The 119,944-nt window shown below is 39.0% G+C and overlaps 2 protein-coding genes across 3 annotated transcripts; one reads left to right on the top strand and one right to left on the bottom strand.

Annotated features, from left to right (window-relative positions):
• Window positions 1–8,301: 8,301 nt before the first annotated feature.
• atm (ATM serine/threonine kinase) lies at window positions 8,302–94,894 on the bottom strand. The gene is made up of 62 exons (XM_079823511.1): window positions 94,590–94,894; window positions 92,933–93,054; window positions 92,700–92,845; window positions 91,967–92,131; window positions 89,520–89,685; window positions 87,756–87,994; window positions 85,498–85,667; window positions 84,304–84,476; window positions 82,668–83,042; window positions 81,173–81,376; window positions 80,882–80,983; window positions 78,562–78,796; window positions 78,144–78,275; window positions 75,318–75,443; window positions 73,052–73,144; window positions 69,985–70,177; window positions 69,681–69,874; window positions 67,765–67,847; window positions 66,271–66,435; window positions 64,416–64,491; window positions 64,076–64,206; window positions 63,867–63,981; window positions 60,068–60,238; window positions 59,810–59,985; window positions 56,457–56,700; window positions 56,183–56,301; window positions 55,707–55,833; window positions 55,394–55,593; window positions 55,056–55,233; window positions 51,457–51,621; window positions 47,069–47,201; window positions 43,311–43,406; window positions 42,496–42,667; window positions 42,212–42,353; window positions 39,437–39,613; window positions 39,145–39,322; window positions 38,918–39,029; window positions 36,245–36,403; window positions 36,022–36,130; window positions 35,738–35,826; window positions 34,157–34,259; window positions 33,903–34,051; window positions 33,702–33,806; window positions 28,300–28,419; window positions 27,619–27,853; window positions 23,973–24,146; window positions 23,735–23,854; window positions 22,314–22,531; window positions 22,018–22,225; window positions 21,815–21,943; window positions 21,579–21,719; window positions 20,516–20,654; window positions 19,023–19,105; window positions 18,769–18,909; window positions 18,429–18,545; window positions 17,866–18,015; window positions 17,572–17,737; window positions 14,510–14,596; window positions 14,312–14,426; window positions 13,348–13,411; window positions 13,122–13,267; window positions 8,302–9,094 (listed from the first exon to the last, which is right to left on the bottom strand). Exons 1-62 carry the CDS (start codon window positions 94,659–94,661, stop codon window positions 8,914–8,916), a joined length of 9,315 nt encoding a protein of 3,104 aa, XP_079679637.1. The 5' UTR covers window positions 94,662–94,894; the 3' UTR covers window positions 8,302–8,913.
• Window positions 94,895–106,174: 11,280 nt separating this feature from the next.
• nop53 (NOP53 ribosome biogenesis factor) lies at window positions 106,175–116,706 on the top strand. 2 transcript variants are annotated; one of them, XM_079823540.1, is made up of 13 exons: window positions 106,175–106,395; window positions 107,467–107,543; window positions 107,627–107,714; window positions 109,324–109,532; window positions 109,613–109,668; window positions 111,985–112,080; window positions 112,190–112,288; window positions 113,875–114,036; window positions 114,112–114,287; window positions 115,483–115,549; window positions 115,636–115,712; window positions 115,897–115,995; window positions 116,123–116,706. In XM_079823540.1, exons 1-12 carry the CDS (start codon window positions 106,190–106,192, stop codon window positions 115,955–115,957), a joined length of 1,374 nt encoding a protein of 457 aa, XP_079679666.1. In that variant the 5' UTR covers window positions 106,175–106,189; the 3' UTR covers window positions 115,958–115,995; window positions 116,123–116,706. The 2 variants fall into 2 exon arrangements, with proteins under 2 accessions (XP_079679666.1, XP_079679665.1); XM_079823539.1 differs by lacking the exon at window positions 116,123–116,706 and having other exon boundaries at window positions 115,897–116,039.
• Window positions 116,707–119,944: the final 3,238 nt, after the last annotated feature.

The raw sequence follows: 119,944 nt of genomic DNA, 5'->3' as shown, positions 1-119,944 counted from the left end.
TTGATTAAAATAATTGTATTATACATGTTTATTGCCAATTAATGATTATTTATTATTAAAATTTATTTTTAATGTAGTCATTTCTGCTCACTACCGCAGAAAGGTCCAGACAGATTTAAATCGGATTGCTTTAGTCTGGAGATTTCGAAAGGTAATTGGAATAAATGCAAATGTACAAAAGATTCTACTATGCCTCGATTCTTTCATTAGTGTTGTGAGTTCAGTCCAGGAAATGCTGCACGCTGCCAAAAAAATCCAGGTCAGACTCCATTGAAAAGATTTTCCATCATTTATGACACAACGCTTCCCTGCCATTGACAAGTTGTTCCTGCAATCCATGTTTTCACTGTTATAAGATAGGGGGCGCTGTTACGGATCTTCTGAAATAGTACAGCATCTCCAGATCCAGAAACAAGTGAAGATGATCTGCGTAAACGAGCTTACGCACAAGAAGTTGAATAGAAGTTGCATACGCACAAGTAAGCTAACCTGATCATCAAACATTCAACAGCATATGAATCAAAGCTGCCTGACGTAACGCAGCGTAATGTTAATGCTGCCGATGGCTGGCAACTTTTTTTGAAAATGCTGGCAGAGAGTTAAGTAATATGTAATAATTTGGCAGGTGATGGTAACATAGTAGTAGCAGAACCGAACTGGTACCCCAAAGTTTGTTTGTTTTTAGGACTTTCCAGTATTGCACTTTATTCCTCACAACCAGGGTTTGAGGTGGGACTACTTGTTTGTCTTGCCAAAAAGAAGTGAAACCTGATTTATTTTAAAGGGTTAGCTCTCCCAAAAATGAAAATGCTGTCATTAATTCCTTCCCCTCATGTCGTTCCAAACCCGTAAGACCTTCGTTCATCTTCAGAACACAAATGAAGATTTTTCTGATCAAATCTGAGAGCTCTCTGACCCCTCCATAGACAGCAATTTAATCAACACTTTCAAGGTGCAGAAAGGTAGTACAGACATTGATAAAATAGTCCATGTGACTCCAGTGGTTCAACCTTAATGTTATGGGAATATTTTTGTTTGTTTTCTGTGCAAAAAAGTAGTGATTTTATTCAACAATTTCTTCTCGGCTGTGTCTGTCTCCTATGCTGGTCACGTAGTAAACACAGTGCAGCGCTTCCGAGTTCTACATCAGAATGGCGGCTCATTATTGGCCGACGCTGTCCCTGTGAGCATCGAGACACATGCGTGTGATGCTGACGCAGGAGCTGACCAATACTGAGCCAATACTGAGCTGCACAAAAAGTATTCTCGTCTTCATAACATTAAGGTTGAACCACTGGAGTCACATGGACTATTTTAACGATGTCTTTACTATCTTTCTGGGCCTTGAGAGTGTTAATTAAATTGCTGTTTACGGAGGGGTCAGAGAGCTCTCAGATTTCATCAGAAAAATCTTCATTTGTGTTCTGAAGATGAACGAAGGTCTTACGGGTTTGGAGCGACATGAGCGGGAGGAATTAATGACAGAATTTTTATTTTTGGGTGAACTAACCCTTTAAAGGGGTCATGAATTGAGAAATCAACTTTTCATTCAGCCTTTGATATATAAAAATGAATCGTGATATAAGAATATCCTGCAAGTTTAGAAGCTGAAAACTTCATTGTTAGTCAAAGATAAGCTTTTATTGACACCAGGCCCAGCAAACGAGAGATCTCAGAGAATATGTCGACCCTTGATGCCATCGTGTGGTGAAACGCCTTTGAAAGCTCGCCCACCGACTCGCGGAGCTAAACTGATCGCGCTACCGAGCAATATGCCGAAGATGGCAAGATATTGCGCTGTGCCTGGTTGTGGAAGAACACAGTCGCTGCATTAGCTTCCTTCGGATTCTAATATTAGGAATTTGTGGTCGAACTTTATTTTGAATGAAGTTCCAGCTTATGTGCGCAAGACATTGCGCGTTTGTTCGCTTCATTACACCGCGGAATCGTTTGTAAACAAGACACAGGTCAAGACTGGATTTGTAGACAGATTGAGATTAATACACAATGCTGTGCCTTCTACAGTATAATGGATCCGACAGGAATGGTGCAACACACACTAATGTGAGTAAAACATGTTTTTTATATGTGATAGTATTGCATTGTTACAGATAGTTTGATATCTACTGATTATGTTGAAGTTTTGAACATGCTGATTTGTCTGCAGTGGAGTTTTGCTGATGCACGTATTTGGTTCGTTTGTGTGTGTGTGTAAGTGATGCGCAGTTTGTGGTTATACCCACCGACCGGGCGGGCCAAGTAATAAAAAATACCATTCCAATCAATCGTGGGTGGATGAGAGATAAATCATTGTGTTTGTTTGATAAAGACATTTTGCGAGCAATGTGGGCAGATTCCGGTTGCCGTTTCTCCACATTGGAAGTTTCAAAAAAATTCCCCACATGTACTGACGGGTGAGCCGAAACTCATTACTGTAAACTGTTATCCAATCATAACAGTGGGCGTCTACTTCCAAGTCTTCAGTGCAGCATAAAAACTGAGCGTTCCAGGAGAGAGCCTCAAAACCAGGGCAGAAAATAGCCTATTACTTATTCATTATGATGATTCTGAATGTAAAAAAACCATGAGAACGTAATAAGTTGACCTCAGACAACAGTTTATATTTTTTTTAAAAAGCCAGTTCATGACACCTTTACATTATTTTTGCAGTACTGTTTAATGCATCTAGAGGTCGATTTGTAGTATTGTATTCATCTGGCACGCTATCTTTCTGGGGACACTCCATAGACGTAATGGTTTTTATACTGTACAAACTGTATATTCTATCCCCTTACACTAGACCTACCCCTATACCTTCGCATCACACTAAACTACAGGCATTTTTTTGTATGATTTATAAGCTTTTGTATCCATGGGGACATAAATTTAGGTCCCCACAGTGAAACGAGTCCCCATGAGTCTGTGCATTCAGGTTGAAGTCTAGCCTAGAAATCTAGACGCACCCTAGCAGCAGCAAATACAATTTGCAGCCAGGGTCGTCTAGTAACTCTCCGTTGGCTTGCGAGCTGGAAAAACCAAACTCTGGTCAGGCCAATCACATCGTGTATAGAGTTGGTGGGCGGGCTTAACATAATGACGGCAGAGTTGCCACAGTTCCGCGTGCTACTTGTAAACAAAGAAGGCGGCGAACAGCGGTCTTTCAAATCGGCTTTGGCCGCGACTCTGGAAGACGAAGCTTTTCTTTGAGAAAAGAACAAAGAACGGCACTGAAGTCATTCTTAAGAAAGGAAGATGTGTTCAGAGTTTTGCCGACCGGATACAGCGAAAGTTTAATCTATCAGCTCGCTCCGCTTCACCTTCTTCGTTGCTCTGGTTGGTTGTAGCGCTATCCTATTGCGTGCGGAGGGAATTTGAAAGACAACCGTTTATCCCGCCTCTCGGATTGAGCCCTGCCAATGGTGTGTTCCCAGACCCAACATCTTTGACATCTTGATGTGGGTCTGGCTGGTCAGGCTAGTTGAAGTCCCCACTGGGATAAAAAAACATGTCCACATATAAACACACACGCACACACACACACACACAGTCTTTTTGTGAGTGAAGTAACAGCCTCTCCGCTAGTGTTTTAAGTAGGTTTGCCTCATGAAGCCACTAATGAACCTAAAGCTGCAGCCCTTCCACTGACTCGTATGCTCTTTATAACTTCATTAACTGCACCGACACACTGATTAATGAAGCAGAGATTGTACAGTATGTGGTTAACAGTCCCATGGGATACTGTAGTAGGCAGAGGTGTACAGTACAGACAGGGGTACAAATCTGCTTCTATCTCCAGACATACAGTGCCTTCCAAAAGTTTGGAAACACTATAGGTTTCAAAGTGGACAATATCAGCATGATTTCCTATTTCTTGGCATAAATGCATTAAAGTAACTTGCCATTAACACTGGGAAGGGTATTTAGGAGCTATGGCGAACGGCAGTATTTCCGTGAGAAAATTATGCACGAAATTGTGAATTCTTTTGAATTGAAGTTGAAAGAATGTGATTTAAATAACTACTTATTTATCATTTATTGATAGTAAAAATATTCCAAAAAACTGCTTTAAAAAATATCAAAATAAAATAAGCTTTCTGGACAAAGAATAACTTAAGTATGATTTTAGGGGTTTGGGTCATTTTGACCTGCGAGGGAAGGATGAGGGTTAAACAACCATGTAGGAAGACACATCAAGGCCATATTCCAGGATGACAAAGCCAAGATTGATCAGGCTCAGATTGTGAAAGAATGGTTGGGAGGGAGCATGAAGAATCATTTTCACACATGGCACCTCCGATTCAGACCTTAAATTCATTGAAAGTGTTTGGGATGTGCTGGAGGAGACTTTACAGAGTGCTGGACTCTTGCATTGTCAATACAAGATCTTGACCAAAAATGTATGCACATCTTTTTGTCACGAACATTTATGTCACGGTTCGCAGACAGACCCAGCTGTTCATGCTGACTGTTTGTTTTCGTGTTGTCAGTGTATGAGCGCCCATTAGCGTGTCGCGGCACTCGCTGGATCCATAACGGGTCAGATCGTTGTGTCAAGCTCTTAAATACCACAAGATCCAAGAGCGAATGCAGTAAACAGTCATGAACAGGTGGGTCTGCACCCCGTGACACTTGATTTCCATCAAGATGTGCATCAATTTTTGGTCAAGATCTTTTATTGACATTGTCATCCTGGAACACGGCCTTGATGTGTCTTCCTACATGGTTGTTTAAGAAATGAAAAGCTACACACTCCATCAATTAGGGCACGATTCTCCAAACTCGGTCCTGGAGGGCCGCTGTCCGCTGAGTTTAGCTCCAACCCCAATTAAACACACCTGAACCAGCCAATCAGTGTCTAATGGTGCGTTCAAGTCCTCCTGGGATGTTCGTATTTACGAGGTGAGAAGTGCTGTTTACGACATCATGTGCGTTCAAGTCTCTTTGGTCAGAGCAAGATGGCGGTGTACCTTCTTTGAATGAATTTCATGAAAAAACAGCAAGGTTTGTTAACTTTGCTTATAGAAAATGAAGAATAAAGAATATCCATCAGCTGAGTTTTAATCTTTTAAATTTTTAATTAGTCTAAGGGCCCTTTCACACCTACCTTGTTTGGTCCAGATTTTCGGACTTTTCAGTTTGGTCCGGATCAAAATTGCAGGTGTGAAACCTCCCCCGTACCACGGTCCGGACCAAACAGACGAGATTTGGTCCGACGAAAAGAGGTAGTCTCGGTCCGGATCAAACTGAACAAAGGTTCGGTTCGTTTCTAGTGTGAAAGCATTTTCTGTATGGTTCGGACTTTCAGAGCATTTACAGGAAGTTCCTGTTTATGTTTAAATATTTTAATGTTATTTTTAAATTTCATCTAGGCTACATTGATTATGAAAAGTGAAAAGATGCGCAATATGTCAGAAGACAGAAGGTCACAAATGATTTTGAACAAAATTTTTTATGATTTTGCTTAGAAAGCCTTTCTTTCATGTGAATTTCGTTTTGTATAAATTGTATCTTAATTTTAATCCACGTTTAATCAGATAATTGCCTGGATTTAATAAATAAGAAGCAAATAGTCTATAGCAGACAATAATCGCGGGAGCGATCACATGCTTTACACATGAACTGGAGCGGGTGTCAAATAAACCGAAACTCAGCAGCTACTTGTCTCACAAACATGAGAAATATGTGTATATAAAGCTGGAAATGTCCACTTTTAAACGTGACGAAAAGAACATAGTCCAGCAATGCGCACTGTTCACTAGTGGCAATGATATGCGTCCGTTCATTCACTCTTGTCAAAGACGCCGACGTCGGACGCACGTCCGTTTACAAACCAATCAATGTCCAGATGCCGCCCACATAGATGATGACGAGTGGACGCAAGTGTGTCATGTAAAGTTCTTTAGTGCGCTCGCATGATTGCAATGTGAAACCAAACCAAAACTAACTGAAAGTATCAAATGTATCAAAACGTGAACTTCGGTTCGGACCTTCAGGTGTGAAAACGCCCTATGAAGCCACTGTAAGCTGTACCGTTATATATTAGGCTAATTGTTATACTAAAATGCTAGCTTACTTTGTTGTAAATGACAAAGCCTAACAGTGTCACTGCTAAATACCCGTTATATTCAACTCATAGACCGTAAAAAAATATGAACGACGTGACTTTATTGACTTCCGCTGACGAGAGTTGAAGCTTTCGGAGGCCGCACACGGCGCTGACATCTTGTGCAGATTTGGGACCGGAGTTGCGCAATAGAGAGCAGGAAGTAGTTACTCTCGCCCACACTCTCACAGATGCAGAACAATTCATTATGTTGGTGTGAAATAAACAGTTATGGAAATGTAGAAATGAAAGCTAAAGCTCCAATCTCCTCCCCAAAATCCCGAAAAAAGTCAGTTAGTGCCTCAGTGACAACTTCACTCAGAGAAGCCGTCAATCTCAGCTGTCAATCATGACGTCACACCCCCCATTTTTATAGCATCAAATAACTAACTAAAACTAAACTTATTTAAAAAAACGAACACTTGAAATGAAATCATCGTGATAAAAACTGCCTAAAATGACAGAAACCATCTTTAGGAAACAATTATTTGAAGTGTAGTTTAATTTTTTAGCTTGTCTCGCGTCCATTGTAATATATGGAGAGGCGGGGTTTATGAGCTATACTGGGACCGGCCCCGGGGGGGCGATCAAGGCGAGGCAGTTTCTGAGAGGAGTGCTACAGGCTTGATTCAACTACACTGCAAAAAATGCTTTTCTTACTTAGTATTTTTGTCTTGTTTGCAGTCCAAATATCTAAAAAATCTTACATTAAGAAGCATTTACTAGACAAGCTAAAGTTTTTGTCTTGTTTTGGGGGAAAATAACTCAAAATTAAAGGGTTAGTTCACCCAAAAATGAAAATTCTGTCATTAATTCCTCACCCTCATGTTGTTCGACACCCGTCAGACCTCTGTTCATCTTCAGAACACAAATGAAGATATTTTAGTTGAAATCTGATGGCTCTGAAAGGCCTCCATTGGCACAATGCACAGTTCACTCTCAAGACCCTTAAAAGGTACTAAAGACGTCGTTACAAAGTCCATCTCACTACAGTGGTTCTACAATAACTTTATGAATCGGCGACAATAGTTGTTGTGCAAAAAAAACCCTAAATAACGACTTACATAGTGATGACGATTTCAAAACACGGCCTCATGAAGCTTCGAAGTGTTATGAGTCAGCGAGTCGATTCAGCAGTTTGAATCACCAAAGTCAGAAGTTTGGCGGTTTGACACGCGATCCGAATCATGATTCGACTCACTGATTCATAACGCTTCGAAGCTTTATGAGGCCTTGTTTTGAAATCGTCATCACTATATAGATGAACGGAGGTCTTACGGGTGTCGAACGACATGAGGGTCAGTAATTAATGACAGAATTTTCATTTTTGGGTGAACTAACCCTTTAAGGAAACCCTTTAAAATAAGCAAAATAATCTGCCAATGGCATAAGCAAAATAATCTGCCAATGGGGTAAGCAAAATAATCTTGTTTTCTGTTTGAATTAAGATTATTTTGTTTACCCCATTGGCAGATTATTTTGCTTATTTTAAGCAAAAATTCCCTTCATTTTGAGTTATTTTCCCCCAAAACAAGACAACAACTTTTGCTTCTCTAGTAAATGCTTCTTAATGTAAGATTTTTTAGATATTTGGACTGAAAACAAGACAAAAATACTAAGTTGCATCCATTGATTCGCCATGTTTCTCACTGACACGCCCCCAACTCGTACAGATCGAGGCTTAAAGAAAATCCTGAACTTCCCACTGGTATTTACAACTTCCTGGTGGCATTCATGTGCGTTCAACTCATAAATACGATCTTTACAACATGACTTGAACGCACCATAACTAGGGCCTTGTTAAGACACTGATTAGCTGGTTCAGCTGTGTTTAATTGGGGTTGGAGCAGCCCACCAGGACCGAGTTTGGAGACCCCTGAATAAGGGTGAGAAGAACTGTCTCCAAACATATAACATGCTAGAAACATAATAATCACTGCAATAATGATCCAATCATAGACTGGATATAGGCCAGGCAGTGTATTTTACATTTGATTACTGTATTTCTGTACCTGAAAACTGTTAGACCTACAGTATAAAGATATATAGTTTTAATGTAAAACGCCCCATTTATACTGAGAAAAAACATCATTATAAAACACGTTGTTTGAAAACCCCTGATCAAGATTCCTACTGTAGTTCCTTGATATTATGGCAGTTCAATTTGTATTATTTCCTGTGGACTAAATGAAAGACACTTTTAGTCATCTATTTACTATCAAAGGTTTTGTTTTAAACTGAAATGATAGAGAACTAGACAGCTCAACCGTGATTTATTGTGCATCCAGCCATGAAAAGATCAACGATTTCTAAGTAACAACTGTACTGTACATAAGGAACACATTAAAACATGAACCAAACTTTCAATGCATGTGTGAGCTTTTTGTTTAATTGTACTCTTTCTTTTTCAATTCAATCTATTAAGTAAACATTCATATTTAATACATACAAAACTTGTGGTGATATTGAATGAAAACGTTTTCAATTTGTTGCAGAAGCATTATCGTTTCCAGCATGTTTTAAACAAAACCATATCAACTGTTCACTAGATGTATTAGACTATAATGATCATTGCTAAGTGCTAAATATACTTATTTTATTTAATTATATACAGGCTAGTAGTGCAACATGTATTACAGATGGACATTCAGAGTTGATAAACATTCCAATGCGTTACAAAGCGCCTGAGAATACAGTCGGAAGGCATTTCCCACTGTACCTGCTATTTGCTCAATTGCTTGTTTAGACGGCTTTATATGCCGCGTTCTTTGGTATAAGTGGCAAGTGCTGCATCAACACAAGCATGTGTATCAGACCCAGGCCTGCCATCCGGGGAAGAGGCGGCTGAGGTTTTTGGGGTCCATTGCCTGCTGAATGAGGAGGTTTACCTGGCCGCCCACACTGAGCACCGTCCCCTCCTCAACACCCTTCAGCTTCTCCTGCAGTCTGAGTAACACCCGCTCCGCCACTTTATTAAAGCTCTGACTGTCACTGCAGAAACACACAACACATCATCACATCATCACATCATCACTGTGCCCTGAAGCTTTTGTGAAACCAGACTGTTAGAAATATGGCAGGGAAATATATGTGTACACACGCTTAATACATCTGTATTTGTATTTAAAACCTTTATTCAGATTAGTGTATGTGTACTGTATTTTGTTCTTATTACTCTTACCAAACTCTATACTGCCACACAAAGGTAAAATACTGTAACTACATTGTGCTGAGGAAAATGGAGCCAATTATGACAAAATAAGCACATTCACATGATTTTTGACACTGATTTAACCCTATAACACCTACTACTATATCATTTGATATGGAAGAAATCATCTAAATTACCAACATGATCAAAAATGGCTGAAAATCCTGTTGTACAAAATCTACTACATGCCTCCTGTCGTCTGATTTATAACTTTATAAGAAGTAAAAGCAAGTCTTTACTGATTTTTATATTAGTAAACGTAAGAATAATGTTTATATTGTTTGTAATATTTCAAACAATGATGAACTTTTACTGGAGTGAAACTTAAGTTGACTTGATTATCCATACATCATTAATTAGAAAAATCAAGTCAAAGTGTGACTGTCAAATACGATACATGAGGCTTTTGAGGAATACTTTTTTTGTACAATCATCATTGCATTGCATTATATGTTTTTCGGTAACACTTTACAATAAGGTTCATTAGTTAACATTAGTTCACTACATTAGTTAACGTTAACAAAGATAAATAAATGGTTTATAAGTGCAGCTCATTATTAGTTAATTTCGACATTTACTAATACTTTATTAAAATCATGTTAATGCACTGTGAACTAACATGAAAAAAGCTGTATTGTTATTAACTAACGTTAACAAAGATGAACTAATGCTGAACAGAGCTGTTGTTCATGGTTAGTTCATGTTAACTAATGCATTAACTAAAGTTAACTAATACAACCTTATAGTAAAGTGTTACCTGTTTTTCCCATCCACAATAAAAACTAAAAACAGAGCTTTGATCATGAAATCATTTCATTGCATATCATTTTATGCAAGTCTGCTGTTATAACAATTACATGCGAACATCTTTTATTTTTGGCCATATAAATATCGGCAACTGCACCAAAATTTATATTTTTTGGGCTTCTGAAACATGTTAAAATGTTTTTTTTCCTTGAGTGTGAGATCTATATTTTCCTCTATCATACGATATGAGCCACAAGCCTGGTGTATCAGGCTTTAACCCTTAAATGCACACCTCTGGCCTTTAGCGTCCCGAAACGTCATTCACTACCCTCCTCCTCATTCATTTTTTTAAAGTTAGACATCGACAATCTTATAGTATTCCTCAATCAATCAATATTATAATAATTGAATGCCTGCTTTTCCACTAGTTTTTTTGTCAAAATTGTATAGGGTCACTAATGACCCGAGGTGTGTAAGATTGTACGTATTTTTTTCTGCACAATAATAAATGAATCTATAATGACGAAATAAGTGCAATTCACCTTTATTCCACAAGGTGGCAATGTCTGATACACAATTATGAAGAGACGTTTCACTCAGTTACATCAGACAGAAAACGAAACAATAATATATATAATCTGCAAAACTTGAAATGGCTCAGCGATTTACTGCAGAGACAGTACTGAACACATTCAAATATTACTGTCACTGTCACTTGATGATGGATCTGTGGAAGGAAGCTGTCAGTGATCAAAATATTGATTTTGAAGACGTTGGAAATGAGTTTTGAGAATATGCATGAGATGCTGAATGTACTGGGAAATGAGTTCTGTCGAGGACAGTGATGATGGAAGGGTTCAGTTAGAGCAGATGTTTTACACCAAGCTCCAAAAGGTAACGAAATATGTTTAATTTTATTCTTCTGTAATTGTTACTCTAATATCAGGAGTTTTATATATTATCGTGACAGGTATAGATCTATCCATGTTAGATCCCGAATATGTAAGAATGGTTGGCGAAACAGTCATGCATTTAAGGGTTAAAACTGCAAAAAGCTCATGAGGTGTAGTTTATGATTAATTGCACAGACTTGTACACTAGTGACATTCTTCCTCAGCCGCGTTTCACAATTTATACCGAAAAAAGTGCATGAATTTCACTCTCAAAAGGGTGTACGAACCCTGAAATGGTACCATGGTTACAGTTAGCGTTACTACATTAAATTCATGGTGAATGTTGGTGATTTGTGGACTGGAAAGCCTTCTATAACTTGTTTGTTCATGGCACAATGTTCCTCCTGGTTTCCACGTCAGCGCTGTGAGATCTGATATGGTTTATAACAGAGAATTCTGCACTGAATTTGAACACTTCTCACTAAGCAGTTTTGATTTATATGATGTTTAATGTTGATGATCATGTTATTTTACATATGCATCTGCTTACATACGATCACTTGTTTTTTTTGCGTCTTCTTCGCCTGTGTTTTGATCAGGAGATTCTGTACTCATTCAGAAGATGCGTAATAGCACCCCCTAGGCTTATGACAGTGAAAATATGGAAACCCAGAAAATTCTGTGTTTGGCGGGGAAAGAGTTAACAGTCGGCTAGACGTCTGAGCTCTTTTGGGGCCCTTTAGAAGTTTTGACATGCTCTGACGTGTGCTTTTTTCAGTTGCTTATAAACATATTAATGGCAAAGGTGTAATTACACTGTATTCAGCACAAACGGGGCTATCATACATGTATGTACATGCTTGTATTGTTGAGAGAATAATGTTTATGCGTGGTTTTTGAAAAAAAAAGTTTTAAAATGAAGGCCTCAAAACACACAATAGATATGTGTCCACAAGACTTTTGACTCATGGGTGTTGTTGCCTAGAGATTTTGCATTGATGTGAGAATCATTGAGCCTACTCATTCACATAAAACAATCCAATGATTTAAAATTTGTAAGACACTTTTTCTTTACAAAGCCAGTATGCGAGGAGGGATGAAAGATCATGAATAATGCTGGGTATCACACCTGAGAGACAAAAGAATGCATAATGACCTGCATAATGAATGAGCTTCAGGTATGTGACTGAGAGGGAGCAACAGGACAAAGGAAATATATGTTTTTGTAGTTTATCTAGAATGTAGTCAACAAAGGCCTATTATATTTTAAATTATCAAAAGATTTGACTACACTGCAAAAAATGCTCTTCTAATTTAGTATTTTTTCTTGTTTCCAGTCAAATATTTAAAATTCTCAAATCAAGATTCATTTACTAGATAAGTAAAATTTTCTGGGGGGAAAAAATAAAAATGAAGTGAGTGATTTGTGATTTATGATTTATACCATGATTTATGATTTATAAAACCAATTTATTAAAACAACAATTTATGAGAATAAAACCATGTTTTTACTCCAAACTTACTTTATATCACAAGTCAAATTTTTTAAATAACCTTCTGTGATCTCATTTGGCTTCATATCAAAAAATCTGACAGAAAATATATTATTTCACAATATTCTGCATAATGATAAAAGCTATGTTGAATAGCATTGCATTATAAATATAATCTTTTATGAATACACCCAACATGGTATAAAGAACACAGATAAACCATAGATTGTCGCGATTGTGTGTTTAAATATAGGCTAATAGTTTGGGCTCTGTTGTTAACCTTTAATATTATAGTAATGGCAAGTAAGGGCTCCCTATATAATTAACACTTTACAGCATTAGCAGAGATCATTTTTTTATCTTTAAGAACTTTTAGTTACAATTGAATCAATTTAAGGACAGACACAATTTGTTCAGTAAACCACTGTTTAATAAAAAATAAAAATTATATTTAGTTTTCTCTTCCCTGCTGTACCAAACCTGTACCGAACCATCACTTCAAAACCGAGGTCCGTACCGAACCGTCAGTTTTGTGTACCGCTACACCCCTCTTGATGTTACATTATTTCAGCAAAAACAGCTGACGAACAGGACGTGAAATAGCTCAACCGAATGGAACAGAACACAGGACTCTTAAGAAGAGAAATGAATGCCCATAGAAATGAGTGTGTTACCTGGCCTTGCGGTGCGTGTCGATCTCGTCTCCACCCGGCGTGGGGTGGAGCGTGGCATTGAGCTCCGCCTGCTCGTCGTGCTGCTGCAGGTAGAAGGCTTTCAGAGGGTTCATGGTCCAATCAAACAGAGGGTCGTACAGCAACACCTGCACACACACACAAAATTAAACATTAATTTACTGACAAATGACACCTGTCATGAGAAGGTATAAATTAACCTGCTTACCTCCACAATGGTCAACAGGGCTTCCTGAGAACTCCTCATAACTTCCATTGTTTTCTCACAACATCTAAAGAACATAATAATAACTGTTCAGTTCCTTTCACAGAAATCAAAATACTTTTTGATTATAATGTCACAAAATACCAAGAGTCCTATTTTGGTGTTTTTACACTTGAATCATTTCAGTGGCCTGTTACATGTTTTAGGGTAGGTTTAGATTTGGCAAAAACTGGTTTAGATGAGGTTCAGTGGGTTTACAACACTCAAATAAAGCTTACATTAAAAAAAATATATATATATAAATTTGCAAAACTGGTGTAATGCATATTTGAGTCATGAACAATGTTTTTAAACAAGTTTCAGTTGTCAAATAACATTTAAAAGTGTTCATTTTTGGACGATTTATGTCAGGCGGTACAACCCAATAGTTGTTTATACACTGTAGTTGTACCAGACACCATTTTAAATTGTTTTCTTACTCTGTTCATTTGTTCGGACAGTTGCACCACCTGATATTTTGGGGTTTAAGATAACAAAACGAAATGAAATGAATTCCATGAATTCAAACTAAACAGTTTTATAGAATAAAGTGATACATGTAATGAATCTATCCAATTATTTTAAAAGGAAAAAATGCACTTGGACACAAAAATATGCACGTCATGTCATTGACCTACATATATACCTGTATATATGGCTTTATAAGATCATATATTTTTGGCGTTTTTTGCATTTTGGTTCCAATCTCTTACCCAGAGTAAACCCTGCACTGGAGCAGTGTAGTTACCCTAGCAAAGAACACTGCTGAAAACCAATCCATCTTCTTGAGCCCGAAAAACTGGAGTTTGCTCAAAGTAAACTCAGACGTGCGACAACAGGCCACAGGGGTCTAAAGACATATGATATGGCATTCTTTTGAAATGACTCAAGTGTTAAAAACACCCAGTGTCACCTCCTTAAGACTCACCTCCGGAAGACGCCCTCCACCCCTGTGATGCCCATCCCATCCACAATGTCTCGAGACAGTCTGAACGGAACCGTCTCTGGGGTGGGTAAGATTTTACCCTGCTCAAACGCAACACCTGTGCAGAGACGGCGAAAGTGAAAATGAAAACACAAAAAGAGCCAAGATTTTCTGAAGCGTTAGTTGTCTGTGTACACATACCGAGGTCTATGTGGACCAGTTCTGCCGTCTGCTCATCAATAAGAATGTTCTGAATGTGCCGATCGCCCAGGCCAACGATGTAACCCACTGTCAGACACAGACACATCACTATTTTCACATTCAGGAGTAATATTGCATTTTAAAAGTGTTCAGAAAATCTGAGGCCAGATGCATCTGTGTTCTGTCCCGCAGAAATAACACGTCACCAGGGTCAGAAATTAACTTTTTCATTAAAGAGCAATATTTGCTCCCGGAACTGATTTCCAGGGGGATTTCCACCTTTTGGGATCTACAGCAGCAGCTGCTTACAAGCGTGAATCCTGAAATGTTTTGTTCAGTCAGGAGATTGAAGTACCTGCTTGAATATGTTTGTTTAGCTGAAATCACAACCACTTTCTAATGACCCATAGCAAAGTTTCACCACGACTGACAGCGCATAATTAAATAAATGAGTCCAATCGAGGCGCAAGTCCACCCATTAGATATTTTATAACTAACAGAGTTAAATGCTTTGTAACTGGTTGCAGAGAGTACGTTTGAGCCGCGTGTCTCGCAGCCTCGTAAAAAGCAGAATGCTGTATGAACAGAGACATATTAAGCACAAAATACAAGACTGACAACTGTATTCTAGTGCTGTGTAAAATTTCATTGTTTTGAGGTAGGCTGTGGCAGAGTCCTGCACGCGCGTGGGCTGCAACATTTGATGTAACGGGTGGAATAATATTTACGTGTCGGGTGCAGTGCGGGTCGGACGTGCGGTAGGCACGGGTGGGCTGCGGGTCTAATAGCCGAAATTATTTTGACTCAAACCGGTACACAGTGATAGGCAGATGCTTCCAAACCGTGCCGTGATTGTGTTCACGCTTTATCTGCAGACCGTTAAAGGCTTCTGCGCGACTTGCCTCAATCTGATTGACAGCTATAGTGATTATATTAAAGGGAGCACGCTTTGCCTGCTTTCTGTATTTAATCTATTCACAATATGAAAAAAAGTTTTGGCCTATTTTTCATGCTGGTAAAAAGAGGACCAATGGTCACATATACACTGCAGAGTTTCAGAAGAGCGGTGTTTAAATGCAGAGTGAAAATATATAGGCCTACAGCTGCAAGAAAAAGTATGTAGACCGCTTGCAGAATCTGTGAAAATGTGAATAGTTTTAACAACATACGAGAGATCATACAAAATGCATTTTTTTTTATTTAGTACTGTCCTGAATAAGATATTTTACATAAAAAAATTGTACAAGACAAAAGAATAGCTGAATTTATTCAAATTACCCTGTTCAAAAGTTTATGAACCATTGATTCTCAATACTGTGTCGTTCCCTGGATGATCCACGGCTGTTTTTTTGTTTTGTGATGTTGTTCATGAGTCCCTTGTTTGTCCTGAGCAGTTCAACTGCCCAATGTTCTTCAGAAAAATCCTCCAGGTTCTGCACATTCTTCAGTTTTCCAGCATCTTTTGCATATTTGAACCCTCTCCAGCAGTGACTGTATGATTTTGAGACACATCTTTTTACACTGAGGACAATTGAGGGACTCAAACACAACTACTAAAAAAAAAAAGGTTCAAACATTCACTGATGCTCCAGAAAGAAACATGACGCATAAAGAGCCAGGGGGGTGAAAACTTGTGAACAGGATGAAGAGGTCCAAATTTTTCTTATTTTGTTTAAATAAAAATGTTTTTCATTTAGTACTGCCCTTCGAAAGCAACAGAAGATACTTGCATGTTTCCTGGAAGACAAGTTAAGTACAATTTACCTTGATCTTTCAATTCAATAGGTTCCCCTTCTGGAGCATCAGTGAATTTTTCAACCTTTTTTAGTAGTTGTGTTTGAGTCCCTCAATTGTCCTCAGTGTAAAAAGATGTGTCTCAAAATCATACAGTCACTGCTGGAGAGGGATCAAATATGCAAAAGATGCTGGAAAACTGAAGAATGTGCAGAACCTGGAGGATTTTTCTGAAGAACATTGGGCAGTTGAACTGCTCAGGACAAACAAGGGACTCATGAACAACATTACAAAACAAAAAAACAGCCGTGGATCATCCAGGGAACGACACAGTATTGAGAATCAATGGTTCATAAACTTTTGAATGGGTCATTTGAACAAATTAAGCTATTTATTTGTCTTGTGGAATATATGTAAAACAATTGTATGTAAAATATCTTATCCAGGAGAGCACTAAATAAAAAAATAACATGCATTTTTTATGATCTCTCTTATTTAGTTTAAATTATTCACATTTTCACAGATTCTGCAAGCGGTTCACATACTTTTTCTTGCAATTGTACATACAATATAGTTTACATGACAGATGTCGCTCTCTCTCTCTCTCTCTCTCTACTTCTTCTTCTTCTTTTTCATTGTTAACATAATGGGCTGCGTGTCTTTATTGTTCTTGCATGAACTCATAATGCATGTTTATTGCTTACGTTACATGAAATAAATAAATAAATGTTTTTTGTCTACTCCTTGCTGGGAAATTTAATGCAGGTGCGGTTCGGGTCGCGGTCTTCATTACAAAAAAAGTCAGGTTGGATATGGAATTAAATGAGTGTTTCTGTCAGATATCGGGTCGGGTGTGCTGTTAATAAAGCGGTCGCGGGTTTATCAAACAGGACCCGAGGCTGTGGTTTTCCATTTCGGTTTTACAGAGCATGCAGAGCACCATTTTATTCTGTCTCTGTTTAAAAAAAATGTCAGCATGGCCGGGAGCCGCCATCATTGGGAAACATAAATAGCTTAATGAAACAACGCATTAATTTACGAAATCGTAATAATTGATTATGTCGACGTGACGCTCCGGTCCTAGATGCAACGTGAGCAGATCTAAATGTAATGCTGCAATAGTCACTTTTCATTTCACGTTAATCACAACGGCCGTATTATATTTACTTTAACTGTACAGAGGTACCCTTATCTTGAATTTGGAGGCATTTTGTTAATTTTGGGAGTCTTTTTCCCCAAGCCCCCGTTAATTTCCAACCCTGCGTGTCATCTATAATCAGTTTTTGGTCAAATGGAAAACCTGATAATAATATATTGTGTACGTGTACCAATAGAAGAGGTGGCCACACTGCGAGTGTACGCTAGCTGTCTCTCCAGCCACACCGCAGGGTCCAGGAAGCGCTCCATGCAAAAGTATCGAAATACTGGCCGGAATTTCTGGCACACCTCTGTGAAAGCCTGAAGTTTGTCATCAAATTCCAGCCTTTGAGCCTCCTACACCATTACAAAGAGAACATTTTTTAAGACAATCCCTAATATTACAAACAAACTGTTCATAGTAAAATGCCTGTAAGAATGAATTAGCAGGATGACAAGTGAAATAAGCCAATGAAATCCAGTACCATCATTTTCTTGCGACAGGACATGTTGGGCCAGTCTTGTGGGCGGAAGCGTTTGTGTGCCCCCTTCTGTGGGTCCACCAAAAACTCTCCAATGGGCACAGTACCAGAACACCACTCCAAAACACCACTGCGCTGGGAAAACGGCACCACCTGGTACAAACACATGGCTCAGTCTTGATAAAGTCATATGTACATATTCATTATATCTCTAAAAGCTCTTTTACTTGACCCACACACTGTGCATTAAATCATGTATTCAGATCGTTGCTAGCTATCGGTGATTATCCTGCTTATACCATGGTCAATTGCTGGCATTGCCAAGTTAAAGCTGTTATTGGTGTTTGCAGTGCAACAAGTGTGATTCAATGAAAGCAGCGCATTAATATCAGGTTTTAATGCACACCATTCAGCCAATCAGAATGGAGTATTCCAACAGACCATGGTATAAAGCGTTTAAGTTTAAATCATAAACATCATCAAACATCTGCTGAATTCTATTAGTAACTGTTTTAGTCGATTAAAATAAATGTGCTATTAGTATAGAGTATGCAAGGTGTCTTTACTTTGTAACGGCGGATGTTGAGTTTCCTCTTGCGAGTTTCTGCATTGCGCTGCAGAAGGGTGGAGCACATATGAAAGACCTGCTGCATCACTGCGTCCTGCCTCAGATCATCCTGACCCTGTGTCACGACACATAACCTCACTTCAGAATAAATTATACAAAAGACTGATTGGCAAACATACACAAGTTTTAAACACAAGACGTGCAAGCAATTTGGGCCGATTTTGTCCCCACTCTGTATCGAACACAAATTTGTTTTTTTTTCTTCTTTGTAAAAAAAAAAAAACTTTTAAAAAGGAGAAAAACTCTGAAGAGGTGGTGGTGTTTTTGGATAACCAGACCTTGACTAGCTGTCTCCTGCTCTTGCCATCTGAACCCACACAGTCAATTATTTTGGGTAGGTTGACGCCTCCAGCAAGGTGAAAGTGAGGTTTGAATGACCTGACAGTCACAAGGTCTTCATATTTGCCTGATGGGTCCACCTGAAAGAAATGCCCACACACACACAACAACAAACTCAAGTAACCACATCACAGAGCAAGGGCTTCTCTGACAAAAAAAAGAAAACAGATTCTCTTTCAGTCAAATTTGTCACCTTGATGTCCATGGTGGGAATGATGACATCATTGAGGTCTTTGATTTGCATGATGGGTTGTTCCGGTGGAATAGGTATGGCTTCTGCACAGAACAGACAATCAGATTTATCAATAAACAATCTGTAGTCAGTATATATAACATTCATAACGTTGATTATTTTGGGCAATTCTCCAAGTGCCTCTTCTTTCATCAAATTAACTTCCCCTCCCTCATCTCATCTCATCTCTTCTCTGATGAAATGTTTAGTGCCGTGAGGGCGGAGCAACCTATCACTCATATGAGATCACAACAATATGAGTGCAAATCACAACCATACAATCAATTCCCCATGGACAAAATCAAGTCCCGCCCTACATTTGTTCTTGTTCGAGAAGCAATTAACTCAGATATGTCACGATAGGGAAGAAAAGACTAGTGCAACTTTCGTTTTATACCAACTTTAATAGCAGTTATTGCACCCTATAACTGTAAAATTCTGATAGGAACTAATTACAGTAAATAACTACGAATTAGTCAATTAGCTGGTGCTTGACTTAACATAAAGTATTACAAATGTTGTGGGTGAAAAAGAGATTTTAAAACACTTAAAAAAGAGTAACAAATGGTCAGTAAATGGAATTACCTAATCCTAAGAAAATTATTAGCCCACTTCAGGACATTATATACAGTTTTATTTATATTGATTTCATATGAGATATGCAGTATTTGCAATAAGATTTGAGACATGTCTAAGGTTTTAGTTTTAAACAATGATGTGTAATTAATTTTTTTGCCAATTAACTCTAAATACAAAAAAAAAATACATACAAATTATAATTACAATGTTTAAATTAAAAGGAAAATAAAAATGTTAGGGTGGGTAATAATATTGACTAATTAATGTCTACACTTTCATAATGAGAGAATAAGAGTGGCCAGATTATTCACTTAGGTTTGGAACAACATACAGGTTTATATTTTGGTGAACTAATAAGTTATCACTCAGTAGAGGCTAGTTAGTTTGATAAGGGCTTTGACAGTAGCCGCTTTTCCATTGCAATTGCGAATTGAAAATACGGCCAATGGAAAGACATACATAGACCTACCACGTGGCATAATTTTTGGAATGACTTATCGTGAGAGGACATTTTTTTTTTATGTCACATAACTTTGGTTAATGGCAACCGTCATTTTGCAATAGTTATTTATCGACATTTAGAAAATATTGCAAAAGTTTTGCACAAATCTGTAATGGAAATGCGGCTATTGATAAACTAATACGTCCTATATATTAAAGAAAACAACAATTTGTGAGAACATTTAACAGCAGTTACATTTTTTCTACAATTAACTGAAAATCAGCTCAACAAATAACATATCTATTACTTATAAAGTAAAAACTGGATCTGTACATTTATTGCATAAATATTGTAGGACACCAAGTTGTACCTATTAGTGCAAACTGACTTGCATTATAATGGGAACAGACAGTAAAAGTTAACTTTTACTCACTCTTTTCAGTTTTATGGCGACTGGCGTCCATGTATGCCAAAGTGATGTAGGCATTGCAAAGTGTCTCAATGTCTTTGACCATCTTGGCTCTCTTTTTACGAACCACGTCAATGATCTTACGAGAGACCTCAGCCCGTTCCTACAGAGCAACACATTTGATGAAGGTTTATCATTTAGTAACAAAACGGTTAGTCAGGACATAATGCTACTGTAAAACTTTTAGATTTCTACATAGCATTTAGACAAGGCATTGTTTCTGAACTGGTGATCTTCTGTTTTGAATGGGTCGTGGAGTGTGTAGTCAAGAGAAACAACAACAGCAAATGTAATTCTAAATGTTTTACTGATGCAAGACTTTTATTTTGAAAGACGTGCGTAAATGCTGTTGACTCTTCTGTCAAACGCAGTTTAAGAGTCCCTGAGAAAAACGCGTTGTTCTGATTCAGTATCTGCGGTCAGATGAGATGTTGTTAGGCTATATGCCTGTCATTATTCTAAAGTTATCTTCGTAACTTGTTACTAAATAAAACGTCTCTCACCAAACAAACTTTCCTGTCCTGTCAGATGTACTCTTCTACTGGAGCACGCTGTATATCACTTCACTATACATAAATGTCAAATGAAATTACAAGCATGCAACTTTGTTGTAACGTTGTCTATTAGCAAGATAACGAATTTACAAAAAAGTACCAATAAATGGTATGTTGGGTGCTTGTAAACTATTTTTGAGAAATAAATACTTGATTCAAATTCCTAAAAATATTGGTCGCTGCATAATGACCATGGGAAAATATGGGTCCCATGGCCGAACCAGTTGAGAACTACTATTTAGACATTATCACTAGACATGAAAGACTCCTAGAACAGTGCAGAAATGTCTTCTCATAACAAATGTTTAGCTGACGCTGCCAACATTTAAAAGACTATTATAAACATATGCACCAGTAATATATGATAATTGGGTTTTGAATTTAAAGGTACAGTGTCTTATTTTATTTTTTCATTTATTGATATACTGTATTCATTTCATGAGTAGATTTATTAGGTCTTATGTGTTTTATACCAAGTCCAGCGGTGAAGGTTGGCGGGCACTGCTCTTGGATGAACGACTGCGAGAAAAACTCTCATCCTTGTTGGCGTTGACCAGTGCCAAGATGATGAAGAGAGTGTGGTGGGGGTGGTCAATGGATGACTGACAGATCAGCTGATGACAAAACATATTTTAGATGCGAGTCTATGGTAGATTTCACTAATGAGGTTAAAATTCTGAATAAAAATGAAGGAGTATCTGAATGTTACCTCGTTTAGAACATTATGGAAGCCCACGTCCTGTGAGGTCACGGAACTGGACACTTTAGTGCCCATTCGAGCAGCTAACTGGTACATCAGGGGCAGGAACTTATATGATGGGATTTTCTTTACACCGCTCTAATAGAAACACAAATTACAACACCGAATCTATAGATTCCAGACCCGATTTAGAGACTTAGATGTCGCCATACCTTCATCATGTCATTCACGGTTTTGACATCGGCATTCTCCAGCCAGAGGGAGGCCAGTCTGAACACCCAGGTGTCATGTTCTTCTCCCAGCTCCAGGCACTGAATGTAGTTCTCCACAGCCTTGAGGAGGAAGCGGTTGCGGTCGGCCTGTAGGTTAGCCAATGCCTTGACGTCCAGCTCTAGTTCTCTCTGAACTTTTACTGTGTATCTGCACATGAATAAAAGACATGTTTAACACTTTGCATACCTGTAACTGGTGAGCAAAAGATTTCTAAAATAGATAGCTTCATGCTGACCTGTTGTTGCCGACCTTCCTCTCCCGCATAAGGTCAACTTCCTCCTTGGCCTTCTCCAGAAGAGCATGCTTGTTCTCAAACTCAGATGACTTCATGTAGTTTTCGATGCTCTGGTACTGTGCATCAGAAAAACGGGCAAGCGAAAAGAAAGCCTGGGTCTTCTGGCTCTGTAGTTTAGCGTCTGAACCGCCGCAGTGGTCCTCAATGACCTCCACAGCCTATCCAACAAGAAGACATCAATCCAAAAACAAAGGTTATGGTACCATGGTATGACATTTAGTCATTTATGCATTTTGGCTGGGTGCAGGGTGTTCCCCAGGGCTCTGTCCTGGGCCCCTTACTCTTCATTATTTACATGCTTCCTCTTGGGCAAATTATTCAAAAACGACGAGACAAAAATTGTATGCCACTTTTAAACTGACTATCTCTGTCTCCTTAATGGAATGTATTTTGAAACTTAAGAGACTGGACGACCCAGAATGATCTAAAACTCAACTTCTCTCACCAAACTGTCATTTCTTCATCTCCACAACATTGCCAGGCTGTGTCCTATGCTTAGCTCCACTGATGCTGAAACCTTGGTTCATGCATTCATTGCATCACGTCTTGGCTACTGCCATGCTCTTTTTTTGGTCTTCCCAATAATTTAATCAACATGCTCCAGTACATTCATAATTCTGCTTCAAGGGTTCTCACCTTTTCCAGTAAGGTGTTCTCATATCACCCCCATCCTTCGCAATCTACACTGGCTGTCTGTTTCTTATCAAATCCAATATAAAATCTTCCTTATCGTTGTCAAAGCTCTCCACTGCCTTGCTCTACAATGTATCTCTGATCTTTTTCACCCCCTACTCCCCACTTCACTTGCTTATGTCCTCCAGCAAGGGTTCTCGTTACAGCTCGCTTTAAACTGTCAACATTTGGAGGCAGGGCGTTCAGTGTTGCCACTCCCAAATTATATAATTCTCTTCCTCAATCTCTCTGGGACATCTCCAATATCCCTGACCTCAAGAAAGAACTGAAAACCCACCTCTTCTTTAAATGCTAATTCTAGATTTGTATGTGATTTTGTGTGTATTGCCACATTATGTACTATTCACTTGCTCTCTCCTAATTTATTGTTGTATTTTTCCATTATTGTATTGTAAAGCATCCTTGAATTGGGAGAAAGGCGCTATATAAAATAAACATCATTATTATTACTACTATTATTTTTATTGTAATATCGGGATTTTGGTTTCAATTTGATTAAACATGCAGCCCCACTTTGATATTGACCATTGTACAGAATTATGATATTGATATAGAATAAGCTTTATAACAAATGCAATGACACTAGAAATGACACTTATAGACTACTTGTATGTCACTGAATTTCTTTTATTTCCCATCATGCCTTGCAGAATATATGAGCGCATTACCCTTTCCAGATATTTCTCCAGTATGATAGCAGGGCTCTCCAGACAGGATTCAGCCAACCAGCTTCCACAGAGTCTCAAACACCCAGAATACACCGGCACCACAGCAGGGTTCACACACACCTGCTCACACAAAGACATTCTGTGATATTCAGGAGATATGCAACTACTTGGCACATTTGGCATTATCTACACCTGTGAAATGGACTATAGATGCCACCTTAACCACATTTCAACTCACCAGATCCTCTAGTTTTTGGATCATCTGTTTGAGCAGCCCCAGAGCCAGCCCGTGTTCCTTCTTCACCCAGAACACCTGTGCCTCCTCCAGCTGGCAGGCCCATGAGCTGCTGCCGCCGTCGCCACCACTTACCAGGCTGTGCTGCTTCATGTGGAAAACGGCTCGCTCTGCCAGCTAGAACAACACATGGATAAAATGCCTTTGCATTATATAGCAAAATACCAAAAAGGGGGCATTTTATTTCATGATAGCGCACAAACACACTTTAAAGGGTTAGTTCACCCAAAAATGAAAATTCTGTCATTAATTCCTCACCCTCATGTCGTTCGACACCCGTAAGACCTCCGTTCATCTTCAGAACACAAATTAAGATATTTTTGTTGAAAGCTGATGGCTGAGAAAGGCTTCAGATAGGCCTCCATTGGCATTCAGTACATTTACACTCACAAGACCCATAAAAGGCACTTAAAACGCCGTTACAAAGTCCATCTCACCACAGTGACTCTACAATAATTTTACGATGCGACGACAATAGTTTTTGTGCGGAAAAAAAAAAACACCTTTATCCAACTTGTTCTTGTCTTCCGTGTGTGCCTCCACGACACATGCGCGAGAATATGACGCAGATCTGGCGTTCGGACACATGACCCAGAAGCGATTTGTTTACAAGCAGAGGAAGACGCGCGTATCTAAGCTGTTGGATTCTACATTGATCGTGCTTTAGGTCTCGGCGTAGTGCTCAAAATGGGAGCAAGTGTGCATTTCATGGATTCCCGAACGCCGGCGCTAGATTCAAGATTCAAGAGATTCAAGAGTTTTATTTGTCACATACACAGTTATATACACAATATACAACTGGCAGTGAAATGTAAACAGGTCCGCTCCATGGACAGTGCAAATAACAGTTACAAGAAATTAAATAGAAATAGAATAAAATTAGAATAAAAAGTATTAACATAAGTAGAATTATAAATAAATCAAGTAAAAGATAAAAATAGGAAATAAGATAAAAATAAAAATATAAAAAATATGTCATACGCTACGTCATATTCTCGCGCATGCGTCGTGGAGGCACACACGGAAGTCAAGAAGAGGTTGAATAAAGTCGTTATTTTGATTTTTTTCTGCGCACAAAAACTATTGTCGTCGCTTCGTAAAATTAGTGTAGAGTCACTGTGGTGAGATGGACTTTGTAACGACGTTTTAAGTGCCTTTTATGGGTCTTGGGAGTGTAAATGTACTGAATGCCAATGGAGGCCTGTCTGAAGCCTTTCTCAGCCATCAGATTTCAACAAAAATATCTTCATTTGTGTTCCGAAGATGAACGGAGGTCTTACGGGTGTCGAACGACATGAGGGTGAGTAATTAATGACAGAATTTTCATTTTTGGGTGAACTAACCCTTTAAGCTAAATATTTCACTAAAAAGTGTTAGGTTATAAAACATGAAGCAAAAGACTTATCGTTCAAAATGATGATTGATTTTTATCAGCAGCCATATCACCCTGACGCCCAAGACTGGTTTCCCACTGAAGCTAAGCAGGGTTAGGATGGGAGACCAACTGGGAAAACCAGGTAGCTGCTGGTAGAGGTGTTAGTGAGGCCAGCAGGGGGCACTCACCCTGTGGTCTGTGTGGGTCCTGACACCCCAGTATAGTGATGGGGACACTATACTGTAACAAGCACCGTCCTTCGGATGAGACGTTAAACCGAGGTCCTGACTCTCTGTGGTCATTAAAAAAAAATCCCAGGATGTCCTTCGATAAAGAGTAGGGGTGTAACCCCGGCATCCTGGGCAAATTTGCCCATTGGCCCCTGTCCATCATGGCCTCCTAATCATCCCCATACACTGATTGGCTTCATCACTGTCTCCTCTCCACCAATCAGCTGGTGTGTGGTGGCCGTTCTGGCGCAATATGGCTGCCGTCGCATCATCCAGGTGGTGCTGCACATTGGCGGTGGTTGAGGAGATTCCCCCCTTCTATATGTAAAGCGCTTTGAGTGCCTAGAAAAGCGCTATATAAATGTAACAAATTATTATAATTTATAATACAACTAATAATTATTAATAATAATAATTTGTTACATTTATATAGCGCTTTTCTAGGCACTCAAAGCGCTTTACATAGAAGGGGGGAAAATCTCCTCAACCACCACCAATGTGCAGCACCACCTGGATGATGCGAAGGCAGCCATATTGCGCCAGAACGCCCACCACACACCAGCTGATTGGTGGAGAGGAGACAGAGTGATGAAGACAATCGTATATATATGGGGATGATTAGGAGGCCATGATGGACAGGGGCCAATGGGCAAATTTGGCCATTGGCTACACCCCTACTCTTTATCGAAAGGACATCCTGGGATTTTTAATGACCAGAGAGTCAGGACCTCAGTTTAACGTCTCATCCGAAGGACGGTGCTTGTTACAGTATAGTGTCCCCATCACTATACTGGGGTGTCAGGACCCACACAGAGCACAGGGTGAGCGCCCCCTGCTGGCCTCACTAACACCTCTACCAGCAGCTACCTAGTTTGCCCAGGAGGTCTCCCATCCAGGTACTGACCAGGCTCAGCCCTGCTTAGCAGCAAACTTTATCCATCTTTCACTTGTGTTCTCCACACACACATTACATTAGAACACAACACTTCAACAGACTTTTTGTTTCAAAATAGTAATATAACTATTTTGACTATTCTTCTAATAGTAGTCCCAACACAATTTTACTTATGAGCACAACACTACCGTAGACATCGGCGTTTATATCCAAACTATACACTTTTATCCCAGTACTTCTGTGATAATGTGAATTTATTGTTCTGATCCGGTGTGGTTTAAAAGACGTGTTTGTGAAGCTGTTTCATCCCTAAAAATGACAATTGCTCTCTCTGGATCAGCAGCATTACCAACGCAGATATGAATAAGTGTGATCTTGTCGCAGGTTTAATAGTCAGAGCCGAATCGTTGTTATTTAGGAATAAGATTGTGTGGATGTTTAAATCAAGATTGAGATCTTTAAACAATTAATCATGCAGCTCTATCACCCAGTGATATACTAAACATTTTAAATACAATACATCCTACTTTACCTGCATATACATTATGCAGCATACTCACACTCACAATATGTATATATTGAATACTGGCTGCCTGATTGTTTATATTGTATAAAAATGGGAATTATATTATCGCTCAGCAAAGCTGGACATATATCCAACTTTTTCCACATATGGTACACTCATGTAAAGCAATGCATAATATATAGCAAATCTGATTTTTTTATTTCTTTGCAAAACGTAACTATATTATTGGCCAGTTCTTTATATAAACTTAGATATGTAAATATGTCCAACTTTATCTGCATACATACAGTATAATGTTAAATATAAAGTATATTATCGCCCAGCTTAACGACTATAAGGCATGAAGGTATTAAGAAGTTTTAAACGTTAGCATTATGATTTTAAAAAGCTGCTTTAAAACAATGTGTGTTGTGAAAAATGTTACACAAATTCTTTTTTAATTTGACACTCTCTGGTTGTCAAACTTTGTGGAACATGTTCATATGTTAATATAATGCACTGCACTAATGACAAATGTCCGCGAGCCAAAAGTCTGGCTAATTGACATGCAGAGATGGACAGACCTGTGTGTTTCCTGCAGAACGAGCCAGTTTGCACAGCTCCATCAGGTGGGACGAATAGGCAGAAATCAGGTACTTCTTCCTGTCTGGGTCTGTCTCTGAGGAAATCAATGTTTCCTGTATGGAGGAGCGTAAGGCTAAGACTGGCTCCACCAGACTGAAATCACTGTTGGTTAAGAGATCAGAGTGCTGCTGCCACTTCCTGTAGACTTCATTGAGGCTGGAGTCAGTTACAGGCCTGGCAAGAACAGAAACAAACTATACATTAACTTTTAGCCAAAAAGTCTTATACGTTCATTTCTAGAGTCTGGATCTATAATCTAAAGAAAAAGCACATAGAAGAGTCATATGGATGACAAATTGAACCCAATTTAAAATTAAAGGGTCATGAAACCATAAATGTTACAGTTATGGATGCTGGGTAAGTTCATCTAAAAAGTAATTCATTACTAGCTACTAATTACATCTTTAACAGTGTAATTACCTTACTAGATACACTCTTTAAAAAGTATTGCATTGTTTATTACTTTTTAAATCCCATATCAACCTCGACCAGTTGAACAATACATGGAAAATTGTCTTTTAATTCCTTCAAATAAATAATATTTATTATTTATTATATCATATATTTTATAGGAATAGTGCTTTTGCTTCTATGATTCTAGCATGAAAGTGGACTCTGACCTGGAGAAAAGCTCCTCGACACCCCGCAGTTCACTGATCCTCTGCAGGTTACAGAGAGCAGGATAGAGTGAAGACACGGCCTCCAGACTACCACGACACAACTCCTCGACCTCATGACCTCTGACAGAACATGCAAACACATACAGTTCAGACGGATGATCCCTCATGGACAGGATCTATATTTGTAATTGCTACTCAAGTCATAAAGTGAGGACAACAGACATCCACAAAAACAAAAACATCCACTAATTTTCCCGGTGTAAAAGATAACTTTTGGCAATATAGTGTTTGGGATGCCTGCCTTTACATGCAAATGAACTTAAAATGCATCTCATTCTTAATCCGTAGGGTTTAAAGATCCAGTGTGTGGTATTTATGAGGATCTATTGATAGAAATGCAATATAACTATGTTTTCATTGGTGTATAAATAGTTTTTATTACCTTAGAATGAGCCATTTCTATCTACATACACAAGGGGTGTAACGAAATTCAAACCGAACCGAAAAACCGTGATACACCACCCACGGTTCGAGCCGCGATACTCTCATGTGGAACCGAGCGCCTGCTGCCCCAGCCCCAGCCCCAGCTCTCACTTCACCTTATGCCACAAAATCATTTTTTTCCATTTGATTAAATAGTAATCAGTACACTTTTAACAACAAATAAGAGCTGTATTTTTACTAAATATTATTAGAATAATATTATTTACTAAATATACACTAACTTTTGTTTTCCAAGTGCATGTCACGTGATCGCTCAAGCTGCATGGTGGAAGGACAAAGAGAGCCAGGTTGGCAAAATGCTACCTTGTCCCTGGAATCCCAGAAACATCGTCATTTTCGTAGCTTGTTACGAAATAAAAAAATCTCTCTCACCTCAGAAAACCGCTTTCCTGTCCTGTCAGCCGTTATACTGCACTCGTAGTGATGACATGCGCATAGTATGTCATAAAGTGCAAGAAAAACTAAGATGTCAATTATGAAATAAAAGTAAAGGACCAATAAATCACGAAAGTGGTTCGACGTGTGTGAGCTGGGCAGGCATGTGGTTATGATGTTCATACAGATCATCAGGAGCAGTTTTCAGGTTTCATTAACAGTTCATGAAGGATTGTGTATTCGAAATGGTAACTGTTGTTTCCATAACCCCACAATGCCACTTTATTTTCACTTTATGTTATTTTGTTTATTTTTAAACTAGTGTGGTGTACTTTATTGTATTAACAAAAACTGCTATTTAATATATTTAACTTATAGGCCTATTTATTCATCATGATTAAGTAGGCTAAAGTGGGAAATTACTGTGTCATACATTTTTATGAAATAAATATGCTTTTTTTTAGGGATGCACCAGTTGACCGGCCAAAAAACGGTTTTCTTTGTATTTTTCTGCCGATTTTTCTGGAAGTGCGCCCGTGTGCACATACGCCTATATTGCAATCATTCGCGAACATGTCACTTGTGTGTTACAAACGGAAACTGGAGAACTGAGGGAAGAGACGAGATACGCTGAAGGGAATGAAGAGCCGCTTTCCTGCGCGAGCTGAAGTTGCGCGAGCTTACCTCTCCGCGCCTGCACAAGCGCAGATTGTGAGCGTTTGTTCAGCTCAGCTTCTCACGTGTTGGATCGGATGAGAACGAAACAGACAACTTGTGACAAAGCCGAAATACTTCTTTTTGTAGCCTAAAGAAGAACATGCGTGCACTTTAGAAATGAAATACTATCAGTTCTGTAGCCTATAGTATGATCATCTTTATTTTACCTTAAAATTACATTGACTTAATTTGATTTAAAAAGCACTTGCTGTAGAATCTTTTTTTCGTTGCACTAAACATTATTTGATTTAACATTTTGGAACAATTATATACTTTGGTTTTATTTAATTTCACTGGTAAAGACTTTTGTTCTTTACACTGAATTAAAAAAAAAATGCTGATTTAAGTAACATCTTTGTTTGGATTGCAGAATATGCAGTTGTTGCCTTTAATTTCACCTTTCAGCCTTTTAATTTCCAATTCAATTTCCCGTTAATTTCAAATTGCGGACTTGTTTTCATTAGCCAAAAGCCAATTTAGCCTGTTAAATACCAAATAAACATCTTGTTCATGTATACTTTCTTTCTTTTATTGTGTAAAAATGAAGAGCTCTTTTCCAAAACACGATAAACGATAAAGTTTATCATGTCATTTTGCTGTGTACTGAACCTATTCACTGCTCCATCAACATTTCATGCCAAATCCCTATATTTCCTTGTTTAAAATGTACTGCAAGATGCAGTTTCTTTCCAAAGCTCCATAAACGCCGAACCTATTTTTAGCCTAAACACGATATATCCTCTCGACAAATCAGAATTCGATGAGCGTACTACGTAATCCAACAGGGCGGCACTCTGAACAGCAGTTTGTTTACGTTCATTCATTCATAAAAATGAGTGCTTTAAACTCTGATAACACTTTTGATGACCTTGATGAGCAAGTGAGACCTACACCTGGGGGTAGAAAACACCGACTGGACAAAGAAAATCACAAAAAACAACAAAAAAAGAAGTTTCGTCACTCAGGTAGCGCATTGATAACAACAGTGGGATGTCAACACAAAGCCCCTGCCAAAGGTTTCTGTCAGGCCGAGAGGCTGTCGCCGGACGATCTGAGGATACATTTCAATTATTTTTATGAAAAACCAAACAAGGTTGACCAGGATCACGCCATACTTCATCTCATGGACATCACGCAAGTGACAAGGAAGCGTCCGAAAGTCCAGGACCATAAGCACGCTAGCATTCGCATGCATACACACACTCGCATTCACTCACACGAGCTCGCACACACACACACACACACACACACACACACACACACACACACACACACACACACACACACACACACACACACACACACACACACACACACACACACACACACACACACACTCGCATTCACTCACACACACACACACACACACACACACACACACACCCTCACTCTCTGTCCTCTCACACACTCAAAGCAAATCTCATACACACACACTATGTGATTTAAAAAAATGTATAGCAGACAATGGTCCTACTGTTTTACAGGTTAGACACTTTACTGTATGTACTATTAAATGCATTGTTGAATATTGAATATAATAATTAGTTTTTTTTTCATGCATATGTAGTGGACAAGTTGGTCCTATTTGTAACAAGTTTAACACTTTACTAAAAATGACTATTTTTATGTGTATTATATGTTTTATATTTAGATGTATATTATATGTTTTATATTTATATTGAATATGTATTACTAAATAACTTATTGAATATTGTTATCATTATTATCAATATTTTATATTAATTTATGAGTCCCTGATTATATGTTGCATGTTCTCTTGTTGTTTTAAAAAAAAAAAGACAAACCATGAATAAATAAAAAAAATGATGGATTTATAGCATTTTGAAAAAAAATTAATGGATTTATAGCGTTTTGGAAAAAAAATTAATTAACTTTGAATTTATCATCAAGAATATTGTTGTTTGATTTAATAATCATTGTTCAACATGTTCAGACTGAGCCAAAAAAAACATTTTAACAGGATAAATTGAATATTCACAAAATGTGTGGGTCTAGGTAAAAAAAACGATTTTCCTGAAAACTATTGAAATGGATTTATAGCGTTTTGGAAAAGAGCTCCTCAAATATATATATATTTTTTTTAAATCGGAAATCGGTATCGGAATCGGACAGTTTTCTTGAAAAAAAATCGGTATCGGAATCGGCCATGTAAAATCATGATCGGTGCATCACTACTTTTTTTTATATATATATTATGGTAAATGGTAAAATGAGTAGATTATTTCTGACTAGTCTACAGTGGAGGCATTCATTTCATTTTAGTTTACTCAGGTATGCTCTAAAGGAAACGTGAAGCCAATGTATAAAGTTAATAAAGATAAAGTTAATAAGTTAAATTATTGGGTAACACTTTACTTGAAGGGGTGTGCATAAGACTGACATGTCACCTTCATTATCATGACATGACACTTGTCATGAATATGAAGGAGTTTGTATGCATGTTCATGACAACTGTCATTAAGTGTCATTCGCTCAATTATGTCATTTTTAATGCAAACATGACATTATTTGAGATGTTTTTGTTATGACAACTTGACATAAACCAAGACAACATAACTTGTCATAAATCTTTTTTCAGTGGTACAAGTTAAATTTTGTCATTTAAAATGTCATTAAGTGTTAATACTCTGTCAAATTATTTTATAACAGCGTCGTGAATATTTTTCAGTTCATAATATTTTAAAAAAAAAGTTTCCTAAATAGTTAATTACAGCATCCCACACATTTATATTTTCTTGAAATGCTTTTTTAAATCATGGATAAGTCTAGCCAAGACACAATCATAATGGCATACACCTAACCAGTGGTGCCACGCTATCATTTTGAGGTGAGTTTTCACTGTTATAAAATAACTTTATTTTATTGTCTTATTGACACTTAATGACATTTTAATGACAAAATTCAACTTGTACCACTGTAGTTTAGGTCAAGGAAAATATTTATGACACTGTTATAAAATAATTTGACAGAGTATTGACACTTAATGACATTTTAATGACAAATTCAACTTGTACCACTGTAGTTTAGGTCAAGGAAAATATTCTTTAACTTTAATACTTAAGTTTGATAATTAATCTGCTATGTCATGTTTATGACAGGTTATGATATATTGGTTTATGTCAAGTTGTCATAACTAAGACATCTCAAATAATGTCATCTTTGCATTAGAAATGACATAATTGAGCGAATGACACATGATGACAGTTGTCATGAACATGCATAAAAATTCCTTCATATTCATGACAAGTGTTATGTCATGATTGTGAAGGTGTCATGTCAGTCTTATGCACACCCCTTCAAGTAAAGTGTTACCAATTATTGCTATTGTTATTATTAAGTTAAAGGTGAACCTAGTGTTATTATTGCTGGTGCCCTGCCATGAACTATGACTCCACAGCAAACCGAACCCAACCTAGGCTTCAAAACCGTGACATGAACCAAACCGTGGCATAGATGTATTGTTACACCCCTACTATACACCTAGTCACTCTCTGCTCTCTTCGACGATAACATTTTTTCCTGTGTCGGCCCCCTATGTGCTCCGAAAGGGAGGGGGTGCAATTCACAACCTCAACGCTAAATGCCGCTAAAAATCACACACTGCACCTTTAATATGGAGTTGACCCACCCTTTGTAGCTATAACAGCTTCAACTCTTCTGGGAAGGCTTTCCACAAGGTTTAGGAGTGTGTTTATGGTTTATGGTATACAGATCATTGAATTAGAACGATTATTAAAACATTCTAGTTATTGTCCTTGTTGTGAATGAGTTTTAACGCTGGTTACCTGGCGTAGTTGAGGGTTTGCTCAAAAAGGGACAATTCTCTATCTCTCAAAGCTTGGAGGGCATTGAACAAGGACTCATTGATGCCAGGCTTCAGCTTCTCATTCCTGAAAAAAAGAGAGAGGGTAAAAAAATCTTGAAAAACTAAATATGACTATTTTAATTCCATTCCATGGTTAAAGAGTGTTGATCCAAACACACACCTCTCAGGCATGTCACAGTCCCACTGTGTGCTTCTCCAGGCGGCCTGAAAGCGTAGCTCTCGGAGCTCAGGACTCCACTCCACTCCTTCTCTCTCCAGCCCGTGAAGATACGTGCTTAGAATACTACACAAACCAAAGTTCTGCAGACCCTGAGAAAGACACACACTAACCGCGGTTACCTAGAGATCACAACTTTAAATTGCAACCATCCTCATAATGTAGCAGAAGCATCAGCGCTAACAGGTCAAATGTACCTCTACTATGCCGATCTGTCGTGTGACCTCTGGGAGGTTGGAGTGAAGGTCATATGAAACCAAAGCCTTTTCCCACATGGCCTCATGTTCATATGTTCGAATTCTGGAGAACACACACACACACACACACACACACACACACACACACACACACACACACACACACACACACACACACACACACACACACACACACACACACACACACACACACACACAAAGAGAAAACTTCAGCCCCTCTACATTTAGATCTTATTTGGTAAGAAAGTAGAAGCTACAAGGTAACACTACAATAAGGACCCTTAACTCCAGAAGATCTCACAGCAATTCTCTAGTTCACAAAGTTATAATTCATGGGTGGGGATTATGCTAATTGTGAATGAGCGCACACGTGTGTCCTATTTACCAATAATTGGAATTCGTTAACGTACATACATTTAACAATCAAATCAACATAACCTAAAAAAGGTTAATGAAGCATTTGTGAACCCAAAGGAGAGATTTGGGAAGGTCCTTTTTTATATATAATTTACTTAATTTTTATATTGATTTGTTATTTATATATTTATTCCTTGTTTGTTCTTGAATGAGGCCCATTGTGCATATATCGTATATTCAAATTTACATTTATTAAAACAGCTGGGTTTATTTAAAGGGTTAGTTCACCCAAAAATGAAAATTCTGTCATTAATTACTCACCCTCATGTCGTTCGACACCCGTCAGACCTCCGTTCATCTTCAGAACACAAATGAAGATATTTTTGTTGAAAGCTGATGGCTGAGAAAGGCTTCAGATAGGCCTCCATTGGCATTCAGTACATTTACACTCACAAGACCCATAAAAGGCACTTAAAACGTCGTTACAAAGTCCATCTCACCACAGTGACTCTACAATAATTTTACGATGCGACGACTATAGTTTTTGTGCGCAAAAAAAATCAAAAAAACACCTTTATCCAACTTGTTCTTGTCTTCCGTGTGTGCCTCCACGACGCATGCGCGAGAATATGACGCAGATCCGGCGTTCGGGAATCCATGAAATGCACACTTGCTCCCATTTTGAGAACTACGCCGAGACCTAAAGCACGATCAATGTAGAATTCAACAGCTTAGATACGCGCGTCTTCCTCTACTTGTAAACAAATCGCTTCTGGGTCATGTGTCCGAACGCCGGATCTGCGTCATATTTTCGCGCATGCGTCGTGGAGGCACACGCGGAAGACAAGAACAAGTTGGATAAAGGTGTTATTTTGATTTTTTTTGCGCACAAAAACTATAGTCGTCGCATCGTAAAATTATTGTAGAGTCACTGTGGTGAGATGGACTTTGTAACGACGTTTTAAGTGCCTTTTATGGGTCTTGGGAGTGTGAATGTACTGAATGCCAATGGAGGCCTATCTGAAGCCTTTCTCAGCCATCAGCTTTCAACAAAAATATCTTCATTTGTGTTCTGAAGATGAACGGAGGTCTGACGGGTGTCGAACGACATGAGGGTGAGTAATTAATGACAGAATTTTCATTTTTGGGTGAACTAACCCTTTCAAAGATTTTTAAAAGATTTATTGAATTTAAAAGTCTCACCTAGTCAGAGGACTGATTAACTTGCCCCCTCCACATCCATACAGGCTGTCAGGTTCTCCAATGCACCTGTACACTTCAATCAGAAGATCCTGACAGACAAATCAAACCATGTACTTAGTCTTACTAAGCATCCCAGTGTTTTACTGCATTATAATCAGTGAAGGAGAGTGTGTGAGCGGTGCAGAGTGGAACAGGTAGAGTGTTTCAGTGAAGAGTTGGAGCGGAGTGATGAAATGGCTGTCGCTCCACTCCACTTACATGCTCTGATACCCTTCATCACCCACCTGGAGACTGATGCCAGAGTCTTCTAAACTCTTTTCATTCACACTGCTGATGGACAGCGTCTGGCTACTCTCATCAAACGTGATCCGTCTTGACACTCGAGACTGTGAGCTGAGACAAACACATGCCATTGGTCACCATACAACTCTTTAAACAAAAAATGAATTTAGTGTAAAGCACTGTGGTTGTGATTATAGTAAGTGTGAAGTAAGGAAGTCGGAGTACCTTCGGCTCTGCTCCATGTTGGATCTGATCTTGTCCACGTAGATCTCAGAGTAAAGGAGAGCAGTGAAATGGGCGGAACACACCTGGGCGGCTCCAGCCACCTCCAGATAATTCAGATCCAGCCAAAAATTTGAGTCACACACCGTCCCATATTCATTACTTAAAAAAAAACAAAAAAACTGTTTAAAGTACTGCACTGTACAACATCAAAATTCACTTTATTTAACCCGGTCTCATTACAAATGCTCAACAAAGCAGAATCATGGTATTGAACAGGAAACGTATCAGCAAACGTGTATAACATATTAATCTTATTAATTTCTCAAATGAGTTTCTTCAGCTATGGGCACTTTTTGCCCAGTGACACACTCTCAAGGTCTATTTCATTTGTCTACTAACAATAGCTATGTTTCCTTCCAAAGTTGCATATTTAACTTATTTGAAAATCAACAACCTTTTTCATCCTGTGTGTTCAAGAGAACAAAACCGCCACTTTCTGGTAAATTGCTGCAAATATCTGTAATAAATTTGATGTTTTTGTAATCGGGCAAGCCACTGTGGCTCTTTTCCGTACATCAAAAATGACTTGCGCCTCAGAGCGGCAGACAATGTGAAATAAATGCTGTCATGTTGTCCTGCATTCGGAGGCGGATACCTAGTGTTTTTAAATGTGTGAGATTTTTAGAATTTTGAAGAGCATTTTGCCAATTTTATCCAGAGTTTTTTTTACTCAATGTTCTAAATTTGCATTAATAAGTGGGTGGAATTATAGCTAACATTCACTAGTGTAGACAGTACATACACTATATTGCCAAAAGTATTGGGACACCCCTCCAAATCACTGAATTCAGGTGTTCCAATCACTTCATGGCCACAGGTGTATTAAATCAAGCACTAGGCATGCAGACGCTTCTACAAACATTTGTGAGAGAATGGGTCGCTCTCAGGAGCTCAGTGAACTCAAGCGTGGTACCGTGATGGGTTGCCACCTGTGCAATAAGTCCATTCGCGAAATTTCCTCACCACTAAATATTAGTCAACAGTTAGTAGTATTATAACAAAGTGGAAGCGATGGGTAACAACAGCAACTCAACCACGAAGTGGTAGGCCATGTAAAAATCACAGAGCGGGGTCTGCGCAACTTTCTGCAGAGTCAATAGCTACAGACCTCCAAACTTCGTGTGGCCTTCAGATTAGCTCAAGAACAGTGTGTAGAGCTTCATGGAATGGGTTTTCATGGCTGAGCAACTCATCCAAGCCTTACATCACCAAGTGCAATGCAAAGCGTGGGATGCAGTGGTGTAAAGCGCGCCGCCACTGGACTCTAGAGCAGAGACGTGTTCTCTGGAGTGACCAATCACGCTTCTCTGTCTGGCCATCCGATGGACGAGTCTGGGTTTGGCAGTTGCCAGGAGAACGGTACTTGCTTGACTGCATTGTGCCATGTGTAATGTTTGGTGGAGGGGGGATTATGGTGTGGGGTTGTTTTTCAGGGGTTGGGTTTGGCCTTGGTCAAGTGAAAGGAACACTTAATGCTTCAGCATACCAAGACATTTTGGACAAATTTCATGCTCCCAACATTGTGGGAACAGTTTGGGGACGGCCCCTTCCTCTTCCAACATGACTCCACACCAGTGCAAAAACAAAGCACAGTCCATAAAGACATGTATGAGTTTGGTGTGGAGGAACTTGACCAGCCTGCACAGAGTCCTGACCTCAACCCGATAGAACACCTTTAGAATGAATTAGAGCGGAGACTGAGAGCCAGGCCTTCTCGTCCAACATCAGTGCCTGACCTCACAAATGCGCTTCTAGAAGAATGGTCAACAATTCCCATAAACACACTCCTAAACCTTGTGGAAAGCCTCCCAGAAGAGTTGAAGCTGTTATAGCTGTAAAGGGTGGGCCAACTCCATATTAAACCCTACAGATTAAGAATGTGATGTCATTAAAGTTCATGTGCATGTAAAGGCAGGCGTCCCAAAACTTTTGGCAATATACACTCTAAAAAAAAAGGTTCTATATGGCACCAAAAATGGTTCTTGGCTCGTAATCATAGGGGAACCTTTTTTAGTGCTATATAGCACCAATTTTGGTGCTTCAGTGCCGCTGAAGAACCGCTGAAGCACCACTGAAGCATGTGATCTGCGCATGTGCAGAGTTTAATGTGCGTTTGAGAATGTAGCGGTCACCAGTTACGCATTATTTTCACATTTGCCTAGTTGAAGATTACAGCATTTAGTGACCGTAGGTCGACCCACCAGTTTCACAAAATCCTGTGGGAAACTGATTACAGTGTCATTTATCATCATTACTTAATACTTACTCAGCAAGAAACTGATTGCTCAAAAGTGACAGTAAAGACACTTAAAATTTGACAAAAGATTTCTATTTCAAATAATTCCTGTTCTTTACAACTTTCTATTGATGAAAGAATTCTGATAAAAATCCTTACTGACCAGACACACACACACACAGACCAACTTCTTGAGCAAAATCTGTGTGCAGAATCTTTTCACCCTCCCACAAAACTCTCGAGCAGCAATAAATGTTACCACACTTAGGGGCAGTAGGGGTGCATGCATGTTCAAAACATCAAAATTAAGAGCATTAATAATAATTATATAGTGCTTTGGGCATACAAAATTGGATAGAAATGGAAACGTGTCCAACCTTCCAGGTGCCACTGGGCGGCTCTGTTGTCTGAGATAGTCTATGACTGCCAGCATGCTGCGGAGTGAGGTTTTGTCTATCCGGCTCTGGTTGGCAACATCAATAGTGTTCCCTGTTAAAACAGAAAAAAACGTTTACTTATACAGAATATATTATCTTTGATAAGGCAGCACCACAGCAGGCCAAGTCATTATTGCCATAGTCAAGAGTAACAAATGGTTTTGCACCTGAATCAGAGAGCATGGGGGTGGTGGGGCGGCTGGTGGGGGTGGAGGGTCTGCGGTACTGACTGAAGAAACTCTGGATGTGTGTGGATAACAGCTGCCTCCAGGAACCGTCCACATCTCCCAGAAGAATATCATGAACAAAGAGCGGCAGCATCCTCTGACAAAAATCCGTATTTACCTACAGCAATTTTAAAAAAAAGTCTGTTTTCTGGCTTTTGGGTCAGACAAACACATTTCTGCATTATACACTGGATCACCAAAATACAGCAAGGCTACTTTTTCATCAGTGTACCTCACATAAAGGTCTGGTGAGAAGCAGAGCTTCATTTCGGACTCCTCCACTGTCTAACAAGGCCATACACAGGTCCTTTAACCAGTCCTTGTGTCCGCCAGGTTGCACTAACCAAAGGTCAGAACTGTTCAGCCTGTCTCTGGACTCTGAGGTCACTTCCATGGTCATGATGGGCTCCTGTATAAAAAGCAATAAGTCCGTTAAGGTATGATTGTATGGGTTACTTTTATTACTGGAGGTTAGACATGTGCCGGTAAACGGTAATACGATATACCGCAATAATGAACATGCACAATATTGTTATCGTGGGCACTTCAAAATACCGTGAATAATTATTTATTAAGAATTATTCCGATTTTTAGAATGTATTTTAAGAATACTTTACCATCAACCATTTAAAATGAACAATATGTAAAAGAGGAACGTGCACTGATGTAAACAAACTCAACGTACATGAGCACATGGCTGAGCGTGTGAACGAGACACGCTAAAGTGCACATTCACTCTCTGACAGCAGAGGGCGCTGACGGAACAGCAGAAATGCAGCCGTTTCCCCATAAGACTTAAGGCTATTCATTTTCAAATTTAAACATTTTATATTTTAATCTGGACTAAATTACATGCCCTAGATATTGTTTGAATATGTTCTGTTATTCAGTCACACACTTTACAATAAGGCTCTATTATTTAACATTAGTTCATTTATTAACAAACTGACAATGAAAAATACTTGTGATAATACCGTATACCGTGATAAAAGCTTTAGCAATTAATCGCAACATGAAAATGTTATACCGGCACATGCCTACTGGAGGTATTCTTTTTGTTGTCATTTATTGTATATTTATTAGAATATCGATTCACTCATTTGTTTATTAAAGTGCCCCTATTGTGCTTTTTCAGATATTACCTTTAATGTATAGTATAATATAGCTGTTTGTGAGTGTGATAGGTTTGCAAAGTTTCAAAGATCAAAGTAAAGATAACTGGAAAAAAAGAACGAAAAAAGAACCGATTCTGAACTGCCTGAAACAAGTCATCAGTAATTCCAGTCTTACTTCTTGCTCGAACGTATGTGAGTTTGTAACAAATGTGCATAATGCCAGCCTATGGTCTTTATTGTCTGCATGTGAACAAAGTCTACTTTGACCCTCAAACACTGTAGTTTTAGCGGAGACTGGAAGAGTTTGGTTTGTGTTGTCAGCATGTCGAGAAGATGCTGTTTTCTGAGCTGTGAAAGCAAATACACTTTGCATTAGGCGTGTGAATCGTCACTGGTCTCACGATTAAATTAAATTGCGATTATCATGTCAACGATTCGATTCAGTATCACAATGCATCCATATCGATATCATTGTTTTTGTCAATGAATACAAGCAGTAAGATTTATGAACTCCTTTTTATTTTATCTGCTCCAAGAAAGTACGCTTCCTGAATATAGAAAACATCATTAGGCTGTAATCGATTATGGTCTATTACTGCATATTAATGGTCTATTAATTGCATACACTTCCAAAGGATGAGGAATCGGGCTCAAATTGATACGGTACAACTGATGCCATCATTACTGTTCGTATCACTGTTCGTCACAAAAAGAAAATTCAGATATGGTAATGCACCTTTCATTTCACATGAGCTGTAAGCGGTAAGCCAATCATAACAGACTGGGCCATCTGACCAATCAGAGCAGAGTAGACCAATCACAACAGACTGGGCCATCTGACCAATCAGAGCAGAGTAGGCCAATCACAACAGACTGGGCCATCTGACCAATCAGAGCGGAGTAGACTAATTACAACAGACTGGGCCATCTGACCAATCAGAGCAGAGTAGACCAATCACAACAGACAGGGCCATCTGACCAATCAGAGCAGAGTAGGCCAATCACAACAGACTGGGCCATCTGACCAATCAGAGCAGAGTAGACCAATCACAACAGACTGGGCCATCTGACCAATCAGAGCAGAGTAGACCAATCACAACAGACTGGGCCATCTGACCAATCAGAGCAGAGTAGATCAATCACAACAGACTGGGTCATCTGACCAATCAGAGCAGAGTAGGCCAATCACAACAGAATGGGCCATCTGACCAATCAGAGCAGAGTAGACCAATCACAACAGACTGGGCCATCTGACCAATCAGAGCAGAGTAGATCAATCACAACAGACTGGGTCATCTGACCAATCAGAGCAGAGTAGGCCAATCACAACAGACTGGGTCATCTGACCAATCAGAGCAGAGTAGGCCAATCACAACAGACTGGGCCATCTGACCAATCAGAGCAGAGTAGGCCAATCACAACAGACTGGGCCATCTGACCAATCAGAGCAGAGTAGGCCAATCACAACAGACTGGGCCATCTGACCAATCAGAGCAGAGTAGACCAATCACAACAGACTGGGCCATCTGACCAATCAGAACAGAGTAGACCAATCACAACAGACTGGGCCATCTGACCAATCAGAGCAGAGTAGACCAATCACAACAGACTGGGCCATCTGACCAATCAGAGCAGAGGAAAGGTGGGGTTTAGAGAGACTGACTTTGACTTTATTCAAACTGTTTCAGAAATTGTGAGAAAAGAGGTGATGCTGCAATTCATTTTTTTTCTTTGAACTTGGATGCATGTAAATCTGTATTGTAAGAGATCTCCGAAACAAAATAAGAAACTTGTAGCATAATAGGGGCACTTAAATCACAAATATTCAGTGTGTGGCTGGAATCAAGTGTCCATAAAAAGGATGTAGACATATGCAGATGTGAAACACTTGCCCGTCTCTTGGCAGAGCGGAAGGGGTTTAGGTATGCCAGCAAAGGGTCCCTTTTACTTTTAAACATTTCCCCAAATTCAAGCCCATACTGAGTGGCCAAGATGTCCTTTAAACACACACCAGCAGCCTGACGCACCGCAATACTGAAATAAAACAGAGAGAAATATGATGTAAATACTATTAGAAAGCAAATACTAGAAATAGTTTCTTGTGAATTTGTGTTGAAGTTAATTCAAGATCAGTGTGAAAGTGTAAGATCTGCTAAAGGAAGTAGTAATGAAGTGCCTGTGATGTGTGAGTGCATTGTCCATGCAGTTCAGGATGATAAAGATCCATTGAAGAGGGACTTCATAGAGCAAATGGACTGCTCTAGCATACAGCTGGTCTTTCCCATGGTGCAATGCAATGGATGATAGGTCAACTGGCCCAAGTTCTCCCAGGCACCGACCAACAGCCTCTGAGGAGTAAATAATAAAGACATTTCACAAATGTATTTATTTTGGTTAAAGGCCAATGAAATCTGACTTTTGCGACTTTTAATCAATGTCTATTAGCTTTGAAGTCATGTGTGATAAAAGTTTTTAACAGATATATACCTTTAAAAAATTTACAAATTTGTCTTTCTCTTACAAGAAAGAAAGCTTACGAATATATGTGTATGTTACCTTGTCTGGATAACTCTTTGTAGCTTTAATAAGCTCCTACAATTATAATAATAAAAACGTTTTATAACTGTTTTTACATTTTTTATATAATTAAAAAGGTAGGGTAGGCAATTCCAGAGTGGCTAGCAATAGCAAGCTAGCTTTGAAAGCATGAGATCCCATCCTCCCTTCAGAGCGTCTCCAAAGCCACGTCAAAAGACATGAATGCGCACGGCCAGAGCAGAGTCTGCAAAGCGTCTCGAGAGACGGCAGTAAATTCCCTCATGTCTCAAAGCACAAAACATTGCAATAATAATGAAAGCAGACAACTTACAGAGCTCTAGTTGTACAACCTGACTACTGCAGCGTGGATATTGTTGACATATAAATGCAAAAATCAGAGTCGGAGGACGTGAACAGCTCTAATTTCAATGGGGTCTAGTGAAATGCACTTACTCAAGATGTCTCCTCCACCAGGGTGGTTAGCTGCGATTTTGCAGAGCTGTAAAAGGTTTAGAACCAGCTTAACCAGAATACAGCTGGAAGGATCGGCTAAAGAAACACAAACATCAGATATGCACATAAAGCATCACATTAAGACAGCACTAGTAGAGTTAAATATAAAGAGCTATAGCACATTTACAGTGGGGATCGAAAGTTTGGGCACCCCAGGTAAAAATTTGTATTACAGTATTTCACAATCGCTAAAACACTAAACCCCATTCTCTGAACCCAATGTTCAGTGGCCTAAACCCATTTGTCAAATCAGTCACTTTGTAGGCAAAACCTTAAACAAGTTCAGGTAGTTAAGACACTGTTTGCAAATCTCATCCACTCTTTTTGCAAAACTCTAAACACATTCTTACTCACTAAAACACATTTTGCACTGTGTTGCAAAATGGTACATACATGTGGCAAAAGTTAAACACAACTTCAACACAGTTGTCATCGTTTATACACAACAACTCAAAATTGTTCACACTTGTTTCTAATGATGTGATCAAATCAGTTGTCTAGAATATAAGCCAGTTCAGAGTACACAGGTGGCCCAGGTACGTTGAGTGTTGATACCACAATGGATGGAAACAATGTGAGAGGAAGAGGAGGAAGAGTTTGTGTAAGAGGTGGTGGACGAGGAGGAAGAGTTTGTGTAAGAGGTGGTGGACGAGGAGGAAGAGGAGGAAGAGTTTGTGTAAGAGGTGGTGGACGAGGAGGAAGAGGAGGAAGAGTTTGTGTAAGAGGTGGTGGACGAGGAGGAAGAGTTTGTGTAAGAGGTGGTGGACGAGGAGGAAGAGGAGGAAGAGTTTGTGTAAGAGGTGGTGGACGAGGAGGAAGAGTTTGTGTAAGAGGTGGTGGACGAGGAGGAAGAGGAGGAAGAGTTTGTGTAAGAGGTGGTGGACGAGGAGGAAGAGGAGGAAGAGTTTGTGTAAGAGGTGGTGGACGAGGAGGAAGAGGAGGAAGAGTTTGTGTAAGAGGTGGTGGACGAGGAGGAAGAGGAGGAAGAGTTTGTGTAAGAGGTGGTGGACGAGGAGGAAGAGGAGGAAAAGTTTGTGTAAGAGGTGGTGGACGAGGAGGAAGAGGAGGAAAAGTTTGTGTAAGAGGTGGTGGAAGAGGAGGAAGAGTTTGTGTAAGAGGTGGTGGACGAGGAGGAAGAGGAGGAAGAGTTTGTGTAAGAGGTGGTGGACGAGGAGGAAGAGGAGGAAGAGTACAAGGACAATGAAAAGCAAGACCAAGAATAGTAATTTCAGATCAAATTCAGGCAACTGTGATAGACCATGTTCTTGTTCATGGAATGACAATGAGGGAAGCAGGACAAAGAGTACAACCCAATTTGTCCAGATTCTCTGTGGCCACCATAATCAGGACATTCAGAGAAGAGAACAGGTAAATGTATTGTTTTTCTAATTTGTGCGACTGAAAGTTTACTGTATACATTTGATATAGTACAACAGTCTATAGAAAGGGGAGTGGGGGAAAAAAGAAAAAAAGATTTACAATGCATTTTACATATGAATGTGATGTCCATTACTATTGTTTCTGTATGTATACATTTGTAAGAGCATTTTCCCTTTTGTAGAATTGCAAGACTACCAAATGAGGGTGGAGGGACTCCTTTGTTCTCCCAACAGCAAGAGGCTCTCATTGACTTTGATTTTGCAATTGCACAATATTTTGTGTAATACGCTTTTCATTTAGAGTTGTCTTTGTTCTTTGCCCTTACTTCATTTTTATGCTGAAAATACAGAAATTCAATACTGTATTACTTGCAGTACTTACAGTATGCAATATATTTGCTGTACTGAGTTGTGAATTATTTACTTGTATTTATGGCAAAATTACTTTCTATATGCAATAAACATTTTTTCTCTGTAACTACATGCCATGGACGCTGTGTTCTCAATTTTTGATGTAGTGTCTAATGAATGCTGATGAGTGTTTATATATTGACTGGCTGTTTTTATGTTTTGAAAGTATTGTTTGATTTTGAGCACCGATCAAATGGTTTTGAGGCAAGTGTTTGATTTTGCCAGAAGAGTCAGGGGTTTTGTGAATGTAGTTTAAAGACTGGGTTTTGTGTTTAAAGTTTTTAGAATATGGGTGAAGGTTTCAAGAAATGTGTTTTAGCAATTGAGAAATACTGTAATGTGCATAAAGAAGCCAAGAAAAGATGGGAAAATCTCCAAAAGGCATCAAATTACAGATTAAACATTCTTATAATATGTCCAAAAAAGTTTGATTTTATTTCCATCATTTACACTTTCAAAATAACAGAAAGCAAAAAAATGGCATCTGCAAAAGTTTGGGCACCCTGCAGAGTTAATACCTTGTACTGCCCCCTTTGGCAAGTATCACAGCTTGTAAACGCTTGTGTAGCCAGCCAAGAGTCTTTCAATTCTTGTTTGAGGTATCTTCGCCTTATAAAAGTCTTCCAGTTCTTTGAGATTTCTGGGCTGTCTGTCACGCACTGGTCTTTTAAGGTCTATCCAAAGATTTTCAATTATGTTGAGGTCAGGAGATTGTGAAGGCCATGGCAAAACCTTCAGTTTATGCCTCTTGATGTAATCCACCGTGGATTTTGAGGTGTGTTTAGGATCATTATCCATTTGTAGAAGCCATCCTCTCTTTAACTTCAGCTTTTTCACAGATGGCATCAAGTTAGCGTCCAAAATTTGCTGAAATTTTATTGAATCCATTTTTCCTTCTACTTGTGAAATGTTCCCTGTGCCACTGGCTGCAATACAACCCCAAAGCATGACTGATCCACCCCCATGCTTAACAGTTGGACCTGTGCCCTTTCTTCTCCAAACGTACCTTTGCTCATTCCAGCCAAAAAGTTCTATTTTAACCTCATCGGTCCACCTAACTTGTTTCCAAAATGCATCAGGCTTGTTCATATGTTCATTTGCAAACTTCAAACGCTGGTTTTTGTGGTGAGAACGTAGAAGAGGTTTTCTACTGATGACTCTTCCATGAGGACAATATTTGTACAAGTATCTCTTTATAGTGGAAGATTGTACCACAACTCCAGTGTCTGCCAGATCTTTCTGGAGGGATCGTGCAGTCAAACGTGGGTTTTGACTTGCTTTTCTCACAATCCTGCGAGCTGTTCTGTCTGATATTTTTCTTGGTCTTCCGGATCTTGCTTTAACTTCCATTGTTCCTGATGACTCCCATTTCTTAATTACATTCCGAACAGAGGATATTGGCATCTGAAAACGCTTTGCTATCTTCTTATAGCCTTCTCCTGCTTTGTGAGCATCAACTATTTTCAGTTTCAGTTTTCTACACAACTGCTTAGAAGAACCCATGGTGCTGATTGTTGGGGCAAGGTCAGATGAGTCTGGACATTTACAACCTTTGAGACTGACATCCCCTGGTCTTTTCAGACGATGATTGAGAACCATGACACTGTCAGGTCTCAGCTTGCCAAAGGGGGCAGTACAAGGTATTAACTCTGCAGGGTGCCCAAACTTAAGCAGACGCCATTTTTTTGTTTTCTCTTATTTTGAAAGTTTAAAGGATGGAAATAAAATCTAACTTTTTTTTGACATATAAGAATGTCTAATCTGTAATTTGATGCCTTTTGGAGATTTTTTAATCTTTTCTTGGCTTCTTTATGCACATTAATAAAAAAATTTACCTGGGGTGCCCAAACTTTCGATCCCCACTGTATCTGACAGTTGTATAAAAATTCTTAGTAATGTGATTCTGACCATGGCATTCTTTCAAGAGTTGTCCTATCTGCGGTTTATGGTTGTGAAGTTGCCTCTTCAAATCTTTCAATCCCTCCAAACGAGCCAGGGGCAAAGAATCACACGACGTAACAGACAGAAAATGCTCAATTTCCTGCAATAGACAGAAAAAAGGACAGGCACAATAAACATTTTAATAAGAGAAGAATAACAACATGTTAAGCTATGACACTTGGATAAGAAAATTTGAATCATCAACCAATTACTTCATTTCAAATTCATTCTTCAACTTCTCCAATTTATATTAAGCTCACTATATTCCCACAACATAACCTTTAAAGGTGCAGTAAAAGGTGTTAAAGGTGCCGGAAGCGTTTTCTGAGAAACACAGTTGATATTTTGAAATCAACCCAAACAAACACACCCCTCCCTTCATTGCTCCGCCCCCAAAAAGCACAAACACGCAACACAAGGGGATGTCCCTTCATCATAGCTGAACTGAAATTAAATAATTCTTGTGTGTACAGTGTACAGTGTATCCGGAAAGTATTCACAGCGTTTCACTTTTTTCACATTTTGTTATGTTACAGCCTTATTCCAAAAATGTTCTCCTCAATTCTACAAGCAGTACCCCATAATGAAAACGTGAAAGAAGTTAGTTTGAAATCTTTGCAAATGTATATAAAAAAAAAAAAATCACATGTACTCAAGTATTCACAGCCTTTGCCATGACACTCAAAATTGAGCTCAGGTGCTCCTGTTTCCACTGATCATCCTTTACCCCTTTTCCACCAAGGCAGTGCTAGAGCTAGATCTGAGCCAGAGCCTAGTTTCAAATCGGTTCTTTGTGTTTCCACACCCAAAGCCCCAGCTCTGAGCCAGGAAAAGTGGTTCTTAAGTAGCACCAAAACATTGCTGGGCTAGAACAGGGCTAGAAGTAAGAACCGATTACGTCAGGCGCTGGGGGCGGGGTCAACAAGACGAACACAAACTTGAGATCCGCCATTGTTGAAATAGCAGCTAATGGAGCCAACAGCTGCTGCTCGTTTGTAATCTCAGTCTATACAAATTACGTCGAACTGCATGAATGCGTTGGATTCACTGTGTTTTCGTTGTGTTTTGATGCCAATGTAGGATCGTAAAGCCATGTAAATCAACAGTCAACAGTAACGCAACGTTTGCATTGTTGATGAAAGGCTTGTTCGCAGCGGTGCTGTGCAGAGACCGATTGGCGTATGATAACGAGTCCAGCGAGAGCATATGACTCCTTATGCTTTTGATTCACTCATGTGTTTTTTATCATACGTGGATCGGTGTGCGCAGCGCCGATGCATCTCGAACAAGCCTGGTGTGTTTGTGTTTCCCGCTGCCCAGGGTTGCCAGGTTTTCACAACAAAACCCGCCCAACTGCTACTCAAAACAAGCCCAATCGCGTTTCAGGGGGGCTTCCTCGGTAAAAATCACATTTGGGGGTAGAATATGTGTTCTTTTGGCATGGTTGCTAGCTACTAAAATTCGCATTCCCGGGGCTAAATATTACATAATTGGGGTCGCTTCAAGCCGCGGTCATGAAAAAAAGCCTGCGGCATAACCGCAGACTTGGCAACACTGCTGCTGCCTCGCTAGCGTTGCTGAGAAAGATGAGACGTATACAGTGACGTAAGACCTTGAGATGTTTCTACAACTTAATTGGAGTCCACCTGTGGTAAATTCAGTTGATTGTACATAGGGATGTGACGGTGAGGAAATTTTCCCACCGGTTAATTGGTGTGTGAAAACACCGGTAATACCGGTATCACCAGCGGAGGCTTTTAAATCACTAATTCTATCTAACCGAAAGTAGCATGCACACGACCGCTCTGAACTGAAAACACGCCAGTGCGCACACACCGTGAATGACAGCTCGTCTGTAAATGCGCGCTCTGTGAGGCCATGGGTGCGTCTCAATCAGTTCCCTTGTTCAGTAGTCAGGGCACTGATCAAGCATTGATCAGTCTATGATTGAGATGCACGCCATGAATGAATAACAGTTCGTCCGCAAAGCCTCGTTTATACTCGATGCGCCCGCACGAGCGCGAGGGTGCGCGTGGCAAAAATAAATGCGTGCAGTCAGCGTAGCGCGGAGGCTCGCACTGCGGAGCCAGGCGAAAGTAATGCGCGCTCTGTGCGGCCGTGCACATTTAACTTTCGGTTTTGAATTAGCGCCAATTCGGCTGCGGGTTGCTTGAATTGTGGGTTCATTAGCCTATTATTTTTAATGAAAAACACAACAACAAAACAAATGACAAACTCCCTTAAATAGGCGCTTTTACGTTTCGCTTTGAAACCAAATCTTCCGCGATCATCTCAGTCAGCTCCTCACTCTTAAATCTGATGAATGACTCCTGCCGCTGACGAGACTCACGGTCGGATCCTGCTTTATTAAGCAGATATGTTCAGTTTTTATTTGTATTGTCTGTTCTCTAACTGAACTAAATTATTTTATTTAATAATTATTTAATATATTATTTTATATTATATTATTTTATTTTATATTATTATTATTATTATTATTATTATTATATTATTATATTATTATAATATTATTATAATATTATAATAATAATAATATTATATTATTATTATAATATTATTTTATATTATTATTATTTTATTTTATTTTATTTTTATTTTATATTATATTATTTTATTTAATAATATATGCCACGGTGCCACGGTGGGCAAGTGATGTAACCGGTGTTCAGTCTGGACACCGGTAACACCGGCAACACCGACTATCGTAGCAAGCCTAATTGTACATGATTTGAAAAGGCACACACCTGTCTATAAATGGTCCCACAGTTAACAGTTCATGTCAGAGCACAAACCAAGCCATAAAGTTCAAGGAATTGTCTGTAGACCTTCGAGATAGGATTGTATCGAGTCACAGACCTGGGGAAGGGTACAGAAAAATGTCTGCAGAACTGAAGGTCCCAATGAGCACAGTGGCTCCATCATCTCTAAATGGAAGAAGTTTGTAACCACCAGGACTCTTCCTAGAACTGGCCACCCGGCTAAATTGAGTGATTGGGGGAGAAAGGCCTTAGTAAGAGATGTGACCAAGAACCGGATTGTCACTCTGATAGAGCTCCAGCGTTTCTCTGTGGAGAGAGGAGAACCTTCCAGAAGAACAAACATCTCTGCAGCACTCCACCAATCAGGCCTGTATGCCCAGACGGAAGCCACTCCTCAGTAAAAGGCCACACAGAGTTTGCCAAAAGGCACCTGAAGGACTCTCAGACTACGAGAAACAAAATTATCTGGTCTGATGAAACAAAGATTGAACTCTTTGGCCTGAATGGCAAGCATTGTGTCTGGAGGAACCCAGGCACCGCTCATCATCCCTACAGGGAAGCATGGTGGTGGCAGCATCATGCTGTGGGGATGTTTTTCAGCGGCAGGAACTGGGAGACTAGGCAGGATCGAGGGAAAGTTGAATGCAGCAATGTACAGAGACATCCTTTATGAAAACCTGCTCCAGAGCGCTCTGGACCTCAGACTGGGGCGAAGGTTCCTCTTCCAACAGGACAACGACCCTAAGCACACAGCCAAGATAACAAAGGAGTGGCTACGGGACAACTCTGTGAATATCCTTGAGTGGCCCAGCCAGAGCCCAGACTTGAACCTTATTGAACATCTCTGGAGAGATCTGAAAATGGCTGTGCACCAACGCTCCCCATCCAACCTGATGGAGCTTGAGAGGTCCTAAAAAAGAAGAATGGGAGAACCTGCCCAAAAGTAGGTGTGCCAAACGTGTAGCATCATACTCAAAAAGACTTGAGGCTGTAATTGGTGCCAAAGGTGCTTCAACAAAGTATCGAGCAAAGACTGTGAATACTTATGTACATGTGACTTTTTTGCGTTTTTTATTTTTTATATATTTACAAAGATTCTTTCACGTTGTCATTATGGGGTATTGTTTGTAGAACTGGGGGAAAATAAAGATGTTAATCCATTTTGGAATAAGGCTGTAACATAAAAAAATGTGGAAAAAGAGAAACGCTGTGAATACTTTCCAGGTCTCTCCAGCACTGGAAAGTTTTTCTAATATTAATGCGGGTCCTAAAGCTCTTGTCTGACCATAGCCCTTGTTTTCCGAGTGATATTCCTCTGATCTTTTCTCGTTTGTAATGTCTCTCAGCAATCTTTCTTTCGACAGTCTCTCTTCAAATCTCTCTCTCCTCACCCATCATGAGTGGACACGCCCCCTACTGCTGATTGGCTAAAAGAGAGTTGTGCAGATACAAGTATGTTGTGCTGTTTTGTAGTTCAATCCACTTTCAACAGCATTTTTCAGAAAAAGCTCACTGCACCTTTAAATGTTAAATGTGGGTCTACGCAGCATTTCTGAAAAAGAACAAGATGTTGACCTGTCTGAGAGTGAAGGCTCCAGAGCTGTATTTGAGCGCATGTTGGGCGGCCCTGAGCTCTCTGAAGTCTGGACGGTCAGGGAAAGGCTCCAATAGGGGAATGGACTTTCTCAACATTCTGTTCTCTGGGTTTTCTATTACCAGGAACCTTAGCAGGCTGAGGACCTAAAAGCAGCCACATGTACATCATATATAATGAATAATCAGTCAAATCATGCATCACACTTGTAAACAGGGATGGGTGATATATATTGTAAATTAAAGTTACAATATATTTAAAGGGTTAGTTCACCCAAAAATGAAAATTCTGTCATTAATTACTTACCCTCATGTCATTCGACACCCGTCAGACCTCCGTTCATCTTCAGACACAAATGAAGATATTTTAGTTGAAATCTGATGGCTCTGAAAGGCCTCCATTGGCACAATGGCACTTTACTCTCTCAAGACCCTTAAAAGGTACTAAAGACGTCGTTACAAAGTCCATCTCACTACAGTGGTTCTAAAATAACTTTATGAATCGGCGAGAATAGTTTTAAGGCATCATGAAGCTTTGAAGCGTTATGAATCAGTGAGCCGAATGATGATTGAACTGCTGAAATTTGGCGATTCAAACCCCTGAATCGACTCACTGATTCATAACGCTTCGAAGCTTCATGATGCCTTGTTTTGAAATCGTCATCAATATGCAAGTCGTTATTTAGGGTTTTTTTGCGCACAAAAACTATTCTCGCCGATTCATAAAGTTATTGTAGAACCACTATTGTAGAAGGTCTTACGGGTGTCGAACGACATGAGGGTAAGTAATTAATGACAGAATTTTCATTTTTGGGTGAACTAACCCTTTAATATTATTTTGTTAGTGAACACTGTTAACATCGTAATTGACGTTAATGTGCTATAAATCAGTACTGTAATCCAGTTTTGCATCCACCTCTTGTGTCACAACTCTTAACAGAAACTTTACAGTGACTTAAAACCCCAATAACAAAAAAGCAATTCAATTTAGAAGTCCATTTAGAAAAATCTGTTATTTTACAGTCGTTTAATTCCATGATTTCTGAATAAGGATTTTTAAAAACATTTTGTAGAGATTATGGCCTTATGGATTTATAATTTTAATAAAATTTACTTACCTATGCCAATTTCCATGACATTGCAAATTTACATAAAATGTTCAGGTCTGAAATCATCATTTTAAAAATCCTAGATATATTTCCATTTTTTTTGTTTTATCTCTTTTAAAAAAATCACACACTGAAAAATGCTGTGGCCAAATGTGTTGAGGCCAAAAATACCAAATTTGGGCCTTTAACTGTATTTAAAGCTGCAGTCCGTAAGTTTTACCTCTTTGTCGCCATCTCTGTTTGAAACCTGCAATTGCAGTTATTTGTGGAATTATCATCTTTATATGGGTTGTGCATCGGCACGGCTCCTCAGCGCGGATGAATCTAATGTTTTAAGGAGTTTGTGTGGCTGTCATTCATTAACCGCACTGGTGTGGATACTGTACTTCTGAACCAGATTCTACATCTTGGACGTATGACCAAAATAAGAATTTTCACTGGAAAATGTCATTTAAACAAGTTGAAATGTCTGCCACTTTTGTTCTGACCAACTGAGAAAAAAAGCATTATATTTTATTCTAAGGAACATAAATTAATGTTCCTTAGAACTGGTTCTCTTTGAAATAATAGTTTTTTTTTCTGTAGCCACTCTGCAGTCTGAAGTCTTTTGTTTTTGACTACGGGTGAATCTCCAGTTGATGATTGTCATTTGGATCTTTCTGGATTACAACCCGCCATCAAAATGATACATTTAGTTATTCCAGCTGTTGTGAGAAAAGGCTATAAATGATCCGCCACCTGCAGCATCCTCACATGCGATCGCCTACTAGACGGACTCCGTTATGTATACAGACGTGACTTAATGAGGCAAAGACGAATGTCGGCAAGCTTGTATTTCCCGCAAAAACCTACTAGTCCCACTCAAATTAAAACACATTATTACAAGTTTAGAGTTGTGAATCGGATTAAGGTAAGGAACATTGAATCACTGAACATTGGCTGGTTATGTACTTGCTCAAAATTTGATTTGGAAAGTTGTTTTTTTCATTGTGTTTGTTTGATTATATTCTTGAACTACATTATTTTAGCTCTTGCATTGAACGTTTCTTGGCTAGAATGTAGGGTAATAGGTTTGCTGTAATGACCAAGTTTTCTGTTCAAAAATATATATTTTTTAAATTTACAGATACTAGGAGATCCATAGATTAAGATAAGTAACTAAAATAATAATTACATTTCAGAATTCCAGAAGTTTTAAAAACGGAATGGGTTTTTTTCAGACATAACTTAAGCTTATTTTATTTATAAAGCAGCACTAGGTAACTTTTCAACCTTTATAATATATTTTCAAGACTCTTGTGATGATACATCGACTTAGGTTGAATGACACGTCTGCCATAGCCTGACGGGGTCTGTATCGTTTTTAATCGTACTTTTAAACTTCGGGTTTCGGGTAGTAACCCGAGAACAAAAAGAACTACAAAATTCGACTGCTTTACAGCATATACGTCACTTCCACCACCACCCCCACTTCCTTAAATTCAGACGTGCGAGCCCAACTATCATTTGTTTGCCGAATGTTATAGTCATGGCCGAAGCAGCACAGAAAAATAAGAAAGCAAAGGTTTTGTCGGAGGAAAGCAAAAAGACGAAACGAGAAAGTGATCGGATTAAAGGCAGGACGAGGATCAACATTGGCCAGCGTTTGCTCGTTGGCGTGAGCTGAAGGAGGAGGGGCTACATTCTTGCAAGTAAATACATAAGACGTACAAAATCATATTTTAGGATACCTAACATGTCTGTGATATTGGTTTATTTGTCTTGCCTCAAGCTATAATGCAAATCGATTTTTCAAATTTGCAGATTGATCTATGGTAGCTTGATATTATAATATTGACGATATATGGTTATTACCCACCACTCAAACATTGAATTGAAGGATCATATAGATTCTGTAAAACGGGAACCAATAGACTAGGCTACTATAATGACGCTGGCTTGTAAACGTGAGCATCGCGATCATTTGACGTTTGAAAAAAAATAAAACCCATGAAATTATATTATATGATATGCTGAAACATATGCCACTGTACCTGGGATGAAGACATTTCACACGCGACGCAAGCAGAACACCTGCATGTGAACTCCATAGACAGGTGAACTCCTGCAGTGTTCAGGGCTATCACGCCGCATTCACACGGGCCGAGAAGCATTGACGCCGACGCCCCGTGTGAATTTGGCGTCATGGTTGTCATGTCAACAAATGCACGTGCGATGCATCCCCTGATGAAGGATGACAGAGTTTACGACAGTAGTAGAGGACAATACTGTTTCCCAACTGTAGGGGGACCCCGAGAGCAAAAACTACCTAGTGCTGCTTTAAACTTGTTTGTCTTATTTCGAAACATTTTAAGTCATTTGAGGCCCCTTGAACGTTTGCTGAGGCCCCCTAGTCGAGAACCTCTGCACTTGATTGTGACCGTAGAAGTTAACAGTTCATGTTCATGCACTCATTCATGCTGTCTCTCTCACCTGCTGAGATATGGCTGACTGTTCGGTGACCTGTGCTGTGAGAGTACCCACAATGACCTGCAGGTGGCTCTCTAGGGCATCATCACAGTATTCCACAGCCGTATGACAGACCAGCGACAGCAGATCGCAGCACAGGGACAGACTGCGAGTGGACACCTCATCCTGTTGTTGACATGATCTGCAGCAGAAAACAAGTGCTCAGTAATTTGCAGCACCTCAACCTGTCTCCCACTCATGATTATTCATCTGGCTGATATTTTTTTTGTAAATATCAAAAAACAGCCCTAATGCAGGGCCATGAACCCTAAAACAGCCCTAATGTGTGTGTGTGAGCAGACCTGCTGTTGATGTGGTGAATAAGTGTATAGATGATGTCACGCAACACAAATGCCCAGGCTCCGCCCAGCCCGTCCTTCACCTCCCTGAGCAGCAGGCTGACAAATAGATGGTACATCATCAGTATGCGGTGCCTCTCATAGGCGTTGGTGGTCTCGGCAGCCTTCTGACAGATTGCTATGAGAATCCTCTGAATGGACATCTGAAACGAACAGAACAAACACAGACAGGCACCAATGCACTTGTTGACTTCCTGCACATTCATACAGTATCTCAGAGGAAATGTGAATATGCAAGTTTGAGTGGGAGGCTCACGGGAGTCTTAGACAGGATGGCGACTAGAGACTTGTGGTTGGCACTGTGGCATTTGCTCAGGTAATCCAGCGTGGCTTTGATCACATATGAGCTGAAGAATGGCGGGTTTGGAGCAGGATCCAACTCTCTAATTACAAAAATACAACATGATTATAAAATTTCTCATGATTCAAATAGGGTAGCCATAAATTCCAAGTGGAAATATCAGTGAATTTCTCAATGCTGGATGAGCATTGGAGCGCATACGTTTTTTATGTGCATCTTGCCATTTCCATTCAGCGTTTTTTCGCATAAAAATAGGTGGATGGAAACATAGCTATTTTCAATAAGAGAAAAAGTTCTCAAAGTTACAGTATGTTTTCATACTGTTTCACTCTATTTTATCTCTTTTATCTCAAATAAACACTGAAAATTGATTCCTTATGTTATAATCCTTTCAATGATCTGTAAGGTGTCATGATAAGAAATCAATATACCCAGTAAATTTCTGTAGGTCTCCACTATCCGCTGCCGCTCCTCCTGCTGTCTCGTGCAGTGTCATTAGCAGCTCCACCACAATGTCAGCCAGGTTGTTGCAAATCAAACTGTCAATTTGCTAAAGGAAAAAAAAAACTGTATATAAATAATTCTTGAGCTGTGTACCAATTTTACCAATTGTGTACCAGCTGCATCTACCGAAGCCGGTCTAAGTGTAGATCAGTAATATACTAAAGATCAGCTGAAATAATTGGAACACAACTGTATCCTCACCTGTTTTCCCAGGAAGTTGCTGTTCTTCAGTATGTCATACACCCTGTGAGCTTTCTCTCGCTGCTGGGCCACATGGGTGTCTTGCCCGGCGAGGGCGAAGTGAGGCAGGATGTTCACCATGATCTTGGGGAAGCAGTTAGCCAGCAGCTGCTTCCAGTCCTGAGCCAAGTGATCCCCAATGGATTTCACCTCCTCAAAGTCATTCAGGAAGACCAGGTGCGGGATCAGAACATGGTAGGATGACCTAAAATGTATAATACATAGTTACAGTATAATCAGAGTACAACTAGGATGTAAAACTTCTCACATGTTCCGATAATGAGAATTTTCTACTATTATGTACTATTTTTGCAATGAAAAATTGAAAATGACAATGAATTGATTAATTGACCATATGCACGGTTACTTCCTGGTTTTCGATAACACATCTCGGGCATTTCCGGTGAACTGTTAGCTGTCATTCTATAATTTCGCTTTTGAATAATTATTAAACATTATAAAATCACTAGGTTTAAAAATACATTTTGTCAAGGTTTAGCGCGTTTTTGTAGTGAAGAATGCTGTAGGAAAAGTCCCAAAGTCTCATGAAAATGATTTCGGCACACTTGTGAAAACATTTTGTTCAATGAATCTATCTGAAGTGCACAATAAATCTTTAATTTACAGTGTTGATGCTTACCTCACTAAATTTGAGTGCCAAAATATGCACGGGGACAGCACATTATTTGTAACGGAGCCATCCATAATCGCAGTAAGATTTGCACTTAATTGTCAACTTTAATGTCAGTTTTAATGTGTTAATTTTACAACCCCAAATCAGAAAAAGTTGGGACAGTATGGAAAACGCAAATAAATAAAAAAAGAAGTGATTTCTAAATTTACTTTGACTTGTATTTCATTGCAGACAATATGAACACACAATATTTCATGTTTTGTCTGGTCAACTTCATGTCATTTGTAAATATGCATCCTTTCCTGTCATCCAGACCTGCAACACATTTAAAAAAAAAGTTGGGACAGTAAAGCATTTACCACTTTGTAATGTTGCCATTCCTTTTCACAACACTTAAAAGACGTTTAGGGACTGAAGACACCAAGTGATGAAGTGTTTCAGGTGTAATTTTGTCCCATTCTTCCTGCAAACAAGTCTTAAGGTGGGCAACAGTACAGGTTCTTCGTTGTCGCATTTTGTGCTTCAACATTCTCTATTGGAGACAGGTCGGGACTGCAGGCAGGCCAGTCAAGTACCCGTACCCTCTTCCTCAGCAGCCAGGACTTTGTAATGTGTGCAGAATGTGGTTTTGCATTGTCTTGTTGAAATATGCATGGACGTCCCTGGAAAAGATGTCTTCTTGAAGGCAGCATATTATGCTCCAAAATCTCTATGTGCTTTTCAGCATTAATGGTGCCTTCACAGAAGTGCAAGTTACCTTTGCCAAGGGCACTGACACAACCCCATACCATGACAGACCCTGGCTTTTGGACTTGTTGCTGGTAACAGTCTGGATGATCCTTTTCTTCTTTGGTCCGGAGCACACGGCGTCCATTCCTCCCAAAAAATACCTGAAATACTGATTCATCTGACCACAGTACACGTTTCCACTGTGTGATGGTCCATCCCAGATGCCTCAGAGCCCAGAGAAGTCGACGGCGCTTCTGGACACTGTTAACATGGGGCTTCCTTTTGGCACAGTACAGTTTTAACTGGCATTTGTGGATGTAACGACGTATTGTGGTACTTGACAAAGGTTTGCCAAAGTAGTCCTGAGCCCATGTGGTGATATCGCTTATAGATGAATGACGATTCTTGATGCAGTGCCGCCTGAGGGATCGGAGATCACGGTTGTTCAGCTTAGGCTTGCGCCCTTGTCCTTTACGCACTGAAATTCCTCCAGATTCCTTGAATCTTTTAATTATGTTATGCACTGTTGAATGTGAAATATCCAAATCTCTTCCTATCTTTCTTTGAGGAACATTGTTTTTAAACATTTCAATAATTTTCTCATGTATTTGTTGGCAAACTGGCGATCCTCGGCCCATCTTTGCTCCTAAAGCATTAGACCTTTCTTGGATGCTGCTTTTGTACCAAATCATAATTACAATCACCTGTTGACATCACCTGTTTCAAATCACATCATTATTTAACCATTTTACCTCATTACTAGCCCTAAATTGCTCCTGTCCCAACTTTTTTTGAAATGTGTTGCAGGTCTGAATGTCAGGAAAGGATGCATATTTACAAATGACATGAAGTTGACCAGACAAAACATGAAATATTTTGTGTTCATATTGTCTGCAATGAAATACAAGTCAAAGTAAATTTAGAAATCACTTCTTTTTTTTTTTTGCGTTTTCCATACTGTTCCAACTTTTTCTGATTTGGGGTTGTAGTAAACAATGAACAAACTTTCGGCTTTCAAATTCTGTCTATTTTATCACGAAATGCAAGCAATAAATGTTGTTTTAGCGAACTTTAATGTGGTCTGACAGATCGCTCAATCAGCATTTTGAACTTGGAGAGAGCTTGCATAAAACAGCTTAAGAACAATCATGTCATGTAACGTCAGATTTACCTCAGAAAAGCCATTCAATGCTCATAAAATCGTTAGTCAGCTAGAAAAATAACTATAGAAAGGGGCACTTTGCTAAATATATGCACTATATCACATAATCCTTATATTTTTTTAACCTGTTGTCTACATGAGAAAGAATGGAAGGAGCTAAAAAATGAAATTCAACATTGCCCACATAATTGCATGTGAAGAGCTGTCTTTCACCAAACTTACCTCTCAGACATTACTAATGAAGAAAAATAGATTGGGTGTGCAGGACATACGACAATGTTTATAGGATGCATTAGGAGGAGGCCAAACGATACTCATTGGCCAAGTGATGCTGACATCACTTCAGATTCTGTGTAAAGAACAATTCTTTGTGACCATGTAGCCAAAAGCAATTCAGCTCCTACTTTAAGTGAAACTTAGTTCCCAGGACATCCACAAGATGGATGAAAATGCAATGAAAATGAAAAGGAGGGCAGACATGACAAAACAAGTCAATTAAAACACATTTAATCTTTTGTGGCACTTTTTTCCCGTTATGCCTGATTGGTGTATATCGCAGAACAACAAAATATTGCAATGTCATTTTTTTTAAATATAGTGCAGCCTATATTATTGCGGAAGTTCTTAAGAACGTTCGGTGCATATGGTCAATTGCCATGAAAAAGTCTTAAAATAGGCTTCTTATGCCATATATGCAAAACATGAATTATTTTGATTTGGGCTGAAATATAACCAGCATGTTTTTGTGAGATTCAGCCTAGTAAACGAGAAGATGACAGGAGCACATACCTGTAAAACTCTTCCAGACTGCAGTAGCCCAGCAGTGTGTAGGGGAAGGACTGCAGCGTGTACCTCGAATCGGACTGTTTTTGGTTCAGCCACTCAGCCACCAGGTAATATAGGTGTGAATTAATTAAACTCTTAGAGTCCCTGTACCCAAGCGACCGGGACACACCTCTGAGCACCTGCGGGCACCACAGAAAAACATTTTAATGGAGTATACAAATTAACATTTGGACAGAGTTGAATATCTTTACATTTCCTTACCTTTTTGATGAGCTGTTCATCAATGCTGTTCTCCTTGTAGGACTGAAAGAGTGCAAACAGGGCTTGCTTCTCACACACAGGGCTGCAGGACATCACCATGGAGACGCTTTTCAGCAAGGTTGCCCGTCGATTAAAGGTCTCGTCGGGCAAGTCTTCTGAAGGACAGGTCTTCTGTAGAACAACAGCATTAAAGCATTAGAGGTCTATTTTTAGTATGGCAAACCAAGTCAATACCAAATCTAAACTAAACTAAACTAAACTAAACTAGTTTAAAAAATCATTAGGTGTTTTTTTCTACTTGTTTACTTAAATCTTGTTGTATTGCTTTTTTGCTCTACTGTTTGTAATTTGTGCTCTTTATTTTATAGCTGAATATTTATAATATCTAAAGTTAATTGATTTAACTTCTTTATGCATCAAAATCCAGCGATGCAATGGTCAAGAGTTATTAAAACAATTTCATAGCACATTAATTCACAAAACATTTACATTTAATTAAAAATTGTATTTCTGATGAAAAATAAAATACTAAAATAGGAGTCTAGTTATAATTAAGTTTCTTTTTAATTTCTGGTAAACTGGTGTAATTTATCTTGTGCATTTACATGTCAACAACATGCTGATAAATGTCAAAATAAATCTTATTATAAATACCCATTGTAAGGCTTTACAAACAAATCAATATAATGCCAACACTGGGTTTTCATTTTTCTCAGAAAATTCTCAAAGAAAACTGCACATAAGAAGCTTACACAACACTGACAAAAGAATGGACAATGAACCAGAGTAACTCAAAATTGGGGTAACACTATTTAGTGTAAGCCATTCACTATATCCTATACACTCACCTAAAGGATTATTAGGAACACCTGTTCAATTTCACATTAATGCAATTATCTAATCAACCAATCACATGGCAGTTGCTTCAATGCATTTAGGGGTGTGGTCCTGGTCAAGACAATCTCCTGAACTCCAAACTGAATGTCAGAATGGGAAAGAAAGGTGATTTAAGCAATTTTGAGCGTGGCATGGTTGTTGGTGTCAGACGGGCCGGTCTGAGTATTTCACAATCTGCTCAGTTACTGGGATTTTCACGCACAACCATTTCTAGGGTTTACAAAGAATGGTGTGAAAAGGGAAAAACATCCAGTATGTGGCAGTCCTGTGGGCGAAAATGCCTTGTTGATGCTAGAGGTCAGAGGAGAATGGGCCGACTGATTCAAGCGGATAGAAGAGCAACTTTGACTGAAATAACCACTCGAGGTATGCAGCAAAGCATTTGTGAAGCCACAACACGCAAAACCTTGAGGTGGATGGGCTACAACAGCAGAAGACCCCACCGGGTACCACTCATCTCCACTACAAATAGGAAAAAGAGGCTACAATTTGCACAAGCTCACCAAAATTGGACAGTTGAAGACTGGAAAAATGTTGCCTGGTCTGATGAGTCTCGATTTCTGTTGAGACATTCAGATGGTAGTCTTTGAATTTGGCGTAAACAGAATGAGAACATGGATCCATCATGCCTTGTTACCACTGTGCAGGCTGGTGGTGGTGGTGTAATGGTGTGGGGGATGTTTTCTTGGCACACTTTAGGCCCCTTAGTGCCAATTGGGCATCGTTTAAATGGCACGGCCTACCTGAGCATTGTTTCTGACCATGTCCATCCCTTTATGACCACCATGTCCCCATCCTCTGATGGCTACTTCCAGCAGGATAATGCACCGTCACAAAGCTCGAATCATTTCAAATTGGTTTCTTGAACATGACAATGAGTTCACTGTACTAAAATGGCCCCCAGTCACCAGATCTCAACCCAATAGAGCATCTTTGGGATGTGGTGGAACAGGAGCTTTGTGCCGTGGATGTGCATCCCACAAATCTCCATCAACTGCAAGATGCTCTCCTATCAATTTGGGCCAACATTTCTAAAGAATGCTTTCAGCACCTTGTTGAATCAATGCCATGTAGAATTAAGGCAGTTCTGAAGGCGAAAGGGGGTCAAACACAGTATTAGTATGGTGTAATCCTTTAGGTGAGTGTATGTCAGCATAAAAAGGACCTTTTCAAAAATACCGGTAAATTGGTTCTGGCAATTTACCAATAAGGGAAGTTGTACCAGTAAACTACCAGTATGATGCGCTGTGTGAATACAGAATGAAGATTACCAGTCTGAGCATGTGCAAAGTCAGAACGTGCTGATGTAAGAAGTCTGCTTTGGGCCAATCATAAAGTTCTTATGGAGATGATGTGATTCCTACACGCTGTTTACAGTAAGCTTTTTAAATGTTTTTTTGACGTAAATATGCACTAGATGATCATCTTTTACCGTTGCGCCATGTCTCGCAGCTTCTTTAACGTGTCACACTAAAGTGTGCCGCACAAGTCCTGAAAAGTGAAGCCAAAGCATTTAAATCGCCCCCAGGTGGTTGGTCCAAGTATAGGTCATAAGACATGCCCTCTCCATGTAACGTAATGGGACGTGAAACAAACTAATCAAATTACACTTCAAATAAAAAAAAATTCAAAGATGGATTCTATCATTTTAGGTAGTTTTTAATCACGCTGATGTTAAAGTTAAAGTGTTCGTTTTATTAAATAAGTTTTAGTTAGCGATTGACGGCTTCTCTGAGCGAAGTAGTCGCTGAGGCACCAACAGACCTTTTGCAGGGTTTTCGTGAGGAGATTGAAGCTTTAACATTAATTTCTACATTTCCATAACTAATATTCCACACCGACATAGTGAGTTGTTCTGCAGTAAAATGTACTAACCGATTCTGTGGGAATGTGGGCGGGTCCTTGACAGCGAGGCTCCACTTTACGCTCAATACTCAGATTTCAGCGCCACTTCAACAATGGAAGAACGTGAAGGTGTGTCGTCCATCTTTTTTTACAGTCTATGGTCGCACTCAAGACCCAGCCTTCTTTTCCATTCAACAGTGAGCGGCTCTGAAGTTGGATACTCTTATCGGGTCTCATGTTTTTTATGAGCAAAAACGTGTTCTGTTGGATCATCCACTTATGCCTGTCACTCAGACTAGAGGTCTACACGGGTCCAAAAATTCGATTCCAAAACCCGGACCTGTCTATTATTTCAAAAGCTGGACCCGGACCCATGTAGATCCGAGAAATGCCAAAAATGTAGTACCCGGAACCCACCTGGACCCGTCTATTATTTAATAGCTGTAACCGAACCCGGCGGGAAGACACAGACCCAACTGGACCCGATCGTCTCATATTCCACAATAAACTGCTATTAACAAGTCAATAAACAAGTTGTGAAAAAATATAACTATATGACTTTGTCTCAGCCTACCTAAAGCCGTCGTCTCCCTTTCTTGTAACGTACCTGATTGTGATGCATTACAATCCTTGCCAAGAAAAAAAGTTCTATCCAAGTTATTCCTCTCTTGTTATTCCAAACACCTGTGATTGAAATTTTTCTCGGGTGCTCCGTGTAGACCTCTAACTCAGACCTCAAAAATGTTTGTCAAATTAATCAGATAGTGAAACTAAAGTGCTTCTCAAGTGGGCGAATGAAGGCAACGGAGAGCATTTAAAGATAATTTCCGATGACTGACCTCGCAGAATTTACTGTTATTTTGCTGCTGATGTGTGAACGGTCTCTTAGCGATAAAAAGCCAGAACGCCATTGCTTATGTGAACAGTATATCTGTGTATTTACCAGTAAAGTCATTCTGGTAATTTATCGGGATTGCTGTGTGAAAAGGGCTAGTGTAAGACTGCATTTAAACACACTATTTGCTTAGACATTCAAATGAAAGTAAAAGACTTATACCTGCCCCCTCATTCCTTCCTGAGCCTTGAGGTAAATGTTCTCAAAGGCCGTCTGCTGATTCTTCAGAGGCAGCATTATCTTCCCACCGCCATTCAGTCCATTTTTAAGAAACAAGCTGGAATTTAAAAGTTCATGTGAATAATGGAAGATCAGTTTCAGTTGAACAGGTTATATTAGCGTTTACTTCAGTGGAAAGCAGCTCCGCCCACCTCTCCACAGACAGTGCCGCCAACATGCACACATGGTGATGGGGATCTGCTAAATGAGACGAGAGAAACACAGACACTGGGAGCTCCTCCTCCCTCAGCGTCAGCACCGCCCACTTACAGCAAGGGTCCACCTTGTAAAAAAATGTTTTAACAGGTAAAGCAGCAAGTACACATTCTAGATATGAAAACCTCTCTTGAAAACAGCTGTTTAGACTTGAAAGCTGAAAGATGATGTAACTGACCGCTATTATATAACATAATACTATTTAAAATAGTATATTTACCATTTATTATTTCTTTTTTACTATCATACTGGAATACACAATTATACTGTACTCACCTCCAGCAAAGCAAGTAAACACTGCCTTAGTGCCACTCTCACAGCTGAAGTACATTTGCCAGATTTCCCTAAGATGCTGTACAAAGAGAGTGAATTTTACCTTAAGAAGTTCTTGAAGAATCTCTTTAAATTGTATCTTAACTTACATGTCTTTTTTTCTTTTTAACAAAACAAGTCGTTTTTTTATAATCAAGTCATTATCAATATAAATTACCATTATATAGCGAAGTAACTGTATTAAAGTAAAACAATCTCTAAAACATTTTAAATATTACCATGATATTTCTGTATTTTAAAATGTTTTAGAGATTGTTTTACTTTAATATATACCATGGTAGTAAGTGGCCGTTTACACTACACCGTTTTCAACTAAAATGCAAAAATTCAACTGCGTTTTTGCCATTCATTTACACAACAACAGCGTTTGGGGGCCTGAAAATGCAAACTTTTAAAAACGGGTTTCAAACAAAATGCAGGTTTTTGAAAACTATACAGTTATCGTCTCTGTGTAAATTACAAATACACAAATTTAGAAAAAAGGATAACGTCATGCACATGCGTATTACGTGTTCAGTCAATAGGCACTTAATATTTCTTTACACAGTGATATCACCAACTACTGGTCTGGCAGCATAATAAATACAGCGTTTTTAGTCTTTTCGTGGATCCACGTGAACAAGGATTGGTTTACATTGTCGTCAGCACATGAAAAACGCATGGGTAAAATTTTCCCTTTTTAGTACACTGCTGTCATGTAAACATGCCCTAAGGCCATGTGTCCACCAAAAAAAAAATTCCTAAGGCCAGCCTATTTTTTCAATCTGCGAAATCAGATATTAGTAACACTTCCTCATATTCTGTATCAACTGAAAAAACGCTGCGTTCAAGCGTCCACAACCAGGTGTTTTTCAGCTGGCTAAAACGCTTTGGTGGACACACAGACTAAATGATTACCATATTCAAGCATCATGATATTACAGACTTGCTCAAAGGTAAGTAGGAAACTAAAATACCATATACCATAGTACTACCACGGTACATTTTTGTTAGAGTATTTTATTACTGATTTAACTGCACTGATACTATCGGATGAGAACAAAACTTGAACTGAATTGAGCTGCATAAAAACACTTTTTTCGTCAATAGAGCTGCTTATAGCTGAATTTAACTTGTTTCATAACGAATTAACTTTACACAGTTATTCAACTGAATTGAATTGAGCTGAATAATGACACTATTATCTTGCTACAGCTGCTTTACAGCAGAATTTGAACTTGTCTCATATTTGATGAAGTTTGCACCACTAGCTGTTTCCATCCATCTATTTGTATGCACATTTTGGAATATTGCATAAAACATTTGCATACAAAACACTCAATGCGTTCTGAAATGCCTGAGCCAAAGTCCCCTCCCAGAAGCGTCTCACACTATTGCGTTCCCAAACACCAACATCCAAACACAAGAGAACGTGAGAATGTTTATTGCGGTTCGTCTACCGCTCTGAGACGCAAGTCATTTATGATCGAGGAAAAAGAGCCACAGTGGCTATAGCAGCTTCCATTTTTATTAGTTATTTTGCAGCAATTTCCCAGGAAGTGATGATTTTTTTCTCCTGAACACATGGGATGCTTTATTCACAAAAGTTGTATGCATTATTTAAATAATGCGCACAAGTTAAATTTGCAACTCTGAATAGAAACATAGAGACTGATTCTGTTACTTTCCTGTGTATTATTGTGAAACTGTTTTGAAACAATTTCTTTTGTATAGCACACTATAAATGAAAAGTTGACTTGAGTGTTCTAAAGGGAATAATTTGGTTCAATTGAGGTCTCAGACACAGTTTTCTGCTCACCAGAATCCTGACATGACTTGGAGCAGAGCTCCTTTGATATGTGCCATCTCATCTTCCTGCTCGCTCACAGGTGGAGTGCGGCCCAGACAGCGGATGGATGGCAGAAGAGAGCACAGGACGGCAGCACATACCTCCTGGTCTTGCCGATATAGAGAACAAACATCTCTGTATGGAAAAAACCCAAAATGAATTAGAAAAAAAAATTGTCATTGGAATACGCTAAAGTTTTCCAGACATATATACTGCTACAAAAGATTTTGGTATAACTTTACAATAAGGTCTAATTAGTTAACATTAGTGTTAATGTATTAAAGGTCCCATGGCATGAAAATTTCATTTTATGAGGTTTTTTAACATTAATATGAGTTCCCCTAGCCTGAATATGGTCCCCAAGTGGCTAGAAATGTTGATGGGTGTAAACCGAGTTCTGGCTGTCTTTCTCTGCCTTTGAGAAAATGAGAGCTCAGATGAGATGATCTGGAATTTTCCTGTTATGACGTCATACCAGGAAAGGTTACCTCCCCTTCCTCTGCAACATTAACTAACACTCATTTCAAATGCAAAGATGTCAGCCAATCACAATAGTGGGCGTTTTCACTGAAGTCTCACAGCAGACACGCCCCTTGAAACAGGGCATTCAGCCAGAGGGGTAATAACAGTATAGAAAAAATGCATTTTATTTCTCAATTATGACATTTTTTAATGTAAAAATCATACTAACAATATAAGTACACCTCAGGAAACATTATAAAATAATAGAAAAATGCCATGCCATGGGACCTTTAACTAACATGAACTAACAATGAGCAATACATTTGTTAGTTAAAAATACAGACGTTCATTTATTAACTAATGCTAACAAATACAACTTGATATTAATAATGTATTAGTAAATGTTGAAAATAACATTAACTAAGATTAATAAATGCTGTATTTATCATTCTTTGTTCATGCTAACTAAAGTGGTTAACTAATGTTTACAAATTAAACCTTATTGTAAAGTGTTACCAAGATGTATATTTCAAATAAAATGTTGTTCATTGAACTTCCTATTCATCAAAGAATCATGAAAAAAAGACATTACGGTTTCCACAGCATGTTTTAAAAATGTTTTCAACATTGACAATAACAAGAACCATTAGTAATAATTGAGCACCAACCAAAACGGAGCATCAAAACAGAATATTAGAATGAGTAAAATATAAAAACATTATTTTCTAATAAATAATTGTAATATTTCACAAAATTTTATTTTTTATTTTTGATCAAATAAATGCTTAGTGAGCATAAGAAACTTATTTTTAAAAACATATAAAATTCTTAATTATTCCAGAAGGAACTATTCCAGGTCCTATCGTTAGCTTCAATTTTACATTATCAAATACACTTTAGAAGAATTGAGCTATTAGTTGTTCGATCATTTATCAAAATTAACTTGAATGCACCGAATAGAAGATATTGAACAGAATATGAGGGAAATGGAGGTATCCTTACGCCAGAGGTCTGAGAAGAGTATCAAATTCTTCCGGATCCAGAGATGTGACTTCAGCAGGAAGTTTCTTCAGCAGGGAAAGATACTGCACAAGTAACGGATGATAAAAGCGTTAGATGCAAGATGTCCTAGTATAAGATGTGGACCACATTTCATGCCAATAGTCAAGAGTCTGTCTACGTGTAATCTCAGCCTCAGACATCATGCCCATGGACCGTTGGCTGAACGTCTGATGCTTAAAGGAACACTCCACTTTTTTTGAAAATAGGCTCATTTTACAAGTCCCCTAGAGTTAAATAGTTGAGTTTTACCGTTTTTGAATCCATTCAGCCGATCTTTGTATCTGGCGGTAGCACTTTTAGCATAGCTTAGCATACATCATTGATTCTGATCAGTCCATTAGCATCTCATTCAAAAAATGACCAAAGACACTTTCAATATTTTTCCTATTTAAAACTTACAGTTACATCGTGTGCTAAGACCAACTGAAAATGAAAAGTTGCGATTTTCTACACCTATTTGGCTAGGAACTACTTTCTCATTCCTGCGTAATAGTCGCGGATCTTCGCGGCCGTCCCATGGCTGCAGCAGCGCAATGATTGGTTGGTATTCTGTGAAACACGGTGGTAGTTACACCTTCGACTTACTATCACAGCCCTTTACAACACACAGAACCACGGCTGATCACACAGCTAAATCCACAACACAATTTGTCGGCTGCAAGCCTGAAACTCTCTCTGCAACTACACAAACTAAGTGCCGGTCACATTGAAAGTTACCTAGCTTTCAGGCGCTGTAATATCATTGCGCTGCTGCAGCCATGGTACGGCCGCGAAGATCCGCGACTATTACGCAGGAATGCAGAAGAATTACAGCGCCTGAAAGTAGCCCAGCTAGGTAACTTTCAATGTGACCGGCACTAAGTTTGTGTAGTTGCAGAGAGAGTTTCAGGCTTGCAGCCGACAAATTGTGTTGTGGATTTAGCTGTGTGATTAGCCGTGGTTCTGTGTGTTGTAAAGGGCTGTGATAGTAAGTCGAAGGTGTAACTACCACCATGTTTCACAGAATACCAACGACTCATTGCGCCGCTGCAGCCATGGTATGGCCGCGAAGATCCGCGACTATTACGCAGGAATGAGAAAGTAGTTCCCAGCCATGTGTAGAAAATCGCAACTTTTAATTTTCAGTTGGTCTTAGCACACGATGTAACTGTAGAAGAGTCAAGTTTTAAATAGGAAAAACATTGAAAGTGTCTTTGGTCATTTTTTGAATGAGATGCTAATGGACTGATCAGAATCAATGATGTATGCTAAGCTATGCTAAAAGTGCTACCGCCAGATACAAAGATCGGCTGAATGGATTCAAAAACGGTAAAACTCAACTATTTAACTCTAGGGGACTTGTAAAATGAGCCTATTTTCAAAAAAAGTGGAGTGTTCCTTTAAGGCACACAAAATGGAGACGTGCGTGTTGCGTTCTTTAACCGTCCACCTGGAAACAAATGCTGTGACGCCAAACTCCCTCATGGAAGAAGAACGCTGTCGTGTTTACAACTGTGACAATGAGCGCTTAGCAGGATCAACTAAACGCTGGATTTTCAAACTGTGTGAAGCTCACAGCAGCATGTTACAGTAAACTTAGAAAATAAACTTGAACTATAAAATCTATTAGGTGCACGCCAGTCTGTTCTCTGAGAGACATCGACTTTACATTTTCATGCCCCTAAACATGAAATGGAACAAAGCAAACTGTGATTGGTTGCTTTACATGTCGGTATCTGGGTGGTCCTTGGCCAATGAGTCTGAAGGTCAGGCCACATGAGACTACTTTCCTAGATGACCCCATGAACAATCTTTAACATAATTGTAATAAAAGTGTTTCAAGTATAAGTGTCAGTACATTCAGAAATCATAATCACCATGTGGAGGTGAAGCATCTGAGAGAAGTCTGTGAGGTCCAGTAGTTTGAGCAATTTGCGTTGTGTGTCCAGAGGTTTGAAGGAGAATCCACCGTTGAGCTCTGAGGATGCACAGAGCGACAGGAATCCAAGCACAGACAGGAAGGCCAAGTCTTGTCTAGATAAATGCTCCTCAGATAATGCACTCTTGGTCCCTTGAATCGAAAATGAAGGGGGAAAAAATCAATTATGTCATTTTAACAGCTGTGAAATACTAAATCCCATCCCAGATTATATCTTCCAGTCTTCCAGTCTCTCTGAGCACCTGTGCTGAATTTAGAATCGCCAGCTTCGTCATTGGACTGGTGAGGTCTGGAAGTGCTGTGTTGCGTCCCATCTCCATCTTCAAACAGATCAATCTCCTCCTGATTGTCCGTTTGGTTTTTGCTCATATCCATATCTTCCTCCATAGGGTCGCTCTCCATGACTGTGTGGTCCTTTTTACTTGAATTGCTCAACTGCAAATGTAAAAGGTGCACTTTAGATGAGTGTCACGATAAATAACAGAAGGCTGTAGGGGTGTGTGATTTTAGATGACGAAGCGATAAAATGTCTCCACGATCTGCCATTGAAGAAAGATCGTAGTATTGTGGTTAGGGCTGGGTTTTACATTAGATCGAGATTATACATTACATAGAGTTTGTACATTATATCAATATATATTTAGTAGTGCTGTCAGGTGATTAATTGCATCCAAAATAAAGCTTTGTGTTTATATAATATATATGTGTGTGTACTGTGTATAATTATTATGTATATATAAATATACACATAAATGTATATTTATATATAAAATGTTTATATTTATATCATATATCATTATATATATATATAAAATATATATATATATATATATATAAAATATATATATATATATATATAAAATATATATATATATATAATATATATATATATATATATATATATATATATATATATATATATATATATATATATATATATATATATATATATATATATATATATATATATATATATATATATATATATATATATATATATATATATATATATATATTAGTGCTGGGCATCGATTAAAAAAATTAACTAATTAATCACACTTTTTTCTGTAATTAATCGCGATTAATCGCAAGTTTTTAATATTTTACGTTTTTTAATATTTTGATATTGTAATAATTTCAGTTACTCTCCACATTAATGTATAAACAATTTAAAGGCAGCATATTTTAAATATGTGTTGTATTGTCATATTTTTATGAATGAAGGCCAGTATCACTGATACTAAAGTGTCTATGAAACATTAATGACGTTACATTACAGTATAACTGAAAGCTCCCAATTTCAACATTTATTAGGCTTTAAAAAAAACAACTTTTAATTTAAGTGAACTTAAAACAATCTTTACATAAACCCAAAATAATAAATGTTCTATTTACACATGGCCTTCCCTGTTATACATATACAGAAATGTAATAGTTATCTTTCTTAACTGCATAAATAATAAATGAAATATAGATGAATCATCATTAAAGCTAAAATTTTCTCTGTTCCCGTTGTTCTTTGATGAACATTAATGACATCATCATCAGTGCTACTGTCACTTTAAGAACAGCCGCGGATCTCATTTCCTCACAACTCTTTAAATTCATTTAAGACGTTATTTAACTAATTTAAGACTCCTAATATGAGAATACTCAAAATCCTCTGTGTTATTGTTTGTTCAAGAGCAAAAGAGAACTCGATGTGAGCAGGAAACTGACGCGAGTCTATCTATGCGTCGAGTGTGTGTGTGTGTCCCTTGATTAGCTGACATGAGACGCATCCACACAGACAGGACACTGACACACACACACACACAGGACACTGGCATACAGCGCGTTCGCTTGTGTCTTGTCACGCTTGGAAGCATTTACATGAATAAGAGCGTGATGATCATGTAACGCTAAGCAAAAATGGATATAAAAACGGACGCTGCGTTATTTGCGTTAAATATTTTTAATGCGTTAAGCTGAAAAAATTAATCGCCCGCGTTAACGCGTTAATTTGCCCAGCCCTAATATATATATATATATGTCAACGATTAATCGCATCCAAAATAGTTTGTGTTTACATAATATATGTGTGTGTACTCTGTTAATTATTATTTATATATAAATATACACACATTCATGTATATATTTAAGAAATATTTGCATGTATATACTGTATATAGATTTATATAATCAATAATATATATATAAATATAAATGTTTTATATATAAAAAAATATATTTTTTTCTTAAATATATACATGCTTGTGTGTGTATTTATATATAAATAATAATTAACAGAGTACACACACATATATTATGTAAACACAAACTTTTATTTTGGATGCGATTAATCGCGATTAATCTTTTGACAGCCCTAATATATATATATATGTACAGTATATACATGCAAATATTTATTAAATATATACATGTATGTGTGTTCATTTACATATCTGTGGGTAACACTTTATAATAAGTTTCAGTTATAAGTCACTTAAAAGTTATTAGTTAATGATGAACTAATCATTTACTTGACTATACATTCATAAATGATTAATAAATGATAGGCTAACATTTTATGAATGTTTTGTTAATTCAGTTAGAAGTAATTTATAAATTATTATTGCTATATTATTGGTATGCTATACTGTATATCCGTATATATAAGTGATATATAACTTTGTTAATGTTAGTTAATATAAATACAGCTGTTCATGGTTTGTTCATGTTAGTTCACAGTCCATTAACTAACGCTAACAAGATTTTAATAAAGTATAAGTAAATATTGAAATAAAAATTAACAAAGATTAATAAATGCTTAATTGGTGCAGTTAATTATTAGTTCATGTTTACTAATATAGTAAACTAATGTACCTTATTGTAAAGTGTTACCAACAATTTTGACATAAACACTTCAATGATTTATAAGTGAAAAATAATGTATCAACTAATAACTCACCAAACATCTACTCTTGACCTGTTTTGATTTATTTCATGATTTACAATTTAAGATAACTTACAGCACATTTTTAAATCGTTAGCATACCACTTAATAAGTTATAAAAAAAATAGTCATGTTTTGTAAATGATTAGTTCATCATTAACTAATTACATAAGTGACTTATAACTGAACGTTATTATAAACATGGGTAAAAAGGTGAAATGTATAATTTATGTTTTCAAAAAGGTTTAAAAAAAAAAAATAGGGGATCAAATGTACTGTTTTGATACTTATTCATAAACAAATGTCTACTGTAACTTCCTGTAGACTCATTCAGGAGACATGGAGTAAACTGTGATGAAGTGTGGGGGTCTCACCAACTGCTTAGATATGTCACAAAGGTCATTCAGCAACCTCACAGGCAGTGTCTTCATGAATAAAATGCGAGAGATGGTAGAAACTTTGTCATCCTAGAAAAAAAAGGATTTAAAAAAAAAAAAAATCATTCAGACCGATCTATGAACCGGTTTGACCAAAACATTGAAAATAACTGACTTGAAAGAACAATTTGAATCACCTTGGCTCACAAGGAAGCTTTACTCTACACAAGAGCCAATTACATATTTTAAAGCAGAAAAAATATTTACATTCACTGTGCAATTCCTAAGCTCAAACAACAGAGCATGGCACTAGCAATGGCAAGGTCATGGGTTTGATTCCCAGAAACTGCAGTGATTGGACTGATTAAATGTGTATTTTGAATGCAACATAAGTCGCTTTAGATAAAAGCTTATGCCAAATGCATAAATGAAAGTCCACCCAAAAATGAAAACTCTGTTAGTGTTTTTTTTGTCCATTCAACAGAAGTTAATGGACTCCAATGTTCAGTTTCCAACATTCTTCAAAATGTTTTTTTTTCTGCAGAAGAATGAAAGTCAACCAGGTTTGGAACAACTTGAGGGAGAGTAAATTTAGAAAGAATTTACACTTTGGGGGAACTATCCCTTTAAGAAATATTGTTTTTTTTTTTATTGAACTGAAAATATATTTAAAGTGCCCCAATTATACTATTTTAAAGTTTCCTCATTTAATTTTGGAGGTCTCCAACAACAGGTTTACATGCATCAAAGGTCAAAAAAACTGTTTAGTTTTCTCATAATATAAATTGCACATCACTACAATGTTCAATGATTCTCAAACGACTCAATGGATGAATCAGTCTCTTTAAATCCCTCCTTTCCACCAGTCTACTCTGCTCTGATTGGTCAGATGGCCCAGTCTGTTGTGATTGACCTACTTTGCTCTGATTGGTCAGATGGCCCAGTCTGTTGTGATTGGTCTACTCTGCTCTGATTGGTCAGATGGCCCAGTCTGCTGTGATTGGTCTACTCTGCTCTGATTGGTCAGATGGCCCAGTCTGCTGTGATTGGTCTACTCTGCTCTGATTGGTCAGATGGCCCAATCTGTTGTGATTGGTCTACTCTGCTCTGATTGGTCAGATGGCCCAGTCTGTTGTGATTGGTCTACTCTGCTCTGATTGGTCAGATGGCCCAGTCTGTTGTGATTGGTCTACTCTGCTCTGATTGGTCAGATGGCCCAGTCTGTTGTGATTGGTCTACTCTGCTCTGATTGGTCAGATGGCCCAGTCTGTTGTGATTGGTCTACTCTGCTCTGATTGGTCAGATGGCCCAGTCTGTTGTGATTGGTCTACTCTGCTCTGATTGGTCAGATGGCCCAGTCTGTTGTGATTGGCCTACTCTGCTCTGATTGGTCAGATGGCCCAGTCTGTTGTGATAGACCTACTTTGCTCTGATTGGTCAGATGGCCCAGTCTGTTGTGATTGGTCTACTCTGCTCTGATTGGTCAGATGGCTTGAGCAGGAAGTTTCTCAGTGATGCTACTCAGTTTGAGGTTCATTATGAGATGTTTCAACTGTAATTCCTCATCATCAGCATTAATGTGTTTGTGTGTGAGCACTAACATGACTGACTGAACATTAAAGTTTGCAAAAAAACAAATCTTGCTCCATCCTTTATCTTTCCTCAAAGTAGGAAGAAAAACGGACAATCTGCATTAATAAACTCAGTTTTAGGTAATAGTGGCCCACAGATGATGAGCAGAAGTATTTCAGTAAGCAGTAATAACGCGAGTTAGCCAGAGACCAACACAATATGAAACACAATAAACACATTGTAGAGCTTCTTGACATGATGCCATCCAGTATCCGCTGCAGTGTTTGAGGGGGTTCAAGGTTTTCCTGGTGTCTCTGCTCGCGCAATAAGTGGACGGGCAATATGCTAATGTTTCGTCTTGATGCACAACGAAACGGCTTAGGACTCGTTTAAAAAACAATTCATTTAATTGACTCAGAGTCGACTCTTACTTTTGAGAGACAATAACTTTATACGGTGCACTTTCAAATGTAAAACTTTGCAGGATGTTTTCATTCACTTAGAACTGTTACACACTACATGCAAGGTCATTTTCCAAAAATCCATAATAGGGGCACTTTAAAAAAAAATTATGCATAATTTGATAACTTAATTCAGTATTTGTAAAATACAAAATTATAAATATTGAACAAGAACATATTTATCAGAAATAACAGTCATACCTTGTATTTGGTGATTTACTGCAGCTTACCTTTTCTCTTCTACTGATACTATCAGAGCACAACAGCATCACTGACTGAATTGATGTGATGGTAACATTCTCAGCCAATCTGCTCTTTGCCGTTGATAAGTAATGACTAAATTCCTGAACCAATGCCTACAAAAGAAGGGAAAGGTCATTCATTACCAGGGTCTAGAGTAATGAGTTGTTTACATGCATTTGAATAAAATAATTAACTATTTCCCCACCAGCATTTTTTTTTTAAAGTCGCCAGCCACCGCCAAGGTTTTTGATCATTTTCACAAAAATTTTACGGCCCACAGAATATTTTATTGTATGAATATCTGAGCATGAAATATATCAAAACAAAGAGAAGACCCTCTGCTTTAAAACTGTTTTATTCTAGCTTCATGCATTCCTTTTTATCAACACTTAAATATGGGTAAGTTTCATAAAAAAGCAACATTTTGAACAAAAAGTTGAGAAAATCACGTTTTTGTCAAAGACTACATCCAGATCAGATTCAGAATGATGATCAAACACAGATGGACTAGGTAGAGTCCATCAACACCCCCAATGCTTCACAGTCCTATAGCTCGTCCTGGGTCCACATTTCATTCAGTAACATTAGGCAGTTTTGATTTATATGATGTTTGATGATAATGTTATTTTACATATGCATCTGCTTACATACGATCGCTTGGTTTATTGCGTCTTCTTCGCCTGTGTTTTTATCAGGAGATTCTGTACTCATGCGTAATAGTGCCCTAGTACACACATCTGCCCTAATGTATAACAGTGAACAAAAGAAGATATTTTGTAGAATGTGGGTAAGCGAAGAGCTTATGGGCCCCCTTTACAGCCATAGTATTATTTTCCCATAATATAGAAATCAATGGGGCCGATCAACTGTTTGGTAACCCACATTCCTCAAAATATCTTCTTTTGCGTTCAAAACAAGAAAGAAATTCATACAGGTTTGGAACAACTTGATGGAGAGTAAATTATGGCAAAATTAAAAAATTTATATGAACTATCCCATTAAATGGATTATATTTATTTATGTATATATTATTTATTATATGTATATATTATTATTGTTTCAAATTTCTGGGAATAAAATGAGTAATTATAGCAATTATATATTTTAAATTAAGTACATTTAAAGGGGTCATGACATGGATTATTTATTATTTTAATATTTTCCTTGAGGTTCAATTATAATGTTAAAGTCTCTTGCACAAAAAATATATGAACAGAAAAACAAATAATGTTTTCAACCTTTGTCTGAAATGATCAGTATATAATGGGCAGCTCCTTTAGAGGGTTAGTTGAAAATTCTGTCATTAATTACCTACCCTCTTGTCATTCGACACCCGTAAGACCTCCGTTCATCTTCAGAACAGAAATGAAGATATTTTAGTTGCCTCCATTGGCACAATGGCACTTTACACTCTCAAGACCCTTAAAAGGCACTAAAGACGTCGTTACAAAGTCCATCTCACTACAGTGGTTCTACAATAACTTTATGAAGCGACGAGAATAGTTTTTGTGCACAAAAAAACCCTAAATAACGACTTATATAGTGATGACCGATTTCAAAACACTGCATCATGAAGCTTCGAAGCGTTATGAATCAGTGAGTCGATTCAGCGATTTGAATCGCCAAAGTCACGTGATTTCAGCAGTTTGGTGGTTTGACACGCGATCCGAATCATGATTCGACTCACTGATTCAAAACGCTTCGAAGCTTCATGATGCAGTGTTGCAATGTAAGTGGTTATTTAGGGTTTTTTTTGCGCACAAAACCTATTCTCGTCGCTTCATAAAGTTATTGTAGAGCCACTGTAGTGAGATGGACTTTGTAACGACGTCTTTAGTACCTTTTAAGGGTCTTGAGAGTGTAAAGTGCCATTGTGCCAATGGAGGCCTTTCAGAGCCATCAGATTTCAACTAAAATATCTTCATTTGTGTTCTGAAGATGAACGGAGGTCTGACGGGTGTCCAACAACATGAGGGTCAGTCATTAATGACAGAATTTTCATTTTTGGGTGAACTATCCCTTTAAGGCTTGTCAGTAAATGACCACTGTTATAATTGGCTAACGTCACTGTATAGGAAACAGTATCAACACCCACTCGCTATTGCAATTGAGTACGTTTAGAACACATCATCCATAAAACCGTAATTTACATTAAATTGTTTACTTACTGCTGTCAGAGCCAAGACTCCTTAACCTTTCAACAACAAAAAAAAATGTGCGAACTCTCCATTGTGCCTCATTTACAAAACGATCTGCAATCAAATGCTCCGAACAAACCTCCATCGCGATTCGGGAAGCCATTAAAATAAAATCAACAGGTCAAAAGCATTCTTTAACTCTTCATTTGTCCTGTTGTTGACAGACTCAAGCATGTGGATACATCAGAAACTGAACGCACATCTGTATACCGTATCAGTGTAGACAGCGTCACTGATTATAATGGCTTCTGTTTGTTTTAGACATGACACGACACTCACATCCAGTGTAGGTAAATGTCCGCCGTTAAGCGACTGAACATAAGTGGCCGTGGCCTATGGTGTTAAACTATTCGTTGATGTCTTGCTCTGGAGGCAGGCATATGCAAATGTATCGTGTGACGTCACAGATCCTGCAATATCAAAACAAGCCATTTTTGGAGCTTGATAACATAAATGCTTTGTTTATAATGAGGAGGATGTTTTAAGCTGTGAACAAACAAGGTACAAATACCTTTTATATGTCAAAAGATCAAGGCAAATATGATTTCTCATGTCATGACCTCTTTAAAACAATATTGATGAAAATAAATGGATGTCATGGATGGAAAATCCCACCTTGGCTTTTAGGAAGAGGGGAGAGTGACAGGCCTGTTCTTCTGTGAGGAGTCCGATGCACACGTAAGCAGCCAGAACTCCAGTGAGCAGCGAAACACAGCGCAGCACACACTCGTGAGGAGTGTTGGAACTCTGTGGAGTGAGTGAAGGCAACATTTTGCATGACATAAATGAAGACACCACAAATCAGATCGAACTGCAATAAAGATTTCATATTTTACACAGTGTGAATCAAATCTTTATTGATTCGTTTCAGCCCTCAGTTTTGTCATTTGTGACGCAAAATTAGTCTATTATAGTATAACGGTACTTAAAAAAATATATATTTGTACTTTTTTGACAATGTTGTTATCGACATGCTACCAAAGTACCAGAGCTTTTGACATTCATATTCTATAACTCAGCCTACAATACTTACATCCGGGGAGTAGCAGTTAAAGAGCTGCTCAGCGACAGACAGGAGACTGTGGTCTAGTTTGCTTCTGAGAGCTTGAATCACCGTGAACTGTGGTTTCTCTGAGTAAACACTGTCTCTATCAACTGTAACTTCAGTACTGGGAGGTGTGTCATCAAAACTGAACTGCAGGAAGAGACTCTCAACCTCCCCAAAAGTGTCTTTTCCCTCAGTCAAGGAAGAACTCTGGGAAGAGAAACTGTATAGGACACAAAGACATAATATCAGACATAACCATTAATACTATTAGACATTAGAAACAATTCTTAACGACTTTTTTAAAATCACCATGAAATCAGTATTCACCATTTTTTTAAATGGATTGCAGTATTTATTATAAATGATTTATCCATGCGCATCTTTTCTTTTAAATGCATGTTCCCTCGTAATCTTTAATCAAAATAACTTCCCCTCCCTCTTGCAGCAACATCTCTTCTCTGATGACGTGTTTACTGACCTGAGGGCGGGGCAAACTGTCACTCGCACGACATCCACCAATAGCAAACCACAACCACCCAATCAATTCGCGCCCCACATTTGTTCTTGTTCGAGAAGCAATTCACCCAGATATACATCACAATAGGGAAGAAAAAACAATCTTCCGTTTCATGCCGACTTTAAGTATCTAAAATCTCAAATTGAAATAATGAATAAGAATCAGTTGAAAACTGAATTAACATTTTTGTATTTGGAAAACGTTACTTGGACACTGTTATCCTGTGTTATCCACACTGTTACCCAAAGTGACTTGCAGCACAATTTCTATAAATAGGTCAATGACATGACGTTTGTTTTTTTGTCCTAATTTATTCAAAAATACATTACAAATGTTATGCATCTGTACACTGACTTGAACACACATCTTCTCTGATATGTATGCTTTTTACTAACCCAATATTTTGGGTTTGTTCAGGTTGTAAAATGTAATGTGGTGTGACTCCCCAAACACTTGTTGGACGTATGACGGAGTATTTCTGTTCCAAATACACTCCGTCAGGATTTGCACAAGTTTCTGAAAGTTTTTCTTGAGTATGGCCCTGTATAACTTCATAAAGGGTGGGATTGCTTGTATGGGCACTTCTCATCAATGAGCTTCGCTCGGTTACAGGAGCCGCCGGCAGTGTTTTAGACCAGGAAATCAACAATGTCACTAAAGAAGTGTGTTTCTGGTTGTGAGGGAAAGATAACATGTTGGATGCAGGAAACAGTGGATACAGTTTGTTTTTCCGGAGCAGCAAAGGAGTTCTGCAAGTGTGTTTGTTTGGTCCCGGTCACGAGTCGAAACCGCAGGCGGTGAGTGAAACTTCAAATGTCTGTGTTTTGCAACAACACAAACATATAGTGAATCGAAAGTTATCCAGGGATAATGCCATGATGTATTTCTCGTGTGTGTGTGTGTGTGTGTGTGTGTGTGCTCATGACTCTTTAGCTCCGCCCACTGCACGCCTCCATGATCTCGGCTGTTTTCGGAAAGAATCGGTACAGCGTATTTGTCTTTAATAAATATGATAAAAACTAAAGACTCTTCGAAGATATCAAGGATGCAGTCCTACTCTATAGGTACTCAAGATTAACATGAGACTGGCAGAAACTGTGCGTGTTATGTACCCTTTTTATGTTATTTAAGAATGAATAATTCATGACTTTGTAAAAACATTATTTGGTAACACTTTACAATAAGGTCTCATTTGTTAACATTAGTTAATGTATTAACTAACATGAACTAACAATGAACAATCATTTTTCTACAGAATTAATTCATGTTTTATTAATGTAATCAATTAAAGTTATGTTACTTAATAAAATAGAGTTGTTCATTGCTAATGTTAGATCACATTGCATTGATGTTAACAAATACAACTTTTGATTGTAATAATGTATTATTAAATGCTGAAATTAACATTAAAATTAATAAATGCTGTATTGTTCATTCTTAGTTCATGTTAACTAGAGTAATTAACTATGGTTAACTAAATTAAACTTGTAGTAAAGTGTTACTAATTATTTACCTACATACAATTTTAAAAGTACATAATATAAGTATATTTAAAAGTTTTAAAAAAGATATTTAAAAATGTTTAAGAAAATCATAAGATGTTTGTACTAATGAATTAAAAAGAAAATCCTTACACCACATGCGGAAAAAGAGCCTCAGTGGCTTCCCTGATTACAGCAACTTCCATTTTTATTACAGATATGTTGCACCAATTTTCCAGGAGGTGAAGATTTTGTAGAATAGCCACTTTTGTTACAGCGGGTCTGTCTGTGAGTGCAACACACTCACCTCTCTGGCTTCAGGCTGCCCATCAGAAACGTTAGTCCGGCCCTGCTGTCCTTCAATGTCAAAGACACAAGAATTCTAGGAATGAGGTTCAATGGAAAATCCCTACAAACACAAAAAATATTTTTTGGAATTCAAAGGTGAAATGTGATCTTTCTGCACCACTAGTGGCATCCAACTAGAATTAGAGAAATGGAATAAAATGACTAATCACTAAACTACATTTTTGAAGGTGCTTTCCCATGCGAAACTCGCCACTATGCTATGCTAACTGGTGATCTAGAGATGCTGGACCTGGTGATAATGAGGTGAGGTTTGCAGTTCTCCTCCTTCTCCTCATTGTGCTCGTTCATGACCAGCCAGCTGATGATGGAGTCTCTCAGAGTGGGCGGCTCTCCACCCGCCTCCATCAGCACTCCACTGATGACGTCAAGACTGTGAACACTTTTAGGGACGGAGCACTTCAACAAGGCCTGAGCCAAGCTGAGGGTGCCATCGCTAAGGAGAAACAATACGAAGTGAACATTACTGAGAGTTTTGAAACATTAAATGAATATTCCAAGTTAAATGCAAATAGAAGCTCTATCAACAACATCTATTGCATGTTACTCCTGGAGAAAATAATTTTGACATCCTTGAGTTTGGATAAACAAACTAAAAATGATTGACAGTAATGCACTTATAATGAGGCAAGTGTATGGGGCAAATGTAGCAGAAGTAGTGATGTATTAAATTGTTTTTCGAAAGTTCTGCTCATTTAAACTTTTCACCAATGTTAATTGTTGAAATTGTTAAAGTGATTTGTAATCATTTAGGAAACATGGGTTGAAAATGATACATTTATAAACCTATTCCTATGGAATATAATTTATAATCAAAAACTTTTTTACTGATTTATTTGTTGTAAACAAAACTCAATGTAATGATGCATATATTTATAAACATAAAATGACACTGCCAAAAAAGTCACAATAATATACTATATCCTTCAGTATATTACTGTAAATGATTTCTTTTTTATAAACAGATATGACAGCAAATTATTTTCCGCATAAGAGATTAAGTTGCATTTAAACTCATGGAATAAGAAACTCAAGCTAAAGGCCTGTTCACACCAGGACGATTTTCCCGCGCGTTTATCGCCTACGTTTAACGCCTCGTGACTAAACAATGGGCGCCAATGTGAGTGTGCACACCGACGCGCAAAACGCCAGGCGTAAAAGCGTCATTTTTAAAATAATGCCTCTGGTTAGTTTTTTTATTTTGATGCAGCACGTTAAAAACTGGCCGACCAATGAGATCGGCTCTTTTGTTCACGTGCCTGGAGCTGCTGAAATGACAGTAAAACACAACTTGGTGGCGCTCAAGCACAAAACGGTCTTGCCGAGCACACATTGATACGACAAAGAAGTAGTAAGTAGACAAAGAAGAAGATGAGCTGCTAATGCTGCTTGCCAGTTAACAAAAAGTGTGTGTGAATGGTTTTGGCCATAGACATAATATGTCTATGGTTTTGGCAAGCACGTAAATACTGTCTCTCTTCTCCTTCTGTGTGACAAGCGAGTGTCAGAAGCGTAAAGTGCCGCAGCACCACCTTGTGTACCGGGAGCGCATCTACTGAATGTGCATGTTCACTCGGTGCATCGCCAGTGAAAATCGCTTGGGTGTGAACACTCAAGACGCGCCGGAAAACGTCACGAAAAACGCTGCCGATAAATTTGCGTGATATTCGTCCCGGTGTGTCCAGGCCTTAAGCTTGTAATGCTGAACACTGTGCAAAGAAACTCACAGAGAGGGCTTGCAAACAGCACCAGAGAAGACTTTCCAGAACTCTCTGTCAACAGGCACCAGAGATTCTTGCACTATTGTGCGCAACAGTTCCAGGCACAAACTGCCGGTCTGGTCTGAGCTGACTCCACGCAGAGCCAGAGCCCAAACTCTGGCCCACAGACGGCCCAGCTCAGCTGTGTGAGCCGAGGAGTTCACGGAGCTCTTGGCATGGCAGAGCGCCACCTCCCTCAGGCAGCGCAGGACGTACGGTCCCCTCTCGCCCTGACGCTGTTGTTTACCCTGAAGCTGGCAGAGCAGCCCCAGCAGAGGAACAAGATCATCAGCCGGCAGGATGGAGGGGTATTTGGATATCAGAGCGGCTGTGACCTGTAACCTGTCAATGGACATAAAGAGTTGCTACACTGCAAACAAACAATATTAAGATGCTAGGGACCAGATTTACTAAAGAGGGCAAATTAGCGTGAGAGCGCAATTCCAAAAAAGCGCAGATGGGACTGGAAAGTTCTGCATGTGTGATCTACTGACTACGTGCAAATTAAAGACGCTAAATTATGTTAAAGGGTTAGTTCACCCAAAAATGAAAATTCTGTCATTAATTACTTACCCTCATGTCGTTCGACACCCGTAAGATCTCCGTTCATCTTCGGAACAGAAATTAAGATATTTTAGTTGAAATCTGATGGCTCTGAAAGGCCTCCATTGGCACAATGGCACTTTACACTCTCAAGACCCTTAAAAGGTACTAAAGACGTCGTTACAAAGTCCATCTCACTACAGTGGCTCTACAATAACTTTATGGAGTGACGAGAATAGTTTTTGTGCGCAAAAAAAACCCTAAATAACGACTTATATAGTGATGACGATTTCAAAACAAGGCATCATGAAGCTTCGAAGCGTTATGAATCAGTGAGCCGAATCATGATTTGGATCGCGTGTCAAACCGCCAAACTGCTGAAATTTGGCGATTCAAACCGCTGAATCGACGCTTCGAAGCTTCATGAGGCCTTGTTTTGAAATCATCATCACTATGTAAGTCGTTATTTAGGGTTTTTTTGCGCACAAAAACTATTGTCGCCAATTCATAAAGTTATTTTAGAACCACTGTAGTGAGATGGACTTTGTAACGACGTCTTTAAGGGTCTTGAGAGTGTAAAGTGCATTGTGCCAATGGAGGCCTTTCAGAGCCATCAGATTTCAACTAAAATATCTTCATTTGTGTTCTGAAGATGAACGGAGGTCTGACGGGTGTCGAACGACATGAGGGTAAGTAATTAATGACAGAATTTTCATTTTTGGGTGAACTAACCCTTTAAATGTTAAATGATATATATATATTTAACAGTTTACGTCAAAATTTGACAAAAAAGCAACTGGAAAGTTCTGCATGTGTGATCTACTGACTACGTTACTTGCAAATTAAAGACGCTAAATTATGTTAAATGTTAAATTATATATATATTTAACAGTTTACGTCAAAATTATGACATTCTTATATGATTTTAACTGGATATGGTCAATAGCAAATTGTAATACTGGCAAAATGATCTTCCTTCAATCAATGCTGAAAGGACTTAAGATTTAAAAATGTTTTAATTAAGGATTATTTGTGCTTTAATTCTCAAATAAAACTGTACCAGGGTATAATGTCGAAGTCGCTGTGGTGGGGCTGAAGTTTGGATCGTATCACCTCCCAATTTGTCAGCGGTTGCTCGATTCGTCTGCGTTTGCAGCTCTGCGGACTGTCCCGCTGAGTATCCCGACAGACTGATGACGTCACTTCCTGAACATGAGTGCTTTGACTGAACAACTAGAGAAACATGGCACATTCGTGAATACTGTAAGCAATTCGAAATCAACAATATGCTGTTATTTTAAAAAAGTACTGGTACGTATCATGGTACAGTTATGATGGTAATACTATGAACCCTTAACACATTAAAGGGTTAGTTCAGCCAAAAATGAAAATTCTGTCATTAATTACTCACCCTCATGTCGTTCGACACCCGTCAGACCTTCGTTCATCTTCAGAACACAAATGAAGATATTTTAGTTGAAATCTGATGGCTCTGAAAGGCCTCCATTGGCACAATGCACGGTTCACTCTCAAGACCTTTAAAAGGCACTAAAGACGTCGTTACAAAGTCCATCTCACTACAGTGGCTCTACAATAACTATAAAGCGACGAGAATAGTTTTTGTGCACAAAAAAACCTAAATAACGACTTATATAGTGATGACCGATTTCAAAATAATGCATCATGAAGTTTCAAAGCGTTATGAGTCAGTGAGTCGAATCATGATTCGGATCGCGTGTCAAGCCGCCAAACTGCTGAAATCACGTGACTTTGGCGATTCAAACCGCTGAATCGACTCACTGATTCATAACGCTTCGAAGCTTCATGATGCAGTGTTTTGAAATCGGTCATCATGATATAAGTCGTTATTCAGGGTTTTTTTGCGCACAAAAACTATTCTCGTCACTCCATAAAGTTATTGTAGAGCCACTGTAGTGAGATGGACTTTGTAACGACGTCTTTAGTGCCTTTTAAGGGTCTTGAGAGTGTAAAGTGCCATTGAGCCAATGGAGGCCTTTCAGAGCCATCAGATTTCAACTAAAATATCTTCATTTGTGTTCTGAAGATGAACGGAGGTCTGACGGGTGTCAAACGACATGAGGGTGAGTAATTAATGACAGAATTTTCATTTTTGGGTGAACTAACCCTTTAATATATCATCATATCTGCATCGTACTTCAAAGTATCTAATTAATATTAACAAAGGGAATAATGATAATTGAGCAGCAACAGCATTAAAATATCCATGTATCACCTGGTGGCAGACATCAGCTGTCAGTTCAATGAGATTTTCTTTCACAGCAATAGGACGAGAGCCAGTGGCATATTTCCCTCTGCTGCCGATCTGACTGATCTCACTGACGAGGGCATCATAGAGGGTGCAGAGCTCACCCTGCCATCTGACCCAGTCTCCTGCATGGGCACCTGTACAAGCAAGGTGTCATGGTAAAGACTTCATTAAATATACACTAAGCAGGCATAACATTATGATCACTGACAGGTGAAGTGATTAACACTGATTATCTCTTCATCACGGCACCTGTTAGTGGGTGGGATATATTAGGCAGCAAGTGAACATTTTGTCCTCAAAGTTGATGTGTTAGAAGCAGGAAAATGGGCAAGCGTAAGGATTTGAGCGAGTTTGACAAGGGCCAAATTGTTCATCTCCAAAACTGCTGCTCTTGTGGGGTGTTCCCGGTCTGCCTTGGTCAGTATCTATCAAAAGTGCTCCAAGGAAGGAACAGTGTTGAACCATTTGAAAAAAGTTTGCCAAAGCTGCTTTTATGTAATAAAAAATGCAATAAAACAGTAATATTGTGAAATATTTTTACTTAATAAACTGTTTTCTATTTTAATATAATGTCATTTATTCCTGTGATTGCAACGCTGAATTACTCCAGTCTACAGTGTCACGTGATCCTTAAAAAAAATCATTCTAATATGTTGCTCAAGAAACATTTTTATTATTATCAATGTTGAAAACAGCTGTGCTGTTTAATATTTTGTGGAACGCATGATACATTTTGTGAGGATTTTTTGATGAATATTTATTTAGCATTTATTTGACATTTCTGTAACAATGTATAAATCTTTACTGTAACGTTACATCAATTTAATGCTGAATAAAAGTATTAAAGGGGTCATGAAATGCCACTTCAGATTTTTATAATATGTTTCTCAAGATTAGTTTTTGCATTTTCCATCCTCTGCACACTCAATTTCAGGGCTTTGCCTCAAACGAAACGAAAGAAAAACAGCCGTTGCTGTGACTGGCTAACTTCATAGCTCCCAACAGTAAACAGATGCCTCATTTTATTTCTGATATACTCCAAGCGCTTGTACAAATGGACACATTTTTATCTGGAAATCTGGAATGTTTGCTTTAGCGCAGTCCAGTGACACAGTGAGATTAAAAATATGTGTACTTAACTGCATTGCCGCCGAGGACATAATGCTTGGCACTGCTGTATCTTTCAATAAAATATATTTTTTTAAAAAGGCAGCATGTTGAGAATAATTCACAAAGTAGTCCATTGTGAAATGTGAAGAGCAAATTAAAACTTTATCTTTCAGTCGCTCAGGCACCGTATTAAAAATGAATCCAAACTTCAGCCATGTGTTTGTAATGCTTGGATTTTTAGGAAGGCTATGCAAAGTTTTTGGAGGTGCAGTTTCTTTACATCCACTGACAGAACAATGTTTGAGTTTGATGGTCTTACAGGAAATCTTTATCCAACAGCAGTATTGCTCTTACGTCCATACATGAGTCAAGTTCTGGCCAATAAGTGACCTCGTTATAGATTCTCGTTTTACACTTCTAATTAGTGACCGTTTTTTTGTATTGCTCTACGCATCCGCATTTATCAAAACATCATGTGTCAGGTCAGAGGTCACTCTTCCGCCAGAAATAGACATGTGTACGGCCATTACCGGAAGCCAGTGATTGATAGTAGTTTATAAAGTGATAAATATGGATATTTTTCTCACACAAACGCATGGTTTCACTTCAGAAGGCTTTTATTAACCCCACGGAGCCATGTGGAGTACGTTTATGATGGATGGATGCACCTTTTTGGAGTACAAAATCCAAAATTACTCTGATTGTATTCGTCTGAAAGAATAACTTTTGGGTGAACTAACCCTTTAAGGGGCGTGTCAAGCCCAATTTCATATCCGGCGGTTTCAGAAGGATAGAAAAGAGAAATTTATATTCTAGAGTTCTAAAGTTGCAGTATGTTTTTATTATAGCGAAAAATCTATCAAGAACATTTTGATTGTCCATTTCATAACCCTTTTAATTACTTTTAAAAAAATATTTGTACATAAATATATGATTGGTGTGTTCATTCTTGAAATACCTGTTTATCATACATTGTTTTTAAAAAGGTCTTTAACAGAATTGTCACACTATTTTTTTTTTTATTGCAAGTTACAATGGTGTGTTTGATTAAACAACTGCAAGAGCAAAAATACTCAAATGTAGTGCATTTTAAATAACTGTTTTATCATTACCTGTCTCTAAAGTCTTTGCCCCTTTGGGGTGATGAACGCAAAGCTGGAGGTGGAAAAACTTCACAAGCTCCTCTTTCAGCACTGGGCTGGGTCTCATCTGAGTATAAACATACAGCATAGCGGACAGAACCTCCTCCCCCAGAGCACACACCCTCTTCCTGCAGGACAGAAGCACTGAGCGCAGAAACACGTTCACTGCAGATACCAGGTTCTCCAGAACCATCAGCTGTCTTTCTGCCCTGAGGAAGAACATCACAACACAAGTTAAAGGATTTGTTCACTTTTAGATAAACTTTTGCTGATAATTTACTCACCCCCATGTCATCCAAGATGGCCATGTCTTTCTTTCTAAAGTCGAAAAGAAATTACGTTTTTTTGATGAAAACATTCCAGGATTGTTCTCCATATAATGGACTTCAATGGGCCCCAAACGGTTCAAGGTAACTTCCGCTAAGTGAGGTCAAAATACGAGCGTGGTCATAGATATATCGATCGTAGATGCCTCATTCTACTGATCCGTGCAAGCGCTAATGAGGCATCTACGTATACATCTATGACCAGGCTCGTATTCTGACCTCACTTAGCGGAAGTTATGGCGGAGCTCAGAGAGGATCACGTTCGTGTGATAGGAGGTAAAATAATAGCATAAATACTGCTCTGTTTCTCGCAGAAACCGATCGTTTCGCTAGATAAGACCCTAATTCATCATCTGGTATCGTTTAAAGCCCTTTGAAGCTGCAATGAAACTGTCATTTGGGCCTTGAACCGTTTGGGGCCCATTGAAGTCCATTATATGGAGAACAATCCTGGAATGTTTTCATCAAAAAACTTACTTTCTTTTCGACTTTAGAAAGAAAGACATGGACATCTTGGATGACATGGGGGTGAGACAATTATCAGCAAAAGTTTATTTAAAAGTGAACTAATCCTTTAAAGGGTTAGTTCACCCAAAAATGAAAATTCTGTCATTAATTACTTACCCTCATGTCGTTCGACACCTCCGTTCATCTTCGGAACAGAAATGAAGATATTTTAGTTGAAATCTGATGGCTCTGAAAGGCCTCCATTGACACAATGCACGGTTCACTCTCAAGACCTTTAAAAGGTACTAAAGACGTCGTTACAAAGTCCATCTCACTACAGTGGTTCTACAATAACTTTATGAATCGGCGACAATAGTTTTTGTGCGCAAAAAAACCCAAAATAACGACTTACATAGTGATGACGATTTCAAAACACGGCCTCATGAAGCTTCGAAGTGTTATGAATCAGTGAGTCGAATCAGCAGTTTGAATCGCCAAATTTCAGCAGTTTGGCGGTTTGACACGCGATCCGAATCATGATTCGACTCACTGATTCATAACGCTTCGAAGCTTCATGAGGCCGTGTTTTGAAATCGTCATCACTATATAAGTCATTATTTAGGGGTTTTTTTTGCGCACAAAAACTATTCTCGCCGATTCATAAAGTTATTTTAGAACCACTGTAGTGAGATGAACTTTGTAACGACGTCTTTAGTGCCTTTTAAGGGTCTTGAGAGTGTAAAGTGCCATTGTGCCAATGGAGGCCTTTCAGAGCCATCAGATTTCAACTAAAATATCTTCATTTGTGTTCTGAAGATGAACGGAGGTCTGACGGGTGTCGAACGACATGAGGGTGAGTAATTAATGACAGAATTTTCATTTTTGGGTGAACTAACCCTTTAAGCATATATGATTTTTTTATTAGGGAAAAAAAACACATTTGGCATGCATTAAATGATACCTGGTGTTGCTCAGAGCCTTCAGGAAGAAGTTGAAGAGAGTGTGGGATAATCCCTCCGTTTGGACACAACAGCCCCAAACAACCGTGAAGATGATGCGACTCACTTGGACTCTGTTGATTGACTTGGATCCCCTGTTGAACAGCCCACAGTACAGATCCAACAGACCTGCACAACAAACAAAACAACAACAGCAGTGCTGATTAACATTATTAACTAAATAAAATGGAACATTATTAGCAAAAAAAACAAGTATGGATAATGCACGTCATTATCGCAAAATAAACACTGTTATTTTAAAGGGGGGGGGTCTAATGCCATTTCATGCATTCTGGCTTATTTACACTGTTAAAGAGTTGATTCTCATGCTAAACATGGCCAAAATTTCCAAAAACGAGTTGGAATGAGTATTTCTGTGCCAAATACACTCCTTCACGATTCAAACAAGTTTCGAAAAAAAAAAGTTCTGCAAGTGTGTGTGTTTGTTCCCGGTCACGAGTCGAAACCACAGGCGGCGAGTGAAACTGCATCAAATGTCTGTGCTTTGATGGCGATCGGCGCGCAAGTACATATAATGTCAACAATACAAACTTATAGTGAATCGAAAGTTATCCAGGGATAATGCCATGATGTATTTTGTGTGTGTGTGTGTGTGTGTGGGCATGTTTTTGTGAAATATCAGGACACAAATGTGTATAATGACATGGGTATGACATAGGTATTACAAAAAGAGGGTGAAATATGAGGACGTTCCCCATGTCCTCACTTTTCAAAATGCTTATAAATCACACAGAATAAGGTTTTTTTCACAGAAAGTGAACTGCACAGTCTCCTGTGAGGGCTAGGTTTAGGGGTAGGGGCAGTGTGTGTGTGTGTGTGTGTGTGTGTGTGTGATGGGTAGGTTTAGGGGCAGGGGCAGTGTGTGTGTGTGTGTGTGTGTGTGTGTGTGTGTGTGTGTGTGTGTGTGATGGGTAGGTTTAGGGGCAGGGGCAGTGTGTGTGTGTGTGTGTGTGTGTGTGTGTGTGTGTGTGTGTGTGTGTGTGTGTGTGTGTGTGTGTGTGTGTGTGTGTGTGTGTGTGTGTGTGTGTGTGTGTGTGTGATGGGTAGGTTTAGGTTTAGGGGCAGGGGCAGTGTGTGTGTGTGTGTGTGTGTGTGATGGGTAGGTTTAGGGGCAGGGGCAGTGTGTGTGTGTGTGTGTGTGTGATGGGTAGGTTTAGGGGCAGGGGCAGTGTGTGTGTGTGTGTGTGTGTGTGTGTGTGTGTGTGTGTGTGTGTGTGTGTGTGTGTGTGTGTGTGTGTGTGTGTGTGTGTGTGTGTGTGTGTGTGTGTGTGTGTGTGTGTGTGTGTGTGTGTGTGTGTGTGTGTGTGTGATGGGTAGGTTTAGGGGCAGGTGCAGTGTAAGGGGATAGAAAATACGGTTTGTACGGTAATTTTACCATTATGCCTATGGAATGTCCTCACATTTCACAAAAACAAACGTGTGTGTGTGTGTGTGTGTGTGTGTGTGTGTGTGTGTGTGTGTGTGTGAGAGAGTAGACTGGTAATCCCTACGTTATGGGGACAAAAAGATGGCAATATCCGAAATCCTCGCCTTGTGGGGACATTTTTAGGTCCCCATGAGGAAAACATCTTATAAATCAGACTAAGTGATGTTTTTTGAAAACGTAAAAATGCAGAATGTCTCCTGTGATGGGTAGGTTTAGGGGCAGGGGCAGTGTGTGTGTGTGTGTGTGTGTGTGTGTGTGTGTGTGTGTGTGTGTGTGTGTGTGTGTGTGTGTGTGTGTGTGTGTGTGTGTGTGTGTGTGTGTGTGTGTGTGTGTGTGTGTGTGTGTGTGTGTGATGGGTAGGTTTAGGGGCAGGGGCAGTGTAGGGGGATAGAATATACAGTATGTACGGTATAAAAACCATTACGCCTATGGAAAGTCCCCATAAAACATGAAAACCCAACATGTGTGTGTGTGTGTGTGTGTGTGTGTGTGTGTGTGTGTGTGTGTGTGTGTGTGTGTGTGTGTGTGTGTGTGTGTGTGTGTGTGTGTGTGTGTGTGTGTGTGTGTGTGTGTGTGTGTGTGTGTGTGTGTGTGTGTGTGTGTGTGTGTGTGTGTGTGTGTGTGTGTGTGTGTGTGTGTGTGTCTCTTTAGCTCCGCCCACTGCACACCTCCACCAATTTGGCTGTTTTCGGAAAGAGTCTGTACTACGTATCTGTCTTTTATAAATATGATAAAACTAAGACTCTTCGGAGAAATGAAGGATGCAATACTAGGTAATAGGTATTCAAGATTAACATGAGACTGGCAGAAACTGTGTGTGTTATGTACTCTTTAATGTTTTAGAGTTCAAAACAAGAAACTCAGGAAAAATGTCAAAGGGAAGTTCACCCAAAAATGAAAATTCACATAAAGAAAATGTAAAAATACACACAAATGTGGACGGTACACTGGTCTTGCACTCACTGTGCCACTGCTGCTGGCTCATCTCACACCAGTATTTACGGACAGACAGGATGTTCTTGAGCAGAAGGCTGCTGTAGTCCTCGCCGTACGCCGCACAGCTGAACGGACTCTGTAAGACCTCCACCACATGAGACAGCAGCTCAGCACATTTTAACTTTGGACCACCTGCAGAACAGAAGTGTGATTTCCTGTAATGGATTTACTACATGCACTGCAAAAAAATCCCTTTTCTTACTTAGTATTTTTGTCTTGTTTCTGGTCCAAACATCTAAAAATTCTCAAAACAAGAAGCATTTACTAGCCAAATAAAAATGATTGTCTTGTTTTGGGGGAAAATAACTCAAAATTAAGTTTTTGCTTAAAATTAGCAAAATAATCTGCCAATGGGGTAGGCAAAATAATCTTAATTCAAACAGAAAACAAGATTATTTTGCTTACCCCATTGGCAGATTATTTTGCTTATTTTAAGCAAAAACTCACTTAATTTTGAGTTATTTTCCCCCAAAACAAGCCAAAAACTTTTGCTTGTCTAGTAAATGCTTCTTAATGTAAGATTTTTTAGATATTTGGACTGAAAACAAGACGAAAATACTAAGTAAGAAAAGCATTTTTTGCAGTGTGTATCTAATGTACAGTAAAAAAAAACACCACATTGATATCTACAACGGATACAGAGCAAACTCTCTTGCACTGTCACAAACAGCAACTGGAATATTAGTAGCTCAGACATTACGTTGGTTGGCGCATCTGATGAAATACTTCATTAGGCTGCTAATTTCCTGCATCTTTTTCTGCCGGTTTGCTTGCGTGGTGGCGGAAACATTGGCTTTTCCTGACTGTAGAAGTTCTGTCTCTTTCTGAAGAAACTTTTGTAAAAATCTGTAAGGAAAAATCAGTATGAGCGCACTGCCAGCTTGCATCATAGAATGACAATGGGCAGAATGGAAAAAGAAAAACAGAATAGACCGGAAAACAGCATCCCAGGTGAGCTGCTTGGAGCCTTTGGAGACTTTGCATCCCGACGTACGATCGAGTTCCTCCACCGTGTCTGGCGAACGGATGAGTCTCCTGAAGCGATCCACCTCTTTCTGGAAAAAAGCAAAACAAAAACATCAGTCAAGTTTTATTTCTATATCAATTTAGAAAATACAGATTGTTTCAAAGAAACCTCACAGTCTGAATTTGCAAAATTCGCCTATAACTAAATGACTTAAATTTCAGCTGAAGTTTTTTATTCAGCTTAGTGTTGATTTCATGTTGCAAAGTTCATTAATTAGGAAACTAATTCAATTCAACTATAAAGCAGCTCTACAGAAGGTAATAGTGGCATTATTCAGCTCTATTTAGTTAAAGCAACAATATGTAATTTTTCGCCGCTGGAGGTCGCTTATTCAAAACAAAGGCGTAGCTTGATGACGCCTTGATTTCGTGGAGCTTTTATTCTGCCGCAGACGAGCTTCTTCTGCTCATGTGTATGTGGGCTTATGCAGCGCTGTTTTAACATATTAGATACATTTTAGTGTGTAAGTTATGTTATTATGCTACTCTTGTTGTGGTACACTTGTTGCACACTGCAGTAGATCGATGTTAGGCATGGTAAAACATGGTACTTGCGGTAAATCAAGAAAACCGGATTTAAACAATAAGTCTAACTGTGTTGAGCTGTATAACAATGATTCATTTTCTGTCAATGAATGTCTCCAAACAGTTGCTCACATCTAATAAAACACATAATACTGTATATTAAAGCGTCTTTAAAATAAAACCAGAAATCGAGTGTAATGCGGGTATGATGTCATTGATAGGTGATGCACAGACCTGGTTAAAATTGCTTATTTCTCTGGATTTAAACATTCTTGGAAACATATGGGATAAGTACACAAGTCAACAAAAAAATACTTTAATCCAAAAATCTTACATATTGTGCCTTTAAATAGAAAAATTTAAAATGTTTGCTATATTTAATGACTTGAAAACACCTATATGATGAACGTGTTTTAAATTTCTGAAGTTTTAGGAGTCGGCTTTAAGTCAAAATGACTGAAAATTGTTTATTTCTTTTGTTATCTATTTTGATTAATTTAGTCTAGTCACTGATAAGCAGGATATATTTTTAATTTGATTATTGTTTAACATTGCCAAAACAAGCAGTGTACCATAGACATCAAAAGTCATTATGATAGAGCACAACATTATCAGATAACGACAAAAATAAATATTATACATAAAAATGTGGGGTAAATTTCAGCATTCTGAGATATGAAATTACTGTCCTCTAAATATCAAGAAAACATACACATATACAAGTTAAATCTAAATTTCTAAGGGTATCATTGTCAAATATTGATCCTTAAGATCATCCAGGGTTTCTGAAAGTACCTCAGCTTTATAACATGGACAGGTATTGCATACTTACAAAATAAATGTCTTATTAATATCTTATAATGATTAGTCCGTTTAAATCTGCCTCCTAGCATTCAAATTCCTTCCTCAATTCATAATCAGAAATTGAATGTCTCGATTTAAAGCTGATGTTTACTGACTGATAATAAAATAATTTAGCTGAAGTTGAGGTGAATCATCAGGTCATTGATTTATGCATAAGAAACGATCTTTCACACACCTTCCTCTCTGTGGCTTTCTCATTTTCAAGTCCTCGGCAGCAGACTAACAGCTCGTGCAGCGCCAGACTCATTTTCTTTCAGATAAAACTCATCGGCTGTATTTTGGAGTATGTACAGACAGTGGGACAATGTCTATTTCACTTTGCATCCTGCAGATATCTGCTCACGGGAGCGCCATCACGTCACGCAGTAATCCGGCGTACAGATTGAATCTATTCAATACAGAAAGCTTGCTTCACTGTTATATGTCTGTTTACAGTACTTTATTTATATTCCGCTTTTTCAACTTTCTAGCCCTCCTTTCCATGCGTCTCAAAATCAGTACCGCCTTCCAGCTCTTCTTCACTCACGCTGCCTGAGCTTCGCTACTGCCATCTGAGGGATGGAGAAAGTACTAGCTCATGAATATCAAATACATCGTGCTGACTTTTTTACGGTCTATGGCTGACTTTTGCAACTTGTAGACCTCATTATGTTGGCTAGAGAAAGCCAACATACTGAAATGCTATTTAAACTCAATATTATTCTTCTGAGACTAAATTTCAGACCGTTGCAGACCAACGGTCCGTGGGCGTGACGTCTGAAACGTCAACATTTACATTTTCCTTTTAATAATAATAGTTAAAAAACATTGTCTTAAATTCTCAATACTGCTTTCATATTCTCATTATATTTACAGTTTGGTGTAGGTCCACAGGCCTATCCACTAAGTTTCAGGACATTTGATCTGATTATCAATACATTTTTCTTATTGGTTTTAAAGCAGCCTATAACTTATTCTTGTGCTCAAAATGTACTAAATTTATATAATGAGTGAGACATGAATCCATTTTCCAAACCGTGTTTTTGTCTCATCCTGAATCACGGTAAGTTACACATATAATAAGCAGGGCTCTCAAGTTTTGAACTGAGTTCAGAGTGAGATTTTGGCGACGGCAGCAGGGGTTTGGGTGGGCACGAGGTTCTAATCTGAAAAATGACACTAATTTGTATAAATAAATAAATAATAATAGTTTTTTTTTATTTAATTCAACATTTCTCTCTCTGTGTGTGTGTGTGTGTGTGTGTGTGTGTGTGTGTGTGTGTGTGTGTGTGTGTGTGTGTGTGTGTGTGTGTGTGTGTGTGTGTGTGTGTGTGTGTGTGTGTGTGTGTGTGTGTGTGTGTGTGTGTGTGTGTGTGTGTGTGTGTGTGTGTTTGTGTGTGTGTGTGTGTGTGTGTGTGTGTGTGTTTGTGTGTGTGTGTGTGTGTCCCGACGGATCACCACCTTAACGTGGTGGGGCACTTTGCGTGTCTCCGTGACCCCTAGAGCTATGTCGGCGGGAGTCTTGTACTCCTGGTAGGGCCACCCATGCCGAACAGGTCAAAGGGTAGAGGCCAGACAAAGAGTGATCCCAAACGCCTCAACGATGGAGTCGCCGGAAAATGGTGGGTGTGAGAGAACCACCAAAATGGTGGAAAAATCTGAAGAAGGCAGCCCCACCGCCACGTGGGTAAACCCGGAGGGGTACAGTGGCTAGGGGAGTAAACCCTGATTACAAATCTGCCTTTGGGGACAGGCATAGGCGGAACCCAGCAGGCCGGGCTACCGGCAGACCCCTGCAACTCCTTTCAGACGAAGGTCGCCATGGGTTCTCTCATGCCACCGGAGATCCTTCTGGAAGGAGCCAAGATGGTGGGAGTGTGGAATGCACACCTGCACCTTCACCTTAATCCTTACCTATGTGCAAGCTTCTTGCTTCCCCCCCCCCCCCCCAAAGGTCCTGTGGCGATGTGGAATGGTGGTAGGCACAGGCCAAGGATGTGGCTAGGAGTGTCTAGCCAAAATATGCACACAGGCGGCAATGGAGTGATGGTCGTTGCAATTGTGGGATGGAGCAGCACATTGCCTCGGCAGCTTCCATTGCGACTGAGCAGTTCCACGCTGCTCACCCCTGAGATGGGGAAGGACCTGGAAAAGGTGGTTCAAAGAATGTCTGCGCCATACACTCTGGGCGGTATACCGCAACCGCCGGAGCATCCCAACATGCGGTCGAAAAACGAAAGAAAGAAATAGACACCTGAGTATTGCTTCATGGAATGTCCGCACCTTGTTGGACATGGCTGAGACACCTGACAAGCCTCATCGTAGAACAGCACTTGTGGCCTTAGAGCTAGCAAGGTACGACATCGACGTTGCAGCCCTCAGTGAGACCAGACTTCATGGAGAGGACTCCCTGATGGAGGTTGGTGCAGGGTACACTTTCTTCTGGAAAGGGGTCCCCGAAGGCACTCGCCGGACCCATGGAGTTGGTTTTGCAGTGAAGTCCAAACTGCTGCAGTTTATCCCTGAATTCCCTGTCAGCATCAATGAGAGGCTGATGACCTGGCGCATCCCCCTTGCAAAAGGATGCTTTGCCACCCTCATTAGTGCCTATGCACCAACGCTTGCTGCCGAGTCTAACACCAAAGAGGACTTTTACCTTGCCCTCGACTCTGCCAAAAGAAAAACTCCAGCCACAGACAAACTCATTCTCATGGGAGATTTTAATGCCAGAGTGGGCATAGAGCATCTGGTATGGGATAAGGTAATCGGCCGGCACGGTGTTGGGAAGATGAATGACAACGGCCTCCGGCTCCTTTCTCTCTGTGCAGAACACCAACTGGTCATCACCAACACCATATTTCAGATGAAGAACAGATTCAAAACCACCTGGCAGCACCCACGCTCAAAACATTGGCACCTCCTTGATTACGTAAACGTCCGTCAAAATGACCGGAAAGATGTCCTCTGCACTCGAGTCATGCGCGGAGCAGAGTGTTGGACTAATACTCATGAGTATTAGACCCCGTGGTCAGAGGACAGCTCCAAAACAAAAAATCAATTGCTCAGCACTCAGTAGCCCCACTTCACGAGACCTCCTTCGACAGCTCCTCGCTGATAACCTCAAAGAGATCCCGGAGGAATCAGCTGACTGGCCAACGCTGCGCCAAGCCATCCACAGTGCAGCTTCAGAGGCATTGGGCCAGCCGAGGAAACATCATCAGGACTGGTTTGACAGCAATTCGGCTGAGATACAGACACTCCTCAATAGGGCTGAACGATTAATTGCATTTGCGATAATATCGCGATATGATATAACGCGATTTCCTAACCGCAAAGGCTGCGATTACTGTCTGGTCACGTGACACGCAAGAGTAAAGTCTGCAGAAGAAGCATCAACTTGGCACGTTACACATATCATTTGCCTGGCCTAAAAGGAAAAAAAAAAAAGTGTTTGTGTTTGATCTATGTAATATTGTGTTGTTCATACTATAGGCTACTATCATCTCTCCAATGATTCTGGATCGATTCCGAGCTTAGATTTAACTACAGGTGCGCGGTGGCGCTGCGTGTGTTTTAGAAACACCCGTATTCTGATTGCTTCTATTATATCTCTCTCTCTCACACACACACGCACACACACACAATCACGCACGAACCATAAAATAATATTTCATAACGTTCGGAAAGGTTGACGGCGCGAATTGCAATGACATTCGCAGGCTTCTTTGCACAGGATAAGCGCTGTGAGAAACTTTGCTTGATGTCACGCTTAAGGCCTGTTCACACCGGGACGATTTTCGCGCGCGTTTATCGCCGACGTTTAACGCCTCGTGACTAAACAATAGGCGCCAATGTGAGTGTTCACACCAACGCGTAAAACGCCAGGCCTAAAAGCGTCATTTAAAAAAAAACGCCTCGGGTTCGTTTTTTTATTTTGACGCGGCGCGTTAAAAATTGGCCGACCAATGAGATGAGATTGTTCACGTGCCTGGAGCTGCTGAAGTGACAGTAAAACACGACTTGGTGGCGCTCAAGCACAAAATCGGTCTTGCCGAGCACACATTGATACGACGAAGAAGTAGTAAGTAGACAAAGAAGAAGATGAGCTGCTAATGCTGCTTGGCAGTTAGCAAAAAGTGTGTGAATGGTTTTGCCATAGACATAATATATCTGTGGTTTTGGCAAGCACGTAAATACTGTCTCTCCTCTTCTTCTGTGTGACAAGCAAGTGTCAGAAGCGTAAAGTGCCGCAGCACCACCTTGTGTACCGGGAGCGTATCTACTGAATGTGCATGTTCACTCAGCGCATCGCCAGTGGAAATCGCTTGGGTGTGAACACTCAAGACGCGCCGAAAAACGTCACGAAAAACGCTGGCGATAAGCGCGTGCGATATTCGTCCCGGTGTGTACAGGCCTTTTCAGTGTGTGTTCTCACCCGCCGGTATTTTCCTTACAAATGCTCAACGAAGGCTTCATTCATGTCGTTATAAACTCACTGACAGAAGGCTTTCCATTTCAAATGCTCACGCGGCGCTTTGTGAAGAGCGCTCGCGAGCACGTACGCGTCTGTGCGCGTATCAAAATGCTTTTATGACGCAAAATTAATGTAAACACCATCAGTAATGTCTTAATGAATTAAACAGACAGGGCAAAAACATCTTATATTTCAGAAGAGATCTGTGCATTAGTGTGAATGCAGGTCTCCCGCTGTCTATGATGATGTCATCATTAATAATCAAACAACAGTAAAGCTGAGAAAGAGAAAAATCACTCACAGTTCAGACACTCTTAAATACTGAAAGCACTCTTTGTTCATTGCTTGTAATATGTTTTTTTGTTTCTCTTTATGATTTACTACTTTAAGTTTTGCAGCTATATTAGTTTATATATATTTAAAATGATTAACATGCAATTGTTTTAATTAAAATGTTATAATGTGTAGTTATTTTAAAAAGATTATAATTACATATATCATAATAAAAAACATATTAATTATTAATATTAATCTTATTAATTTATTAAAAACTTAAAAAGGAAAAAGTTCAAGAATTGTTTTTTAATCGGATCGTGACTCCCAGAATCGGAATCGGATTGTGAGGTACCAATTAAAGATTTCCACTATTACTATACAATGATGTATTGTTGAATAATACAGAAGATAAAGAGTTTAAAAAATAATCGCATATTAAATCGCAATCGCAATATTGGTTAAAAAAATCGCAATTAGATTTTTTTCCAAAATCGTTCAGCCCTACTCCTCAAAATAAAACATGATGCCCATAAATCTCTCCTGTCCTGCCCTGGATCTCCTACCTTGAAAGCCACCTTTAATGCAGCGAGATCTGCAACCCAGTGTGCCCTCCGGATCATGGAGGACACTTGGTGGGTGAAGAAGGCAGAAGAGATACAGCGTATGGCAGACTGCAACAACTCACAGGGCTTCTATGATGCCATCAAAACTCTCTACGGCCCCAGGAAGAGAGCGATTGCTCCAGTTCGTTCAGCTGATGGCTCGACGCTCCTCAAGGACCGCCATGAGATCCTCACCCGCTGGGCAAACCACTTTGAGACTCTCCTCAACCTCAATAACCCTGTTGACATTTCTATCCTGGATAACATCCCCGACCTATCACTAGTCACACACCTCAACAATCCCCCTCAGTTTCTGGAGACACGCCAAGCCATTGTGAGTCTTAAAAACAATAAAAGTGCTGGACCGGATGGCATTCCAGCAGAGGTCTTCAAACATGGAGGGTACCTCCTTACACGCCGCCTGCACCTCCTCATCTGTCATATTTGGGAATTTGAGACCCTCCCACAAGACTGGAAGGATGCCGATATCGTGGTCATCTATAAACAAAAAGGGGACAGAGCTGTGTGTGGCAACAGCCGTGGAATCTCCCTCCTCTCCATTGCAGGGAAAGTTCTGGCAAAAATCATGCTCAATAGGCTAGTTAAGTACATCTCAGAAGCTGCACTCCCGGAAACGCAATGTGGCTTCCGGAAGACTAGATCCACCACTGACATGATTTTTGTCTTAAGGCAGTTGCTAGAAAAAAGCAGAGAGCAGCGCACAGACCTTTACATAGCCTTCATTGACCTCAGTAATGCATTTGACACTATCAACCGTGAGATGCTCTGGAAACAACTTTCCAAACTTGGGGTACCACCCAAGTTCCTCACCATTCTACAGCAGCTGCACAATGGGATGCAAGCCAGAGTCACCACAGGAGAACTTCAGTCAGAGTTCTTTGATGTAAATGTTGGGGTGAAGCAGGGCTGTGTCTTGGCTCCAGTCCTTTTTAACCTCCTTCTCTCTGCCGTCACGCACCTTTTTCATTGTGCGTTAGGACACAAGGACGGTGTTCTCCTTGAATACCGCCTTGATGGAAGCCTCTTTAACATCCGGAGGTTGCAGGCCTACACAAAGACCAAATCCTGCTGCATAGGTGAACTAAAATATGCTGATGACTGCGCTATTCTAGCACATAGTCCCGAATCCATGCAGCACGCCCTCAACACAATAACCTGTCTCCACCAATTCTTTGGTCTTCAGGTTAACATAAAAAAACTGAAGTTATTTCCCAAATCTTCTCTCAAACCTCTTCACCCCCCAGCTTCCATATAAACGGCATTCCACTTAAAAATGTAGATCAGTTCACCTACCTCGGTTCAACTCTGTCCTCTTGCTGCTCCCTTGATATGGAAATCCACACCCGTATCAAAAAAGCCTCCTCATCATTCGGCCGCCTTCGTAGTAGGGTTTTTGAAAATCGAAATCTGAGGGTCAGCACCAAGGTTGCTGTTTATAATGCTGTGTGTGTCTCCACCCTGCTTTATGGGGCGGAAACATGGACTCCATACAGCCGACACATCACCCTCTTGCAATCCTTCCACATCCGCTGCCTTCAGAAGATCCTCGGCCTCTCCTGGATGGACCGAGTCCAACATGCGGAAATCCTACAGAGCACCAATTCTATCTGCATGGAAGCCGCAGTGGCTAAGAAACACCTACGATGGATAGGGCATACCATCCGTATGCCGGACCACCGCTTGCCTCGCCAAATCCTCTACGGTCAAGTACAAGGCGCCAAACGAGCGGCTGGTGGACAAAAGAAGCGCTATAAGGACTACACCAAGGGACTTTTAAAGCATTCCAACATCAATCCCATGCATCTTGAAGCTCTGGCACAGGACAGATCAGCCTGGCAGGTTACCTGTGCCCGAGTAGTTTCACAAATCCACGAAAAAAAAAACAACAGCGGAGAGCCGCGAGACGCAGACAAAGACACCAGAGGGCAACTGGAGCTCCTCTATCCTTTGGTTTCCCTTGCTCCACCTGTGGACGAGTGTGCGGGTCAAGGATCGGCCTCAACGCCCACGAGAAGTGGCACCAGCGGCAATGTCGTTGATCCCCTCCCCAACCCCGAAGCAAGCGTCATCATCGGAAACGATGGACAGCTATGAAGTGTGTGTGTGTGTGTGTGTGTGTGTGTGTGTGTGTGTGCATAGTATTAATTCTTGTATTTCTCTATTTCAAAGATGTCAGGTGTTGTGAACTTTTATCTTCTAAAGTGTAGGAAACTCAGAAGATGATGACCAGGAGACTTCAGGATCAAACAGAAGTTATTCTTTTAATGAGAACTCTCTGTGCTGCAGGTCGTCCGAAAACAGTCTGATTTAACAGTACAAAATAATGCAATTTATCTACATTTCAGGGGGAGGGATTATACAGCAGGGGAGGAGACATTGGAAAATAGGGACACACCCCAAACATTCCTGTCTCATCAGCCGTAATTCAATCAGCATAACAGTGTCATTCAAATGCATAGATGCTAATCCAATCACTCAGGCAGTATTGCTCTAAACTTGTCATGGTAAATAGTCAGGAAGTGCATAAAGACAAAATACTTAATGTCTCAAGCATGGCCTGACGTAATCTCCTTAGAATTTCCTTAAGTTTACTTCAAAATGTAAAACACAAATATAGATAATGTTTTCAGTTATATTCTATTACATTGGAACCTAGATATAACCATGTATAAATTTGTAATCTTACACAGGGAAGAGGCAAATTAATAATCCATAATAATTTGGAATATATTTTTTTTTCCAGAATTTACTGTGTTGTAAATATAATTTATTCTGAATCAATAGTCTCACCAGTGTTCAATCAGCTATGAGATATTTAAATCTGCATATCTTTGATATTTTTACCTTTTATGAAGGGCATTTTCCCATAATCTTATTAAATATAGGCTATGCTTCAGCTTTCATTTTATATTCTTAAATTTGATCTATAAATTAAATTAGAACACTGCCAATTAAATTAAATCATTTACACTGAAAAATGTTATGAGATTATGCTTTAAATATTTTTGAATATACAAATAAGAAATGTTGGAAAGAAAACATTAAACTAAACCACCAGTAGGTGGTAGAGACTTGCGTTGCGTGAGACTTGAGACTGAGCCCTGCAGTGCGTGAGCCGTCACAGCAGCTGCTCACGCAATGTTATCATGACAACCGCTACACAACATTCACTTCAAGAGGTTTACCTTATTATTAAGCATTAGTGTATTATTTCTTATCATATACCTTATAGAAAAGACGAGAGTCGCGTTTGTTTCTATTGAGCCTGATTTCTCAAAATGGTGTGTGTGTGTGCTTGTCCTGGGTAACCTTACCATGACAACAGTGCGAGTTTATAGTAAACATGAGCGCTGCTGATGTAGGGCTGGGCGATATATCGCATGACATTGTTAGGCGCATCTCGTCAGTAAAGCCGGTTCCTTGATTAGTAGTAAATCGCCATCACCTGCTTTCAGATGGAGCGGCATTTACTACACAGAGCCGTAGTTCACTGACAAGCTGAGCCATATCGCATTAATATCGCAGGCGATACGTCCGTCATAATTAAGGCGATATGGCTCAGCTTGTCAGTGAACTACGGCTCTGTGTAGTAAATGCCGCTCCATCTGAAAGCAGGTGATGGCGATTTACTACTAATCAAGGAACCGGCTTTACTGACGAGATGCGCCTAACAATATTGTGTGATATATCGCCCAGCCCTATGCTGATGGCTCGCACATTCACAGGAACGAGCACAGAGTTAGTATTTTGACTGAATAATAAGTTTTTTTCTCGCAAAACCTTACAGTATGCCTCCTGAACACTTTGCATATTATGGCGCTCGTCTCACTGTATGATTGTGTAATACTTTTATATCATTTTCATTAAGTTTTAGCCTGGTGGCCATTCGCTGCCATTATATGGAGGAACGCGTGCATCTGCCTTTGAGCTCCGACAAATATAGAAGGACATAGCGGGCATTGGAACGACAGCAGGGTGAGTAAAAGATGGCTTTATTTTATTTTTATCCCTTTCAAGCATATGCTCAGGTTTCTGGTGCCGTTGTGTTGCTGTTCGATCACTGTGTGTGAATGCAGTGTCCAGAAGTGAATCTGCGACATTGCACGTTCGTGCTGCACCATCAGCGACATCAGAGGTAGGTAAAACTATATATCTATATATATATAGATAAAATTGTATAAATATGTTTGAGGAGCATATCAATGGGTAGGTAGGTAGACAGACAGATAGATATTGTCATTCCAAGTGAAGGAGGTGGTGGTGGGCATAGATAGATAGATAGATAGATAGATAGATAGATAGATAGATAGATAGATAGATAGATAGATAGATAGATAGATAGATAGATAGATAGATAGATAGATAGATAGATAGATAGATAGATAGATAGATAGATAGATAGATAGATAGATAGATAGATAGATAGATAGATAGATAGATAGATAGATAGATAGATAGATAGATAGATAGATAGATAGATTTTTTACTCACCCTCATGTCATCCAAGATGTCCATGACTTACTTTCTTTCTTCAGTCGAAAAGAAATTAGGTTTTTGATGAAAACATTCCAGGATTTTTCGCCATATAATGGACTTCGATGGGCACCAAACGGTTCAAAATGACAGTTTCAGTGCAGCTTCAAAGGGCTTTTAACGATACCAGACGATGAATAAGGGTCTTATCTAGCAAAAATAAAAAAAAATAAAAAAACGTTTAACTTTTATAAGCACAAATGCTCGCCTTGCTCTGTTCTGTGATGTGCGTTCGTGACGTCATCCAAGTGCAGCGCGAGCAACCACAGTTTTAATCGCTCAGGATTGTGTATAGGAAATCTATGAAAAGTCACAAATTTATGTCCTGATGAAAAATGTTCTAATGTCAAACAACAAAAGACAAGGACATCACTCACTGCTCTTGATTGGATAGCTTTTGTAAGTTTAATAGGATTAATCTTTAATTTATACAGTCAAATATGCAACGTTATTTTACATTTGATCAATTTCTGTACCTGAAAACTAATGTTAGACGTACCTGAAAAACCTGAAAAGCATAGTTTATTTTATTAGTATCTTTGCTCAGTATTTCTTTTTGCTGCTGCTTGTATTTAAATTATTTGTTCTTATTATTTTCTTGAATTTTATTTGACAGTAGTCCTTTTTTCCCTGAACATAGCAAATACTGAACTGTACCGAAACCGTGATACAAACCGAACTGTGAGCAATCTGTACCGTTACACCCCTAGCGTAACGTATGCGAGGGGGGCCACAAAATGGAGAACATTTTCAAAGGGTGCCGCCATGACTGAAAAAAGGTTGGGAAACACTGACCTAGACTAGAGTAGCTTTAATGAAATACAAATTTGGTGCAGGTATGACATCACTTTGTAGGCCAAACGCGGGCGAGTTAGCATTTTATTCTATTTTGGGACGAATTCTCTAAATATTAACTGCAATGTGCTTCCGGGTTTCTCTTTGTTTTTAAAGGACGTACTGTTTGGCTTCTTAAATACACACAAAGCTCAAAGTAATGAATACTTTATTATTAACCTATCATTGCTCCTTGCAAAATTTCACATTCACCGCAGCGATAAAAATCCTTTATTCATTGTTTTTACAAAAGAGGTCCAACATTACATCCAAAAAATGTCATTATCTAAGAATCTAAAAGCTCTTAAGACAACAAATTTGTTTAAACTTTTTAATAGTTTTCTGTTCTGTTTTATAGGCCCTATGTATTTATGAATGTTTTACTTTTATTATTATTTCATTGTAAGTAACCTTTGAAATTTTCCTTTGTACTTGTATTTCTGATACCTTGGCATTTAATAAAAATAAAATTAAAAAAGAGTTAGCATTTTAGGACTTCCGGTTCCCTCAAAGTCAATTGCCGCGTCCCAATTCGCGTATACTACGACCTAAAAGTATGTACTCTTTTTGTGAAGAAAAAATATATACTTTTGAGTGTGTAGCAGAAGAGTATGCAAGCTTTACTTCGTCGGACTCTGCCGCTTAATTATTAGAAAAATAAAATGTCCATTGAATGTGTGAACCTGAAATGGGAAGGGTAGCAGCCCAATGTCCACTGTTTAGGTACAATAGGCATAAATAATAACTTTTATAATGTAACTTTTTACTGTGTATTTTCAATTAATTTCTGTGTACATTCTGCAAATAGATGGCGTTGTCAAGTGATCGCTTTTTGTTTCTAAGCGTACATCAGAATAGACCAAACACAGCCGTTTGATATTAAAGGAAAGGGGTTTTTAAATAAATTTTACTGAAAAGCTAACTCAACATTTTTATATGAGATACTTTGGATTTCCCGCCCCCACTTTTTCTTTGTAGAGCTTATTTAATATTCATGAGTGAGCTCCACAAACGTGTCGTCGCCTCGTTGCCCTCCTCCTCCTCCTTCCTACCATCATGGCGGCCGCCAGGAAGAACAAGCGCGTGGCGGCGTCTCAGCCGGGGTTTGTGTCTTTTAAATCGGGTCTGGATGGAAACAGTTTGGATATCAAACGGCGAAAGCGCGTAAACAAAAATAAGAAAAAGAACTGGAACAAATTCAGTGATATCCAGGATGTGGAGGAGTTTCTGGATGATGTGCGGCTTCAGGAGAAAGCAGTCGGGTAAGATATGAGTTATCATTAAAACCTTTAATTTAAGGAAAAGATTAGCCTTCTATCTTTATATCTATAGCCTGCTTCATTCCAGTAGACTATACAAAATATTATTTTGGGTTATATGTGACTGTGCTTTATAAAGAGTGGATAAGCGTCACGTGGCTGTTACTTTGTGTGTTGTTGTGGTACCATTGAGTAACGTTAACGTTAAGTTTATTATTATAGATATAAATGCTTATGTCCATATGTTTGTATTCGCATACTTTTATGTGCTTATTGTCCTGTGTATATTTTGCTGCATATTACGTCTCATTTATTTGTTTTTTTTGTCGTCATTCACTCTTCTGTGTAACTGACCAGTCTAGCTTGTTTATTATTTGTTTATTTTGTTGCTGTTGTTTTGATTTCCACTTACTGTTGCATGGCTGATTTTGTCTATGACATGTTAAAAAGATTAGAGAATAATACAATTTGATTAGTTTATTTTGCATTAATATTATTGTCCACCCACAAAACCGCTTACAAACACAAAGTTCCTTAAAGTATTAATTACTGAACCTGTCTTTGCTTTTTCCTTTTTTTTTGTTTTTGTTTGTTTGTCTTTTGTATTTTTGCTGTTATTTTAATTAGTTTTTTCAAATAAAAAAATATTAATACAAAAAAAGTTTAGAAACACCAAAATGGTCCAAAGTATTTTTTAGGGATACACATTTGTGTAACATGTAAGTTAGTACAGATTACTTTTTGTAACACAACCTTTCAGTTAACAATGGAAGTTTGTTTCTGCCACAGAATAAAAAATAAGGTAATTGTGACTTTTAATCTCAGAATTGCATGATATAAAGTCATAATTGTGAGAGAAGTCAGTCTTTTTACCCCTTAGAATTTGACTTTATCAACAAGTCAGAATTGTGAGATGTAAACTCGCAAATGTGAGAGAAAAAGTCAAAATTTTCTTTTTAATTTGTTTTATTCCGTGGCAAAAAAAACAGCTTCAATAATTAACAGCGTAACGGTTCATGACGCAAGATATTCTGAACAAACACTGATTTATTCTTCTCCTTTCTTCATTCATAGGGGTTTGATAGCTGAAAAACCCGATGACAGTCTCTTTTTTGTGGACACTGGTGAAAAAGACAAAGATACACAACCACGTGAGTATAAAACGTCTTCTCGTTTATATACTGTCTAATTTTTTTTGTTCTGCGCAATCCAAAACTGTTTTTCTTGTTATTAGAGACGACAGTCAAGAAAGGTAAACGATCGAAACCTTTGCGGATAGATCTAATTCTTCAGCCGGATTCCCGCATACCCGCTCCCAAAAAGTGAGTACAGTACGACTAAGATTTACTTTCAAAATGACCCGTAATCTGAATCCTCTTCTGCCCGCTGATGATCTCATCCTTGCGCTCCCAGCATTTCTTTGGGAATGTGAAGATAACACAATGGAACTTGGAGGGCTGTTGTGTGAACGGCCTTCCAGGATCTGAGGGCATATTTTCAGGATTCAGTTATTGAGCTCTTATTTGGTGTTTGCTTCATAATCTTTTTTTTTTTTTTTATTGCCCAATGTATATACAATACCATAATATATATAAGAGAACAGGGTAATTATATAATCGTAAAATGATATATCAGATGAAATGTATGATTTACTATTATTTACTTAATTAGTGGCCGCCCTAAAAGTGGCTCAGACAATTTGTGTTCAATTAGTAAGTCTTTTGAAGGCTTCATTTTGATGCTGCAGCTCAAATAAAATATGGCACTGTTAAACATGTTTCAGGTTTAAAACATAACTGATGAAAAACTGAGCATAACGGCTAAAGATGTTATGCTGATTCGAGGATTTATTTAGATTTTTAGCAAATCATGCCTTCGCTGTAGATTTAAAAGTCAAGTCAGTATTATTTGTATTGCACTTTTCACATCAAAACATATTTTAAAGCAGCTTTACAGAAAATGTTAATGTTTGCAATATCTTAGAGATGGATGATAATATAGTTTAGATTTTGCAATTCATATAAACAATCATGTAGTTGAGATTTAATATTTAGTATATATTGGATTATGTGAGTGTATGTGGATGGTTATTTCTATATCCAGCTTTATACACTGATCATGCATAACATTATGACAGGTGAAGTGAATAACACTGATTATCTCTTCATCACGGCACCTGTTAGTGGGTGGGATATATTAGGCAGCTAGTGAACATTTTGTCCTCAAAGTTGATGTGTAAGAAGCAGGAAAAATGGCCAAGCGTAAGGATTTGAACGAGTTTGACAAGGGCCAAATTGTGATGGTTAGACGACTGGGTCAGAGCATCTCCAAAACTGCAGCTCTTGTGGGATGTTCTCGGTCTGCAGTGGTCAGTCTCTATCAAAAGTGCTCCAAGGAAGGAACAGTGGAGAACCGGCAACAGGGTCATGGGCCAAGACTCATTGATGCTCGTGGGGAGTGAAGGCTGGCCCGTGTGGTCCGATCAAACAGACGAGCTACTGTAACTCAAATTGCTCAAGAAGTTAATGCTGGTTCTGATAGAAAGGTGTCAGAATACACAGAGCATCCCAGTTTGTTACATATGGGGCGGCATAGCCGCAGACCAGTCTGGATGCCCATGCTGACCCCTGTCTACCGCTGAAAGTGCCAAGTGGGTGCCAGACACCACAGCACACCTTCAGGGGTCTTGTGGAGTCAATGCCTCGACGAGTCAGGGCTGTTTTGGCAGCAAAAGGAGGACCAACACAATATTAGGATGATTATGCCTGATCGGTGTATATATAATATATTTAACATTTTGTGATGATAGCAGCTGAGATTTGCTATACAGCGGGGTTAGGTATCAAGGTTAATGCTAGGTTAATATGATCATCTTCAAACCCTTTTTATCCCCAAATTTCCGTGACCCTGATTCTCCTGATGTTCTTTTAGTGTATTGGTGTTCCAGCAGCCCAATGCTAAAAAGCAGCGGCGCATGGCAGAGAAGGCAGCTAAGTTGGCGGCCATGGGAGTGTTGCCCCGAAGAGAAAAGCTTCTTCAACTCAGAGTGGCTGCAGCTGCCTCTGGGATGTCCGTTAAAGAAAATCCAGTGGCCAATAATAATCCGGAAAGAGGGTTTTTTGACCTGTGGAGTCCAGGCAGTGAGTATCTTTACACTTTCTCTTATATGGCAGTAATGTATACAAGTGGCGTAATGTTGCTCAATGTCTTTGTCCAACAGCACCAGAGACGGCTGATCCCTTCTACCTCGAACAGACTAAGAAAAAGCTTGTCAAGGTGAGAGCACTGTGTTCATTTGTGGTCTTTGTTTTATCAACATTGTCTTCTGAAAAAATATTCACAGTAATTTGGACAATGGATGTAGCTATTGGTCAACAAAAATATCAGGCAATATTTGGCATGCTTTAAATATTGGTAAGTTTTTCAGTTTGATCGATAAATGTTGTAATGTTGAGAACTCCAGGAGATCTGACTCCTACAAAACAAAAATACACCAAATCCAGATTTGTGGTTCAGCTGAATACCGAATCCACTGGTTAAGATTCTTCCGAATCCTACTCCCATTCTCAGCCCATTAACACAGAAAACACATTACTGAAGTATACAATGTCCACAGCAGGATATTTTAAATTTATTTTTTTCATTTTAACTGTAAAAAAGAATAGGCAACATTATGCCAGGATGACAAGTGGGTAAACCATTTTGACAATTACCTTTGCCGTACCTGAAGTTTCTGCATTTTGGCTGCTGTCTGTAGATTCCTTCATGCACAACTCATAGGCGAATGTTTTAACAGCGGCGATGTTGTGTATTGTTTAGGGTCCTTCCCACCGCGAGACTAATCGGCATTGCAAATTAAACATGTAGCTCCACTTGACTGAAAGTACTGTCAAACAACACTTTTTCTGCTCATAAGTTCCATTTTCACTTTCTCATAGCCGACTGCATTCGGACGGCCCAGTAATCAACGGCGCCGTCATTACATTGACCAGCAAATGCGCAAGCCTAGGGTTCGGTTCAGTGGAAAAATTCTAAGGTTCGGCAGAAACCAAAGCCCAATATTCGAACAAATATGAAGCCGATCCTGGATTCGGTGTTTCCCTAAAAAATACTATGGGCCATTTTGGTGTTAACTTTTTTTTTTAATACATATATATATATATCTCGTCGCTGCCCGATGAAACTCGCGTATGTCCAAAACGGTTACTTTTCAGGAAGTGAAAAAAACACTATTTCAAAAGCAGTTGAATGTAGCGTTGTCATACTTGGTACGGCGTCTTTACATGTAACCATATTCTTGCCAGTGTAATGATATAATCCACATTTGACCAAAATTGAGTTTAAATGGACATACGTGCATATTTTACAGTAACGCTGGTCGATACGCGTTCTTCCGATCATTAATTAGAATGGCCAAGTCGCGTTTCATATTGACAGAGGAATACGTGCTGGACATTCTCAGCCTCTGGCAAGCGGTGATCGCAGTATGAGTGAGGTGTTCTAGTGACAATCATGACAGTAGCATTACAGGCTATAATTTGATCAGTTTGACTAAGAAAAAAAAAGTTTGAATCTTATCAATGAGACAGAGTTTATTTACATACTAGCAAGCAAACTAATCTGTGAAGAACTAGATTATAACTAAACTGTGGAGAGCTTCAATATCGTACTTTCGGCTATCCAGTGCTGAGCTTCGATGAAACTTCACGAGACCGGCGAGACGTTTATCTTTAAAAGGCATCGTCGATGTTATCAAAGTTCTTTTCAAGGAAAGTCTGTTCACTCTGTGGCCATATTAGCTACTTCAGGAATCAATTTTAGCTAAAATGGCCACAGAGTGAACAAACTTTCCTTGAAAGGGACTTTAAAAGGGCCTTTTAAAGCTAAACATAAATGTATATGGTTGCTAAGACTGGACTGATGAAACCTGCAACAAGTTTGAGGTTTCAGCATTCAGGAATCCTGATGTCTCAACTGCCTGAACTTACAATTAAATCAGCAACAAAATCTGACATGAACTGTCAACATTAAATGTTGGTTCTTATGCTCAAATAGCATTAAAAAAAGCTTATTTGTCAGACTGGACCAGTCAGTCTGCATGTGCAGTCATAAGCGTGAGTCTCAGAACATTGTTTTTATAGCAACTGGCTGCAGTAATGCGATGACTTTATTAAACGATGATTGGCTCTTTTATTTATTTATTTTATTTTGGCATACAAAGCCACAAGACATTTACCAGCTTATTCTGTGGATCTCGCCTGTTTTCTTCACCTTTTTACCACCGTTTTTCGGCCACCACAATGCACGTGCAACAGCTTTGACATAACTGTGACGCCTTCTTGTGGTCTATACTAGGATAACTATATTTACAAGTGGTCTATACTCTTTATTTCTCATTAATTTATTAAATATTATGTAAAATGGCTAAATTTTATTTCAGCAATTATTATGCTTATTTACTGTCTTTAAATTAAATGGTGAGATGTCATGAATATTGGCTTTATATCAACGATCAGCCACATCGGTTGACTGCTAGCTAGGTTTAGCTGTTGTTGTGTTCATGTGCTGAATTCATTAATTTCCCTCTTTTAGAGACCAGATAGACTGAATGAGAAACCCTCAGTTCTTCCTGCGATTGAGGTCGTCGCTCCTGGAGGCTCATACAACCCAGACTTCTTTTCTCACCAGGTAAAACACAGCCTGTTTCTGCTACACAAAGCTCTTTGCATCACAAAACATTGATTTGCTCGTTTTGTCACATCTGTTTGTTTTGAACTCAATGTGTGTGTTTTTCTAGGACCTGCTTCGTGAAGCCCATGAAGTGGAGGTGAAGAAGCTGAAAGCAGAGAATAAGTTGGCTCGTCAGCTGGCTGTGAATGACGACATCGCCACTAAGGTACAGCCTCAAACTTTATGCTAACACCTTAAGTAAGTGGTTCCCAGACTGAACTACATGAGGTGCTATTCATTTAATTCTACCCCACCTTAACGGCACAATATTTTTTTGTAAATGCTGTGGGTACTTTCAAATGTACTTTTAGCATGATTGTTTTGAACACGTAAAACTGCATTGCATTGAGTTGTTTAATTCGCCAAATAAATGTCGAATTACATGTACGATTAGTAATTTGCCATTAAACGTTACATAATGGCTAATTCATTCAAATTAAAACGTAACTGCTATAAAACTTTAATACATTAGCTCATAAATGAACATGATTTGTGAGTCAAATATGATAACTCCCATGATTCCATGCTCCTTCACAGCATCATCAAGCTACGACTTTGTTGTTTTTAATACGAGACTTTAGCAACGAAAATTGCATGAACCCAATGTGAAATCTACAGGAAGAAATCTTGCACCCTCTCGCCAAAATTCCCAATGATTTCGCCCATGAAAATTTGCCAATGTAACATGTGACCGCACCTTTACCCCATCAAGGCATGATGTTGAGCCAGAAGAGCCAGAAGGGGGCACTAAAGACAGTCATTTCCTGAATTTCTTTCAGTTAGGACAGTAATTTGTCTGTGTTTACTGAAAGGCTTGGATTTTGCAACAACGAATACTGTATATTACAGTGTAATGCGATTTTTAACTTTATTTCAGACTCACATTAAGACATTATGTAAAAACAATTTAAGAAATCATTTAAAAAATATAATTTTAAGGAATGTAAAATAAGTTGTAATTACTAAGTGGATACCATGCATGTGTTAAAGGCACAGTATTTAAGATTTTTGGATTTAAAACCCCCAAGCAATGTTATTTTTTGTTGACTTGTGTACTTGCATTATCCCAAATGTTTCCAAGAATGTTTAAATCCAGAGAAGGACATGGACCATGTCCATGCGTCGCCTATCAATGACATCATACTCGCGTTACTCTCGATTTATGGTTTTATTTTGTAGAAACCATGGAAACACCAAAGACACTTTAATATATTATGTGTTTTATTAGACGGGTGACCAACTGTCTGGAGATATTCATCGACAGAAAACTAATCATTGTTATACAGCTCAACACAGTTGGTCTTATTGTTTAAATCTGGTGTTCTTGATTTACTGCGAGTACCATGTTTTACCATGCTTTATATCGATCTACTGCAGTGTGAACAAGTGTCTCATAGTAGCCACCGAGCGAATGCATAGAGTAGCATTATAACAACTTACACACTCAAATGTATCTAATATGATAAAACAGTGCTGCGTTACCCCACATACACATGAGCGGGAAAAGCGGAAGAGCTCGTCTGCAGCATAGTAAAAGCTCTGCGAAATCAAGCTGTCATCGAGTTTCGTCTTTGTTTTGATTAAGTGACCATTAGCGGAAATAAATTACATATTGTGGCTTTAATCATGGAGTGCTTTATTTTCTTCTAAAGCTTTTTACAGTGTTTGTTGTCTGTACATTCTGTTTTCACTCCAGGTTTAGATGGTAATGTGTCCATGCTGTTCTAAATCTAGATTTGTTTGTTTATGTAGGAGAGCGCCTTTAAAGAGCAGGTGGAGGGGTTGATTGAAGAAGGGGATGTTGAACCAGAAGAGCCAGAAGAGGGCACTGAAGACACAGTCTTTGGGCCGACTGCAACACAGGAAAAGAAAACTGAGAAACAGAGGAGGAAAGAGAAGGCTCAAAGGATCAAGGTAAGGAAGCAGCCTCTTAACCAAGTCGTGCGTGAATCTCTTGATTCCCATTCAAACCTTTAATTTATTAAACAGGAGTTGCGGAGGAAGGCAGAGCGTCAGATGATTGACAAGCAGCAGCAGTTGTTCCAATTGCGATCCATCCATACCAAACTGAAGGAGCAGGAACAGAGGACCAAGAAGAGGCAGGCTCAACGCAAGGCCAATCAAGAGGCGCAGAAGAGCATGCCTCGCCGACTGGGCAGACTCAAGTCAGTTTCTTTAACTTTGTCTTTTGTTCTCAGGCTGTGTCTTCAGCTTTTGATTTTATTTATTTATTTTAAAAAAATTCAAGCTTAAAGGGTTAGTTCACCCAAAAATGAAAATTCTGTCATTAATTACTCACCCTCATGTCGTTCGACACCCGTAAGTTCATCTTCAGAACACAAATGAAGATATTTTAGTTGAAATCTGATGGCTCTGAAAGGCCTCCATTGGCACAATGGCACTTTACACTCTCAAGACCCTTAAAAGGCACTAAAGACGTTGTTACAAAGTTCATCTCACTACAGTGGTTCTACAATAACTTTATGGAGTGACGAGATTAGTTTTTGTGCGCAAAAAAACCCTAAATAACGACTTGTATAGTGATGACGATTTCAAAACACGGCATCATGAAGCTTCGAAGCATTATGAATCAGTGAGTCGAATCATGATTCGGATCGCGTGTCAAACCGCCAAACTGCTGAAATTGCGTGACTTTGGCGATTCAAACTGCTGATTCGACTCACTGATTCATAACGCTTCGAAGCTTCATGATGCCGTGTTTTGAAATCGTCAACACTATGTAAGTCGTTATTTAGGGGTTTTTTTGCGCACAAAAACTACTCATCACTCCATAAAGTTATTGTAGCACCACTGTAGTGAGATGGACTTTGTAACGACGTCTTTAGTGCCTTTTAAGGGTCTTGAGAGTGTAAAGTGCCATTGAGCCAATGGAGGCCTTTCAGAGCCATCAGATTTCAACTAAAATATCTTCATTTGTGTTCTGAAGATGAACGGAGGTCTGACGGGTGACGAACGACATGAGGGTAAGTAATTAATGACAGAATTTACATTTTTGGGTGAACTAACCCTTTAAGTGTTTAGGTGTGTTTAAGTAAGGTTGGAGCTAAAATTTGCAGGGCAAATTCTTCTCATTTTACAAATAATGTCCTTCAAGTTTTCACACATCGATGGAAAAAATCAATGAGATTAAATTCAACAATTATTTAGCCTATCCAGGTGAGCTATTTTCTGACGTGTTGGATACTTTGTTGAAAGAGCATATTTTGGCCTTAGTGTGTTAAAGATAGTCAAGCCCTGTTTTGTAACACATTCATCGAAAGTGCCCTAAACACACAGGCTGGTGAAGATGTGACCTCTTGTGTTTTGATTGTAATTAACACGTTGTTGTATTTACCCCAGGTTTCAGGAACCTGATCTAGATCTTCAGCTCAGCAATGAGCTTGCCGGCTCTCTTCGCAGTCTGAAGGTATGTGTTTAACTCTGTCTGCGTTGAGCTCTTACTGACTTCCAGTTGCATGGTATTTGTAATAACGTGTGGTTCTTGTCATGCAGCCAGAGGGCAGCATCCTAAAAGATCGATTTAAGAGCTTACAGAAGAGAAACCTTATTGAACCCAGAGAAAGAGCCAAGTAAGTTCAACTGCTTTGTGTAAAATGAAAGATGTTGTAAAGAGGTGTTCGTGTGGAATTGCAGGCTAAAGCAATTATGTAAATTATTCTATTAATATTTTTGGTTCTTTATAAATCATTATTGTATTGACAATTTCAACATTCAGTGTCAATTTTTTTTAAATCGTTCCTATTCTCTCTTCAGGTTTAAGCGAAAGCACAAGGTGAAGTACTCAGAGAAGAGAGCCTTCAGGGAGATCGAGTGACCGCGCAGAGTTGTTTCTCAGTCCTCCAACAAATTATGGTGTGCTATTCATATTGCTATAATAAAATAAAGCTGTTATATTCCAACAACCTTGCCTCAGTAGTGTTTCTGAAAATGTCAAGTCAATTTTAATTGCAGGTTTTTTCTTTTCAATGTTATTTTCAAGCCAAATGCGACTGGCAAGGATGAGAAATCTATAAGATGGGAGGATTGTAGGGGGAAAACCCCTTGACAGGATCCAGACTCAGCTAGGGGAGCCCATCCCCCCTCTGGAAAGCCACACGTTGCAGTAAATGTACTGCATATGCTAAATATTTTCAAACTAGTTAAATAGTATGTTCAATACTAATCATATGGTAATTGAAAATGTTTTGGACATCTTATAAATCATTATTGTATTGATTGTTGTGTTGTAATGTGTTTTTGTTCATTGTAGTTCTAGTGAATGCGGTCAGTTAAAACTAAACGGTACACGAACAGCTGCAGATTGTGGTCGTTGCTCTCGGCGTTGCCTAATCCAGGTCTACTGCCTGCCAAACAGGCTCAAATTAAGACCAGTAATGTCTATTATTCAATTGTGAATGTAACTTTATCTAGTGTGACCCATTTGTGGATGTTTAAAGGTAATATTGAAGTAGCAATTTCTTCACTGCAGCAGATCATGTGTGGAATTGAGAATCTCACAACACAAAGCATTTGACGTTACATTTACATTTTTAGAGACTTTCTATGGCGTTATGGAAACTAACCATATTATTATTTTCAGTCTTAAACGGTGTAGTTTACCTCGAAATAATAATTCTGCCTCTTGCCGTTCCAAACCTGTATGCCTTTCTTTTGTGGAACACGAAGATGTTTTGAAGTTTGGAAACCAAACCATTTTGTTGACTATTGACTTCCGTTGTATGGATGGAGAAACAAAACTGAAACGTATCAAAATTCCTCCTTTTATGTTTCACATAAGTCAAACACTTTTGGTAAGACACGAAGGTGAGCAAATGATGATTTGTGGGTGAACAATATTTTAGAGCAAAATGATGCCATTATAACATCTCAAGACAGCCAGCAAATGGAACTGCTGAAAAATGATATAATGATCTTAAAGGGTTAGTTCACCCAAAAATGAAAATTCTGTCATTAATTACTCACCCTCATGTCCTTCGACACCCGTAAGACCTCCGTTCATATTCGGAACACAAATGAAGATATTTTTGTTGAAAGCTGATGCTGAGAAGGGCTTCAGACAGGCCTCCATTGGTATTCAGTACATTCACACTTCCAAGACCCATGAAAGGCACTTAAAACGTTGTTACAAAGTCCATCTCACCACAGTGACTCTACAATAATTTTACGATGCGACGACAATAGTTTTTGAGCGCAAAAAAAAATAAAATAACGACTTTATCCAACTTGTTCTTGTCTTCCGTGTGTGCCTCCACGACGCATGCGCGAGAATATGACGCAGATCCGGCGTTCGGACACATGACCCAGAAGGGATTTGTTTACAATCAGAGGAAGACTCGCGTGTCTAAGCTGTTGAATTCTACATTGATCGTGCTTTAGGTCTCGGCGTAGTTCTCAAAATGGGAGCAAGTGTGCATTTCATGGATTCCCGAACGCCGGATCTACGTCATATTCTTGCGCATGCGTCGTGGAGGCACACACGGAAGAAAAGAAGAGGTTGAATAAAGTCGTTATTTTGATTTTTTTTTGTGCGCACAAAAACTATTGTCGTCGCATCGTAAAATTATTGTAGAGTCACTGTGGTGAGATGGACTTTGTAACAACATTTTAAGTGCCTTTTATGGGTCTTGGGAGTGTGAATGTACTGAATGCCAATGGAGGCCTGTCTGAAGCCTTTCTCAGCCATCAGCTTTCAACAAAAATATCTTCATTTGTGTTCCGAATATGAACGGAGGTCTTACGGGTGTCGAACGACATGAGGATGAGTAATTAATGACAGAATTTTCATTTTTGGGTGAACTAACCCTTTAAGAGAGTGGGCATACTTCCATACTTGTTCTGATATTTGTATAAGGCAGTGCAATTAGCATTTAGAAATTCTTACTTTTAAAGTGGTGTAAGAATTAGTTTATTTTACTATTTGTCTTTGTATTTTAAGCTATTCTGTGTCTCTATTGAGATAAAATGGCATTAAAAGTATACTTTAAAATACATTTCTTGACTCATAATTCTGTTGTAATAGAATAAAAATGCTGAATGTTTATTTTTGTGATCAATAAAGTGGTCGCTGCATTAAACATGCAACATAATGAGGTCATGTGACAACAGCATAGCACACTATACTGTTAAAAAAAAATTTATCCAGTATGTTTAGATTTTTGTTTTAGTATCAAGTACAGTAAGTAGTGCACTTTGTATTGCATTTCTAATATGGGGGGGGTGGGGGTGTATGAGGAGGTGGGAGGATTGTTTCAGTCCCATTATCTTAAGCTTTAATTAAAGAAACGAGGGCTTTTCCCCATTGCTTCTCCTCTGGTAGCGGTGCGCAGGCAAAGCTGATTATCATGCAGTCGTGGGTGGTAATCTCACCTAAAGAGACGCCCACCCTGGACGTCATCATCATTTCATCCTCGCTGTCCGGCGGAACGTCAGTAATCCTGTTCTGTTGCACACGCCAGATTCACCTCAGCGAGTTCCTGTTAATATTTTCACATCTGTGAAGGATTTTAATGCACAGTAATTGAATCTTGTGTTGTAGGGTTGTAATAACACATTTATAGAGGTGTTATAAGTCATTAGAGTCTGTTAAAGCTACTCTGTGTGATATTTTCCCCATCTAGCGGTGAAAAGGTATATGACCATCCAGTGAATATTAGTTTCTCTCCCTCTCAATTCCGATTTCGTTTTAACTCCTAGGGTGGCCGATTTAGTCCAAGATTAATATGGCTTCCAGTTCGACCTCGTCCACATTCGACACGGTGCCATCGAGTGTTAAAACGCGAAAGGCGAAGCTTGAATTTACAGGTATGTCCCTCTTTGGCTGATGTACTTTCAAGATGGAGGGGCAACATGGCGACCCGCATTCGAACCCATTACCCGTATGTATTTTCAATGGCATATTATAAACTTACGAGAATACTTTATTACTTGAAAGAAGTAAATATACATTAATGAGCACATATATTTTTGAAAGAACTAAGTGTTTTTAGCTAAGAATAAACTAAAAAAGTTACACAGTGTAGCTTTAAGTATTGCTCTTTTTAATAATGCTAGCTTTCTAATTTTAGATTTTGACAGAAATATCAAACCATACCTGGGGCCCGTTTCAGTAAGGAGGTTCAACCAACTCTGAGTTTAAACTTGAACTCTGAGTTGACTTGCGCTGAAATGGGAAACTCGTTGAGTTTTGGGTTTCAGAACAGCTGAATTGAGGTAGTTTAATCAACTCTGAGTAGACTGAGTAGTTAAGCGTGTGTGCAATGACTATGAAAAGCCATGATCAATGGAGCTCCAAAATTATGATTCACCAAACTGAAACTGGTGAAAACTGGCAGAACGGCAAGTTATTGAACTAAATTCAGTTTCATGGTATCCCACTGGCAAAGAAAAAGCAAAAAGAATGTGGCAGCAGCAAAAAATGAAGTATAAAAACATAATTCAATCAGGTAAAGCTTTAAGCATAAAAGGTTCATGGGTGTAGGTTTAATGACTCTACAAACATTTGACATATTAAATAAATATCATTCGGTGTCTATTTCAGTGTGCAGCAGCTTTCAGACCACATAGTCTAATCCTCTTTTCACATAATGATCTCTAATCCAACCTGTTATATTTCTGAATTAAGGGTAATGAAATCAAGTGAACGTCATTTAACCTGATTTCTACACCACTGATCCTGTGAAACTCCTCTTCTATGCTCTCATGGGTTTGTGCACAGGAAACAACACAAACATATTCAGAAAGAGCTCAGGTGAGATTGAGGCAAACTTTCCTTACCTCTCAGCATACAGCGTCCTTACTGCTC

The sequence above is a fragment of the Gobio gobio genome, assembly GCF_949357685.1.
Source record: "Gobio gobio genome assembly, chromosome: 8".
Taxonomy (NCBI): Eukaryota; Metazoa; Chordata; class Actinopteri; order Cypriniformes; family Gobionidae; genus Gobio; species Gobio gobio.
Note: the sequence above shows the minus strand (reverse complement) of the source record. Positions and strands in the feature narration are given on the sequence as shown.

What these genes read in the sequence shown, in the direction of transcription:
- atm (XM_079823511.1), bottom strand. Translation starts at nt 94,661, where the DNA reads ATGAGTCTGGCGCTGCACGAGCTGTTAGTCTGCTGCCGAGGACTTGAA. An exon ending in CAGCTGATGTCTGCCACCAG is followed by an intron (nt 84,477 to 85,497) that starts GTGATACATGGA and finishes ATGTTTCTCTAG; the next exon opens with TTGTTCAGTCAAAGCACTCA. An exon ending in GAGCCTTCACTCTCAGACAG is followed by an intron (nt 47,202 to 51,456) that starts GTCAACATCTTG and finishes TGTCTATTGCAG; the next exon opens with GAAATTGAGCATTTTCTGTC.
- nop53 (XM_079823540.1), top strand. Translation starts at nt 106,190, where the DNA reads ATGGCGGCCGCCAGGAAGAACAAGCGCGTGGCGGCGTCTCAGCCGGGG. An exon ending in CAGACTTCTTTTCTCACCAG is followed by an intron (nt 112,081 to 112,189) that starts GTAAAACACAGC and finishes GTGTTTTTCTAG; the next exon opens with GACCTGCTTCGTGAAGCCCA. An exon ending in CGCCGACTGGGCAGACTCAA is followed by an intron (nt 114,288 to 115,482) that starts GTCAGTTTCTTT and finishes TATTTACCCCAG; the next exon opens with GTTTCAGGAACCTGATCTAG.